General features: G+C 42.2%; 2 protein-coding genes across 9 annotated transcripts; both read left to right on the top strand.

Annotated features, from left to right (window-relative positions):
* Window positions 1-13,108: 13,108 nt before the first annotated feature.
* EIF1AX (eukaryotic translation initiation factor 1A X-linked) lies at window positions 13,109-25,686 on the top strand. The gene is made up of 7 exons (XM_072137970.1): window positions 13,109-13,351; window positions 18,147-18,230; window positions 19,454-19,557; window positions 20,874-20,924; window positions 22,206-22,287; window positions 22,376-22,467; window positions 24,216-25,686. Exons 1-7 carry the CDS (start codon window positions 13,336-13,338, stop codon window positions 24,219-24,221), a joined length of 435 nt encoding a protein of 144 aa, XP_071994071.1. The 5' UTR covers window positions 13,109-13,335; the 3' UTR covers window positions 24,222-25,686.
* A 7,395-nt stretch (window positions 25,687-33,081) lies between these two features.
* MAP7D2 (MAP7 domain containing 2) lies at window positions 33,082-112,089 on the top strand. 8 transcript variants are annotated; one of them, XM_072137962.1, is made up of 18 exons: window positions 33,082-33,315; window positions 77,054-77,131; window positions 77,690-77,853; window positions 90,227-90,338; window positions 90,928-91,026; window positions 93,542-93,652; window positions 95,919-96,044; window positions 98,029-98,180; window positions 99,032-99,159; window positions 100,478-100,701; window positions 101,298-101,430; window positions 101,795-101,999; window positions 103,182-103,286; window positions 103,489-103,542; window positions 104,848-104,899; window positions 105,434-105,623; window positions 107,536-107,804; window positions 109,955-112,089. In XM_072137962.1, exons 1-17 carry the CDS (start codon window positions 33,255-33,257, stop codon window positions 107,783-107,785), a joined length of 2,244 nt encoding a protein of 747 aa, XP_071994063.1. In that variant the 5' UTR covers window positions 33,082-33,254; the 3' UTR covers window positions 107,786-107,804; window positions 109,955-112,089. The 8 variants fall into 8 exon arrangements, with proteins under 8 accessions (XP_071994063.1, XP_071994067.1, XP_071994062.1 ...); XM_072137966.1 differs by lacking the exon at window positions 33,082-33,315 and adding an exon at window positions 64,882-64,968; XM_072137961.1 differs by lacking the exons at window positions 33,082-33,315; window positions 90,928-91,026.
* Window positions 112,090-115,771: the final 3,682 nt, after the last annotated feature.

Below are 115,771 nucleotides of genomic sequence, written 5' to 3'. Positions count from 1 at the left end.
CAATTGCATGGACTGTACAACACAATCAACAAGGGATCACAAACTCCTTTTTTTGCTAATGCTTCTGGCGCACAGTTATAATAACGATGGGGGAGATTTATCATGCATCAGTTTGTTGGAAGCACAGCCCCTGCGGCAGCACCAGATGATTAGGGTTCCTGATGTATCTGGTAGGTGGTTGTGCCAGCAACCAAAACTACTAGCTGGAGTAGTTATGAGCAAAAAACATGTGAACGTTCAAGGTCAACGTTCACATGATCTAGGTAGTGTGCAGACGTGGGGCAGGAACGCAATACACTAGGCACTGGACTGAATCTGGCGTAACGTTTATTTCGGGGTTTCTATGCCAGTTTTCTGACGTAGGAGCCCTAATGAATGTCCGTCTGAGCGGGCAGCTTTATTGGCTGTATATTTATGGGATGCCGGTGAATGCACGTCCCCGTCTGTATAGCAGTAAAAGATTGAATCCAGCGTGTTTGACCAGAAATTATTAAAACTTTGTCTGTATTCTGGATACATAATCCATTCCATAAAAACCGCTTCAGTCATAACATAGCATGTTGGTGTAGCAATCCAAGGCCAACGTGTTTCCAGTGTCATCCGATACTCTTACTCATGGCCACACTGTTTGTGCCAGATGAAGGCCAAATGGCTTGGTTGTTCCAAATCTGATTTCAGAAATATTTCATCTTTTCAACATCACAAAACTCTTTCAAATCCCTCAAGACCGCTATTTACCTTCGAAAGACAAATGCAAGAGAGGATAGGATAATGCAGAGAATCTCCATGGGTAATCACTTCAACTGTGCGGCTGGAATTGTTTGCCAGTTCAGCACTAAACAGGGTAAGGATCTGTCTCGTCATAGTGTCTCAATGAGCATATGTGGACTGAAAGCCCTTTCAGAGCCCTTTCTGTGGGCACTCAGGCCATCAACCTAGGACAGAGTTCACTAAACAGGACCAAATCCATTAAATCTTCCTGCAGTCCTAGGCGACTTATGAGATGCTGTGCTCAGCACTATTTTACAGCGACACTTCATTGACTGTTTGGAACTGCTTGAAAAGTGAGAAGGTGTTAAACGAAGTGCATTATCTTTGTGGTCCTCCTGCTGGACCCACCATTCTTCCTAAACAGAGAGACCCTGGAGAGAAGCTACAATGATGTCTGAATTTGCCCACCTTCTTTCAACTGTATTGGTGGCCTCAGGGGGCCGATACAATTAAAAGATGTGGAAGAACAGGTAACAATAAATTACTGCTTAATATGGCACGTTGGCACATCAGGGTAAATAAGTGGGTTTTGGTTGTAGTTTGGGCACTCTGTCTCTAAAAGGTTCGCCATCACTGCCCTAGCAGATAGACTCAAAAGGCTAGACTCACCTTTGCTGAGGAGCATGTTATGTGGAGAAATTATATGTTCATTATAGTTATGAAAGCAAGTTTAATTTATTTGGATCTGATTAGAAACATTAAATTATAATTATGTATATAGATATATCAAAAAACTGCAAAAAGATTGCCCCCCAAAGAAGTCAGTGAAAGGTGGTAGAGGAAGTGCCATGGTTTGGGGAATGTTTTCTGCAGCAGGAATTGGACTTCTCACGTGGCAGAGTGAATGAAAGTGGTTACATTATTGCGTTTATCACACAATTAGCCAGCAATTTTCATGCAGAACAATACCCCCTGTTGCAAAACAGTTAAGGCAAATCCTTGAAATAGAAAACATTGAAACAATGAAATGGCCAGCCCAGAGTCCCAAGCTAAACCCTACAGGAGACCTCTGGAAAATCTTTGGTGACAAAGTTATGGCCAAGAAACCCACAACCGTTACAGAACTGTGGAACAGTGGACCAAAATCACACCAAAGAAGTGTGAGACTCTAGTGATGTCCTTTTGTCATTGATGTGCTAAAGTCATTCAAAGCAACGGCCTGTGCACTTCCTCCTTCAGAAAATGTATAACCTTTCTCTGTACTTTATAGTTTGGTGTACCCCTTACAGAAAAAAGAAACATCAAATGTTGATCAATGGAGATAAACATTATTTCTGAAAAATCAAGTGATCATACATTGTTCTACATATATTTATTTTTCTATATTTTGATCTACATATTGATGTATTGTACAACAGACGTAATGTTCCCACAAACCTATATGGAGGCCATAGTGATGATTCAGATATGCCAAGTGTGAGACTCGGCTGTAACAAAGCTGACGCCCTACTACAGCAGCCAGGATCAGAGTTGACCTTATCCCTGTGGTTTTTGAAGATTTGCTGCACGACCACTACAAGATCAATGGAGCTGGGTAGCTCAGTAACCTACAGCCCCGTTACCCCCTGAGGACGCCACTAGTTGGCGAAACATGTTGGGGTGGCTGTGCTGGTGCTTTTAATTTGCAGCAATAGGAAGCTCCACTGTCTGTAACAATAGGGGCCATTGTTACAGACAGTGGAGCTTATTTACTAAGGGTCGCAGATTGCACTTTTGTCTGACTGTTCGCCTATTTCTGGATTTGCGCAGCTTTGACAGGTATATTAACAGGGGTTTGTGCTGGGCTTTTGGAGCATGCGATCGAATTATGGCGCAGCTGCTCCGGCTTTCATGCGACAGAAACGTGGGGGGAGGCGGCGGGCAGTTGGACGATCTGACTGATTCGGACTGAGCGCGGGATCCAACTTAAAAATTGTGCCGCACGACAATGCACTTGCATGCACCAGGAAGAAGATGGTGAACTCCGGCGGCCTGAGCAGGGAAGCAACACATAGGACAGTGATGGCGAACCTATGGCACTGGTGCCAGAGGTGGCACTCAGAGCCCTTTCTGTGGGCACTCAGGCCACCAGCCCAGGACAGAGTTCCCCAAACAGGACCAAATCCATTAAATCTTCCTGCAGTCCTAGGCAACTATTGAGATGCTGCTGTCAGCGCTATTTTAGGGTGTCACTTCATTGACTGTTTGGAACTGCTTGAAAAGTGAGAAGGTTTTGATAGAACTGCATTATCTTTGTGGTCCTCCAGCTGGACAAAACCATTCTTCCTAAACAGAGAGACCCTGGAGAGAAGCTACAATGATAGTCTGAATTTGCCCACCTTCTTTCAACTGTATTGGTGGCCTCAGTTCACCGATACAATTAAAGAAGCAGGAGAACAGGTAGCAATAAGTTGCTGCTTAAAATGACACGTTGGCACATCAGGGTAAATAAGTGGGTTTTGGTTGTGGTTTGGGCACTCGGTCTCTAAAAGGTTCGCCATCACTGACATAGGATATCGGGCGCACAATCTTAGTGAATCGCGGCAGAGTGCATTATCGTCAGACAATGCACTTTGGATGAACTCAGTCAGGTCAATAAATCTCCCCCAGTGTCTCTAAATATACTGTAGTGATCAGCGATGTAGGAAAATGGGACATTAAAGAGAGAGCGTGTGTGGTCCAAAAAATAGGACTTCGTTACATCGCTACTAGCAAAAGGGCAATACAGCCAATTAGAAATGACTTTCATCCTGTAGTTCTGAGCTAGCGCAGCACAGATCTGAATAAGATAATAGTCAAGGTAGTAAACGGCTACATCAGGAGCACACACCAAAAACTGCTTGTTGTTTGCCACTGTGCAGTATAACAGTAACTCACTGACTACACTACAAATAAGTCTGTGTCCCACTGAGATCGCTATCCTAAAGATTCAAAAAGAAACACCCACTCTTGCTGTGTTTTTAATAACACAGTTTATTATATACACATTGTTGCTGATTGGTAGTGCTTTTGCTACACGTTAAACAAAGTATATAAATAAAGACCAGGTCACCAGGTCTCTGCCACTAGTCCTGTCACTACTACCTGTTGGAGCAGCTCACAAGGATCCCATCACAGCCTTTATCTAGTCACTTAATACACGATCCAAAAATCAAAGTAGGGAAGCAGCACTCCATGAAACAAGTGTTTATTCCACCAGTGTGAAGATACAACGTTTCAGCTAACTCAATGTAGCCATTTTCAAGTATCCTTTAAAGTATACTTCAAGGATCCTTCAAGTATACTTGAAAATGGCTACATTGAGTTAGCTGAAACGTTGTATCTTCACACTGGTGGAATAAACACTTGTTTCACGGAGTGCTGCTTCTCTACTTTGATTTTTGGATTGTGGATTGTGGGATCGTGAGTTGGGTCCCCAGAAGCTTTGCACCCACCCGGATTTGAATCCAACTATTCACAGTGCCGCTCCCCCCTTTTCTTTAATTAGTCACTTAATACATTAATCATTGCAAATTCATCTTTTCTTTATTATGTAAATGAGGCTGGTCACATGGTCAGAAGCAGTGATGTCACCCATTACCCCTCCCCTCTCCTCCCCCTGCTCATGTCTGTGTGTAATGTATAGTAGAGCATTGCTAGTGTGTGTGCTGCATCTGCTGATATGCTGCATCCTCCTAATACACAGACATCAGCTACACAGGTACCTGACATGTTCTGCTATAACATGGCTGCCTGGACCTGTTGTATCTCTCCCATACACACACAGGCTTCAGGGGGCGCCAGCACACCATTATACAAACTGTCAGTAATATGTATAGGAGTATCTCATAAGCACACAGTCTGCAGGGGCCGCCAGCACCAGGAAGCACATAGAGGAGCACACCATTATACCTCACATCATTATACAGGATGTCAGTCAAGCAGACTGACCACTGTGGGCTGCTATGGCTGCTACCGCTGTAGTTACTCCCTATCCACAGGAGTGGTGTCTGGATGTCCTTAGCGTATCCCTCCAAACACTCACCTGGAAGTCATTATTACGGAAGGGGGCATGCACACAGTTATGTCGGAAGGAAGTCATGCTACCAGGTCAACATCGGCAAAGAGTTTGTATGTTCTCTCCGTGCTTGCATGGGTTTTCTCTGGGTCCTCTGGTTTCCTCCCACACTCCAAAACATACTGGTAGGTTGATTAGATTGTGAGCCCCATTGGGGACAGAGAACAATTTGGCAAACTCTGTGCAGCGCTGCGTAATCTGTGTGCTATATAAATAAAGATCTATTATTATTATTGATGGGGTCATGTGAGGCACGGCTACACAGACAGTGCAAGTATAATATGGGTGACCCTATTAGGGACTTTTACTTAGCCTGGTAAAGTTTGGAATGAGTTGCCAACCCATTTAATGTGCAGGATATTGATTGTACTCATATCCTTGCAATTCAGTCTCCTGTCTATTTTTAATGAGACATATATATACTTTTTTTTACTCTGGCTTCTCTTTCTCTGTGTTATTTCCACATGCCATGAAGCTTCAGCCCAGCTTCATGGGAGCTGCTAAGACTAGTTTCATCTTGTGTCTTTTTTTCCCTAATATTTTGCCAGAATAGAACATAGGTGTATTCTCACATTGTGTTCATTATAACTGTGTGACAGCAACCTGTCTACATGCTGTGTAATCTGTGGCAGGCTATGGCTATGCAATAGCTCCAGTATGATATTCAGTGTCAGGAGCTGCAAGGAAAGGAGCAAGTAAGACAATGACGCAAGAAAATTTGCTGAAACACTTTGGAAACTTTAGTTTTGTTCAGCTTTTCCCTTTAAATCTGCCTCAATCTTAGAAGATAACTTCAACCTTCTAAACAGTAAAATGAAAAGATAAGTCTCATAGTAATGTGTTTCGTATGTTTCCAGGCCAGTCGTATCCCTATAAAGCAAGTAAAGAAATGTATTGACTAAGCTTCTGAACTTGTGGCTTAAGACAGAAACTGTTACAGCGTGTTTAATGATGAACATATGATTTACACTTACTGTATAGTCTGGGAACACTTCCCACTTTACACTGCTTTTTCCTCTGAATAAAAATAACAGAACGATGTGAAAAGTTATGCAGAAATATAGATACATACAAAAACTTTCCCATTTTATATAAATGGAAGACTATTGCCCTCCAGTGGTTAATTCATATCAGGGAAATATACTGAAACTACAGTCATGGCCAGAAGTTTTGAGAATGACACAAATATTATATTTTCACGTGATCTGTTGCCCTCTGGTTTGTCAGATGTTTTTATATACATACAGAAATACAAATGCAATCATATTATGAGTAACAAAAGCTTTTATTGACAGTTAGAATGAGTTACTGCAGCAAGTCAATGTTTGCAGTGTTTACCCTTCTTCTTCAGGACCTCTGCAATTCTCCCTGGCAGCTCTCAATCAACTTCTGGAGCAAATCCTGACTGATAGCCGTCCATTTCTGCACAATCAATGCTTGCATTTTGTCACAATTTGTTGGTTTTTGTTTGTCCACCCGTCTCTTGATGATTGACCACAAGTTCTCAATGGGATTAAGATCTGGGGAGTTTTCAGGCCGTGGACCCAAAATCTCTATGTTTTGTTCCCTGAGCCATTTAGTTATCACCTTTGCTTTATGGCAAGTTGCTCCATCATGCTGGAAAAGGCATTGTTGATCACCAAACTGCTCTTGGATGGTTGGGAGAAGTTGCTCTTGGAGGACATTGTGGTACCATTCTTTATTCATGGATATTTTTTTTAGGCAAGACTGTGAGAGAGCCGATTCCCTTGGCTGAGAAGCAACCCCACACATGAATGGTTGTAGGATGCTTTACAGCTGTCATGAGACAAGACTGGTGGTATCGCTCACCTTGTCTTCTCCCAACAAGCTGTTTTCCAGATGTTCCCAACAATCGGAAAGAGGATTCATCAGAGAAAATGACTTTACTCCAGTCCTCAGCAGTCCACTCCCTGTACCTTCTGCAGAATATCAGTCTGTCCCTGATGTTTTTTCTGGAGAGAAGTGGCTTCTTTGCTGCCCTCTTTGACACCAGGCCTTGCTCCAAGAGACTCCTCCACACAGTGGGTGCAGATGCACTCACACCTGCCTGCTGCCATTCCTGAGCAAGCTCTGTACTCCTGGTAGCCCAATCTCGAAGCTGAAACACTTTTAAGAGACGGTCCTGGTGCTTGCTGTTCCTTCTTGGGCGCCCTGATACTCTTCCTTGTTAGGCAAGTTTTGTACAGTGCATTGATGACTGCATAGTATGGCAGTATATGGTAGAATCGATAAGAAAACCTAGGGTCTGAAAAATAGTGAAAATTAAAAAAAGTTTAAAAAAAATAAATAAAAAACCATAAAAATTGAAATCACCCCCCTTTCCCTAGAACTGATATAAATAAACATGTTAAGTATTGCCGTGTCCAAAAATGCCCGATCTATCAAAATATAATAACAGTTTTTGACTGCTTTTAACCCTGTAACAGAAAATAGCGCACAAAGTCGAAAATTGCACTTTTTTGCCATTTTGAAAAATAGAACATATTCAATAAAAAGTGATCAAATGGTTGTATAGTCCTAAAAATGGTAGCATTGAAAACATCATCAAAAGTCGTAAAAATGACACCACCCACAGCCCTGTAGACCAAAGTATGAAAAAGTTATTAGCGCCAGAAGATGGCAAAATTTAAAAAAAAAATTTTGTACAGGAGGTTTTAATTTTTGTAAATGAAAGAAAACATTATAAAACCTATACAAATTTGGTATCCCCGTAATCGCGACCAAAATAATAAAGTAGACATGCCATTTGGGGCGCACAGTGAAAGCCGTAAAATCCAAGGCCACAAGAAAACGGCACAAATGCATTTTTTTCAACATTTTCACTACATTTGTAATTTTATTCCCGCTTCCCAGTGCACAGCATGGAATATTCAATACCATCACTTTTGTAGCGCAATTTGTTATGCAGAAAACAAGCCATCACAGAGTTCTTTACGTGTAAAAATAAAAAAGTTATAGATTTTTGAAGATGGGGAGTGAAAAATGGAAACGAAAAAACAAAAAAGGGTCAGGTCGTGAAGGGGTTAATATACTGTCTAGCAACCCCCTCAATAATGAGATGTCCAGCAGCGGCCTCCACTCAAAAAAAGTATCCGCAGCAGCCATCTCTATTCAATAAAGCAGCAGCCTCCACTCCATAAAACAGCAGCTGCGGCCTCCACTCAAAGCAACTGCAGCGACGTCTGCCTCCAATTAATAAAATAGCAGCAGCCTCCACTCAGTAATAAATTGTCCATTAGCAGAAGTCACAGGGCTGTGCGCCCTGATGTACAGAATGGTTTGATATACAAGCGGTTTCAGAGATAGACTCAGGGTGCGTTCAGACATGGCGTATGCATGGCATTTACAAATGCTGTGCAAATGCCAGGGTGGCGGCGCTTGGTCGATCACGTATGCATTTCCAGCAAAACATATTTGATTCCTAACAAACATCGGATTCTTGTTAGCAGGGGCGGCCTGGGAATTTAAAGTGGCCCTGGAAAAAAACTGTAAAAGTGGCCCCCATTCTGTGGGCGGGGTCAAAACAAGTAGCCGTGACCATGTGATGTGGGTGGAGTTACTAAACTCCAAATGGTCTAAATCCCCATATACAGTGCGGAGAAAGACTCATACTGCCTCTCTTATACAGGAATAAAGCTTATTTTTTTAAAGAACACAACTTTATACTACCTTATATATACAAAAAAAACTACTACAATACATTCTCCGATAAAAAAGAATGAAACTACTATAATACTGCCGCCAAATAAAATATATTATAATACTGCATTTCATGCAATTTATAATACTGCCCCTACGTACATGAATAAATTTACTATAATACCGGTGCCTAGGTACAGGAATACTATACTATTACTACTACTTCTATACCATATAACAAAGCCAGCCAGTCCCCTGTATATAGCCAACCAGCCCAGCCCCAGTATATAGCAAGCCAGTCCCCTGTATATAGCCGGACAGCCCCCCCCCCCCAGTATATTGCCGGTCAACCTCCCCAAGTACATAGCCAGTCAGTCCCCCCAGTATACAGCCAGCCCTCCTGTATATAGCCAGTCTGCCTCCACCCTGTATACAGCACAGACTATAACATCACCTACTTGCCAACGTCATAGTCTGTGCGCCGCCAGCGTGCACAGACCTGTCACTGCCAACCAGACTGCATCAAGTAGCGGAGCTGCGCAGGAGCGTCGGAAAGGTGAGTACATGGTTTATTTTAGACCGTCCCCAGACCAGTTGGACCACCGGGATTTCCCCCTTTGGGTTATATGGCCAGTCCGCCCCTGCTTGTTAGCAATATCATGAATTTCACTGGAAATGTAGACCCCTACAGAATGTGAAGACACCCTCATAGATAGATTTTGATGGTAAGACAGCCAGACTCACAGATAGATATACAGATTGATGGATATCGATATAAGAGATAGATAATAAAGACATAGGAGGGATAAAAGAAATAAACATACATTATGCAGCTGTCTGCCTTGTTTCCAGACGCTTTGTCCGGAGTCAAGGTGGTAGGATAGTAGTGGAGTAGCAGAGAATGACTGATCCTACACTTTATGGGGCAGATTTACTTAACTGGTCCATTCGCGATCCAGCGGCGCGTTCTCTGCGGTGGATTCGGGTCCGGCCGGGATTCATTAAGGCAGTTCCTCCGACGTCCACCAGGTGGTGCTGCTGCGCTGAAGAGCATCGGAACGCACTCAAGTTCACTGACCTATTCCTAGTGAAGGTAAGTGCAAGCTCCGTGGCACATTTTTTTTTTAAATGCGGTGGTTTTTCCCGAATCCATCGGGTTTTCGTTCGGCCACGCCCCCGATTTCCGTCGCGTGCACCAAAATCCCGGGGCAATTCAGTGGAAATCGGCGCAAATCGGAAATATTCGGGTAACACGTCGGGAAAAAGTGAATCGGGCCCTTAGTAAATGACCCCCTATGTATTTAATTTGTCACCTTGCTACACTGCAACTGCAGGGACGCGCACGCCGCACTGCCGGAGTTGGCGCTGGATCGTGGCAAGGTGAGTGACTCGCCGGGGAACTGGGGCAGTGGAGAGGGGCACGGGTGTGCCTGCGACCCAGGAGATAGGTCGCAGGAGCACCCGTAACACTCACATAACAGAGCCGAAACATTGCTAACAAGATGGTGGAATAAAAGTTATCATCACAACTCTTGGTGTGCTGCCATTTCTTGGAATCTATTTGATGAGGACAGATTTTTGACAGATATTGGATTGCAGAAATACATTAAGATGGAAAATAGGGTATTTATTAATCCAGGTTGCTACCAGACAGCTTTGATTCAGCAGCCTTTCTTCTGTATTTCCGAAAAATAATAGATTAATCACAGCTAGAGAGATACTAGAAAGATAGGTATAAGATTTGGTAGATGTTTTCTTTACATAAGTATAAACAGGTAAAAAAAAGTCCAGCCTCAAACAATAAGGAGCAGTTCACATACTGGGGCACATTTACTAAGGGTCCGCGGACCGCATTTTCGTCGGGTTTCCCTATTTTTTTCAGATTTGCCCTGAACTGCCTCGTTTTTTTGGCGCATGCAATCGGATTGTGGCGCATCAGCGCCGGCTGGCACGCAACACAAATCGGGGGGCGTGGAAGTCGGACAACCCGATTGACAACCAAAATGTGTCGCAAGATCAGCACTCACATGCACCTGCAAGAAGATGGTGAACTCCAGCGGACCTCAGCGGGGGAAGCGACACATGCAGGAAATTGGACGCACGATCTTAGTGAATCGCGGCAACTCTGAATCCTCGACAGACATTCCGGATCGGCGGCGTCGACGGGACGGATAAGTAAATGTGCCCCATAGTATCTGCAAGATTTACAAAACGCTGGGCCAACACTTCACAAGAGAAAATATAAATATAACTAAGTTCCAGTAAAACTTAAGTAAAACTGTACAAATTATAAGACATTTTGACGCATTTTAAACAATTAATTCGTAATTGGAGGAGTTTGAAATGCATCAAGATGTCCTTGTTTTGTAAGGTTTTTGCTTGATGAAATAAACCTCACCTTATTATTGGGAACCTTCTGTTCTGGAACTTCTATATTCTTTCTAATATAATGTACGTGGTTATATAGATGTTAGATAAATAGATTAAAATCTATAGAATTAGATGATTGCCTTGTTTTGGTAGCTCTTTGCCCTATTTAGAACCCAATAACATCATTGTTTGCCATTTTCCTTTATATGTAAAAGAAGATTAAATTTTTCATGAGCTGAAAATGAAAGGAAGTGAAGCAGTAATTCTCATTATGAGGATAATGTGTTTATTGATGAATGCATTTACTGCACTCCAGTGTATTCCATATATATCATATAATCAATTGAACCAATAAAACAGGAAGGCAATGCAGAATAGACACATTTCTGCCAGCACAACATGAAATGAAGGATGGCTGTTGGATGGCAGAGGTAGTAGGCAGAGTTTGTCTAGCACGTGTTGGAGACAAAACTCATTGGGGGAAATTCATTTTGGCTCCTCCGCCAGTTTTTTTCCCCCGCTGCTATGGGCATGTCAGGGAATGGGGTGGAGGGTGGGGGGACGTGAATTCCCAGCCCATCGCATTTACTATAGTCTCAGCTGGAAAACCGGGAACTCTGCCAGTTTAAATCTGGTCTAAAGATCGGAACTAGTGGTGTTTGTGCCTCTCAGTGTATCTTCTTCCGGGCGTTGCCGGCGAAACCCTGGGTCGGGCGGATAGGAAAGCTAGCGTCCCGATATTTGAACGTGTGATAATGACATTTTTAATTGACTCTTGTGAGTATGATGAACTGAAATACATTTTAACCTTGTTGGAACGTACCACACCATCTGCCGGCATATTTTCTTCCAGCTACAATATAATAAAGGAGGATAATGAAAGTGCGATGGTGCTAGTCTGAATGATGACATACTTTCAGCAGGAGAAACTGAAGATTGGTGCTGTTCATCAGTGGAATAACGAATGAGAAGAATAATATTGGGAGCTCCGGTCATAGTGAAATTATTTTCTCTATTTCTGTGGACTTTTTCCATATGAGGCATCTATATCCCATCACTCAGAAGGACCTCTCCTACATGTGACCTTCTCACTACATAATAGATAGGAAAGGTGCTTCTGGGTTATAGGAAATAGTCATTTCTATATGAGGATCCTATAACTCAGAAAGACCTCTCCTACATGGGGCCTTCTCCCTGTATAATATAGAAAAGGTCCTTCTGGGTTATGGGAAATAGACCTTACTATATGGCTATATCCCATTACTCAGAAGGGCCTTCTTCTGCATAACCCAATCTCCCCCTATAGTAGATAGAAAAGGTCCTTCTGGGTTATGGGAAATAGTCATTTCTATATGCGGTGTCTAAACCCCATTACTCAGAAGGACCTTCTCCTGCATAACCCAATCTCCCCATATAGTAGATAGAAAAGGTCCTTCTGGGTCATAGGAAATAGTCATTTCTATATGAGACGGCTAAACCCCATTACTCAGAGGGACCTTCTCCTACATAACTAAACTCCCCATATAGTAGATAGAAAAGGTCCTTCTGGGTTATGGGAAATAGTCATTTCTATATGAGGCGGCTAAACCCCATTACTCAGAAGGACCTTCTCCTACATAACCCAATCTCCCCATATAGTAGATAGAAAGGGTCCTTCTGGGTCATAGGAAATAGTCATTTCTATATGAGGCGGCTAATTCTCCTACATAACACAATCTCCCCATATAGTAGATAGAAAAGGTCCTTCTGGGTCATAGGAAATAGTCATTTCTATATGAGGCGGCTAATGTTAAAAATTATACAAAATATAAAATGAGTGTGTATTTAGCATGAAGAAGCCAAAAACTCTCATAGATCAAGTCCAAACCAATAAGAGGATAAAGAGTCCCTCCAGGTCATGGAAAATAGACAGTTGCTTCAGAGTTGGCTAATTCCCATGACTGGGGAGGACCAGGTCCCTCTGAGTTATAGGAAATAGCCTCCTCCATGTGAGAAGGCTAAATCCTATAACTATCCAGCACCTCACCACTAGGGGGCGAATAGGTCCTTCCCAGTCATGGGAAATAGACAGCTCATACAGAGACAGCTAAATCCCATGACTGGGGAGGACGGGTACCTCTGAGTCATGGGATTTAGTCACAACCGTAGTTTATTGCTCTAGGTTTATCACTCACGCTTCCTACTGTCACTTTGTATAAAACTAATTATACAAATAAAGTTCTGTGGGAAAAAAATAGGTCGCGCTCATCTTATTGGCTGGACGCTACGTGAAGCTGGTGACGTCAGGTTTCTCGTCATCGTTGCTTCCGACGTGAGCACGCACTCTCTCACGGCAGTGCACGCCGGTTCCTGACGCACGCGGGAGTCCGAGGAGAGAAAGACGCCTGTACGGTGACCTGAGTGACGTTATTGGCCGAGCATAGCAGACACAAGTCGTCGTCCAGCACCGCGCTCATCCACAGCTGTGAAATTCCTCTCGGAAGCCGGTACTCTACACCATGCCTAAGAATAAAGGTGAGGCCCCGGGAGCGGAGATCAGTGGCTGCATGTTGTTAGGGGCGGATGTGCTAGTAAGTTTGTGTACAATGGCGCCATAGCTGAGTAGAATGCGGCCTTTGTGGCACATGAGGGAGATGGCGGACACTCAGGGCTGGGGCAGTCAGAGGTGAGTACAGATGTGTATCACATATGGCCCTGACTACAGGGAGGATCCGCCGTGCTATACTAGGGCTGATACCAGGGAGCAATAGATGACACCACTGCACCTCACAATGGATGATGTACTGAAGTTATTGCTGATCCCACATAGGCCCCACTCCTGGCTAATAGAGGACTGTGCTCTTTACATGGCTGATAACAGGGAGCAATAGCTGACACCCCGGCACCTGATAACAGATGATGTACTGAAGTTATTGGTGATCTCCCATAGGCCCCACTCTGGCTAACAGAGAAGCTGCAGCCGCATGATGTAGCCAGTCACAAGGCTTCTCGTTACCTGAATGGTGAAAGCGCTACTATAGGAGTTCACTGATATTTCTTGTTATAGTGGTTTTTCAGAGCTACTTCCAATAGCGAAACTGTGAGACCTTGTCATACACACCATGAAGACTATGGGGGAGACTTGTCATAAATGTCTCAGGGCAGATCTGTTCTAGTTGCCCATGGCAACCAACCAGAGCTCCGTTTTCATTTTCGTGGGTAGCGAAAAATGGAAATGCATAAATGACAGTGCCCCTAAGGGGGTTAAACACGGGGTGTGAATGCTGCCAAAATCAATTACACAGATCATTTTTTTTTATTTTAGTACTGGGTGAGGGTCATATAAAAATTTGTACTTGCCTGCTGTTCTGTTACACCCTCTGATGTGCTGAGGTTCAGGGGTCTAGACCGAAATTGTGTAGGACAGGCACTACCAAGGTATACGAATGTATGTAAGCCAACGCACCCCAATAGCTATACAATCCAAATAAAACAAGAAAAAGGTGGGATGCGTACACAAGGCTAGACAGAAATGACAAAAAAATGTTTATTAGATAAGTAACAATTTTAAACACAATCAAGACGGGACAACAATAAATGTAAAAACACTTAAAAAGTACACCAGAGGGGTGTACAAAGCTGCCAAGGGCCAAGTTTCCCTAGAAACCCCTACTACAGTCTGCCAAGAGTAAAACTACAGTAACCATAAGGACCAGAATATGAATAACCATATAGAGCTCAAGTGCAAAAAATGATGCATGAAAAGTGCAATTTGAACAATGTAACAAAGCTCTGATGCATTGATCCCTACATGCCCAACATATACAATAATACAATACCATGTTGTCGTAGAATGAGACAAAGTAAGGCAGGTGTAGGCAGAGAGAGGGCCTACACCTGCCTACCTTGCTTTATTGTCTCATTCTACAACATGGTATTGTATATGTTGGGCATGTAGGGATCAATGCATCAGAGCTTTGTTACATTGTTCAAATTGCACTTTTCATGCATCATTTTTTGCACTTGAGCTCTATATGGTTATTCATATTCTGGTCCTTAAGGTTAATGTAGTTTTACTCTTGGCAGACTGTAGTAGGGGGTTTTAGGGCAACTTGGCTCTTGGCAGCTTTGTACACCCCTCTGGTGTACTTTTTAAGTGTTTTTATATTTATTGTTGTCCTGTCTTGATTGTGTTTAAAATTGTTACTTATCTAATAAACATATTTTGTTATTTCTGTCCAGCCTTGTGTACGCATCCCACCTTTTTCTTGTTTTATTTGGATTGTCTGAGGTTCAGGGGTGACATTGCATTAATGGGGTTTTTTCCCCCCTGGGGCTTGTATTGGTGTATACTAACAGAGCTGGTAAGAAGTGAATTTAATCGTTCCTATTTTTACACCACCTGGGGCCAGTAAATAAATAAAAATTGTGCTCCTCAAAGACCCCATTTAATTGGAGTCAATGGCTGCTTTATAAATGTATAAGATTCTAAACTTGCCTTTGTCCTCTGGTTCTCTTTAGTGACTGGTTCTGTTTATACACAGACATTACAGCGGTAGCGTCAAATTGGTGGCATGTGGCAGGTGCACCTTATGACTTATCATGCCACTAGTTCAAGAAAATATAATGCTTGGGGGCACTTTGTCTATTGGGAACTGAGGTTGACTGCACTCCCCAAGTGTATACAACAAATGGTCTGATATATCTATCTATATCTATCAAATTGGGTTGGTAAGTGCATCTTCCTATGAAGAGGTGTGGAGGTTTTGCCCTGCACAGGTTACGGGTGCTATATAACTGGGTTGATGCCCTATTAAGGATTACATAATCGGTGAAATGAGCCTGATAATTGATATTACAGCGGAAGCTGCTGTGTTATTAGGTGTCACCCCTAATGAATTTTCATGAGCAGTCATTAAGTATAAGATGCGTGCAGTAACATTTACAAGATACAAATACTTACAGAAACAATTCATATTGTGTGAACGATGATGGTCTGGTCCTATAGTGTAGATTGTTCCTATGCATTTTGCTTTGCTTCTATTGTGAAGGTTGTAGTGTTTACTATGGGCAAGTCCTCCCCCACAACATTGCTCTGTGTTCTTTGGGAATTATGAGAGCACATGTACTCGGCCATCGCTCCATGATAGTGACTTTAGAGGCACGCACAAGTTCCTTTTCTGGTGAAAGATGCTGCCTTACACTAAACATACATTTACTGCACAATCTGTGGATTTGCCATGTAGATGTTGGATACCCCTTATAAAGATGTGAGCTGCTTAAAGGGTCTTTTTAGACCAAAATAAAAAATTTTTTGTAGTAGAATAAATATAAAGAGCAGTACTTTCCTGGTTACTCTCGTTCTAATGTTGTGGAGTCCCTGCACTACTTTTAGCAGAGATAAATTCAGAAAATGGGGATCCAATAAGTGTAGGCACATGAGCTGCTCAGAATCAATAATGAGTGTTGCTTCTTTTGTTTCAGCATTGTGAGTTACATGGAAGCATATTTCTTTAATTTCAATTTTTTTTTTTTTTTTGCTCTATGGAATAGTCTCCAATCATCTAATTGGAACATATGATGACTGATTTCATAGGGCTTTACCCCGCCATCTGTAAATAAGCTCCTTTATGTTGTGCCCCCTCGTAATACCTAGTGTGGAAGCTGCAGTATTTAAAGGGGTTGTCCTGAAGTAGCCTTCTTCCAAAAACAGCGCCACACCTGCCCATGGTTGTGATATTGCAGCTCTGCTGTATAGTGATGAATGGAGCTTAGTTGCATCACTATGCACTACCCATGGTCAGATGTGGAGCTGTATTTGGAAGTAAGCAGCCATGTTTTTCAACTTCTGGACTACACCTTTAAAAATAAGTTAGACACCAACATTACATTATAATTTTTATTTTTTTTTTTAATTTGATTTGCCTTAATATATTCTGAATTTTCATTTAACCGTTCCAAACCAAGCATTAAAAAGTACATGTTCCACAGCATTTGCTCTTTCCTGGGCTGGAGGTCAGTAAGACTGCTGACATAACTATCCACTGGTTGAGATGATTGGGTTGTGGTGGGTTTAGTGTCAAACAAGTGACTTTGCACTTTCCAAAGTAGATAACAATAGTGACTGCGGCACATCCTTTGTATCCCGCACTATATGCTGCTCGGCATCACATATGTGTTACTTGAAACACGGCAGCATCACAGTTTTTTCCCTACCCACAATAGGGGACATCGGTTTTGTAAATCACATCTGCACTGTGTAAATGACAAAGGTCTCCCACAGGCTGCCATGGTTATTGAATCACAGACTGTGCCGTGTCTCGTGGTCCAGTGTTTGCTGCCCTTCTGCAATTGGCAACTGAGTGCGGTAGAAATACTGCTCAGCTCTTGTAGTGTGTTCCTACTCAATGGTAAATGGTAGCGTTCATTTTTCTTAAATGTCTAGTACAGCAAAATTCAGACTTAGAAGAAAAGAGGACTCATAATTGTTTCATGGGGGATGCTAGTATTAAACAGAAAAGGTGACTGGCGTACTAAAAAAAAAAACCTCACAGCTATTCCTTACCCTATTTCTTGAAGCCATAAAATCCATGTATCAATCTATAGGCTACATTGGGTTTTCCAGACAAGGATACTGGTATATACATGGAGGCCAATGCTTAAGACTGATTCGGGCTCTGGTAGTATATTCTCAAGGGGAGGGGGGGGTTATCAAGAGTCGTCAAGCCGTGCTTATCACGTTGGGGGGTGCAGAGCAATGCCATAATTCCATGATCTGCCCCATTTACTCAAGTCAATACTGGGAAATGCATTCTTTGGGATCCTCTTAATGTACCTGTTTTTCAGCTGTTTTAAAAACACAGTAAATAAAATGTCTGCTAGGTAGTACAATGGTGGATTAAAGGGGATGTCTAAGGCTATAAAAGCCATTGGTTTGCTATGTACTTACCTTCGCATTCCTACCTGTCTTCCGGCACTGCAAACGGATCAGATTGCACCTCTGGGAGGGACTGTGGAGATGAGTACTGTATATGTTTGTTTTGTTTTTTAATCTGCCCCATACCCTTGGACAACCCCTTTATTGCCTATACTGTGGCTTATGTCACAGCCTTTCAGCAGTATACAATGGGAACCTTCTACCTCCTGTGAAAGGGATTGTAGACACATGTCTTGGGATTGCTTCCATGTTCTTGTTCTGTATCACTATTTTATGTGCATTTCTGACGTTTCAATTTTTCGACAAATTCATAATTGTGTTCCCTTCTGCATACATAATGATACGGTATCTTTGCTTAAATACTAATGTTTATATTTTTCCCCTTTTTTTTAGGTAAGGGAGGTAAGAACAGAAGACGTGGTAAGAATGAAAATGAATCTGAAAAGAGAGAGCTTGTCTTTAAAGAGGACGGCCAAGGTAAGCCCTTCTTCAAAGATGTCATTTGTCGGTGTATAAATGTGAAACAGCTAACTTTACAGTATATGTAACATTGCGGCGGATAGGGGATAAATATGCGATTCAGGCCAAAAAAAATATCTCATCGAGTTTGTTTCCCAGGGACTGCTTTAAGATTGTTATCTAAGTTATGTCAGTAGCTTTTGGCACTACGCGCTGTTTACCTTGCTAGAAGGGACCAAACGCTGACAGCAAATGTCTGGGGCGTTCAATCAGTGGCAACAAAGCCACACAAAGATATGATGCATAATACAGACATAAAAGGGAAGAAATGGCACTCACCACCTTGGAATCTTAACTTTTTATTGATGCATACTCAACAAAAACACAATGTTGCTGTTAGGATAAGGGAGCTGGAGGACAACAAGTGCAGGACATCGCAATAAACTAAAACAATAGCCGTTCCGCGCTGACTTGCGCTTCATCCGGTTCGTTGACCAACGCATACACTACCGGTGGTTAACACTACAGCCTTGCAGTGCTGGGTACCTGGGTTTAAGTCCCATCCAGGTCAACATCTGCAAAGAGTTTGTATGTTCTCTCCCTTTTTGCATGGGCTTTCTCCGGGTCCTCCGGTTTTCTTCCCATACTCCTAAGCCTACTGGTAGGTTGATTAGATTGAGAGCCCCATGGGGACAGGCACTGAATTGGCAAGCGCTGTGCAGCACTATATAAATAAAAGTATTATAATGACTCCCAATGCTTCACTAACGCACTGAAATACCATGTACAGCTCTTCGCCGTGTGTGTTAGTGTCAGGTGCCCCTACCCTACTGCTGCCTTTTCAGGTGGTATGTCTAGTCCTTTTTGTACCAGTTAATATTGAGCAGTAAACCAATGATCTGATGCTCCTAGGCTATCTTAACATTTCATTATAATATATAATCATGCATAAGCCCACTTCATACTGACCTCTATTTGGTGGTTTCCCCCATATTGCATCCACTGCTATTGCAACACAGAACCAGCTGCGCCCCTTCCCCTCCCCCAGCACTGTACCACAAAAACAGAAGATGCCGTTCATTAATTTTATATAGTTTGAATTCAATCAACTCTATTTGGGAAGGTAAAGGCAAAAAAATCTGTTTTTTTTTTCCCCAAAAAAATATTTAAATAGCAATGTTTGAGGTTTATCATCTTATGGTTTGTCTTGTTGGTTAAACATGCATGAAATGTTCCCACAGAGTATGCACAGGTCATAAAGATGCTGGGGAACGGCAGACTGGAAGCTATGTGTTTCGATGGTGTTAAGAGGTTATGTCACATCAGAGGGAAATTGCGAAAAAAGGTAAGCGTTATTGTATAAAATGGAAAATATAAACTCCCCTTTATTAACCTGTTGTGAAGAAGCTGGATTAAGAAAGTCTAAAGCGTCCTTTCATGTGAAATCTGAGGAACACGAGGCCCCAGTGAAGCCTATGGGTGCAATGTCTGCTATTTTATCGAATCAAAATACCCTGGTGTGCGTTACACCTAGTGCTTGGCAGCTATATTAAAAAAATTGCCTGGGAAGAGTCCACATTCACCTGTTTTTAAAGAGCCTTTTTCCAGTGTCAGAAGTTCCTGGGTTGAATCTGCCTTGTATGAATGTCCTCTGCATGTAGATTTCTATAGATGACATAAACTGCTCATAGTGTGTATGTGTAAAATATAAAGTGACTATAGCAGTTTTTTAATAGGGAAAAAGTCCACTTGTTCAATCTACACCAAGTTTTGCCACATGATTCACCATCAATATCTACTTGTATCTGTTTCCTTTGGATAAATGTTGATTTTATAGCTATAGTGTTTCTCGGTTTGATCAGACTTGTATAACTAAGGAAATGTTTCACATGGGTATCTGAGCAGTGTCAATAGACCTTGACACTTTCAGGCTGTTTACATTTCTAGTTACTATTCAGATGTTTGGATAGGATGCACTTTGGAGTAGCACAGCACCGTACACTGGCTAGTGGTCTGGATTGGTCCTACAGCACTGTTCAGATTTCAGGGGATTATACAGGGAAGTTAAATCTGCTTATGGTAGTGGGTCACATGTTAAACTTGTACAACTCTCATAACTTGCACATGACAATCCCTTACCTGCTCGTTCCCGGTGCTATGTCAGCCCCGATTTCACCAAGTGACTGCACTGGTGTTTCCTGCTAACAGGATCTGATCCCACTGCTGAATTTGACATGAGAGCTTTATGCACAGTGGGAAGGTGTGCTCAAAATCATTGAAAATGTTATTGTCATAATATGGTTACAGTACATATGGGGGTGCATGTAGCTGCAGAGCCCTTGTAAGTTACACACTGTGCCTGTACCTGAATAGGGCAGGAGATGGGTTGTGAGATGGGGACCTACTGCTATGTGTGCACCAGAGGATTATACTCCAATGCTGCTGTCTAGTCAGTGTTTCCGATCCTCCTCAAACAAGCATAGAACATCTCTACAGTGAAGATATTCATAGCTTTACATGAGGGCTTTTAGCAAAGGCACATGTAGTAGGTCATGTATAATTGTTTATAGGCTTTCTCAGCGGTGTATGTTTACATAATGACACTCCCTTTAATAAGCTGATTTTGTTGGTTTTGATGTTAATACCTTTTTGTTCCATCAGGTGTGGATAAACACGTCGGACATTATATTGGTCGGCTTACGAGACTATCAAGTATGTAATCACTTTTCCTCTCCCTTAGGCCTTTAATTTGTGTGCTGCCCGGTGGGTCTGGCCCATTTATCGGCCCAGCCCCATGGACTGTACAACTTGCACAAGACTGAAGTCCTTGCCATTAAAAATATGATTCCATGACGTTTTCCTGCCGACACTGCAGTAGTTAATAGTCAATTAGAAAAACTGAATAATCAACTAGAGGGGTCAAAGTATTCAACCAAATTATCCTGCTTACAACCTAAAGGACCCCAAAAGCCATAAAGAACTTCAACTCGAGCAAAAATACTTCATAACAAAGTCAAAGAAACAATCAAATCTTTATAACAACAAATGGCATGAAATTGATCACAAAATACTTCTAAAAAAAAAACATTAAACCCATTTTGCTTGAGTGTAGGTTCTTTATGAGCAGTTAATTGTGTCTGCAGTCTGTCCGGCAGTCAAGAAGTCATTGCCTCATATTTTGTTATAATACAAGCAAGTAACACGCACTGTAATTCTTGGTACCACAACCAGTGGTATTTTTTAATACTTTCCTTGCATAGTATTTGGCAGGATGGTAAAAAGAATCCTGCCTTTTTTGCCATTAAATTTAAAAAAAAAAAAAAATTCTGGGGGTATTTCTGAGATCTGTACAATTAATGTTGCTTGATGATTTTATAGACAGTAACACCTTTGTTTTCTACAAAATAAAGATTTTGAAATGTCAGCCTGTTTTCTGCAGGCTGATCTAAAGTTTATCAACCATCTTCAAGAACATATTAATAAATCCTTTTTTTTTAATAAATACAATAAAAACCTCATATATGCTAGAAGCAGACACACAATTAAAGGTTTATGCACTTGTATAACTGCAGTGTCAAGATCTGTCTGTATATAAAGAGGGTGCAAAGTGACACTCGGTCCATATATACTTTTCTAGAAGTAAAGCCTTCACTATTGAGTACAGGCGGTCCCCTACTTAAGAACACCTGACTTGCATACGACCCCTAGTTACAAACAGACCTCTGGATATTGGTAATTTACTGTACTTTAGTCCCAGGCTACAATAAACAGCTGTAACAGTTATCACTGGTGTCTACAATGAAGCTTTATTGTTAATCCTGGTTCTGAGGACAACCCAACATTTTTTAAATCCAATTGTTACAGAGACCAAAAAAATTTTGTCTGGGGTTACAATTATAAAATATACAGTTCCGACTTACATACAAACTCAACAAAATCTTGTATGTAACCCGGGGACTGCCTGTATATTAATTTCCTGCTTTATTTTTCTAGGACAACAAAGCAGATGTTATCCTAAAGTATAATGCAGATGAAGCCAGAAGTCTGAAGGCGTACGGAGAACTTCCAGAGCATGGTAATGACTGCTGTGTTATTTGTGTCTCATGCAATGTGTGTTGTTACTGGAATGCAGCAATTGAGCCATTTCTTTTCTTCTTTTTCAGCCAAAATTAATGAAACTGACACATTTGGACCTGGTGATGATGATGAAATCCAATTTGATGACATTGGAGATGATGATGAAGATATTGATGATGTAAGTATGTTGTTGTGTTCTAAAAGATGTCATGGAATTTCGGGTGTGGTGTAAAAACCTTGTCTTGGGTTAAGTATAAAATTGCTAAATTGTCATCACTGCTCGGTGACTGACTCAAATTGCTTCAACTTTTGTGTGTTATGTCTGGGAGAACAGTTGGGCCAAGTATGGGGAAGAACCGTGTTTAGTCTCTCAGTAGTGTAGCTGTTCTCTTGTAAGAAAGTAGTGAACTGCAAATTTATGCCAGCATTTACTAATTATGCGAAAAGAGATTGTGGCCCTTCTGTGAACCCCGGCAATCATAGTATAAGGAAAATGAGGTGGGAATGTATAATTTCAGTTAAGTTTTCTGAGGGTGCGTTCACATGTTGCAGTTAAAACTGCATCGCAATCAGCTTTGAGGTGGTTTTAGGTGCAGTTTTGTCAATTGAACAGGTGAAAGACATGAACTGAACGAGTGAATTTGATTTTGAAGGGGAAACCTGCTCCACAAATGTCATTCACTCATTCAGTTCATGTCTTTCACCTGTTCAATTGACAAAACTGCACCTAAAACCACCTCAAAGCTGATTGCGATGCAGTTTTAACTGCAACGTGTGAACGCATCCTGAGGGTGCAGTCACACGTCGCGTTTAACGCATACGTTTAAAAACGCATTGGAATAGCTGAAGAGTGATTTGCCTAATTTAACACCTCTTAACACTTGTGTTTACAAAACGCATGCGTTAACCGCGATGTTAACACATGCGTTAACAATGCGTTAACAACTGCATGCGTTAACCGCAATGCTAACGCATGCGTTAATGCGTTAACGGTTGCGTCTTGTAAACACAGGTGTTAGCAGCTGTTTAATTAGGCAAATCACTCTCCAGCTATTGCAATGCGTTTTTAAACGCATGTGTTAAACGCGACGTGTGACCGCACCCTCACTCTACAAATTCATTGTTGATTTCTGATTAAGGAAACCTGCTCAATTAAGAGTTTTAACTCCACTGCAGACATTAACGCCAATGTGTCCAAATGAAACCACGTTTATCCAGCTGTATAAGCCTTTATTATAAATTCAATGTGAAATAGCCCCAAAAACTGGAGTAAGATCTTGCCTAATAAGAACTTTCCAAAATATTGGAAACATCTGGCTACTTGAGGTATGTGTCCTATGTTAATCTTTGCCAATTTTTATAAGAGGGTTTGAGCTTTCTTACATTAAGGACACATAAACTTATGTTTGTGGATTGCAAAAAAAAAAAAAACCTATAGCCCCGCTCACACGCCAATGACAATGGAAAGTCTGCCTAGTCACAAACTTGGCCCTTAATGAGACCTCTTCTGTGGTTTTTGGCACAGGCAGTCGCCTCATGCAAGGGAGTTTGTAAACCACAGTGTGGGCTTTGGCCCATTTAAGTAAAGTCTGAGGAGAGCTGCTGTATTTCCCAAGGTGTCCAGAGAGCCAGCTGTACATGCATATGAACGGTTAAAGGCATTTTCCCAAGTTTGGCCAACTCTGGTAACCATGTAGAAAATGTACAGTATAGAGCGACAAGTCAAGTAAACACATTGTCCTCTTAATGGAGGGCCCCAGTGATTGATTTTAGAGGTCCTATCCATGCGGCTTGCATAAAGCAAATAAATGACTCCAGTTCCCGGGAAATGGACAACTTTTTGAATATGTAAAAAGGAAAAATCTTAATAATGTGAATTTAGACCTTGAGGGGGACTAAGTCTCTTCCTGTGCTTGTTTTTTTCAGATCTGATCTCTGAGGACGTCTTTTCCATTCCAATTGCTGCGGATTGTTCTAGTTTTGATGTTTTTGATTTGAGTGAGGTTCTCCCGTTGAGATGATTCTCTCCCTTGGCTCCGATAAATTTATTTTCAGTTTTAAAGTATTTATATTCTTTCAGTAGCGCTCGACAATACTGGATTGTCTGGAACACATGAACTGAAAAATATTGTTTTCCCATAAAGATGGTAATTTACAGCCCTTGAGTTGTGACTATCATTTTTCAGGTTGCTTTTAATATATTCTTTCTGGGTTTTTTTTTTTGGTAAATTATCATGGCTATGTGATTGAATATCCCACCACAAAGTGTGGAGTTTGTTCATTCTCCCAGCTGAACTCCTTTATATATTTTGGCTGTGGTGGTTCTGGCAACAATCCAGATGGTGATTGATATTTCTCATGTTTTTACCATGAGTTTTATTCACCACCCGGAGAGCAATTCTATCTGTCGGCTTCCGTGCTGCTCTTCCGTGCGGTTCTTTTAAACTGTTGTGCAAAATGAATAAAATGCCACTGTACACGATCTGCCTTGGTGAAATACTAGTGAAGGCCGACCTACTGAATATCCCTCTTTATTCGTTTACCTTTTTTTTATTTTTATTATTAAATACCAAATCTGTATTTTTTTTTTTTTTGTCCGCAAAAATGCCTGACATGTTTCTCTTGTGTTTTTAAGAGCTATATAAATATTTTTTACTATACAGAAAGTGCTTTAACCATGCGTTAGATGACTTGCACACTAAAGGGAAATTGTACTACTTCAAAGCGGTTGTTCAGGAGAGAAAAAAAGTTTTAAACTGGTTCAGAGGTGGTTAAAAACAATAGAATGAGCACTCGGCAATACCCCCATCACTTCCATACCATTACTTGGTCCTCGCAAGAGAACTCCTTAGCATTTGGTTTGCACTGAGCAATCAATCCTTCTGATTTAAACTTAAGGTTAACTTAATTTCTCACTCATTCTGTATTGTTATCTTAAAAAAAAGCCTATATGATAGCATATTGGAAAATGTTTGGAATTGTTGGCTCTTGAACAGTTTTCCGGAAAGGATTAGCTTTTCCACCTCTATTAAAATATGATTGTAAGTAGCACTATAGTACACAGATGGCGTCATATGGCACACAGTGTGTAGTAATTATCATTGGATATCACTGAGTAAATGAGTGTTATAATCTGGTAAGAATGTGATGCTAATACATCCAGATGTGTCTAGTATCTCATTCTTCCCGTGGCCTCTTTGGTGTGCAAGTTCCTCTTGGGCTGCATTATATTGTATAGTATGTGAATTGAATTCTGTACAGATTAATATGTGAAGACCTAAAAGGGCCTATGTTTCTTAATCTCGCTAAATTTACCCAATATATTATGGAAAGATGTCATGCAACTTATGAATGGGAAATAACACATCCAAAAACATAATAAAGATTTGTGAGTACATTTGGAGTATCGAGTCTTTCTCTAAGGTTGAAAATAACCTGCCCAGTCAATTTGGGACCATAAACCAACTACCGGTCCTTATTGCAGATTGTCCTGTGGAAAATCCATATCAAAATGCATGGTTTTTTAATGTGAATTTGTGATACAGATTTCAGTTTGTTGTGTAATGACACAAATTTACATGTGGGTTTTCTGCATGGGTTATTGCACAAAAATGTCAGCATTTCTAAATGTGTGAGTAGATGATAAAACCTTGAACCACTGTGCCCCATAAGATCACAAAAAAGGGGGAAAAATGAGTCGTGTGTTAACTCAGACTACTGAGCTGACCAGACTCCATTCACTGAGGTCAACCACCTACTGTCATTAGATGTAAGCCCGGTCTGGAACAACATTTATATAGGGCCAAAAGTCCACACATACAAATAGAAGGCACACATTTGGGAATTTGTTTATCGAGAAAAAAAATTGCAGGTTAAATTTATATATTTGCCGTAAGAGCACAAGAGGCTAAGTATTACACAAGAGAATAAATGTACATTTGACATTGTAAATTACAAGCGAAGTATTCGCAATCCAGTTATCTGCCTCAAGGATGTAATGTAGTGTACAGATTTATCTTTGTAGCCCAGATGTTTAACTTGTGCGACTTTTGGGCTTGGAATTGTCCCATTCTTGCACCTAATAAGTCGCAAAACAGAGCATGCTAGACCCAGACTTACTTTTGGTGAACTAATATTTGGGACTAAAAAGTCGAACATCACAAAAAGTCCCAAAAGTGAGACTAAACAGGCAACTTATCACATGTATCACAAAGGGAAAAAACTTAAGATGCATTGCAATAATTAAGTAGGCCAACTTCAGGAAACATGGAAAAACGTGGCAGCCGAAAAACTTACCTTGTGCTGCACCAGTGGGGAGGGATTCTTCCTGCCTTTTTCATTTGAAATTCTGTTGTAAAAATCCCCCAGGACAAGAACAATGGCTAAGTGAGCCCATTTTTCTTTTTATGGGTTATGTAAACGCGCTCCTGCCTTGATCAGGTCCCAGAATTGCTGATAATTTTAACTTCTCAATAGGAGGTCACAGGACTATGATTCGGGTGCCTTTTAGACCAGAACATAGCCCACTTACAGTGCTGCCATTGAAAGACCTGCATATCTCCTTATCTGACGCCTCCAGAATAGATTGACACGCAGGCGCACGTTCACACAGCTGCCCCGATCCCAGAAATATTCCTGATATCTGCCTGGGGTGGGGAATAAAACTATAACTGGCATATGAAGTTGTTGGCCATATACACTTTTGTAGTTCTGCAGGGGGTTCTGTGCCAATGAGTCTGCTTATGGTGTGACATGTTTCACACACCTATGGAGTCCATTATCCTATACAGCTTGATTCTGGATAAAGCTGGGGGAGGTGAAAAGTAGTTCTGTTCTTTTATAATGCACTAGCATACATGGAAAGACCTGGCATGTGTCCCCTTTGCTGTATATTTCTATAAATTCATTACACATGTCCTTGTATGTTGTGCAGGGAGGCGTTTCTGCAAGGCTACTGGGGACATGGAGCCCCTGGAGCTCGCAGGGGCTATTACACGTCCCCACAGTAGCATTGATAAACACATTCCTTACTAAACAGGCTGTGTTCTAGAACATAAGAATGACATTTGAGGGATGATTCTATCATAGGCAATCTACCACTGGATATACTGTAATAAGATTCACCTTAAATCCCTTTAAGTTTAGTGACATTTCTAAAAAAGTAAAAAAAAAATGAAAAAAAATCTGGTTTCTCATCAAGTAGGCTTTACCCAAGACAGTGGCTGTTACTGGGGGCATGAAAGAACGATTCATGGTCATTCAATGTCCCCAGCCAGCTTATGTAAACCTTGTGAATAGTTACTCTGTGTATGTTCTGCCCTGCAATATGACACAGTGCATTTACATTCTCATCAATGTCGGTTTCAGGACTTCGCGGTCAAGTACATCCAAATGCTGCTGTCCGCACACTAAATACATAGCTGTTAGGACTCATGTCCAATACTCTGTACTATCCAGGAATCCTGGTCTGTATCTCGGTTGTATTTTCTAGACTAAAGGTTTTTAAAAGATAGACACAATACAGGTCAGTATTTAAAGGGGTTTTCTTGTTTCTGCAATTTTTTTTTGTAACGCAAAAAATGTGTACAATTTCCCACTACACTTTCTGTATCCATTACTCTCCATTTTATAGATCTCTGCTTGCTGTCATTCTAAAGGAAACTTCATTGTTTAATTCCTGTGGGTTAGAATCTGTCCAAGGGCATGTGATGTCACTGAGGTGCACCACTCGATAGTATCATAGAGTAATCAGATGTGTGTTGTCACACAGGTGCACTGCTTCTTATATCACATGACCAGGGACAGCTTTCCATATCATGACAGCTAGCAGAGGTCTAGATGCCTGGGAGGGATTGATACAAAAAGTATATGGGAGGATTGACATTTAATTATACGAACAATATTTATGATGAAATGGAAACTCCTCCCTTATGTCGGGTGTTCTTAAGTAGGAGGCCACCTGTAATTAAAAAAAAACATTATTCCTGGCTGTGAACACTGTAATGGAAAATAGCGCCCAAAATGTCTGTATCTCGACTTTTTCGCCATTTTTCCATCCATGAATATTTGACTAAAAAATGATCAAACAGTCATAGGTCCCAAATAGATCTAAATTAAAATGTCAGCGCGTAACTCAAAAATTACACCTTACATAGACTCACCTGCCACTTTATTAGGTACACCTGTCCAACTGCTCGTTAACACTTAATTTCTAATCAGCCAATCACATGGCGGCAACTTAGGCATGTAGACATGGTCAAGACAATCTCCTGCAGTTCAAACCGAGCATCAGTATGGGGAAGAAAGGGGATTTGAGTGCCTTTGAACGTGGCATGGTTGTTGGTGCCAGAAGGGCTGGTTTGAGTATTTCAGAAACTGCTGATCTACTGGGATTTTCACGCACAACCATCTCTAGGGTTTACAGAGAATGGTCCGGAAAAAGAAAAAACATCCAGTGAGCGGCAGTTCTGTGGGCGGAAATGCCTTGTTGATGCCAGAGGTCAGAGGAGAATGGGCAGACTGGTTCGAGCTGATAGAAAGGCAACAAATACTATGCAAGAGGGATGATGGCACTACTTATAATCACAGAGCAGAGGGTACAGTTGTCAGGCTTTGGAGTGCATGGGTTCCATGTGTATGGAGATAAACATCTTCAGTGGTGCTCTAATCCTCTAGATGAGAACAGAAAGTCCGATATATCAAAGGTGCAATATAGTGAATAAGGATGGCACTCACCAAACTGTAGATGTGGATAAATTTCTTCTTTTATTGCATCAGGTACAAATACTCAGACATAAGTGCAAGGGAGGGAGTTGGAGCTGAATACCCCTAAGGGCGCGTTCACACGTTGCGTTTTGACCTGCGTTTTCATTGCGTTTGAAACGCATATACAACAGCTGAGGAGAGGTGATTTGCCTAATTACATCACTGTTAACGTTTCCGTTGCGTTTACAAACGTAAACGGTAATGTAATTAGGCAAATTACCTCACATCAGCTGTTGTATATGCGTTTCAAACACAATGAAAACGCAACCAAAACGCAACGTGTGAACGCGCCCTGAGAGGGCAACGGCCGTTTCGCGCTGTGCTTCGCTTGGGGCTGGAAGAAGCGCAGCACAGCGCGAAACAGCAGAAGAGCATCTCTGAACGCACAGTACGTCGAACTTTGAGGCAGATGGGCTACGGCAGCAGAAGACCACATCGGGTGCCACTCCTTTCAGCTAAGAACAGGAAACCGAGGCTACAATTTGCACAAGCTCATCGAAATTGGACAGTAGAAGATTGGAAAAACGTTGCCTGGTCTGATGAGTCTCGATTTCTGCTGCGACATTCGGATGGTAGGGTCAGAATTTGGCGTCAACAACATGAAAGCATGGATCCATCCTGCCCTGTATCAATGGTTCAGGCTGGTGGTGGTGGTGTCATGGTGTGGGGAATATTTTCTTGGCACTCTTTGGGCCCCTTGGTACCAATTGAGCATCGTTGCAACGCCACAGCCTACCTGAGTATTGTTGCTGACCATGTCTGTCCCTTTATGACCACAATGTACCCAACATCTGATGGCTACTTTCAGCAGGATAATGCGCCATGTCATAAAGCTGGAATCATCTCAGACTGGTTTCTTGAACATGACAATGAGTTCACTGTACTCAAATGGCCTCCACAGTCACCAGGTCTCAATCCAATAGAGCATCTTTGGGATGTGGTGGAACAGGAGATTCGCATCATGGATGTGCAGCCGACAAATCTGCGGCAACTGTGTGATGCCATCATGTCAATATGGACCAAAATCTCTGATGAATGCTTCCAGCACCTTGTTGAATCTATGCCACGAAGAATTGAGGCAGTTCTGAAGGCAAAAGGGGGTCCAACCCGTTACTAGCATGGTGTACCTAATAAAGTGGCCGGTGAGTGTATATTAATGAGCAAAAAAAAAATGTGAATACTTTTGTATCCAATGTATATCACTATACAGTCCTGTCCGGTCAGTACATGAAATCCAATCAGCACATGGTCCCATGATAGACCTAGAACTTTGATTTATTTCTTAACATGTCACTGCAGACATGTGCTGAAGGTATGTGTCCTTGGCAGTGACCTGATGGGCCAGCTACACAGATAGGAGGCAGCTGCCGACTTTATAAACAGCAGTGGTGCTTACATTATTATTTGTTCATGTACATTCATAAAAAATAAATAAATCTGACAGTCAATGAAACTTGTTTAATCTCCAATCTGAAGATTTTACACATGGGCCTGTATTTTTGATCATGCTGCATTAGTTACCTTTGTCCAGGTGATCTTTGTCCTTTGTCATGTTAGTTCAGTGATTGTGAATCACAGAGGCTTCTTGAAGCACACATACCATATATTACTCATCCATTATAAAAGTTGTGTACACATAATGAGGATCTTACTCTGGTCTGACCAATTATTAGATATTACACCTGACCAACAGCAATTAGTTCTCTGCATAGAGGAGCGTCCACACACGGACATGACATCAGCAATTACTATAAAGATTCTTGTGTGTGGATTTTAGATTGGCTTTATAATTTTGTAATATGCCGCAATGATAATTTCCTATGTGTGTGGAGACATTTTGAAGACTTAAAAGCCTTTTGCAGTTCATGTTTCTATAGCAACATGTTCTCATGAATGCCAAAGAAAAATGATGTTCTGATTGATTCCATCTCCTGTGTTATATGAACGATTTTACTGTAAAATATGACCTCCTTCATTATTGGTGGGGAGTGGAGGGGGGGGGGGGGACGATAAGGAGGGTGGAAACCCACCCCCCCACCCATATCTCCTGTCACTGTTACCTACCGGTAAACTACAGCTCGCCCATTTCCACTGGGGCATTGCAAGTCAGGTCAAGATAACTCATGAAGGAAACATAGGAGGAACAGTGGAACTAGGTTTTTTCTGAAAACAAGATGCTCTTTTAGGATCCAAGTTCTGCAGACCCTCCATCCGATGAAGTTTGCTAATCCTTCTCAGCCATTTGTGAACAGAGTAAGCTGGGATCCATGTTTTAGTGGCATCCAATAGGTGCCACACCAGAGAACTCCTATACATGGCAAGGAAAATATCATGATGATGTAAGAGAACCCAAGCAAAGATCTACCTGTCACTTTGCGTACCACCCCCAAGACTGAATCCCTGTGTGGGGTCATCTTAGAGCAACTCCAAAAAATGTGGAGGAGAGTCCCCTCCTCGTCCCCACATCGCATCAGAGTGGAGTGACCCTGGGAACATTTTATGAAGTACATAAGGAACCTTTGGGCTGATCCCACTGCCCATGTTTGAGTACAGCTCAATAAGGTTTTCCTTTTTCATTGAAACTACATCTGGTAGACAAGATATTCTTACTTCTATTGCAAACATATGGATCCACATTGAGGATTCTCATCGGCATCAACCACCAGTCTGAATCATAGGTCACCGTTCAGACCATGACACCATGCAATTTTCCTCCACTCCTGATTTGACCAGAGAGAAGATCTTCTGTGTATTCACTATAGAGTATAATAAGAATACATAGAGCAGTATAAACTCTGTTTTAATGTATTCTACTCACACTTCCATTATATAACAATCACATCAAATCATCCGCATGCAGCACTCTAGCCATTATCAGTGATGCTGATAGGAATCCTTGCTGATCGTTCTAGAAGATAGAAGATAGAATATCCTGGCTACCATATGTAGAGCTTCAGGGAAGGGAAAACTTTTATTTTATTAGAGTAGAAGTCAATGATCCCTTTGGGAGGTACACTTCCCAAAACTAGACTCAGGGAGACTTTTAGGGTGCTGTCACACGGTGCGTTCTTAGACAGTTCTTGACGCACAGTAAACATACAAAAAAACGCATGCTTTTTTGTACAAAACACACAAGAACGCAATGTGTGACCCCACCCTTCGGGTACGATCACACCTGGTGCTATTGTTTCAAAATGCAAAGCTAGCGGAAGGGGGGGGGGCACTGTAACCTGCACCTGAAATACATAAGCGATTGAGCTGAGCCCGGTCCCTGTGTGCTAACATAGTCAGTTTTATAAACTGTTAATCTGTCTTTATATTGTGTTCACAGCATCTGGTCCATTTATGGTAACTCAAGAATAATTGCTAGTAGTTCACACAGAGTTTTTCTGTAGTAAGCTTCTTGGTAAATGCAGACAATCTTCTTCCTGTGCATTGCTAAGTAAGGGGGAGAATACTGTTAAAGTTGTGTTAGGGGTCGCCTGCTGCTGGGCCCTTTTGTGTAGATAAGGTTCTTTTGAATTGGATTTAAAGTTGATGACATCTTATAAAATCTTATGTAGTATTCACTGTGAGACTGGTGTTTTTCAGTGGCACCACCTATGTTTTAGTTGGAAAGGTAGCCCCGAATTCTGCACTGTATCCTCTGAATACATTGGATGCCATAGTTCAATAAGCTTATGATAAAAGTCTTGGCTACCTGCAGCCACCACTAGGTGGAGCTCACTGTATATACCTCACAGATAAAGCCATAAAGGCATTATGCTCCCCCTTGTGGTAATTGCATGAATTGCTACAGTCCATAAGCAGAGGAATCTTGTTCTGCTGATAGATTCCCTTGGAAGCTGAGCACATTGATGTCAGTATATGATACAATACAAGGTGGATGCACTGCTAGGCAGACTGATTATTATGGAGGAAATCCTCTGTGTAGTAAGAGCAGACATGGCAGCCGTGTAATGATGCGGGAGCAGATAATCCCCCGCCTCCTCCCCGGCTGCTCCAGTGCATTAATGAGAGGTAAACCGGATTAATGAGCAGCCAGAGGCAGCAGCAGCCGCCCGCCCAGCCCCGCACTGCGCCTCCTCCTCCCGCACACCCGCCCGCTCTGCGCTGCCTCCTGACTGACACATAGGTGCCGTGCACCTCACATCACTGCGGGCTCCGCACCGACACCCAGCGCCACCTCACACCGGGAACATGGCCGAGGGCGCCGACAAGACGTCTCCGCAGAGCCCCAGGGGCGGCACACTGGCTGCAGGTGAGCGCTGGCCGCGACATATGGATGGGAGCGACATGGAGAATAGCAGGAAATCTAAAGGGGTGCACCGGCTGGGACACGCTCTGCTGGGAATGTATTGGGGTGCACCGGCTGGGACACCCTCTGCTGGGAATGTATTGGGGGTGCACCGGCTGGGACACCCTCTGCTGGGAATGTATTGGGGGTGCACCGGCTGGGACACCCTCTGCTGGGAATGTATTGGGGTGCGCCGGCTGGGACACCCTCTGCTGGGAATGTATTGGGGGCGCGCCGGCTGGGGCACCCTCTGCTGGGAATGTATTGGGGGTGCACCGGCTGGGACACCCTCTGCTGGGAATGTATTGGGGGTGCACCGGCTGGGACACCCTCTGCTGGGAATGTATTGGGGGTGCGCCGGCTGGGACACCCTCTGCTGGGAATGTATTGGGGGTGCGCCGGCTGGGACACCCTCTGCTGGGAATGTATTGGGGGTGCGCCGGCTGGGACACCCTCTGCTGGGAATGTATTGGGGGTGCGCCGGCTGGGACACCCTCTGCTGGGAATGTATTGGGGGTGCGCCGGCTGGGACACCCTCTGCTGGGAATGTATTGGGGGTGCGCCGGCTGGGACACCCTCTGCTGGGAATGTATTGGGGGGGGTGCGCCGGCTGGGGCACCCACTGCTGGGAATGTATTGGGGGGTGCGCCGGCTGGGGCACCCACTGCTGGGAATGTATTGGGGGGTGCGCCGGCTGGGGCACCCACTGCTGGGAATGTATTGGGGGGTGCGCCGGCTGGGGCACCCACTGCTGGGAATGTATTGGGGGGTGCGCCGGCTGGGGCACCCACTGCTGGGAATGTATTGGGGGCGCGCCGGCTGGGGCACCCACTGCTGGGAATGTATTGGGGGGTGCGCCGGCTGGGGCACCCACTGCTGGGAATGTATTGGGGGCGCGCCGGCTGGGGCACCCTCTGCTGGGAATGGCATGCACTCTGGGAATCTGTTGTGGTCCGCCTGCTTGGATACACCCTGCAGAGATTATGTAGGGGGCTGAGATACACACACCAGGCTGGGGCTTCATATAGTGTACAGGTGAGGAAGGACATGGGGGCAGCCACCTGTGAACAGCAGGAAAACCCCACTGGAGGGGGGCAACCATGTAAAGGCTGGCAGTGTGTGCGCATGTGGCCAAAGTACAATGGAGGTGGAGAGTCCAGGTAGTCCGCAGCGTTCCTGTCTGTAGTATTTCATGTAGCAGAGCTGATTGTGTTGGCATAGTAGAAAGTATTCTATTAAGTTAGGTACAGCAGAGGGTGGAGTGACCATCCCTTACAGCCCCCTTGAAGTGTTTTAATGCCGGCTTTTACTATGCTACCAGTGTGTGGTGTATTATAATTCTCAGCGCCCTTTCTGTTGTCACCCTTATCACTGCCACATGACTTGTCACCTGGTTATTTGTCATCCAGCTTTCTCCAGAACATAAGTTACAGTACGAGATGAACTCTTTATTACAATGGCCAGGACGTGGACACAGGTGTGGATTTACCCTTATTGTGGGGATACTGGGGCAGCACATGTGAAGAAAGTGATGCCAACCTAATTCCATCCACAGGAAGCCAATACAGTTAAAGCTACAGCAGAGCAGACTGTGGATTAGGAGGGCCCAAAGACGTAAGCTTGTTTGGGGCCTCAGAAGGGCCAAATTACCCCCATGTTGCACTTCAAAGAACTGATTTTCCACGTGGACCCCCAGTGTCTGGAGAAGACTGTAGGTTCGCTATTTTAGTGGTGGAAGGCACAAAATTGGAGTCCTCTATGGACATAAAAACTGAACACACATGAAACAAAAATCACTTGCAAACACCATTTTTTGCATGTTTTTGTCAAACTAAGCCTAAGGCTAAGTTCACATACAAGCAGCTTTTTCCGCCTGTTTTGTAATAGGAATAGAAAACAATAACACCAACAATGTCAGATCCATAAAAGGAAGGACACCAGCAGTCATCAGTAGACCCTATTGATCAGGGGCGTAACTTTCACAGGGCCCTATAGCTAAACATAGGCCCCCACTACATCAAATGCTCTGCAGCAAATTTTATTAGGCTTATATAGTGGTAATCACCACAGTGATGTCATAGTACAGGGTGGCGCACGCAGTGATGTCACAGTACAGCTATAATAAAGAAACCTAATGGTGCAGGATTTTGGGCTCTTTTCTCATGGTTTATGATGGAATCTGTGACAAACCCCTGAAGAGCCCTGGAGGCAGGTATGAACATACGAAGGTCATCTCATCCAGAATGATCACCTTCATGTATCTAATACTAGTCCTCCATACCATAGCTGTACTCCAAAACCACAGTCATATCTGTATAACTGGCTAAACCTGTCCCTGCTGGTAGTTTTAATTACTCCATGGCTATTTTTATAGTGTGTATGTATGTAAAGCTCTGTGTGTCTGTAGTAATGTGCTGTATGTGTATGTTCTGCCTGGGATATTGATAACTATTGTGGACAACGTCTATAGGGGACTTCTTATTGTTTTTCCTCTGGACACCCTGGTCAGTGGTTTGTCAGCTGCAGAATTACCCACCACAAAAACCCGTCTATATGTGTAGGCTTTTACATTATGCTTAACCACAGCACCTTACTCCACCTCATTGCAAAACTCAAATCTGCTGCATTAGTTGACATACTGGAGCATTAGGTCAAGGGCCATGACCGTGTCCATAAATCAAAGACCATTCATGGACTGAACACCGTACTGGAGACGGGACTCTAAGCATAGTTCTATATGAAGCAAGGAGTCCCTGTGTAATAAAGTGCTGTTCTGTAACAGTTTGTAAGGAAGCAGGGACTCCTTGCATCATAAATAACTTTGATGCTTGGAGTACCACCCCAGCGCAGCTTACGGCCAATGAAATCCAGCCATTAACTATCACCACTCTTTACTGCCTAGTTTCTCATTATTAGTGCCAGTTGATCAGCTATGGTTGCTCAGGGAGCCTCTCTGTTTTTTTTGCTATCTTTAAGTAAACTTGTCACCAGCAATGTGATTTTTAGCTGGTGACAGGTTCCAATAGCCTGTGCTATGATGATTTTAAAAAAGCCTTTGTCAGCATTCTGAATCATTTCAGTGGTTTATAAAAGTTTTCAGTCACATAACCTGCCTCCCTGCTAGTATCATGGCTGAGTCCCTCGGAGGAGCAGCTGCAGCCTGTGTGTGCCTGTGTCACTCTCCTCTCCATGCATTGGCCTCCATGTAAAGCTCGGTAGTACATGAAGGTACACGGTGGACCCTTTGGAATTGCATGGGAAGTGTATTGATGACTCTTGCCATACAGATCCCTAAAATGACCCTTACATGAGTGATTACTCTATGGATTGTGTATTTCTATGGCAGTGATGTGAGTGTTGAGGCTCCTCCTGTCTGGGAATGGTTTTATAAGTATAAATTCTCACCTCTGCTTACATTGTGGTCATTGTAGTCTCATTGCTTTACATATCAAAGGCATTTCATGACTGTACAGAGGATTAATGTGAACACTACAAGCCCTATATAATATTTATAGGTAGGTGGGTGGGGGATCTGATGGAATTTATAGCAGATGCACAACTACTTCTATCACTTCATGGTGGATGTTTTATTCTTTCTATGGCCAGAAAGGTGCACTAGAAAAGATGGGTGCATGTATGTAATAGATGTATCACATACTTCATATTTTGTTCAGGATTTAGATTCCCATCTTGCTTAGATTGAAGCTACCTTTTTCCCCTATGTGTTAGCTTAAACAAACACTCCAGTCACATCTGATTCATTGAACTATTCCTCCGGCATGGCCTGAAGGGAGGAGGGTGACTCTAGGTTCTGTTACCAAAGCCCCCCCTGTGCTGAAACGTCCTCCATTGCAGTGAGATTATATGAGGGAGGGGTGAAGTGCTGAGCAGGATCATTGGGGAGGGGAAGACAGTATAACAGCCTGTGAAGCTACCCCACTTGTTGGCATTATTCAGAAAGCCATATTATCCTTGGGTATAGATGCCTTATAGGGAGATGCAGAAAGTTGTTAAGGCTTATTGCAGGCTGAGTTGACTAAGATTGGTAATGTGATTATTATATCCCACCAGAGTGGGAATATTAGAAGGTTCATGGTGGATGGATTCTTGGGATATATCCACTACTGTAGAAAACAAACGCCTAGTTGTGTCTGTACAGTAGGTCTTGAGCGCACCTTCCTTCCCAAGCTTTACACTGTTTACTTTACAGAGCTGAATTTTTTTGCTCCCTGATTCTCAATATTTAACTTGGCCAGGATATACCCATTTAGTTCCCTCAGCCTTCCCTTTGCATGAATGATGATGGTAAACACAAATAATTTTTTTTTTAATATTAAACCCATTTTAATTTGCCCTATTGACAGATGATACCGAGATGCGCTTTATGGAGACCTTACTAGTTTATCTTCTATTAGTATGAATTCACACATTCAGTTTTTGTCTGGAGCGGGGGCAGGGTGGTACATTCTCCTATCCAGAGTTTGCAGACTTCCCCGCACCATTTATGGACCTTTTAGTCTATATGAACACATTAGCCATATTACATTGCCCTGAAAAGCTCGATGTTTAATAATCCTGAAAGCTCATTGACTTCATGGTTTAATTGCATCTTCTGTTTTTCCTAAATGGTCACTTCTGGGTTTTTTTCTACTATTTTTATAATTAAAATAAATGTACCGTATATGCCGGCGTATAAGACGACTGGGCGTATAAGACGACCCCCAACTTCTGCCCTAAAAATATAGAATTTGGTATATACTCACTGTATAAGACTACCCCTCTCCCAAATGAAAAAAAGTCTGCTTAAAACTTTGCAAAACAAACAAGAGAGCAAGTGCCTGGTGATCATAACTGTAAGCTGCGATATTAATGAAGATCCGACATGCTTCTGTAAGTGCCGCCTGTGACCCCCAGCTCTGTGACGCCGACCGCTGTGACAGGGCGGCTGCATTAGCATACAGCGCGCCGCCCCGTCAGCGTGTACTAAGCCTCTTCTAATGACTGTGAGAGGCGGACTGCCGCGCATGCGGCGGTCCCAGGAAGCGGCTCTCTGCGCGCTGACGGGGAAAAAAAACACCTCACACAGTGCGGCCCCCGTATATCCGGCGTATAAGACGACCCCCCACTGTAGCCATTATTTTAAGGGGTTAAAAAGTAGTCTTATACGCCAGTATATACAGTATATATTATTTCATCATTCACCCGGAGGGATTAGATGTTCTACACATTGCTTTTGTGCTGTTATTTTATTACTTTGTTGAGTAATTGCATCTTTTTATTTGCATATTATAAAAAGTTGCCATTATAGAAAAATACTTAGTATTATGTAGTGTGTGTGTGTGTGTGTGATGTAGATCCTAGTGACAGACCAAGGCCGTGGATTTCGTCGCTTCTATCAATAAATGTCTTTGCAATTCATGAAACCAGTTTTGTGTAGATATTAGACAAGATGCACCATTACCTATACTAGACTCATTCTGTAACGAAGACCCAGTGGGGGAAAGTCTAGTGTAGGAAACCACATAGAAAATGTCAGGTTTTACTTGAATTATCAATTTTTTTGTGCAAACTGTATATAATTCTTTATCAACCCCTCCCGTCTATGTCCTTTTTAGCTGTTCTATATCGTTATTTGGAAAAGGGGAGGGGGGGATTTAAAATGCAGTGAATTGGACGAACGGGGGTTCACTGACTTGAATAACGTTTTTCTATATTGATTGGGAAGCGGTGACACCAAACGTGTTTTATGACTTTTTTTTTTATTGTTTTAATATTAGTTTTAGATAAAGTGGTGTGATTTGAACTTTTTATTATCTACAAAAATTGTTAGTTACTTTTTTGTTTAGACTTCCTGGGGTACTTTAACTATAGGGGGTCTGATTGTTCCTACTACATACTGCAATACAGCTGTGCCGCCGACCTCCAGAAATTACAAAGCTATGACGGCACATGACGATCACAGCCAAGTTGGCGCTGCCAATGCCGGTTGCATTTAAAGGGCTAACACCTTTGATTGGTGCTGATGTTGCAGTCACCACGATTATAGCTGTTACTGCGGGTGTACATCTTTCACAGACAGCCGAGCTCCAACAGAAATCACACGGGCTCCACGTTTGAGCCCAGGAAGATCGCTATGATGTAATTGTAGGTCAAGCTGCGGTAGGGTCAAATACAGGTATCAGGCTCCTGCTCTACAATGTTCTGCCTGAGGTTGCGTTCACAAGTTTAGTTTTTCAGATGCAATTTTTGAAGCCAAAAGCAGATTTGGATTATAATAGGGGAGAACATATTGAGAGAAGCTGCTTCTCCTCTTTTTTTAACTCCTGGTTTGGTCATCAAAAACTGCATCTAAAAAAAACTGAACGTTTGAACGCAGATAAAACAAGTTGTACTATTTTATCATCTTATGCTGCCTTATAACATGCTGCATACCCTGCTCTATAACAGGATGCCTGCAAATATTACACTATGCATAATCTGCTCAGCTACTGCTGCTCTATAACATACCTAGGACTGCATTTTTATGGCAACTGGTTCCCTTTAAGTGTATACATTTCTCTAACACGCAAAATACCCATATTATATGACCTTGTTTTTCTTGAAGCACATTTGCCATACACCAATAACTTTCATCAAAGAATCCAGTTTGGTCACACTAGAAGTGACAGCTGTTATGGTACAGGGACTCCAGGACAGAGATCAAACACAAACCCAAGAGCAAATGAAATAATAAGTACTTAGCAGTAGAAGCCTTGCTAAAGACTGAAACACACATATAAAATAAGGAGGTGGCTAAATACAAGTCAAGCAACCCTAAAGACAATATTAAAATGAGAACTAGAGCAATAAACAAAGAGTTGCAGAACAAGAATGATTAGAGGAACTATAAGAGAATAGCCATGTTATTCTGAGACATCAAGTACATTAGAAGCGGCTGAGCACTGCATTGTTAGCCACCATCACATTTTATACTGAGGACCATGAAATCTTCGTACATCTGTTGCTGCTTTCAACACACCTGTCCTGAAAGTGCAGATTGAAAACAGCAAGAAGGGACACATCCTCCATTCTCCAAGATGTCCTATTCTATTACCACATGTAGGAAGTGACATCCAGACTTATAGGGGCTATACTATTCATACAGCCCTGCCCCAGTGGCAGTCTTAATCCAATCCCTGTTAACAGTAGTGACCTGCTGTGTGCCTAGAGGTTATCAATATGGCTGCAGCAGTGGCCTGTCTTCAATTCTCATGACACATGAGCTGCTAGAAGCCGTGCCTGGCGCTGAATAGAGGGGCATTAGTTATTTTAAAGGAAATCTACCAACAAAACCAGGGGCAGTTACTCATAGATCCAAGCACTGTCCCTGTGATATTTTTCTTATATTTGTTATCCATGACCTTCTTCCTTCTAAAATCTACTTTTAGTATTATACTCATTTTACCAAAGCCCCAGAGTGCAGCAGATTCACCATCTGTTACAATGAGCAGAACATGTCTCGCCCAACCACCGGTTCTCTCCCTCCTCCCTCTTCCTGTGTAATCTAGCAGCAGCCAGAAGAGCAGGGGGAGGGGAGACCTGCTCTGCTCATTGTAACAGCCTGTGTATCATTAGCATAATTATAAAGGTTGATTTTAGAAGGAAGGAGGCCATGGATAACAAATCTAAGAAGATAACCATAGTCACGGTGCTTGGCTCTATGAAAGTCCCTGGTTTATCCATGCTTGAATTTGATGGTAGATTAAAATCAAGCATAGTCTGAAATTAAAGGACATCTACCACCAGGATGAAGGACTGTATGCAAATGACCCTAAGGGTCCATAGGTGTTAAGGGAGCCTGGAGCCCCTCCGGCTCATTTGCATACAGTCCTTCATCCTGGTGGTAGATGACCTTTAAAGTAGCTTTAGTGTTGCTAGTCTATCCCTTTAAGAGTGATAAGCTGCTGCCAGGGGTGTTTGACAGCTGCCTATTACTCTCATTGCTTATGCTCTGCTCAGTATAGAGGTAAGGGTCTGAAAGAAGAACTTTCAGAGGCATAAGCATTTAACCAATGACAACCCACATTTAAATTTAAATTTTTTACATTTTTTTTTTTTTTAATTCTTTGCTTTAGGATTACAGTTAGCAGGTACCTGCATTGCTGCTGTAGATGCATCCATTTTAATATGAGGTAAATCCTTGCTGACAACTGAAGGATAAATTGCTGGATACACATTGTGTATAGGAAATAATGGATGTCTGCCTGAGGATGTCTCTACTGCTGTAATTATGGAGGAAAATGCCTGCAATCTACAGACAAGATCAGTAAACCTGAAGTGAAGGATTAATTCCTCCAATTGATTGTCTGGTGCGCGGTTATTAGTCTGATCATTGAACTGTCTGATAAAGTGCAGTCTCACAATAATCAAAATTTATGGGGAAAATTTGGCATTTTTCTTCAATTGTAGTACATTATTAAATGTTTCTGGTTGAAAAACATGATCCCTCTACAGCAGTGGTTCTCAACCTTTCTAATGCTGTGACCCCGCAATACAGTTCCTCATGCTGTGGTGACCCCAAACCATGCAACTCGCAGTAAAAACAAAGTAAAATTTCGGCTCCGATGGCTTTAGGCGACCCCCGGTTTTGGTCGTTCGACCCCCGCTGGGGTCCCAACCCACAGGTTGAGAACCACTGCTCTACAGGTTTGATGCTTTTGTCCTGAGATGTGACCGAAATGTTACAAATAATTAACTAGCGTGGGATTAAAGGAAATCTACTATCAAAATCAAGAATGGGACACTTAACCACAGTCACGGTGCCCGGTTCCACTTTTTATATACTTTTATAAATAATGTTAATGAGCCATAAAGGCTCTGGGAGGTTTTACCAGGACTCCTCTGTCCTGCAGATTCACAGGCTGTTACACTGTCATCCCTTTTTCAAAGCACCCCCCCCCCTCTCTTGCATGATGTAATATCTCTGCTGCAGATAAAATATCAGGAGGCTGTGGGAGGGGGAAGTGCTCTCTGCACAGTGTAAGCTACAGCATGGAGGGGCTCCAGTAACGCCACCAGAAACCTTCAGGCTCAACAGCAAAAAGAAAGTAGGCCATGGATAACAAATATAAGAGGATTACCATAGTCACTTTGCCTGGATCTATGAGTAAGTGCCCCTGGTTTATCATGCTTGATTTTGTTGGTAAATTTGCTTTAAGAGGAAATTTACCACCAGATTTAAAGATTGTAAACCAACCACTTTTACATGCAGGCGTGCGCTCCATCTGGCGGATCTACTCATCTTTTAGCTTCTAGTTTACTTGTTTTTACAAAAAAGGCTTTAAAATTATGTAAATAAGCCTAAAGGGGCTCCGGGCTCCAATGCTGTTAATGGAGCCTGGAGCTCATTTGTATTATTATTAAAGCCTTTTTTAAGTTTGACAATTTCACATTTGAGAACTGATTGCATGATCTTTTCAGATTAAGAATGTATACTTTTAAAAAGTAAGGTCACTTTAACTTTCTTTTTCAAGATTTTTGGAGCATAAAGTTGAGTGCCCCATCAGCGCTCCCCATTCACTTGTATGGACAAATGCACAAGGTCGTGGATTCCATTAACCGACTTCTGGCCGCAAAACGTAGAGCAGGTCCGGTTCTTGCCCATATGGTGGCAATGGCTGAAAACAACGGTCCACTGGACAATTGTTTGCAACCCATGAAACTGCAAGGGCGGGTAGTCTAAGACTAATACGTTTTCGAGGAAATGCACCTGTACTTCAGGAAGTGCTCCTGATATACTGTAAATGCCAAATGCATATTGTACACGTCAACAAAATTTTCACTTCAGCTTATTTTATTTTATCTAGAGATGAGCGAACATACTCGTCCGAGCTTGATGCTCGATCGAGCATTAGTGTACTCGTAACTGCTCGTTGCTCGGACGAGTATTTCGCCCGCTCGAGAAAATGGCAGCTCCCGCCGTTTTGCTTTTTGGCGGCCAGAAACAGAGCCAATCACAAGCCAGGAGACTCTGCACTCCACCCAGCATGACGTGGTACCCTTACACGTCGATAGCAGTGGTTGGCTGGCCAGATCAGGTGACCCTGGGATAGACTAGCCGCTGCCCGCGCTGCTCAGATCATTCTGTGTCTGGATGCCGCTAGGGAGAGAGCTGCTGCTGGTCAGGGAAAGCGTTAGGGTGTTCTATTAGCTTACTGTTAGGCAGGAGTGATTCTAAAAGAACCCAACAGCCCTTCTTAGGGCTACAATAACGTTATAATTTTTTTTTTTTTTATTTGCAGCTAGTACCATATTGTGAGGAATTAGCAGGGGGACTTGCTACCGTTGTGTTTAGCTCTTAGTGACACACATATCCACCTCAAACACCAAAGTGGGAAAATTTATTAGGGGTTTGAGTAGAATTAGGCACAGTCTGCCAGTTTCTTTTTATTTTACGTTTATTGTTTTAATAACTCAGCGTCATCTCATCTTGCATAGTAGTGTACTGTAATACTTGGCTAGAAAATAGCCATAGGAGAATACAAACGGCTTAATTACGCCTACAGTAGCGTTATATATATTTGATTTCTGGTTGATCTGCTGGTGGCTGTAGTTGTTGCAGTGCATCTACTAGTAAATTGTGAGCAATTTGGAGTCAGACTTGCGACCACTGTGTTTTAGTGACGCACATATCCATCGCAAAGACCGAAGTGGGAAAATTTATTAGGGCCCGGGGTTGGATTTCAATTAGGCACAGTCTGCCATTTCCTTTTTTATTTTACGTTTATTTTTTTCATAACTCAGCGTCATCTCATCTGGCATAGCAGTGTGCTTTCATACTTGGCTATAAAATAGCCATAGCAATAGGATAGCATCGTTTGGTTTTAAAAACTAAAAAACACAAAAAAAAACAAAAAAAAAAAAAAAAAGTTAAAAAAAAAATTCAAGTTATAACTCTCATTTTCAAAATGTTTAACCCGAGGGCTAGGGGTAGAGGACGAGGGCGGGGACGTGGGCGTCCAACTACTGCAGGGGTCAGAGGCCGTGGTCCTGGGCGGGGTGAGACACCACCTGCTTATGAGGGAGCAGGGGAACGCCGCAGAGCTACACTCCCTAGGTTCATGTCTGAAGTTACTGGGAATCGTGGTAGAGCACTGTTGAGGCCAGAACAGTGCGAACAGGTGATGTCGTGGATTGCCGACAATGCTTCGAGCAATTTGTCCACCAGTCAGTCTTCCACGCAGTCCACCCATGTCACCGAAATCGGCACTCCTCCAGCTCCTGCACCTCAGCCTCCTCCCCCCCAGTCTGCCCCCTCCCAGCAAAATTTGCCATTTGAACCGGCATACTCTGAGGAACTGTTTTCTGGACCATTCCCACAGTCACAAACCACTTGTCCGGTTGCTGATGAGCAATTTTCCGATGCCCAGGTTTTCCACCAGTCGCAGTCTGTGGGTGATGATGACCTTGTTGACGTAGTGGAAGTGTGTAAAGAGGTGTCCGACGATGAGGAGACACGGTTGTCAGACAGTGGGGAAGTTGTTGTCAGGGCAGGAAGTCCGAGGGGGGAGCAGACTGAGGCCTCTTGCACACTAGCGTTGCGTTTCACGTCAGGGTGCAATGCGTGAAAAACTGACGTTTTTGCTGCGTTTTTGTTTCATTTTTGTTCGCGTTTTTTTGCGTTTTCGGTGCGTCTTTCACGCGCGTTTTTTTAAGTCAATGGGACTTTTTCAAAGGGACCAAGGTTCGGGAATAAAATGTTTTATTTAATTGAAAAATAATGTCTTCTGATAAGTTGCAAACATCTGCGATCTATTCTTCACTGTTCCGCGCGCGTATATTATCTCCCGACAAGTTAGCAGATGTGAAGAACAGTGAAGAATAGAATAAAACCAGTGAACACAGTGAAAACAGTGACCACAGGATCATTTAAGAGAAAAACACAGTGCAGAACACAGTGCAGAATAGATTACAGATGTTCGGCACATCTGCTTACTTGTCGGGAGATACGCGCGGAGCGGTGCGAACAAAATAGCATGTGAAGAACAATATATATGTGTGAAGAAGACATTGCAGATGTATGGAAACATCTGCAATGTGTTCTTTACACACATATATATTGTTCTTCACATGCTATTTTGTTCGCACCGCTCCGCGCGTATCTCCCGACAAGTAAGCAGATGTGCCGAACATCTGTAATCTATTCTGCACTGTGTTCTGCACTGTGTTTTTCTCTTAAATGATCCTGTGGTCACTGTTTTCACTGTGTTCACTGGTTTTATTCTATTCTTCACTGTTCTTCATTGTGTTTTTTTAATTAAATGATCGTTCGCGAGCAGGGGAAATACTGTTATTCTGGTCACCTAGCAACCCTTACGTTTAAAACGCATTGCACTCGCATTGCACTTGCAATGATTGCGAGTGCAATGCGTTCTTGATGCATCTCCATAGACTTGAATGGGGCGTGAAAATTGCGTGTGACTCGCAAAAATAGAGCATGCTGCGATTTTGACGCGCGTGCAAACGAACGCAAGCACGCGCGTTGAAAACCACGCAAATGGAGAAAGACCCATTGAATACAATGGGACAGAGTGCAATGCGAGTTCTGAGCGTCAAATGCACGCGCAGAACTCGCGCGTGAAAAACGCCAGTGGAGAAGGGGCCTGAGGGATCGGAGGATGATGAGGTGACAGACCCAAGCTGGGTTGAGAGGCCGGGTGAACACAGTGCTTCTGAGACGGAGGAGAGTCCTCGACCAGAACAGGTTGGAAGAGGCAGTGGTGGGGCCAGACGGAGAGGCAGGGCCAGAGCTGGTGCATCAGCGCCAAATGTGTCAACTAGTGAAGCTCCCGTGGCAAGGGCTCCTGCGGCGAGGGCTAGATTTTCAGAAGTCTGGAGGTTCTTTAAGGAAACACCGGATGACCGACGGACTGTGGTGTGCCACATTTGCCAAACCAGGATCAGCAGGGGTTCCACCACTACTAGCTTAACTACCACCAGTATGCGCAGGCATATGAATGCTAAACACCCCACTCAGTGGCAACAAGCGCGTTCACCTCCGGCCGTGCACACCACTGCTCCTTCCCCTGTGTCAGCTGATAGTCAGCCCCCTGCCCAGGACCCTGCCACAAAAACCCCATCGTCGCCTCCACGATCCTCCACAGCATCCACCAGCGTTCAGCTCTCCATACCCCAGACGCTGGAGCGGAAACGCAAATATAGTGCAACCCACCCGCACGCCCAAGCCCTTAATGTGCACATCTCCAGATTGCTAAGCCTGGAGATGCTGCCCTATAGGCTAGTAGAGACCGAGGCCTTTCGCAGCCTCATGGCGGCGGCCGCCCCTCGGTATTCGGTCCCCAGCCGCCACTACTTTTCCCGATGTGCCGTCCCAGCCCTGCACCAGCACGTGTCAGACAACATAATCCGTGCCCTGACCAACGCCGTTTCTGACAAGGTCCACCTGACCACGGACACGTGGACGAGTGCTGCCGGGCAGGGCCACTATATATCTCTGACGGCACATTGGGTTAACTTGGTGGAGGCTGGGACCGAGTGTGACCCTGCGGCTGGTCATATACTGCCGACGCCGAGGATTGCGGGGCCTACCTCGGTCCAGGTGTTTGAGGCCTACTATGCCTCCTCCTCCTCCCACCCCTCCTCCACCTCCTCCTCCGAACGACCATCCGTGGGCATGGCGCCATCAGTCGGTAGCTCTAGGCACAGCAGCAGTGCCGTCGCTAAGCGACAGCAGGCGGTGCTCAAACTGCTGAGCCTAGGCGATAAAAGGCACACCGCCCAAGAACTATTACAGGGCATCACGGCGCAGACTGATCTGTGGCTGGCACCGCTGAACCTGAAGCCAGGCATGGTTGTGTGAGACAACGGCCGTAACCTGGTGGCGGCTCTGCAACTCGGCAGACTGACACATGTGCCATGCCTGGCCCATGTGTTAAATCTGATAGTTCAGCGTTTCCTCAAGACATACCCCAATCTGTCTGATTTGCTCACGAAGGTGCGCCGCATCTGTGCGCATTTCAGGAAGTCCAGCACAGATGCTGCCACTCTCAGGGCAGCGCAGCGCCGCCTCCAACTGCCCGCTCACCGACTGTTGTGCGACGTGCCCACGAGGTGGAATTCAACACTGACCATGTTATCCAGAGTTTACCAGCAGCGCCGAGCGATTGTAGACTGCCAGATGTCAACTTCCACCAGAACTGGTAGTCAGGTCAGTCAGCTTCCTCAAGTCTACAATGAGGAGTGGACGTGGATGTCTGATATCTGTCAGGTGCTGAGTAACTTTGAGGAGTCAACACAGATGGTCAGTGGCGATGCCGCCATCATCAGCCTCACCATCCCGCTGCTTGGCCTGTTGAAAAACTCTCTGGTCAGCATGAAGTCGGAAGCTTTGCGCTCGTCACAAGAGACGGGGGAAGAATATTCCCTTGTTGATAGCCAAAGCACCCTTAGGTCTGTTTCTCAGCGCATATCGGAGGAGGTGGAGGAGGATGAGGAGGAAGAGGAGGAGAATGTTGGCGAGACACAAGAGGGGACCATTGTTGAGTCCTTCACTGTTGAGCGTGTATGGGCAGAAGAAGAGGAATTGGAGGAGTTGGAGGAGGAGGAAATGGACAGTCAGGCCAGTGAGGGGAGCGAATTCTTACGCGTTGGTACTCTGGCGCATATGGCAGATTTCATGCTAGGCTGCCTATCCCGTGACCCTCGCGTTCAAAGAATTTATTCCAGCACCGATTACTGGGTGTTCACTCTCCTGGACCCACGGTACAAGCAAAATCTTTCCACTCTCATCCCTGGAGAGGAAAGGAGTGTGAGAATGCATGAATACCAGCAGGCCCTGGTGCACAAGCTGAAACAGTATTTCCCTTCTGACGGCGCTAGCGGCAGAGTGCGTAGTTCTGCGGGACAAGTAGCGAGGGAGAGTAGGCGAGCAGGCAGCTTGTCCAGCACTGGCAAGGGTACGCTTTACAAGGCTTTTGCCAGCTTTATGTCACCCCAGCAAGACACTGTCACCTGTCCCCAGTCTCGGCAGAGTAGGGCTGATCTTTACAGAAAGATGGTGAGGGAGTACGTAGCTGACCATACCATCGTCCTAAATGATCACACAGCTCCCTACAACTACTGGGTTTCAAAGCTGGACATGTGGCACGAACTGGCGCTGTACGCCTTGGAGGTTCTTGCCTGCCCTGCCGCTAGCGTCTTGTCCGAGCGGGTTTTCAGTGCAGCTGGTGGCATCATCACCGATAAGCGTACACGCCTGTCGACTGACAGGCTGACGCTTATCAAGATGAATAAAGCATGGATTTCTCCTAATTTCCAATCTCCAGCAGGTGAAGGAAGCTCAACCTGAATAATTTATCTCCTCCTTCTCCTTCTCCTTCTCCTTCTCCTCCTCCTTCTCCTCCTCCTTCTTCTCCTCCTTCTTCTCCTCCTTCTTCTCCTCCTTCTTCTTCTCCTCCTTCTTCTTCTCCTCCTTCTTCTTCTCCTCCTTCTTCTTCTCCTCCTTCTTCTTCTCCTCCTTCTTCTTCTCCTCCTTCTTCTTCTCCTCCTTCTTCTTCTCCTCCTTCTTCTTCTCCTCCTTCTTCTTCTCCTCCTTCTTCTTCTCCTCCTTCTTCTTCTCCTCCTTCTTCTTCTCCTCCTTCTTCTTCTCCTCCTTCTTCTCCTCCTTGTACAGTAAAGCAGAGGAAACTGGCTATTTTTTGACAGGGCCCACTGGCTCTACCTATAGTACTTTATGCATTTAATTTTTCTGGAGGGCCACCTACCTGCTCCTCTGGTTTAAAAACTTTTTTGGACTGCCACATACAGGCACTATCCAAATTGAATTGTCTCCATAGCAGCCTCCACACGTTGTCTCCATTGCTACCTCCAAAAGTCGTCCATATAGCTGCCTCCATACATCGTCCCTTTATCAAACGAGGTTTGTCAGGCCGAAATTTGGGTTGTTTTCATGGATTCCACATCAAAGTTGTTAACTTTGTCGCCACCCTGCTGTGTTATCCACAAAATACACTGGCAAACTTTTACCATTTACGGATATTATTTCAGCGCTTCTTGCGCATCTGTTTACATTCCCCTCACCCGCCATATCCCAAACTTATAAGAACGCTACTACACTTGATCTTATACAAAAGGTTCTTAGAAGTGCTGTTTGGGGAGTAGCCTAGAGACAGGGGCTTGGATTGGCGAAAGCTCGCCTGGCAGCGGAGCGCCAGCTCCATGCCAAGAACCAACTAACATAGTTTTAACTGCAGCACCTTTAATCTACTACTAGTTCACTGCCTCCATACATGCCCGCCTTATCAAACGTGCTGTGTCGGGCAGAATTTTGGGTTGTTTTCATGGCTTCCACAACAAACTTGTTAACTTTGTCGCCACCCTGCTGTGTAATCCACAAAATATACTGGCAAACTTTTACCATTTACGGATATTATTTCAGCGCTTCTTGCGCATCTGTTTACATTCCCCTCACCCGCCATATCCCAAACTTATAAGAACGCTACTACACTTAACTTGGTGCAGGCTGGGACCGAGTCTGACCCTGGGGCTGGTCATATACTGCCGACGCAGAGGATTGCGGGGCCTACCTCGGTCCAGGTCTCAAAGGCCTACTATACCTCCAAATCCTCCCACCCCTCCTCCTCCTCCTCCTCCTCCGAATTACCATCCGTGGGCATGGCGCCATCAGTCGGTAGCTCTAGGCACAGCAGCAGTGCCGTCGCTAAGCGACAGCAGGCGGTGCTCAAACTGCTGAGCCTAGGTGATAAAAGGCACACCGCCCAAGAGCTATTGCAGGGCATTCCACATCAAACTTGTTAACTTTGTCGCCACCCTGCTGTGTAAGCCACAAAATATACTGGAAAACTTTTTTCATTTACGGATATTATTTCAGCGCTTCTTGCGCAGATGTTTACATTCCCCTCACCTGCCATATCCCAAACTTATAAGAACGCTACTACACTTGATCTTATATAAAAGGTTCTCAGAAGTGCTGTTTGGGGAGTAGCCTAGAGACAGGGGCTTGGATTGGCGAAAGCTCGCCTGGCAGCGGAGCGCCAGCTCCATGCCAAGAAATAACTAACATAGTTTTAACTGCAGCACCTTTAATCTACTACTAGTTCACTGCCTCCATACATCGTCCCCTTATCAAACGAGCTGTGTCAGGCTGAATTTTGGATTGTTTTCATGGCTTCCATGTTAACTTTGTCGCCACCCTGCTGTGTAATCCACAAAATATACTGGCAAACTTTTATCATGTACCGATATTATTTGAGCGCTTCTTGCTCACCTCCTTTGGTTCCTCTCTGCTACCCATTGGTTTGAAGCCTGAGTCCATTTAGGGTATGTCGCCATGCCACTCTCTAGCCTTCCGCTGCTGCCGCTGCCTCTGCATGCCGTCCCCTATAGTGTCAGGGTCAATTATTGGATGTTTTAGATGCTATCTAGCTTCATTCTGTCACTCTGTCATGGCCATGCTGTTGCCCATAATTTTGGCATAATGGTGCATTTAAGCAGCCTCAGAGGCATCCATGCATGCTGCCCCTGCTGTTTCCTGTCCATTTCCGTGGTGTTTCCATCCTTTTCTGAGGTTCCCAGGTGTTTGGCCAAGCTTCCCTGTGCAGAGCCTTGGTCCCCTTGAAAAATGCTCGAGTCTCCCATTGACTTCAATGGGGCTCGTTACTCGAAACGAGCACTCGAGCATCGGGAAAAGTTCGTCTCGAATAACGAGTACCCGAGCATTTTAGTGCTCGCTCATCTCTAATTTTATCCTGATTATTCAAGCATATATCCATGGGGGGAAATGCAAAGCTTCCCATTGCTCATGTGCAGCATACATGTAGCCTTTCCTTTAAAGCCCAGTTGTCCTCCAACTATTTTCCGGTTTATGTGAATCTCACTACTTCAGTCATTGCTGATGCTGCTGTGATCACAGGTCTACATAGATGTTTAACCCTAGTAAGCAATGACAAGACAAGTTGTTTGCTTGTATGTTTGTTTGTCTTTCTTTTGCTATTACAGGGAGGTCTCAAAGGAGTTTGGAGAAAAGGCAAGGGGTCCCACACATTTACCCAATGGGCGGTGCCTCGTCATGTGGAGCCAAAGTATACCTCTGCCCCCCCTTTATTTTTTATTACTTTTTTATTTTTTTCTGTACATGAAGGTCACCAAATTCGTACAGTATCTTAGTGTCTTTAGTTGACCACTAATTCTCTAAAATTGCTAATTCTTTGTGGTAAATCATGTGTGTTATTGACAGGCTACGAAATGTAAAAATAATAGAACAGACACATGAGTCTTCACATATAAATAATTCATGTTTGTGTGTAAATGATGATTGGCCGCCTAGTCATATCTGTAAGAGTTTCTTTTAAGTGTTTCTGTGCCTATGGTCAGTTTGTATGCTCATAAAAACCTATGACACTGTATATACAAACATGTGTAACATTAAATAATGTAGGGGTTTTATAGCTGCATGACTGGGAATAGCCACAATGTAAAATATGTATTGGAGTTACATAGATTTGTTTAGTGATATCATTACCCTACATAAACTCCATAAAAAAAACAAATTTAAACAATTATCTTAAGCTTCAACATTGAGAATACAGATGCGATAATACGAACTCGGCGATCTCCGTTGCCTCCGTAGAGATCAATGGATCAGTACGGTCATGCGCGGCCTTCTGCTGCATTCATCGCCCGGAGCGACAAGGGGTCCGACTGAGGTACCTGGGCACCCCTTCGGACCCCTCATTTTCTTGATCTAACGGAGACCACCACCGATCAGTAAGTTAGGCACTATCCTTCGGATAGGGCCCAACTTGAATTTGTGGGAAAACCCTTTTATTGAGCAAAAGAAGAAATGTTTTCATCTTATCAATTTGCTGCTATTAAACAAAGTAAAAAATTTAAAGGGGTCTCTATACTTCCCGTACCTACTGTATTTCTAATCCCAACCAACTCCCAATAAACAGGTTTCCATATTGAGCGCAGAGTTTAGTTACAATATAATCATAGTCCAAATTCACTATTCTAAGTAAAATAAAGTTTTCTCAAAGGTCAACGTTTTTTGAAATATACAATATATATGCGCATTCCATATACAGGTTACCAACACGCAAACATTAGTGACCTGTGGTCCAGGCTGTCATGTTAGAAAGTGGCATGAAGTGTCTCCGCAGGGGTGCACTCGAGCGTGACGGCTAATGCTTCAGCGCACAATTGTTTATGAGGTAGAAAAATTCCACAACCGGATAATATTGACACTAGCAGTTTTCTAGCGGAACAGACAAGATTGCCGGGAGATAAGTGACGTATCTTACGCTAAAATTTCCTTAGATGTTAAGTTTTTAACTATTTCATCTTGTGATCTCTTTAAATTTTGTAATAATCTATTTGCCTAATTATACTACTGTTAGCATTTGGGTTTACAAAGCACATCAGCTAATGCATGTGTTAACACAATTTCAATGTATATGTTAACACCTCATTAACATTTGCAATTACAAAACACAATGTAAAAATGAAAGCGGCCTGAAGGGTGCATATAGATTGGTTTTCTCTTCCTGGCCTCGGTGATTCCCCCCCTTTCCACTGATGCCTGCTGAACCATTCTTTTCAATAGGCAGTGAGTAGTGCTGGTCCTTAGATTCTTTATTCTACAAAAAGTAAGTGGAAAAATCCTACAACATGCCACATAAATTCACATGCTTTGTTTTATTATTGCATTCAATATGCTTTTTCACACATCTTTTTTCACTGGTCAGTGGTCAACTTAGAACCTGCTTTTTTAAAAAAAATAATTTGCCAACAACATTGGATCCTCATAAACTGTAAGCTCTTGCGAGCAGGGCCCTCACTCCTATTGTTGCATATAATAGTTTGTACTCTGTAATGTATTATTATATTTGTATATGTCCCCTATGATTTTTAAAGCGCTATGGAATTTAGATGGTGCTATATGTAAATAAAGATTATTATTAACCCCTACGGGACACAGCATCTTTTGGCCTTAAGGACGCGGCCCCATTTTTCAAATCTGGCCTGTGTCACTATAAGTGGTTATAGCGTGGGAACGCTGTGAGATATCCAGGGGATTTTGAGATTGTTTTCTCGTGACACATTGTACTTCAAATTAGTTTAAAAATTTGGATGAAATCTTTTGCGTTTAGTTATGAAAAAAAACAAAATTTGGCAAAAATTTTGAAAAATTCTTTATTTTCAACATTCTAAATTCTCTACTTTTGATTCAGAAAGTCATAGCACCCAAATAAATTCATAACTTACATTTCCCAAATGTCTGCTTTATGTTGGCATGGTTTTTTAAGATTCCACATATTTTACTAGAATGTTATGAGGCTCAGAATTTGGGTGCCATTTTTCAAATTTTTTGTAAAATCGCCAAAACCTGTACTTAGATGGACCTGATCAACTTCTAATTGACACTGAGAGGCCTAAATAATAGCAAGACTCGTAAATTACCCCATTGTGGAAACTACACCCCTCAACGTATGAAAAACTACTTTTAAGAAGTTTGTTAACCCTTTACGTGTTTTATAGGGGTTAAAACAAAATGGAGGTGCAGTCTGCAAATTGTAATATTTTTTCACAATACACTCATTTTGGGTGGAAAATTAAACATTTAAAATGGATTAAATTAAAAAAGGCTCCACAAAGTTTGATACCCAATTTCTCCCGAGTACACGGATACTCTATATGTGGTGGTAACTTCTGTATGGGCGCACGGCCGGGCATAGAAGGGAAGGAGGCGCCATCCAAATCAGATTTGCTATGTCACATTGTACAGGCTATAATTTTTTTCTTTTTTTTAATGAGGACCTATAGGGGCTTATTTCTTTTGCCACATGAGATGCACTTTTCTGGTATGTAATTTTGGGGCATCTACATTTAATTGGTGAGATTTAATTAACTCTTTGTTGGTGGAGGAAATGAAAATCATCAATTTTTAGGAAAATTTTTATGTGTTTTTTATTTGGCCGTTAACCATACCATAAAAATAGTATATTATTTTTATTCTATGGGTCGCCACGATTATGAAAATACTTCATTTATATATATTTTTAATTTTTTACCATTTTTACTGAATAAAAAGTAATTTGGCAAAATTGTTGTTAATTTTAGCATCACTGTCTTTCATATGTATAACTTTTTTATTTTTCACCTCACAAATCTGTTTAAGGGCTTATTTTTTGCAAGAATGATAGCTCTTTTTAGTGGTCTTATTTTAGATTGCGTAACTTTTTAAAATCACTTTTTTTAGAGCATTTTTAAAGGGCATTAATAAAAAATCATCTTTTTCAGAGAGAGTTTTTTTAGGTTGTTTTTTACGGGGTTCACTTTGCGGATCTAATAACAATTCTGTTTTATTATACAGATTGTTACGGACGCAGGGATACCAAATATGTGGGGGTTTTGTGTATTTTATTCAATTGTACTGAATAAAAACAAATTTGGAGAAAATCTTATTCATTTTAGCATCACCATCTTTTCATATGCATAACTTTTTTATTTTTTGGCTGACAAATCTGGTTAGGGGCTTATTTTTTGCGAGAACAGTTGTTCTTTTTAGTGGGCTTATTTTAGAGTGCATAAAATTTTTAAAATCACTTTTTAGAGCATTTTTTATAGGGTATTAATTAAAAATTATCTTTTTTCGGAACGTTTTTTGCGTTTTTTTCCTCCGGCGTTTACCGTGCGGGTCCAGTAACAATTCTGTTTTATTATGCAGATTGTTACGGACGCGGCAATACCAAATATGCAGGTTTTTTTTGTGTTTTTATGTTTTTTATACTTTATTAAGTTTTTTATGGGAAAGTGACATTTTAGGGGCTTATATTTTATGTATTTATTTTTTATTTATTATAATGTGTAGTGTTAACTGTTTTTGCATTTTTTTTTACTTATACATACTTGAACTTAAACCAGTGATGCTCTGATCACTGGTTTAAGTTCAATACACTGCTCTACAATACTATTTTATTGTAGAGCAGTGTAAACTGTCTGAGCAAGCTTGCGCATGCTCAGACAGTTTACAGCCAGACCCGGAAGGGGTCTGGCTGCCATGGAGACCGGGCAGCTCCGGGGCACATGCCAGTCCTCGGAGCTGCCCGGAAGAGGATCGGATCCCCCGGTAAGCGGCACGGGGGATCCGATCCACAGCAGGAACACCCTTACACGCCGCGGTCATGCTTGACCGCGGCGTGTAAGGGGTTAACACCCGCGATCGGAGCCGGCTCCGATCGCGGGTGTTACAGCGCGGTGTCAGCTGTGATAGACAGCTGACAGCCGCTGCTTCTGGTACCGGCTCCGTTCGTGAGCCGGTCCCAGAAGCTAGACGTTATACTACGTCCCGGTGCGCTAAGCATCTAGCCCCGGGGACGTAGTATAACGTCGTGGTGCGCCTAGGGGTTAATGGTTCAGTAAGGCATCAGTTGAAGCCAGGAAGAGAAAACTGATCTGTATGTGTCCATAAGCCAAAATGGCGGAAGTGATAAATCACTGATGTGAAAAAATACCAATGTGAGTCTAGCATAAGCCATACAACATGCATAATAAAGGGAATGGGTCCTAATATATGTGGATTATAGATCGATGATCTTCACTGTTAAAAAAATAAATAAAGGGAACACTTAAACGCAATAAAACTCCTAGTAAGGGTGATGGCGCACGTGGCGTTTTGAATGCGTTTTTGGCCCGTTTTTAAGCAGTCAGTCAAACGCATGTGGTTTTTTTTTTTTTTTTTTTCTCGTGCGTTTTTGACCAGTTTCAATTAAGATAATTGGTCACACCTGTAAAAAAAAAAAAAAAAAAAAAAAAAAAAAATTCATGTGTTTTCAAAAAATGCATGCGTTTTTTAACGGATTGCTTAAAAACGGGGCCAAAAAACGTGGTCAGAATGCCACATGTGCCATCACCCTGAATCAAACTTCTGTAAAATCAAACTCTCCACTTAAGAATCATCACTGATTGACAATCAATTTCACATGCTTTTGTGCAAATGGGATAGACAATAGGTGGAGATTATTGGCAATTATGACAGTTAATAAAGGAGTGGTTCTGCAGGTGGGGACCAGAGACAACTTCTCAGTACCAATGCTTTCCGGTTGATGTTTTGGTAATTTTTGAATGTTGGTGATGCTTTAACACTCGTGGTTGCATAAGATCGTCTCTATTACCCATGCAAGTAGCTCAGCTAGTGCAGCTCATCCAGAATGGCACATCAATGTGAGCTGTGGAAAGATGGTTTGCTGTGTCTGTCAGCGGAGACAGGCCAGTACACCCAGAGATGTGGAGGGGGCCGTAGGAGGGCAACAACCAGCAGCTACCGCTACCTCCGCTTGTGGGAGGAGGGACAGAGAGAGCACTGCTAGAGCCCTGCAAAATGACCAAGGAAAGGCCACAAATATGTATGTGTTTGCACAACTGGTTAGAAACAGTCTTCATGTGGATGGTATGAGGGCGGGACGTCCACAGATGTGGGGTTGCTCTCGCATCCCAACCGTGCAGGACAATTGGCATTTGCCAGAGAACACCAGGATTGTCAAATTAACGTGACACAGACAAGTCTGGAGACTCTGTGGAGCAATCATCTGCCTGCAACATCCTTCAGCATGACCAGTTTGGCATTAGGTCAGTAATGGTTGGGGTGGCATTTCTTTGGAGGGCTGCAAAGACCTCCTTATGCTCACCAGAGGCAGCCTGACTGTCATTGGGTACCAAGATGAGATCCTCAGACTCCACGTGTGTGGAGTCATGATGGCCTTACTTCTAGTGGCTTAGTTAAATAAATTATGAAAAAATGCATTGGATTTCACAAAGTTATGTTAGCCGCAACCATAAAGAAATGGATTTGTTTCGGCAGCATAACAATGAGCCATAACCCTTGACTCAGTGTGGATATTAAGTGTAGATGCAGTCAGATTACCCAGTGGATTTGTGAATGGATAATCTGCTCTAGATTACAGTAGCTCCATCCACTGTACTACTGCTGTTTTGAGTCAAACAGGTTTTATTCAGCAAACCAGCTCCTATGGTAATCTATAACATAGCATAAAACTGGAAAACAATAGATCAAAAACATCTCAATTAAAGCTGTAGATTTGTATAGGAACTATAAGGAAAAAAATAACAAACCATCAAATGCAGATTAGGATGGAAATTGTTTTCTCATTCACATAATTTTTAAGAGATTATTTTCATGCCGGCGTCAATATACTCGTACATATTTTTGGAATCAAAAAGAACAATGTCGGATGTTATCTGTGGAATACTTAATAGCTCTTAATTGTTTAGTACGTGTATAACCTGAAATGTGTGTTTATATCACGTGTAGTACTGCTGTCTAGTATACACATTTACTATAGGGCGGTAAATGCACTAAGTTTTAGATGTTTCCTTCTGACATTTCTGATGAATATTTTCGCTGTGACATTCAACTCGACTGAAGTTGTTTTACAACAATCTTGGTGCACCAAATTTCTGACATTCTTTATCAAATTAGCAGAATTGACATGTTTACTGTATATAGAAAAAGTAGGAGTGAAGGATCGCTAGCCTTGGAATTTGCCTGGAAAACCACCTGCGAGTTTGGCAAAGTATTTTTGGTTGCATACTTTTCCCAACTTACAACAGTAAGGGTAAACCATTGTGTAAAATGTTGTTTGTTCAAACAAAGGATGGTCATAATGAAATATGACGCAACCTTAAACATTATTTCACTTCATTGGAAGGATACAGGAGCTTTCCTGGCGTACACGTTAAAGTTTATCCAAAAAAATGAGATCTGAATGTAGTTAAACTTTGCACTTTGAATCACTGATTGTTATTGCTTCTCTATTAACCCCTTATCACCGACACTAGTTTTCAGCTCAATGACCAGACTCGATTTTTCAAATCTGACAAGTCTCGCGATAATTGGTTATAACTTCGGAACGCTTTAACATATCCTGGTGATTTTGAGAATGTTTTCTCGTGACACATTGTACTTCATGTTAGTTATAAAATTTAAGTGATAAGTTTTGCATTTCGTTCTGAAAAAAAGTGAAAATTTGGCAAAAGTTTGTAAAAATTCTTCATTTTCCAAGTTTGAAATGTTCTGGTTTCCAGACAAGATGTAAAACTACCCAAAAAGTTTGATAATTAACATTTTACAGAATATCTGCTTTATGTTGGGATGATAATTTATGCTTCCGGTCATTTTTCTAGGATGTTATGAGGCGCAGAACTTTAGGTGCGATTTTTCTTATTTTCATGAAAATTGCCAAAACTCACATTTTGAGGGACAACTCAGCTTTCAAGTGACTTTGAGAGGCCTAAATAATAGTAAAACCCCATAAATTACCTCACTATAGAAACTTCACCCCTCAACGTATGTAAAACAACTTCTATTAAGTCTATTAACCCTTTAAGTGTTTCACATGGGTTAAAAAATATGAACCTGCGATTTAGAAACTATTGAATTATTTTGGAAAATACATTCATTTAGGCCAAAACTGAAATTTTCAGAATAAATTAAATGATGAAGCACACTGCAACGCTTGATGCCCAATTCCTCCCGAGTTTACTGATACCCCATATGTGGTGGTAAACTGCTGTACGGGCGCACGGCCAAGTATAGAATGAATGGAGGCGCCCTTCACAGCAGATTTGTATTGTCACATTGTACGACTTATAAATTTTTATTTTTTTTGGTAATGCGATCATATGAGGGCTTATTTTTTATGGGATGAGATACAATGTATAGATAATTTATTTTGGGAGTCTAAAGCTTATTCTTAAGATTTTATTAACTATTTCAAGGGGGACACAAACAAAATCATCAATTTTTATTTTGGATTGTGAGCATTTCCCCCCCCCCCGCTCACCGTAACGTAAAAATAATATTTTATCTTTATTCTCTGGTTCACTACGATTGCGGTGATTCCTCATTTATATAGTTTTTCTTATTTTTGCTTAATTTTCCTGAGCAAAACCAATATTGGAGAAATTCGCATTGTTTTTACTATTGACAACTTTTCAGGGCCATAACTTCTGTATTTTTCTGTTGTCAGATCTGGTTGAGGGCTTATTTTTTGCGAAAACAGTTGTTCTTTTCAGTCGTATCATATTAGGGAACGTAACTTTTTTTGATCACTTTTTAGAACATTTTTTGTGATGGCGTTTGATGAAAAATTGTATATTATGGGAAGTTTTCTGAGTTTTTTTTTTTTTTTTTTACGTAGTTCACCGAGCGGGTTCAATATTGATTTAGATTTTATTGTACAGATTAATACGGACGCGGTGATACCAAATATGTATGTTTTTGTGTTTTATTTACTGTATATGCATTTTATGTGTTACTGGGGAGATTATGGGACTTTTATTTTATTTATATATTTAATTATTATTATAAAAAGTTTTAAATTTTTTTTTTTTTTTTTTTTTTTTTTTTTTAACTTTTTTACATTTTCTACTTCTTGGCTTGAATAAGCGGTCATCCGATCGCTTATTCAAGCCTTTACACTGCAATACACTTGTACTGCAGTGTATAGTGTAAGTAACTGCGTGTAAGGGGTTAAACACCCGGGATCAGAGTTTTTCCGATCCCGGGTGTTAGTGCCGGGTCTGGGCTGTGATATCACAGCCCGACACCGGCACTAAACTGACCCGATGTCCCGAAATCTTCTTCTGACGCGGCGCCGTAGAAAGGCGTCGCGTCAGAAGAAGTACCCTTAATGACCGCCGTAGAATCCCGATAGGGCGGTCATTAAGGGGTTAAACTATCGATTTTTGTATTTGATTTCTAGTAGCAATTTCCTGGAGCTTTCACAGTATGCCAAGAGCGCCATCGGGAAAGTGATTTAGCTAATGGTTAACATTAAGTATGGTACTCTGCACCCCAATTTATAAAGAACAGTTGTAAGTTTTGAAGCACATGACTTGTTTAGAGACAATAATAGTTCTGCAGGAGTCCTGTTCAGATTACTCCTGCTTTTTGCTCAGAAATCCTGATCCATATGAAGTAAAACTACCAATTGTCACATAGGACAACTAAAAAAAATATTGCATGACCGCTTCACTCTATCAACCATCAGTTTTATTGATTATAGACATGTCCTACTAAGCAGTTCCTGAGGACCTTTTGGCCCCTTCCACACTTGCGTTTTTCACGCGCGTGTTCTGCGCGTGCTTTTGCCGCGCAGAACTTGCATTGCACTCTGACCCATTGTAATCAATGGGCTTTTTCAGACTAGCAAGTCACGCCCGTGAAAAACGCACCATACAAGTCTATGGAGAGGTATTAAAAAACGCATTGCACTCTGAGACACTTGCAAGTGCAATGCGTTTTTCACGCATCAATTGCCATAGAAAAGATAGACCCCAGTCCTGAGTCCTTTTCACGCGCACTATCTGCGCGTGAAAAACGCACTGACATTGCATTGAAAATGCACATGAAAAACTGAGACACTGAACAAATTCTGACTGAAAACTCATTGGATTCTGATGCAAAATGTCAGTTTTTCACTGACAAATTACTGATCGCACCCTGATCAAACTCACGTGATCTGCAACGCTAGTGTGGAAGGGGCCTTTTTCTCAGGACTTTTATTACAACTCTATACGCCGCACTTTTAGCAACATGGCAAAGCTATGCTAATAAGTGTGGGGTGCTCTGGTGACTTTACTGGAGCGCCTCCTCTTATAATTACTCCCCCATCACAGAGTATAGCGCAGATGACGTCCAAGCGGGACTTTTAGAGTAACGGGGGAGTGAATGAATTATTAGTCGAGTCACTTGGAGGTGCTCCTGTGACGTAGCCGGAGAACTCCAGACCGAGTAGCATAAGTTTTTTTACCTCTATATTGCCAACATTGCGGTGTATAGAGTTATAATAAAAGAACAATTTCTTTCGAATGATAGTAGATGTCCTTTACCAGGTAAAACCTTACTGCCACAAGCGTCCAGCATTCACCAAAGTCTTCAAAACTGCAAATGATGAAATGGCAAGGTACTATATTTAGTAAACCTGAGTATATACTGCGTGGATCCAGCATGATACACAAGTAGGAACAAGTTTTGCGCTGGATGTAACTTTGTTTTACATGCTGTTTTCTTGTATGGGTGGAGATGAACTTGTAGTGCAAATTGGTTTTCTTAACACCTACAATACAAACACTGCAAGTCTATCAAGCCAAGCCTGATACTGTGGCACCCAGGAAACTGTGGCACCGTTTCCTTCCCATGTGTCATGGTTTACCTCCAGTTCCTACAAATTTAAGCAGGACTTAAATTTGCAGAAGTGATGGACATCTTTTTTGCCACAACCAAAATCTCTGAAGTGCCCCAGTGATTATGTCCCCAGTTCCCCTCTAAAAGGCAGCTTGTTGGATTCTCCTATTTATTTTTCCCAGTAAAGCCTTTTTTTTTTTTTTTTTTTTTTTTTTTTTTTCCCTTCTTCTTCTTCCTGGTTCTAAACCCAATATTTTAAGTTTATATTGTTACACTTTAATGATTAATGTTTACTGAAATGAAATTCCTATAGAAGGAACTTTGCCAGCAGGCAAAAAGCCAGAGCCTCACCCTATTTGCCCTTCACTATTTGGTAATGGGTAGGTACCTGAAACTTGAGCATGATGTCCTTTAGGCAAGAAGCTAAAAAATATAAAAATGTGCTTTCAACTGATAAAGTTGAAATGCAAATGGTCTGATTTTTCTACAGAGAGGGTAAAACGTGGAGGGAGAGAAGTTGAGGTCTGCATTTTATCTTTGTTAGTAGAGAAAGCAGAATAAATACAGGCAGGAGGGTAGAGGCCATAAGAGTAGTTTTTCTACAAACTGTGCCAGACACCCTTCATTTAAGTACATTCTCCCCAGTGAGTACATATCACGGCTGGGTGCATGATGTGCTAGTCATGATACTCAACCTGCAGCCGATAAACTCAGTTTGCCTGCATAGAATTGTGCCGTTACATGGTACAGGCTGTAGTAGTTAATGTGCCAGGCCGGACATCCCTCCCTCAACATGAGGCTGGCATTGGGGGTCTAAATTGTGAGTACGCCAGAATCTGTCCAAAGTGATGTATTCCCAAAATTTGGCTGTATCGCAAATTGTAGAGCGGGTCTTATTCCTACCCATATTCATGATGACCATGCTTACCCCTGCCCCCCTGTCTCCACCCGGCTGAAATGGCTCACAAACTTTCACACGGTCGTGGGCATGTTAACTTTTTTTGGGCTTCTAGTGGGTGACTGTAATATGGATATCCGTAGAAGTCCTTATAATTCTGTTTCGGGTGCAGAAGCTCCTCCCACCACTTCTAAGAAGAAAGCTTCTCATGAAATGATTAGCTTTTTTATTTTGTGGATGGAGCCCAGGCTTATGTGGTGGATTTCTCTACTCATGGATGACTCCTTTTGAGTTCCTATCTGGTACTTGCTTCATCCTGATTGTGTGGTGGAAGGTTGTGGTATTGTATGTGTCAAACACAAAAATAGTTTTTATTTTGTGTACAATAAAAATGATTAAAAGAAAAAAAATCACTTTGAGGGACCACAGTAATCCCAGTGCTCAGATTTGCTCGGCATTTGCTTGTAAAGTTTCATTGGGAATCTGTTATGCTGTGGGATTGGGAGAGATGGATGTTTGAAATGTGTAGAATAGGAGCACATACACTTAGAAGAGCTATGGATCCTTCCTCAGTAAGTTAGATTGCGCTTATGTAAAAAAAAGTGACATTCTTTTATCAACACGTTCGATAAGAATAACCAATGTGCTAATATTTTTTACACCTGCAATGTGTTTAGCAGTTTTCAGAATGACGATTACCTCTTACCTTGTACAGTTGGCAAAACTGATGACACAACTGCGTTAAAATGGCACATTCTGAAAAAATTAAAGAATGTACTGCTTGTTTTCAGCTAGTTTCTTCACCCAGCTGAAAACGGGCTGCTTGTTTTCGACCTTTTGGCCTTTGTGTGCAAAGGGCCTTAAAGGAAACTTACCACTTGTATTGGCAGGTTTCTGATGGAAATACCGGGCACCAGCTCAGGGTGAGCTGGTGCCGGAGCTTATTTTCGTTAGTGTTTTAAACCGCGGTATCGCGGTTTAAAACACTTTTTAAACTTTATAGCCGGCGCAGGCAGGTACGCGCTCGGCGCTTACCATGCGCGCGGCTCTCATTCACTTCCTATGTAGCCGCGCGCACGGTAAGCGCCGAGCGCGTACCTGCCTGCGCCGGCTATAAAGTTTAAAAAATGTTTTAAACCGCGATACCACGGTTTAAAACACTAACGAAAATAAGCTCCGGCACCAGCTCACCCTGAGCTGGTGCCCAGTATTTCCATCACAAACCTGCCACTACAAGTGGTAGGTTTCCTTTAAGGCCCCTTCCACACTTGCGTTGCAGATCACGTCCGAGTCTGATCAGGGTGCGATCAGTTTTTGGTCAGTGAAAAATGCACATTTTGCATCAGAGTGCAATCAGTTTTCAGTCAGAGTTTGTTCAGTGTCTCAGTTTTTCACGCGCGTTTTTGATGCAATTTCAATGCGTTTTTCACGCGCAGAAAACGTGCGTGAAATGGACTCAGGACTGAGCTCTATTTTTTTCTATGGCAATTGATGCGTGAAAAACGCATTGAACTTGCATGTGTCTCAGAGTGCAATGCGTTTTTGATGCGTCTCCATAGACTTGTATGGTGCGTTTTTTACGCGTGTGACTTCCAAAAGTAGAGCATGTCGAGATTCAAACGCGCGTTAAAAAAAACACGTGTGTGAGCGTGAAAAAAAATGCAAGTCTGAAAAGACCCATTGGTTACAATGGGTCAGAGTGCAATGCAAGTTCTGAACGTCAAAAGCATGCACAGAAAACGCGCGTGAAAAACGCAAGTGTGAAAGGGGCCTGAGGCTCATGAACACCAGCACGTGCAGCCTTTGGAAATGGGCCGTATGGTGTCCTGATCCCATGGATGCCGTCAATGTGATTCCTTGCATTTAGAAATTAAAATAAACAACCGGAGCTGTTTTAACTATTACAGCTCCAGCGTGCCTGTTCGGTCGGCAGTCAGAACATCCTTGCATTCCATTTCTGTGTGTTTTTAGCTAAAATATGCACATTTTTCCAGGATGGGATAAGGAACACTATGCCTTTTTTAGATTGAGCTGTATTTCCCTACATTCTCCTGTACAGCATCTAATGCTAAATGCCTTGGAACAATCCCTTTATTTATGTTTTCCTCTACTTTCTGTATACGATTATGGGGGCTACCTTCTTGCCTGAGCTCTAGTAACCACATTTAGGGGCTTGCAGTCTCTTGGCCAAACGCTGCGATGGTCTTGAGCTGACTATGGATAATTTTCTGGGCACGCTCTGTGCAGAAGAGACCCAGGCTGCCTCTATGTTGTGACAGAATATGTATATGTTCCCTTTAAGAGTCTGGCAGGCAGCAGACATGTTTGAATGAGGTTAGCATTTGCTCAGCTGGTTTCCAAGGTTACAGTAGAAGATGGGTTAGGGCACGCAGCGCCAATGGCAGAGGAGAGCAGGATTGTTAAGCCTTCCTTCTTTTTGTCTACACTTTCAAATTCCTTTTGTGCTGGAGGTAGGAAAACATCAGTCAGGAAGGTGAGCGCTCGGCACATGCATAGAAGATTATACTATATATCTCTATATGTATAGATATATTTCTAGCTCAATAACACCTGTACACTAGGAACGCATAGTGTCCAACCTGATAACAAAGCATCTGCTGCCTTTGTGTTTTACATTGTCTGTCTGCTTCTGCATGTTATATATAAGATTAATCCCATTTTCTGCTGTTTTGGTAATTTTTCTCTCATTGCTGTGGAGGAGGAGGTATGTACAATGGTATAGGACATCCTGCAGTGCCTGGCTATGTGCACGCTGGTAATTATGTGTAGGAAGTCTGTAATGAACAATGAATGCGAGTTGTATAGATTTGTACAGATAAGAGTGAAAGAAGCAGTTGCATAGAAATCTATATTGGCTATTTATATTCACAATGGGCTCTTTCTATTTTGCTTGTCTCTACTTATAGGGGTTCCTGTGAAGGAAATTGCCTGTGTGGGTACTGTCAGGACACTATCTATAGGCGGAATTGCCTGTGACTTTTAAGAAGGGAGGTGGGTTGATGTGGCTGCTCATGCCTTGTAGACACCCATAAGGAAAGGCATCATGTGCTTGGGCTGGAGGATTCCCGACAATAGGGGGGTGCCTCTGGCAGGAGGCTGCCCCGCAAGGGTGAGGGGGGGAGATGCCTTTGGCTGGTGGCTTCCCGGTGAGGAGGGGGGGGGGGGAGATGCCTCTGGCTGGTGGCTGTCGGGTAAGGTTAGGGGGGGTGCCTCTGGCTGGTGGCTGTCGGGTAAGGTTAGGGGGGGTGCCTCTGGCAGGAGGCTGCCCCGCAAGGGTGAGGGGGGGGGAGATGCCTCTGGCTGGTGGCTGCCCAGTGAGGGGGGAGATGCCTCTGGCTGGAGGCTGCCTGGTAAGGTTAGGGGGGTGCTTCTGGCTGGTGGCTGCTCGGCGAGGAGGTTGCTCTAGGTAGAAGATTTCTAGAAATTACAATATAGACTTATGTCACCGTCAAGCAGTTGTAAATCTCCATAGGGTTGTAAATACATTTTATACCGATCTAAATTTGCATGTGACTCTGTAACTGTGTAGCTAAATATTCCAAAATCTTGAGATCTACAGTTGTGTTACGTGCTGTGTTTTCTAAGAATCTTCTATCTAGTCCATTTTCCGTGGCTTCTACACAGGCGCATGAGCATGATGGTGCATACTGGAGAGGGTTTAGTTTTGTCCCATTGCAGTGGTGAGCGAGTGCAGACCTGTCGGGCAGCTGTCTGGAGGGGAGATAGCTCCTGAAGAAGACGAGACAACAAACTATACATAGCTGGGATAATTACATTGTTCTTGGCTTCATGTTTTCCTACGTTTTTGTACACGTGAGGCAGGAGGCCTTTACATGCTGCCTCAGACTGTACATAAATACTGGGCCTCGTGCACATGGTTGTATTATGATCATACCTGCCATGTCATAATACCTGGCTCATTAAAGTGTTTAATCTTTGTAAATTGCTTCAGTTACCAAAATGTTGCAAATGGCATAATGTGGCATAACCTGCTAAAAATCTTAGAGCCTTTTCTCAGGTTTTATATTTTTGCTACAATACCGGTGCCTAGCCCTGTCCCTTTAATGCACATGCACGATTGTTTTTCGATGTGCTCCCAATAGGGAGAGGGGAATAAGCTGATGTCACGCGTCTCTTATCGCACATTACTTGATAGAGAATATGGAAATCCAGATTATCCCACTCCATCTGATGTGGGTGACCGAGTATAGCCTTCGCCACAAAAGCAGATTGTCAGCCTACTATCCATAGATAGTCCATAGGCGCACAGCTGTGGTTGGTTCATGAATCGCTGACCGTGCATTGGGTGGATTTCGCTGACCACAGTGCCGCGGGTGGGACCCTGAGCGTCATAGTGACATATGATGCAGAATCCTTTCTTCCCATGGAACATCGGCACCAAACTGTGAGCATGATTACAGTCATGGCCAAAAGTTTTGAGAATGACACAAATATTAGATGTTTTTATCACATACAGAAATACAATCATATTATGAGTAACAAAAGCTTTTATTGACAGTTAGAATGAGTTAATGCAGCAAGTCAATATTTGCAGTGTTTACCCTTCTTCTTCAGGACCTCTGCAATTCTCCCTGGCAGCTCTCAATCAACTTCTGGACCAAATCCTGACTGATAGCCGTCCATTCTAGCACAATCGCTGCTTGCATTTTGTCACAATTTGTTGGTTTTTGTTTGTCCACCCGTCTCTTGATGATTGACCACAAGTTCTCAATGGGATTAAGATCTGGGGAGTTTTCAGGCCATGGACCCAAAATCTCTATATTTTGTTCCCTGAGCCATTTAGTTATCACCTTTGCTTTATGGCAAGGTGCTCCATCATGCTGGAAAAGGCATTGTTGATCACCAAACTGCTCTTGGACAGTTGGGAGAAGATGCTCTTGGAGGACATTCTGGTACCATTCTTTATTCATGGATGTGTTTTTAGGCAAGACTGTGAGAGAGCCGATTCCCTTGGCTGAGAAGCAACCCCACACATGAATGGTTGCAGGATGCTTTACAGTTGGCTTGAGACAAGACTGGTGGTATCGCTCACCTTGTCTTCTCCAAACAAGCTGTTTTCCAGATGTTCCAAACAATCGGAAAGAGGATTCATCAGAGAAAATGACTTTACCCCAGTCCTCAGCAGTCCACTCCCTGTACCTTTTGCAGAATATCAGTCTGTCCCTGATGTTTTTTCTGGAGAGACGTGGCTTCTTTGCTGCCCTCCTTGACACCAAGGCTTGCTCCAAGAGTCTCCGCCTCACAGTGCGTGCAGATGCACTCACACCTGCCTGCTGCCATTCCTGAGCAAGCTCTGCACTGCTGGTAGCCTGATCCCCAAGCTGAAACACTTTTAAGAGATGGTCTTGGTGCTTGCTGATCCTTCTTGGGCACCCTGGAGCATTTTTGGCAACATTGGAACCTCTCTCCTTGAATTCCTTGATGATGTAATACATTGTTGATTGCGGTGCAATCTTTCTAGCTATGATACTCTTCCCTGTTAGACCAGTTTTGTGCAGTGCAATGATGACTGCACGTGTTTCTTTAGAGATAACCATGGTTAACAGAAGAGAAACAATGATGCCAAGCAGCAGCCTCCATTAGTGTCCAGTGGTGTGATTCGTAATCATGACAGATTGATCTCCAGCCCTGTCCTCATCACCACCCACACCTGTGTTACTGGAGCAATCACTGAAACGATGTTAGCTTCTCCTTTTAAGGTAGGCCTGCAATGAAGTTGAAATGTGTTTTGGAGGAAAAAGTTCATTTTCTAGGCAAATATTGACTTTGCAATTAATTGCTGTTAAGCTGATCACTCTTTATAACGTTCTGGGGTATATGCAAATTGCCATTCTAATACCTGATGCAGTGAAAATTAACATTTGTATCATTCTCAAAACTTTTGGTCATGACTGTACATGGTTACAATTATGAATAACACAATTTCCTGGATAAACCATAGATTAAATTCCATGTATATTATGCATGTACAGTACTTATATTAATGGCAGATGGTTTGTCTTTGACAATGCCTTAACTCTGCGGTTAGGGCACCATGACCTCCTTGTATGTCCTCATTGTAGAATTTATTTTCCTTGTCACTTTTTGTGAGAAGCTTTTCCAAGTTCAAGAGCAATTTCTTATGCATGATTCTCAGTAGTACTTTGCGTCTTTCCCATTATTCTATCCAGAGCTGTTGTACTGTATTTTATCCACGCATTTTGTCAACTCTAGTGAAAAATTATACCATCCAAATTATACCATCTCTGCTTGCTGTCATTCTATAGGAGACTTCATTGTTTACCTCCTGTTGATGATAAAAAAAACAAACTGTCCATTGTCATGTGATGTCACACAGGTGCACGACCTTGGGCCAGTTTTAGACCACTGGAAGTAAACGTTGAAGCTTCCTGTTAAATGATGACAAGCAGAGATGTAGAAAGTCGTGAGGAATTGATAGGGAAAGGATATTGGAAAATTGTACAGCTTTTGTTACACAAACAAAATCAATTATTTCCTAAAAGTGGAGAACCCCTTCATTTACATTTGAAAATTTTTAATGAATTTTGAATGCAATGATATAGTATGTTCAGGAATATAAGGGGCTGTACACATGCAGTGTATCTTATGAACAAGTTATTCACTTATTTATGCCTATTCGGGTAGATGATGGAAGTGTTAAAAGAGTGGAATGACAAATGGGAACTAAATAGCTAAAAATTTAAGTAAACAATAGGCTGCACACCACAATATATAAAAAAAAAAAGTGGGTACTTTATTCACCCAAGTGCCTGCACGGTACGTTAAAAGCAGTAACTTCATTGGACTCTACACAGAATTATGATTGTTATGCTCCAGAACCATCTCTCACACACTATAAAGCTGCCAGGATGCAGCAGGGTACACCCTTTGTATACTAAACACCATGTATAACTCAAACAGTAGAATAGAAATCCAAAAACTAACGCTGTACCCCTTCCATGCAGAAGACGGACAAAGATGTCTGGTGCTTATAAGAAGGGCATTGAGTTTATTTGATGTAAATGACAGGTGGTTGTCTTGCAGTATTTACATTCTGGCCACTACTCTGAATTGGGAATACACTAGTCAGCTTCTCTGCCGTCTGCAATGGCTGATTATGCAAAACTACATTCTGCTGCATGGCTTAAAAGACGTGCTTGCTAAAACGACTTTTAAAAAATGTATTTATGATTTTGGTTTTAATGTGTGCCCCCCCTTGCTGTAAAGGTACCTCCTGCTCCCGGCTAGGGAGCCAGGAGCCGGCTGGTGACAAGACTGGGGCTGTGCTCTCTCCTAGCTCTTCGGCCAGGAGTAGGAGGTAAGATTACAGTGGGCCTTCGGCTCATTTCCCTGTTTTTTTAAAAGTTTTAGCAGTCGTTTTATGCACTACCAAAAGTATATACTTGGAGGAAATCAAGAAAGATAAACCAGAGACACTAATAGATCCAGGCACTGTGACTGTGGTGATCTTTTTATATTTGTTACTTATGGCCCCCTTCCTTCTAAAATTTACTTTTAACGTTATGCTAATTAATCTTAAGGGCTCTGGGGGTGTTACCAGAGCTCCTCCGTGCTGCGGTTTCACAGGTTATTTCTCTCGCCCTCCCCCTATTTTCCCAGAACTCCCTTTTGTCTGATGTAATTTCACTGCAGCATAGGATGTTTCAGCACAAAGTCAGGGGCAGAGGGTGCTCCTTGCACATTGCAAGTACCGTATATACTCAAGTATAAACCGACTTTTTCAGAACACAAAATGACTAACTCTGCTTGTACTTGGGAGGTCCTCTCTCCGTGCGGGGCTGTCGCTTGAGTTGTGGTGTCAGTGGCTTGCTGACATCGGTGTGTGCCGATGGCGGTGCACCCACCAGAACGTCACAGATCAAGCAACGGCACCACACGGAGAGCCTCAGAACATTGGACAGAAGAGGATCTCCGGTGGGGGGGGGGGGAGATTTGTTGAGCGTCAGAAGTTGAGTACGCTCTTCTTTTTTTTTTTTTTCTCTTTATAGGGTGGGTGAGGGGCTGTATACTAGAGGGGGCTGCAGGCTGTATACTATTCGATCCAATCTCTTACCAAATAAGAGGTCGGATCCTCGTACAGTCCTCTGGCAGTCAGCCGTATTCATGAGAGGGCCGGCTGACACAACCAGACACCCGGCTCTCTGTGATGCGGCGCACTGACAGCGCTGTGTGAATAAGCAGAGAACTGTCAGCGATTGTGCAATATATGCGCTGCTGCCAGCTATTCTCACAGGTCCCTAACAGGGGCGTGGGGGGGGGTGATGGCTCCCTTATGAATACGACCGATTGCCAGGGGACCTGTACGAGGATCCAGCCTCTTATTTGGTACGAGGTCGGATTGATTAAAACAAACTTTGCACACAAAAGTTTTTATAAAAATTTAATAAATATAAAGGGGCTGGAGAGAGGATTAGGGGGAACATATTTGGTGGGGGTATTTTTGCCTACTAGCTAGTCCCTTAAAAAAAAAAAAGCTCGGTGTGGCATGGTCATTCCCAGTCTGTTCAGTAAGATATGAGGTTCTGTGTGGGAAATCTCTCCAGCGTAGAGTGTTTCTTGGACCAATCTTTCTAGTGGTCAATCGGCCTAAGGAAAGCAGTAAGAACTCTGGATTATTGAGGACATTAAAGGGGTTGGCCACTTTACCTCATGTGTTTTAATAATGTGTGTAAGTGTGTGGGGCAGGATATTGGGTAATTTACTGATATACATCTATTAAGTTCTGCTCTGCTCTCATTATATGTAAAGTGAAGCCTCCTGTCTTTTACCTCATCGGCCAGACATTCCTGACCGTAAAATGGCTGCAGTGATGTCTGTGTGTCTGAGACTTCACCCTGCAAGGACCTTAAACTTCTGCTCATGAAGTCATAAGTCATTCACTGTCATAAGGTTCAGGCAGGGCAGAGTTTAGTTAAGTTAGGAGATGCCAAAAAGTTTCTTAACATACAAAGTTTCAGGTGGAAAAGCCCCTGTTCAGTACAGTAATGTAGCAATGTAGGTATTATATCTTTTAAAGGGCACCTACCACCACAAATCTACCTATAAAGGTAGATTGGGTGGTAGGTGGATCATTGGGACGTGAGGATAGCCCTTTTAAGGGCTAATCCTCACGTCCCTGCACTTTTTTGAGAACTTTAATTTGATATTTATTCAAATGTACTTATGTGGCTACCGGGGCGTGGAGTAGCCGCTTATGAGATTACACGAGGCGGCTACTCCACGCCCCGGTAGCCACTTTACTCCTCCTACTCACCCATCTTCGGCGCGCAGCTGCGCGCCCTCGTCCGGCGAGCCTGCCGTCTGCGCATGCGCAGAAGAGCAGGCCCGCGCCTGCGCGGTCACAACTCCGAAACAGGCGCGGGCCTGCTCTTCTGCGCATGCGCAGACGGCAGGCTCGCCGGACGAGGGCGCGCAGCTACGCGGAGCTGCGCGCCGAAGATGGGTGAGTAGGAGGAGTAAAGTGGCTACCGGGGCGTGGAGTAGCCGCCTCGTGTAATCTCATAAGCGGCTACTCCACGCCCCGGTAGCCACATAAGTACATTTGAATAAATATCAAATTAAAGTTCTCAAAAAAGTGCAGGGACGTGAGGATTAGCCCTTAAAAGGGCTATCCTCACGTCCCAATGATCCACCTACCACCCAATCTACCTTTATAGGTAGATTTGTGGTGGTAGGTTCCCTTTAAGGGATATACAGATTCCCAGGACAAGAGCACAGTACTGACTGTGACCTACAGTGTTGAACTTTGTTTGGGTGTAGGTGGTTACATGCATATTATTACCATGTAATACCATTACCACTCCCAGTCCTGTTATTGAACCAGGAGGGGGATTCACATTTTTAACAGACACCCTACTTTGCGAGCAAGAAATGTGTCCAGTTGTGCAGAGTTACTGAAATATTATACCTACTCTAATCAACAATTACAATATTAAAGGGGTATTCCCACCACACTTATTATAGGTAAATCAATCTCTAACCCCTCAAAAATGTCTTTGATTAGTTATTTAAAAAAAAAAAAAACTATATGCCCATAATATACTGTAAATGGGTCTTACCTGCCCCTTAGCAACAGCCCTGTGTTAACGCCACATGTGGCAGATGGTCAGAAGGGGAAAGGGTCTTCTAAAGCCTCTGGGAATATGTGAAGGCGCAAAGCAAGCTGACGCTTTTCCTGCCCTGGGTCATCTCCAGTATTATCTGCGTAGGTGGATGTGTAATCGTGTTGCCTTTGCTGCCTCTACCGTCACACCGCCCGCATAATCCAAATGTACCAATAATGGTGTAAAACAAAGGTTTAGCTCATTTGAGGATCTGTTTCTATGACTACATCAGGCAGGGATGACATCACATTGTGCCTGCATGTGCAACATCCCCCATCGGGGCCTAGTCTTTTCTTGTGGCCTGGAGGCAGCCAGGGCCTAGAATACTGGAGTGGCTGGCCAGTGAAGCCTTGGGCACACTGTGGTCATGGTGCTTGGTATGGGGACCGGAGGGCTGACCTACAACCTGGCAGGTCTCCAGCAGGTGGTGTGTGCAAGAAATATGGAGGGAAAGGCTGATGCAATTATTTCTCCCTGGGGCAACCCCTGTGTCTGTAGGATGAATCCCTGGGTGATAGATCGGAAGCCCATGGTGGTAAGGCAACGTTATTCAAATCAACTTACAGTTCTTTATTGAACAGCGGGCAACGGCCAAAACGATAAACGGCAGATTCCTTAAGCTGGAAAGATCATGGAGAGCCGGTCCGAAGGAAAGGTGCATGCAGCCTAATAGTTCCATCTGAACCTCTCCAGTCTGCATCTACTGAGTCCAAGTGGTGAAAGCTGCAGTTCTGGGCTTGCACACTGAAGGTGTGCTGCTCACTCTGCTTAAATCTTCAGTCTGACCTTGAGGTAAAACGGACCTGGTGCTCAGAACTGAACCAGTAACTTTCACCCAGCAGGGGTTTATATACTACCCTGGTCAGGTGGTAGCACCTCTCCAATCACCTTCCAGCTTGTGTAACAGAAACACCATTGGATAATTACATTCTACATTTTACTGTTGCCTTACCAGGCAGTAGCTACAGCTGCAATTACACAATACTCTAGGTCAGTGATGGCGAACCTTTAAGAGACCAAGTGCCCAAACTGCAAACCAAAGCCGACGTTTCTATCGCAAGGTGCCAACACAGCAATTTAGCCCAAAAGCGCCACAATACCACTATACAAGAGACAAATAACACTTTGATATCATGAGGCCACCATTACAACCACATAAATAGCAGAATTCTGGTTATAAAGACCACTATAGAAAGGCCAACATTACCAATAATAACACTATACTAGAAGCTAATATAGTGATGAATACTGTATTACTGCCTGCGGCTGTAGCTCCGTGTATGGCTGTGTACTGCGGCTGTAGCTCCATGTATGGCTGTGTACTGCGGCTGTAGCTCCATGTATGGCTGTGTACTGCGGCTGTAGCTCCATGTATGGCTGTGTACTGCGGCTGTAGCTCCATGTATGGCTGTGTACTGCGGCTGTAGCTCCATGTATGGCTGTGTACTGCGGCTGTAGCTCCATGTATGGCTGTGTACTGCGGCTGTAGCTCCATGTATGGCTGTGTACTGCGGCTGTAGCTCCATGTATGGCTGTGTACTGCGGCTGTAGCTCCGTGTATGGCTGTGTACTGCGGCTGTAGCTCCGTGTATGGCTGTGTACTGCGGCTGTAGCTCCGTGTATGGCTGTGTACTGCGGCTGTAGCTCCATGTATGGCTGTGTACTGCGGCTGTAGCTCCGTGTATGGCTGTGTACTGCGGCTGTAGCTCCGTGTATGGCTGTGTACTGCGGCTGTAGCTCCGTGTATGGCTGTGTACTGCGGCTGTAGCTCAGTGTATGGCTGTGTACTGCGGCTGTAGCTCAGTGTATGGCTGTGTACTGCGGCTGTAGCTCAGTGTATGGCTGTGTACTGCGGCTGTAGCTCAGTGTATGGCTGTGTACTGCGGCTGTAGCTCAGTGTATGGCTGTGTACTGCGGCTGTAGCTCAGTGTATGGCTGTGTACTGCGGCTGTAGCTCCGTGTATGGCTGTGTACTGCGGCTGTTGCTCTTTAAGTAAAAGTTTTATTTTCTCTGAAAATATCTTACACAACACAGGAGAAATGCTGCAGCATTGTGAGTTTAGAGGTAATACCCAGTCCCTCCAGTAGCCAGTATAGAGACAAGGCCTCACCCCCACCCCACTACAGAGACAGGGCCCCCCACCTCAGTATAGACACAGGGCCTCACCCCCCACCCCAGGATAGAAATAGGGCCTCACCCCCCACCCCAGGATAGAAATAGGGCCTCATCCCCCACCCCAGGATAGAAATAGGGCCTCATCCCCCACCCCAGGATAGAAATAGGGCCTCATCCCCCACACAAGGATAGAAATAGGGCCTCATCCCCCACACAAGGATAGAAATAGGGCCTCATCCCCCACACAAGGATAGAAATAGGGTCTCCCCCCCCCAGTATAGACAGACACACACAGAGGGGCTTACCAGGTGCAGCAGCCGAAACGCGCCATCTCAAGTGCAGGCGAGGATGCGGTGACGTCACCGCCGGAGCACAGGAGCCAGGCAGCAGGCATCGGGCGCCGGGACCCTGCGACCCCGCAGGCAGCGGGACGCCGGGGCCGCGCAGACGTCGGCGCGCCGCTAACAAGCAGGAAGCGGAATGCCGGGGCCGCGCATGAATCGGAGCGCCGGGGCCGCGCAGACAGTGGAGTGCCGGGCCGCGCAGGCATCAGAGCGCGCAGGTATCGCAGCGTGTCGGGCCCACTTTCATGAGACTGGGGAGATGGTACGCGTGCCTGCAGAGAGGGCTCTGCGTGCCTGCAGAGAGGGCTCTGCGTGCCCTCTCTGGCACGCGTGCCATAGGTTCGCCATCACTGCTCTAGGTTCTAGAACCTTCCTAGAGAGGTGATCAGTCATCAGCTCCTGGCCTGAAGAGGGCGCGATTCGCAACTACCAGCCTGCCTATGCATCGGCTGGGGTGTTGCACATGCTCTGCTACACAGCGGTAGGAGATGAAACTGGGAAAGTCCCACTGGATCCGAGACCGTTAGGAGATGTGTATTGGGTTTGAATCCCACCCAGGTCAACATCTGCCAAGAGTTTGTATGTTCTCTGTATGTTGCGGGGGTTTCCTCCAGGTACTCTGGCTTCCTCCCACACTCCAAAACATACTGGTAGGTTTAGATTTTGAGCCCCACGGGGACAGGGACCAATTTGACATGCTTTGTGCAGCGCTGCGTAATCTGTGTGCGCTATATAAATAATAATTATTTATTATTGACAAGGGTGCTTCCGAATTTCTGCTTTCTCTTTAATGCAACCTTCCACCAATTTCAATAATGGTTACTGTAAAATTATTGCTCCCTATGTTTCACTTCTACATCCAGAGCTGGTTGGCAACACTTGTTTTAATGTTTGTTGTTCTCAGAGATCAGAGCAATGGACTTTGTAACCACAATGTGAAACAGATATTATTTTTTTTTTTTTTTGTGCCTAGATTACACTCAACTACATGTGACATACTGTAGGGCAAAAGTAAACCTGATACTTCTACTTTGTTTTGACAAACGGTAGAGAGAACATTTCCAGTCTGTAAAGCACTAAAATGCTTCCCATACAGGAGGACTAGTCCCTGTGATTTTTATTTATTTTTTTTGTATACTCAAATTTTGGGTGCATCTGGTATGGGGCCTACTATTTTTATTATTATTTGCTTTTTTTTTTTTTTCATTATAAATACATGTGTGCAGTTCACTTCACCTTTGTAACTAATGGCAAGACAGGAATGTGGTCTGCTGACATGCTTTACTTTCATTTTGTGTGTTTCATTTTATTATTATCCAATGTAAATAGTTATGTTGCCTCATTTGTGACAATTTCTGCTCATTTCTGTGACCTTTTAATTAAAGAGAATGTACCACCTATAATTTCTGTAAGGCAGAAAGGAGACTATGAACATTCTGCTCAGCTCCTCCTGCTCTATAAGAAGCTCCCTGTAAACTGGACGCTGTACAATCCGCTCAGCTTGTAGAACTAGTCCCAGCACGGCTTATTAGGTAAAGAGGTGGTGATAAAACAGAATACGGAATACGTAAACGGTAAGAACAAACAATGTGTTTTCAATCTCAGAAGTGTTGGTCATTCCTGCTGTTTTTACTTCAACTACTCACCTACTTCGTCGCCTAATAGGCTGTGCTGGAACTAGTTGTTCTATGTTATGTGAACTGCCTGTGGATCTTCTGTGCTTGGTACCGTGCACCTGAGGGGTGTTGAAGGTAGTGACTGCAGGATTCTGGATGAGCTGAATTATATGTTTTGTATGCGCACACTTAATCTCAACTCCTACTGCTCTATAACATGCTGCATGCAGATAGGACAATATGCAAGCTGTCCAAATATAAAAAAAAAAACAAAGCTAATGGTGAAACCTTTTTAAGAAGTTTACTGTAATTAACTCTTCTTCTCTATTTCTTGAAGGCATGGATAGTCTTTTTAAGACTGATGAACGACAGAGGCTAGCCAAAGAAAGACGGGAGGAAAGAGAGAAATGTCTTGGTAAGTTTCCAGATCACCTTGTTTCTTTAGCCGCACCTTCCCACCGTAGTCAGCATTAGGGGTACCTTGACACATTGTGAACTACCTTTTGGATTTGCTGCAAAGAATTTCTGTGCTGTAAATCTGCAGCATAATACATATGCTTTGTAGTAGATACATTTACATTGTAGTAGCTTTGTAGTAGTACATAAGCTTTGTAGGGATTTATGACCCACAAAAAACATGCATCGTAAAAGACTTTCTGCTGTGGATATATGAAACGGCACAATTAAATGACATGTCATTGAATGCTGCGGACTATCAAACTTTGCCTTCCTCTGACCACTGTTGTGGCAAATAAAGAATCAAAAAGTTAGCTGATTTAGGCTGCTTTCTGTTGCTTGAGGATTGGTTGCAAAATTACATCTGGTAATAGCACAGTTGCATTTACTGTTTAATATATATATCATTATGAACGATGGTAATTCTCACCCATTAGGAGTAATACAGGGCAGACATGGTAAACTGAAATCTGCATTGTATGTTTTCTGATTATGTTATCTATGTTTCCATTTGTAGCTGCCAGAGAGCAACAAATTTTGGAAAAAGAAAGAAGAGCAAAACTACAGTATGAGAAGCAAATCGAAGAACGGTGGAAGAAGATGGAGGAGCAACGTGTAAGAGAGGATCAAAAGCGCGCAGCAGTAGAAGAGAAGAGGAAGCTTAAAATCAAGGAGGAGGAAGTAAGACTCTTTTGTGCTTTTGTGAAAGAGCACTTGTGGAATATTCATTCTTTTTGAATGTGTGCTTGTGCATATGTAATTTTTTAGCATTTTGGATAGTTGTCCAGTTTGTGGTCATTTGCCATTCTCTGAACCTTTTAATCTGTAGAATTGTAATTAAGGATAATAAAAAAAGTTCTCTTCCTGAAATAATAATCTTTCTAGTCCCACCCATCCATTGGGGACTTGCTTTGGATTTGAAGTTAAGTTGCTAATGATGGGAAACCACCATATCCAATAATGTGAACCTTTTGGGGTTTGAGTTGCCGAGGAGTTTCCGCATCTCTGGCAGCAACCATGTGTTTTGCTGCTGGAGTCTTTTGTTCACACGGAGGGTTTAGCTTGTTGTTCTCTCTTTTTGCTGAGTACTACAACTCTCCCCAGTATATATCCGTTCTACCCATTCAGTAATCAAGAATTTTAACCTTTTTTTTTTTTTTTTAATGGAAAACGGCATTTTAAAGCGCAGAAGTTGCATGTAAGTGCACCATAGTCAATTCCACATGCAAGTTTACACTATGGACAAAGTTTGAATAATAATACACATGAAACCTATTTGCTGGAGCCTGAGAAGCACTATGAAGGACTTGCAAGGCTGGTGCTGGTCCAGAGAGTGAATGAGGAAGCTGATGAAAATTAAGGACCTTAAATTGGAAAACCATTTTGAGGACAGCGTGTTTGCTCCACACATTGCTGTCTCATTTCTCATTTGGCACACATTTCTATGCGTTCACTTTCTTGCTATAGGTTTGTGTAGATTTGATAATCCACATAAGTAACCCTTGTTACAGAGACTTTGCCAATTACGTCTGCCTTGTAGGGTGTTGAGACATCCAGCCATTTATGCTTCGCTAGGGAATTTTAGGAAAATATGCAAATAAAATTTCCAGGATGGGATAAGAAAAACAGTGCCTCTTCTTGCTACTTTAAAGGCAGCTCCCTTAACATCAAGCATGACTTTCAAGAAGCCTAATGACCTGGTGGTGGATTTAAGCCAAACCATTATATCCAGAGGGAATATATTCATAACTGTAGGCAGCACTGTTTCAACGTGGTTGCATCTCTTTAGTACAGTGTAGGAAACTGATTTGGGTGAGTGAGAGTCTTTTGACTAGGTCAGGTAGTAAGAGTTCTCCTTACAGAGAATATGTTGTACTGAAGAGACACAACCATGTTGAAACCGCACTGTCTGCAGTTTGGAGTTTGTACCTTCTGGAATAGATATACTGGTTTGTCTTTAATCCCAAATCCTGTCATTGGGCTTCTTGAAAGATATGCTTGATGATAAGGGAGCTGCCTTACAAGGTAGCCAAAAGAGGCATTGTTTTCCCTATCCCATCCAGGAAAACTTATTTGCATGATTTCCCAGAAACTAGGATGTGATGCATGATTAGGGTTTCTATATCTACAGTCACTTCATGGAAGTCTGGCTCTGACTTCTGCTAAAAAATATATACAACTATAATAGGCAATCCCATACTTCCCAACATTGTTGGTTTAGAAAGGGGGACAATAATAATCCTTGCCCAGCCCCTTATACTGTGTGGGCATAGTAGGGCAGTGATGGCAAACCTTTTGGAGACCGAGTGCCCAAACTACAACCAAAATCCACTTATTTACTGTGGAGTGCCAACATGGCATTTAAAGAGAACCCGTCATGCAAAATAACCCCCCTAAACTAAATATATTTTCATAAACTGCCATTAGAGAGCATTGCCTCTATCTCTTCATTGTCCCTCTACATGCCTGTAAACCCAAGCAATGAGGTCCTAAAGCTGTATGCAAATGACCTGTGAAATGTCCAATGAAGCATTAGCATATTCAAGCTGTCCACTCTATTCATGAGTGGGAGGCACAGCCACACCCCCAGTGCTTGACTGACAGCCTGTATAATGATGTGAGGCTGTATAATGATGTGAGGCTGTATAATGATGTGAGGCTGTATAATGATGTGCTTCCTGGTGCTGGTGGCCACAACCCCTGAAGCCTGTGTGTGCTACAGCAGCTCCAGGCAGCCATGTTACAGCAGAACATGTCAGATTCATGTGCAGCTAATGTCTGTGTCTCTGTGTATTAGGAGGATGCAGCATGTCAGCAGATGACATACACACACTAGCCATGCTTTACTATACATTACACACAGACATGAGCAGGGGGAGGAGAGGGAGGGGTAACAGGGGTGACATCACTGCCTCTGACCATGTGACCAGCCTCATTTACATGATAAAGTATAGATGATTTTATAATGATTAATGTATGAAATAACTAAAGGCTGGGATGGGAACCTTGTGAGCTGCTCCAACAGGTAGTAGTGACAGGACAAGTGACACAGACCTGATGACAGGTGTCCTTTAAGCAGTAACTTACTGCTACCTGTCCTCCCACCTCTTTCAATCATATCGGCTGCCTGAGGCCACCAATACAGTTGAAAGGAGGGAAAATTCAGTCTTTCGTGGTAGCTTCTCTGCAGGGTCACTCTGTAGAGAAAGCATGGTGGGTCCAATAGGATGAGCTTCAAAGATAATGCAGTTCTGTCAACACCTACTCACACTTCCCGCAGTTCCAAACAGCCAATGAACTGTGGCTTAAATTGCCTGGGAATGCAGGAAGATTTGGTCCTACTTGGTGAACTCTGTCCTGGGAAAATTGCTCTGAGTGCCACCTCTGGCACCTGTGCCATAGGTTTGCCACCACTGTACTAGGGAGTTGGGATAATACCTACAGTAATATATATTACGCTGCATATTCTCACCCTGTACGCTGCATTCCCCCACCCCTCTTATGTATCCCCTCTGCTCCACTTCTTATTGTGCCCTCTTCTTTGCCCGCCTGTTATTGTGCATCTTTATGTGTGTTCCCCCTTTATTGTGCCGCCTTCTCTGCTCCCTGTCTTATGGCCCCTCTATTGTTGCATAAAAATAAAATGTACTTGCCTTTCTCGCTCCCTGGCTGCTGTCCTGCCTCTTCCTCCAACACGTCTGTACTGCAGCAGCACCCGACAGGCGCGTTGTGATGAAGTCAATGCTCCTGCCAGGCTCTGCTGTGTACAGACAAGGCAGAGGCTTGATGGTGATGAAGAGTGCTGATGGCTCTTTGTATCATCCTAGCACTTCATAAACCTCTATAGAGTTGATGTCCTGGGACAGAGCCCTGCATCCGGGATGGTTGGGAGTTGTGGGTAATCCTGAGCTGCCTTCATGTATTGTATTTAAATTGTATTTTGAAACACAATTCCAGTGCATCAGGGAGGAGATGCCCCTGAACATGGATATTTTTAGAGCTGGGGTGCACAACCTTTTTCGGCCCAAGGGCCACATTGTCAGACTGCTACCCTTCAGGTCGCTGCACTACTAACAAAAACCCTAGATGAGCCAAAAACCACAGTACAGAGTAAATACCCCCCAAGAAACCTCTACTGCATAATACTGCATGGTGGAAATTGTCTGAACCCATGCAGAAGGTAATTGTGAATAACTGGATGCACGCAGGGTCTCTGGTAGACCCAAGTACTGTGCCCTACCTGCAGCCAACCAGGTGTTCATGCTTATTATCTGCTGCACAGGGCTGATTCTTGACTTTTTGCTGCCTGAGGTGAAAAGAATATAACTACTATAATATTGCCCCCTAGGTACAAGAATATAACTACTATAATACTGCCCCCTATGTACAAGAATATAACTACTATAATACTGCCCCCTATGTACAAGAATATAACTACTATAATACTGCCCCCTATGTACAAGAATATAACTACTATAATACCGCTCCCTATGTACAAGAATATAACTACTATAATACTGCCCCCTATGTACAAGAATATAACTACTATAATACTGCCCCCTATGTACAAGAATATAACTACTATAATACTGCCCCCTATGTACAAGAATATAACTACTATAATACTGCCCCCTATGTACAAGAATATAACTACTATAATACCGCTCCCTATGTACAAGAATATAACTACTATAAAACTGATTCTCCCCCACCCAGGTCTCCTCTCTCTCCTGCCCCAGTTCTAGTCCCGTACACGGCTCTGCTTCTACACTGGAAGCTGCAGGCAGCAGGACGAGGCTGCAACCTGAGGGTCGGCGGGCAGTGCACCCCTGGTTTAGAATGAAGTGCTTGTGTTCAGTAACTACAAACGTGTGTTTGCATTGTTGCCTAGTAAAGTGTTTGTCTAAACACATCTATGATTAGCTTCATATTGTAATGAAAATTAAGCACAGCAGAGAAGTTACATCTAAAGTCAGGGGTGTAACTAGGAGAGGCCAGGTCCCATAGCAGACTAGTGATTGATGCCCACCAACCTGCTCTAGTGGGTAGAGACCTTGAAACAAGTGTCATACATTTCCTCAATTGGTTTCAATAAGTGCAGCCTCTCTGTTCACCGGATATCATACCAATATAGTATAATAGAAATGGAAAATACGGGCACTCTTGCATAGAAACGGAGGGTGGCCGATTAGAATTAAAATTCTTCTTTATTCAACAATTGTTAAAACACAAAGCATCCACATAATACAGAGAACCTACGCGTTTTGGCAACATGCCCTACTCGTGGTCTAACGGTATGGAACTCCCAACCCATATTTAAAAGTCCCTCCAGCGTGATCACGTGGTGGAGAAAACTCCTCCTACCTGATCATGTGACTGGAGACATTAAATTAAAAACCGATACAAGCAGGGAAACAGATTGTAGTTCACACCTATGTTTTTTCTGTATAAATAATTGTAGCCAGTGACCAAAGGAAAGCAAAAACTGAGGATCAGAACAGTAAGTATATGGGCACAAGAAGGAATATTATGGCAATGTAAGATTAAATAATAAGAGCCGGGCAAAACTCACATTGCGTTGACATAAAAAAATTGTATACAAGAATATAAGAGAACATGCACCAATACCAAATCTAATTAAGTACAAAGGACAGAAATACTGACCAATAAAAAAAGCTATGTCGAAAAATATATGAAAAAAGCACAAAAATAAAGCCCTAAATATAAGGGATAATATTGGAAGTTAGGTACATAGGTCCATGATCACACAGTAATACATCTAAGTCAATAAGTCTAAGTCATATCCTGCCTGATGTTCAGACCCTGGGGTAATCTAGTATAATAATTATAGAAGCAACATTTTCTTAGTGTATTGTACAAAATATGTTATTAGGAAGTACAGATTGCCCTGCCCCTCTACAAGTCTGTGAATCCATGTAGCTTAAAGGAAACCTACCATTTAGAATGGCAGGAGTAAGCTGTAAGTACCGAGCACTAGCTCAGGGTGAGCTGGTGCCGGTACTTACTTTTGTTAGTGTTATAAACCGCTGTATCGCGGTTTTAACACTTTTTTTAAACTTTAGAGCAGAAGAGGCTTCGGCACTGCGTGCGCACGATCGTGCGCGCGCCTCCATAGGAAATAGCGGAGATGTTGCGCACGCAGCGCCGAAGCCCCTTCTGCTCTAATGTTTAAAAAGTGTTAAAACCGCGATACCGTGGTTTATAACACTAACAAAAGTAAGTACTGGCACCAGCTCACCCTGAGCTAGTGCTCGGTACTTACAGCTTACCCCTGCCATTCTAAATGGTAGGTTTCCTTTAATGCAGTCTGTTTTAAAAACATAATCTAATTAATATGTAAATTACCTGCAGAGACTACTGGGGCATGAATTATCCTGGCCGAGAACGAAGTCTATTCGATGACTGAGTAGCCTTGGCGGTGCCGCCATTTTGCTTGTTCTCTTAGATTTTATACAGCCGACTCACACGTGCCCGCAACATCGGCTTCTGTAGGTATTCTTTTAAAGGGGTTTTCCATGAATATGAAAAACACCCAGCGGCTAGCTACTTTTTGTTAGTTGTTCTTTCTTGGCTACTTTAAAGATTTGCATTTTGTATACTGTATATACTCGAATATAAGCCAAACAAAAAATGTGCTGAAAACCCTAAACTCTACTTCTATTAAAGTCTAAAAAAAATGATGGTGGTACCCGCCTTTCAGACTCCCTCTGCAGGTCATCTTCTTTCTTGTGGCAGGTCCATTTGCTGCACACACACTATGACGTCAGCCGCCATGACCTCATAGCGTGTGTGCCGCCAGCTGAACTGCTGCTGCGGTGCACAGAAAGAAAGAGGAGGGCCTGCAGGGGGCAACGGAAAGGTGAGTATTGAGTTTACTTTTTTATATACTGGGGGCGGGGGGCGGCTGCTAGCTATTTACTGGCTGACAGGCTATATATTGGGGGCTGGCTATACACTCAGGGGCAGGGGGGTGGGCTGTCTATATACTGGGGGGCGGGCTGGCTATATACTGGTGACTGGGTGCTGAATATCTATATCTATATCTATATATATATATATATATATATATATATATATATATATATATATATATATATATATATATATATATATATATATATATATATATATATATTGCATGGGGGCTGTGACCATTGAATTTCCCACCCTAGGCTTATACTCGAGTTAATAGGTATTCCCTTTTTTGTGATAAAATTGGGTACCTCGGCTTATATTCGAGTATATAGAGAGATGAGGAGCTGTACCACTATTTAAATTAAACCATTTTCACACAGATAAAGATATCTATCTATTTATATATCTATGTATAATTTAAATGTCTGCAATATATTATATATATATATATATATATATATATATATATATATATATATATATATATATATATATATATATATATATATATATATATATATATATATATATATATCTCTATCATCCCTAAATGCAGAATCCTTTTGGAGCTAATGGTACGTGATGGATCGTCCACAATGGAAGGTTTCACTGTGTCACGTCTACATTGTTACTCTGGAAGAACATGTAAATGAGATATTGATTTGTTGCTGCTGCGATTGCATTCTGAAGGGTTTAATGTCGTAATGACCTTTAGCTGTGATTTCTGCAGTCTAAAGGTTTGTGTCACTGGTTCTCGGGTTGATTTACTGTCATTTGTTGTTTTGATTCATGGTGATTTTTATTTTATTTTTTGTTACTATGCATAAGTTTAGTATTACATTGAAATACTTTTTTATAAGATTCATAAAAAAAATACAGAAAAATATAGTCTAATTCTTACTAATATGCCTTGCATGTAATTCATTAAAGAGGATCAATCACCAAGAACAGAATTCTGAATGACCCACCTTGTTGTTGTGCCCCAGATCAATTTTATGTATTTACATTTCCATCCATCTGTTCAAACGATGTGTCTACCAGAAGTTATTTGTAAATGAGCTCATACTAGTCAAGGGGTGGTAACCTTTTTGAAGGTTCAAAGTGGTAAATGTATAGTTTGTAACACCCTCTGTCTCACACATATATGTACATTTGTAATTGTAAACATCGGGATGTTTTCTTTTGTGTTTGCCCTGCTGCAATTTTTTTGACATTTTTTTAAAAAAGATATACTGACATTTACTACCTGTAAAGAGACTTGTAGATGCATTTTATTCATCCACAGAGTCTTCAAAAATAAACATTTATATTACTTAATACAAGTTAGACAGGCTTGTTGTCATCCATATCCCAGCCGCAGCTATTTGGGTTACTTGGTGAATATCGGTGCTTTGTTACTGGTCATTTAGCATTCAAGTGGAGCTAAACTTGTGTTTTTGTCTATTCAGGACAGGATGGCAAAACAACCCCCCTCCTCCTGACCAAAAAACAGAATGTCCTTCTCTTTGATTGTGGATGCCTGCAATGGTTGTGCTCTATTGGTTCTCAGAGCCCTGATCCTAATAGAAACTAGTTCTACGATCGGTAAATGGTTATTCCCGATTGTATTAATTGCATTTGTTCAAATTATAATAAAAGGTCTAACCCAGGACAGAACGCAAGAATCCCTACTGTTTGGCTTTTCTGATGGATGACGGTATCTATGGCCTTTATAACTTGCATTGTGCATTTTAGCAGTCTTCTCTAGGCTCTGGGTGAAGACTTACTCGAAGACAAAAAACAGATTTGCACAGAAAAATTTACTGTAAAGCATAAGACAAAAAACTTTATTTAATATTTGATAAAAATCACACAAGGAATAAAGTGCAAGGAACAGACGTTTACACACTGAGAGAGAACCAGCTAATGCTGAGGAGGAGGTCTAAAAACATCAAAGAGGCATAGAAAATGAAAAAGTATTTTGTAGATGAATGAGGTCAATCTAAAGTGCCAGCATAAAAAGTAGTAAGGTAAAGGTAGTAGTAAATGGTAGTAGTGTGACAATTACCTAGGCACCAAGAGTATACAGCCTCCAAGATAGATGAACACCCCGACGCGAGTTTCGGCCCTTGATAAAGGCAGCGTGCCGAAACACTTTTATTTCTTTCTTTTTATCGCTCTCTCGATTCCCCCATCTTCATTCTCTTGATCCCCCTCTTTCATTCTCTCACAGGTGACCATTTTTTTGGAATCTGAATATAGTGGACAGAACTTCATGGTTTGTTTGTGTTTTTCTCTCTGAGCTCATGTTTGTATGATTTGAGATGAATGTGACTGCACATTATGTAGATGCATTGTAGTGACCTACAGGTCAGAGGGGAAGACATGTCTGCACTCGAATTGGAACTGCTAGAGTGATCAGGAAAACTGTATTAGGGCAGGATTGTCTCTCTGTATACTGCTTTATGTTTAGTCTTCTTTTCCTCTGAGCTTATGTTTTTAGAGGTTAGCGACTCTGAGGAATTCTTTAGACCTATACATAGAATATGAGGGGAAAACATTATTTTTCTCAGTTATATATTAAGGTTGTATTCCAATTTAATATTTTTATGTTCTACCTAAATAACTTGGTGATTATATCATAATGGTGATTAAAAGCCTTGTTATGACTGTAATCTGATCATTTAAACATGCCCCATGCATGTGGTAGTCAGACACGGGTAAAATTGAGGTGTAGGAGGTTTGACTTACCGACTTCTCATCCCTGTTCTCTTGCCCCCTCCGCTTTCTCTTGCGCTTTTGATCCCCCTTTTCCCAGTTGGGAACACACCATTTTTTCTGATCACTAATAGGCTCTACTGGCCCAATAAATTGTGCAGTCTTCCCCAGTTCACATTTTGTATTCGTTAAAAAAAGGCTTCCTTTAATGCAAGACCACATTTGGGCAAGCATTGAGACACAAAAAGTAATGAGCATGGCATCACAGTGGTGGGGGCCTGCAAGATCCAATCTGCAAGCTCTTGTGAAGAGGCTATGCTATGGGGTGGGCAACAGATTACCCCACAATCCACCTATCAGAGCCCCAGGCCCAGCCATGCTAATGGCTAATACAATACCATAAGGATATGGATGCCAATAATGTCTTGTGTGTGTGAATGTATTTATATGCTTACTAAATTTATGTAAATGCTCAATTTTTCTCCATTATTTTTTTGCCGAACTAAATGACAATCCTTGAACAAATCTGTTAACCACATACTGCACAATGCACCTGAAGTTGGGTGTTTGGGCACTGTTGTTTAATGGTGATAGATTTGTCTGCTAGTATTGCCCGCGGCCCTGTTACTAGCGGTCTTATTTATTTGCAGTGCATTTGCCATGCATTAGCTGATGTCTTTCACTCCTCATCAGTATGCTGATGTCTTCTGTCTTTTCAGGGAAGTTTCTACTAAAAGCAGCATTCAACCCCCAGAGACCCAGCGGTTTCCCTGCAATGATAGTCTTGCTCTCCCATGAGAAATTTCATGCTTTTACAGTCAACTTTTAAAAAAAAATAAATCATTGACTTTGTATTAGGCTGTCATGGTAACATTAGATTTCCTTGGTCTCTAAAGGGGCTTCCTGTTTGACCTCTGTGTCCCTTTAATAAGAAGACATATTGAATTGGCTTAGAGAGTTTTATTTCATATATGACATGATGTCTGTGTGTAATACATTTCCTAGTTTGCAGAAGAATTTTTTATTTTTTTTATTCAGAAATCATAGCAAGGTACAATAAAAATTGTACGTTGCTGGAGGTTGTGAGCTGTATTTACAACTTCAGAGCTGTAATCCCTCTTTTCCTTTACATGGCTTAATTTCAATTTAGAATCCCTGTATGACCAGACACTAAAGGTAATAGAATAAGGCTATAAACACTCAACCTTCGGTCCATGAACCCAGGACCGTGTTGGATTTCCTGGAACAAACACTCTGCAGAGGACTGACTCATACATCATAGTGATGTCCCATCCCCAATTCTGTGTTCAGTCTGTAAAATCCAACCAAAATGTGGTCCATGACTCATGGGCAGGCCATAGTTGTGTGTGTTTGGCCTAAGCGGATCCTGTACCTATCTTCAACAAAGCGGGATAACGAGATGCACAAGCAGGATAACCATCTTGTAGGAACAATGTATTTTGTAATGCTTTAAGACTTTTGGGGCAGATGCTGCTTTTTCACTAAATTACTGCTTACTAGAATTTGACAGCGTAAAGCAAGGGTATTGGGATGCGGGTGTTTATTTTAAGGGAACCTGTCACCACATTTTTACATATACGAATAGTAACAGGATCCCATAGAGCCCTATTAACTGACCTTCTTTTAGTTACATCCCACTATAATTCAACTTTGTTATTACCTGGCATCGTAGGGGGTATGTCCTGATCTACTTCTGCCCATGCCTCTTCTCAGCATTCAGCACTTGATGTCATGTGACTAGGATGATGTCATCTAAGATCCTTGACCCAGTTACATTAGAAATGTCTGCATGTTGTTATTTCGGATGATCAGATAAAATGTCTACCCCATTTAACATGACCTTGGATAACAACACCTTGGTCACAGGAGATGAAGTGGCCAATGATGTAACAGACCCCATTACTATCATTGGACTCGGGTAACATCAGGTGATTTGCATATATATATACTTTTTAATCATAGTTTTTAATGAAGTATTTATTTTGAGTGGTTTAATTTAAATGGCAGGTTCTCTTTAACCTCTACAGGCAGTCCCAGGGTTACATACAAGATGGGTTCTGTAGGTTTGTTCTTAAGTTAAATTTGTATGTTAGTCGAGACTGTATAGTTTATAATAGTAACTCCAGACAATTTTTTTTCTGGCCTCTGTGACGACTAGATTTTAAAAATGTTGGATTGTCATAAGAACCAGGATTAACAATAAAGCTTATTTTTAGACACCTCTGATAACTGTGATAGCTGTTTATTTTAGCCTAAGGTCAAAGTACAGTAAATTGCCAACATCCAGAGGTCTGTTTGTAACTAGGGTTAGTCTTTAAGTTGGGTTTTCTTAAGTAGGGGACCGCCTGTATATCGGATATATCTGACACAGATCTGATGCTAGCCCAGCTCGTAATCGAAGCTGTGCCAGCATCCTAAAACACTGGGTGTCCACTGTAACTAGCAGCTGACACTCCAGTGTAACACCCCCGGTTGGGGTGAGTTTCCAATCGTGGGTATTCAACCTGTTAAATGCTGCTGTCAGTGGCATTTAACGTGCCTGCTGGGGGTCTCTCCCCCACAATCGGCCCACATAGCCTTCAGGGGTGCTGATAGTTTCTATGGCAGCCCTGAGGTCTGGTCAGGATGGAAACATTTTTGTTCAAAAGTTATAACCATATAAAGCGACACATGCCAGATTACAAAAAAAGAGGCCTTCATATACAAACTGGCTGCGTCTTGAAGGGGTTAAGGATAAGTACATATCCCATTAGTGGGCCTGCATCTATCATATGTGGATAATGTTGTAATGGTCTTTCATGTTTATGTTGAATCCCTAAAACTGACACTGTTTAGTATAACCACACTTGTTATGTTAATTTGTGTAGGTTTTATGTTTGCCTGAATAGGCAATATGTCACTTTGTTGCAGTATTTTCCTTATACATACATTGGTGTCAGTCCTTTAAAAGAGATCTTTTTATTCTTATAATTTTCTATTATATTTTATAAGATTCTATTTGTTCTTGTGTTGTCTTTGTCTTTGTATTCCTGTTCTTTGTGGTTATGGAACCTCCCTGAAGATTTCTGGTTTTGCAGTCAGTCAGTGTATGTCCTGAATGGGTTAATGCTGCCAGAGCATCTCTCATGGAAAGGGATGATCATTGGCTGCAGCTCCTGTGGGACCTGGGATGCTGAAATCAGTGATGCAACTTGTGTTATTTACCTACTACATCCCCTCTAGTGACACTTCCCCAAGATCAAAGTAGCCTCCTCCTTCTGAGTATGATCATCTTATTCTCCTATCTTCAAAGCCCTCCGTCTATCAGTGGGACTTGCTTACCCTCAAGACATCCTGACGAGCTCTGCATCTGAACTGCATCTACCAAAAGCAACTTTAATCTGTCTGCATATTTGCCTAGGAGCGGCTGGAGGCGATGATGCGGCGCTCCCAAGAACGCAGTCAACAGCTTGAACAGAAGCAGAAACGCTGGTCCTGGGGTGGGGCCTTGGTCGCCGGATCTGGAAGAGATGGTGAGTGCTTGAACCCCCTGCAATGCAGCCCTTTAAATGCTACAGGAGAATTTTAGATCAGATTAACAGCTGTGTCCACCCAAAGTACACGTCAAGGTTATTGGCAAGATGATCTTCCCTGCATTGTTCTCTAAAGGGGTTGGATATGTGTTCATATTATTCGGTTTTTGCTTTGTGTTTGCATTGTTTCTATATTGTGTATTGTATCTTTTAGTAGGATTTTTACTACCATCATTAATTGCTGTTGATTTAGAACCATTTCTATATAGTGGCTACTGCTAAGAATAGATGTCTCTGGGCAACATTGTGTTAATGCTCTTAAAGGCGCCAGTCACTAGTTGCTCAGTTTTCTGTGGGTGGGGGGGATCTGACGGTGCAAAAATAGAGATGATGTAATGCGCTCATTTAAGATAGGCCTTTAAAATGTTAACCATTTCACTGCTACACTGTTCTCTCTCACAAAGTGACTTGACTGCAGATGGACTAATTAACCTCTTTGTTACTATATTATTATTTTTATCATTTTAATTTACTATGGAATTGTATTATTTATCCTTTTGTTGTTTTACTCTGGTTTTGTGCTGTGCAGGTGAATCAGAAATCCCCCAACCCCCTGTGCTAGATATAAGTACCAACACCCCAGATACTGAGCCTGTGACCTCTGCCGATGCCGACGAGTCCTCCAATGGTATTTCTATAAGGGGCACAGTAATGCTGTGTCTTTAAGTGTTCCAGTCACATTAACTCCATCACAATCAGCTGTGTACCCTAATACGGCAGACTCAATGTCCTGTGTCATTGTACATCAGTTTGTGTTTCCACGTGGATCCAGAACATGGTGCATGACGCCCAGTTTCATACTGTCCTGTAATACATCCCATATCATGCTCACCATCACCAATACGCACTTTATTTTGACAAAGTTTTGAACTTCATTTATTCATATAAAGTATATGTAAAATGTCCTAACAGACTTGAAAGAGGGCACAATATCAACCTTTAGGACCACCCAAAATGCACATCATGGGGTCAGCCCCACCCTGATATAGTGGAATACACTTGGATGGTGCTAACTATCAAAGTTGCGCAAAATTTCCCGATGATGGAAGATGGGGATTATCGGTGCCATTAATAAAGTATCCTATAGCAAATTGCAAATAAGATGTGAGCTGATGCCCATATTATATTATACCCTGGTCTTGGCTGAATTTTGTATTCATTAACCGTGCCAGGATTTTCTGCCTAGTCATAATCCCCCTTCCCCCAGTACATTATCTAGGGAATAACGCAGCAAGCTCATCAGTGGTACACAATCCAGTATGTTGTATCCAGCCCAAATCTCCTGTTTATTGTGCTTTTACCTTAAAAAAATCTCTTTCCACAGCATGTAAGGCTTTGCGCCATTGACTTTGTACTGCAGATTTATTAATTTTTGCTTGATTTACAATGCTTACAGCTATACTACACCAGAACTTGCTGTTGTTAAAAAATATACAGCTGTAATATCAGTGTATCAGAATATATGGTATATAGTATACAAGAGCTAACTTTCACAGATTAGTATAGATTAATGCTATAGGTATACACTCACCGGCCACTTTATTAGGTACACCATGCTAGTAACGGGTTGGACCCCCTTTTCCCTTCAGAACTGCCTCAATTCTTCGTGGCATAGATTCAACAAGGTGCTGGAAGCATTCCTCAGAGATTTTGGTCCATATTGACATGATGGCATCACACAGTTGCCGCAGATTTGTCGGCTGCACATCCATGATGCAAATCTCCCGTTCCACCACATCCCAAAGATGCTCTATTGCATTGAGATCTGGTGACTGTGGAGGCCATTTGAGTACAGTGAACTCATTGTCATGTTCAAGAAACCAGTCTGAAATGATTCCAGCTTTATGACATGAGCATTATCCGGCTGAAAGTAGCCATCAGATGTTGGGTACATTGTGGTCATAATGGGATGGACATGGTCAGCAACAATACTCAGGTAGGCTGTGGCGTTGCAACGATGCTCAATTGGTACCAAGGGGCCCAAAGAGTGCTAAGAAAATATTCCCCACACCATGACACGACCACCACCAGCCTGAACCGTTGATACAAGGCAGGATGGATCCATGCTTTCATGTTGTTGACGCCAAATTCTGACCCTACCATCCGAATTTTCGCAGCAGAAATCGAGACTCATCAGACCAGGCAATGTTTTTCCAATCTTCTACTGTCCAATTTCGATGGGCTTGAGCAAATTGTAGCCTCAGTTTCCTGTTCTTAGCTGAAAGGAGTGGCACCCGGTGTGGTCTTCTGCTGCTGTAGCCCATCTGCCTCAAAGTTCGACGTACTGTGCGTTCAGAGATGCTCTTCTGCCTACCTTGGTTGTAACAGGTGGCGATTTGAGTCACTGTTGCCTTTCTATCAGCTCGAACCAGTCTTCCCATTCTCCTCTGACCTCTGGCATCAACAAGGCATTTCCGCCCACAGAACTGCCGCTCACTGAATGTTTTTTTTTTTTTTCTTTTTCGGACCATTCTCTGTAAACCCTAGAGATGGTTGTGTGTGAAAATCCCAGTAGAGCAGCAGTTTCTGAAATACTCAGACCAGCCCTTCTGGCACCAACAACCATGCCACGTTCAAAGGCACTCAAATCGCCTTTCTTCCCCATACTGATGCTCGGTTTGAACTGCAGGAGATTGTCTTGACCATGTCTACATGCCTAAATGCCGCCATGTGATTGGCTGATTAGAAATTAAGTGTTAACGAGCAGTTGGACAGGTGTACCTAATAAAGTGGCCGGTGAGTGTATATTATATAGGTTTATAAATGAACCTGAAGAGTCAGGAGACAAGCATTATGCCAAAAAGGATTAATTACACCCCCTAGTAGTGGCAACAGACAATTGAGGAGTGAGAACAAAATATAGTATTCAAGTCATCTGCAATTTAGAGAAAAGTTCCTCAATCTCATGCATACATTGCCTCCGCACTTGAGCACAATGGTCTGTAGCTTGGATGAGCGCCTCCTACTGGTAACAAAATGTGTAAAACAAATTGGCGATCTGTGTAGCATAATGTCTTTGCTTTGGGGCTGTTGCTAGTTGAGTAAATAGGAGTGTATTGGTCATTTTATTCACTAGAAGAAACAAAGAAGTTTGTTGAACTTTATAAACTACTTATATCAATGTCTGGTACATTTCTCTGCAGCCTGTGACAAACTGTCCTCTTCTACAATGAGTCTACAGAGGCACGTGGACTCGCCAATCAGTAAGAGGCTCTCCGCTTCCACCGCTGCAATCACACATTCCCCTGATCGAGGCAAGTGTAATGTCTCTCCCCTGTCCACCTTCCCTCGCTGCTTCACCCTTTCCTTGTATCTTCCAGCTTTCTTAAGTTTCATCACTGCATCATATCTGGATTTTTTGGGCTTTTTTCCTGGCTTGGTTTCACATTCGTCCAAGTGTCGTGCCACGGACTGATCGCTCTGCTGTGAGCTGAACTCTGTGTTTAATATTGATACATGATGCAAGGAGTTCATATTTCCTCAATACACAGCAGAGTGTCAGCTCTGCTGCATATCTGTGAAACAAGAACTCTGTGCATAATAATGATATGATGCACAGTTCAGTTCAGTGCACAGCAGAGTGATCATTCCATGGCAGCCTTAATCATGAATTTATTACTATATACACCGGGGATCCATATGAAACTGGATAATAACAGACCGCACTTTAATGAGCAATTCAGAACCTACAGTATATAGCCTTAAAATACCAGAAAAGCATGGTTGTCATATAATTTAAAGAATATCAATAAAACATGAATGAAGTGGCCAGAAATGGCACAACACACATCACGCAGTACCCTAGCCTATCCGCTGTTTGAAGGGGCTACAGTATCTCTGTGACAGCTGCTTCACAATCTTGTGACTGCCCATATATAATAATGGGACTGAATTGCAATTCCAAGTACAGCTACAATATAGTGCATAGTGAAGAGGTGCGGGCGTGTACTCTATTTTATTCTATTTTCTAAAAAGCAACGTTGATCACATAAAATAGTCCTAGAATACCCCTTATGTCTGTTTATGGGAATCCATAAGTCCTTATGTTAAAGGAATAAACATAATTAAGTCTCATTGATCAGAACCTTAGAGGGAATGTTAATAAATAAAATTTCCATATCTCTGGAAATCCGACTTTAACAAAGACTGACTGACTGACTGTAAAATAAATACCATTGATAGTGTACCCTTTCCCGCAGCTCACCTAGTGGTTCCAGTTAACATGAAAATATAATAACCTGCCTCATATTTATAGTACAATGGTTTTATTTTAACGTGGTTTGAGTTGTTATTTTGAGTATACACCCTAGATGGCGCCATGTAATAAAATACAGCAATGCTTTGACCAGCATTGCAGACTAACTCCAGTGAAGGTGGTAAAGGATCAGGGAAGTTATATAGGTTACGTATAAAACGACAAGCAATAAGCAATGTCTATATGTGAGCATGGCAGGCAATGCATTTAGAAAGGTGACTCTTTCCAAGGTCATTATATATTAAAAATCGGCAGTGAAATTGTAAAATGCATTTGAAAAATTCTTCACCCACCACAATGAACTAAAACCAAGATGAATAAGACTACTAACCCCAAGTTTACATTCTCAACAAAGAGAAATATTATCCCCTCTGATAAAACCGGGACATACTGATAAACCTAAGTGATTTACATGGAAGAACTAAATAGTCTTGACTCCTGTGATTCACTAGTATATGTAGTCCCCCATCACCCAGTAGACGCACAGTATATAAATGTAGGTTTGACTATTAATGTTAATACTACATAGGGGCTTAACTTTTTTACGACTGTAGACAATGTATGTGTTTCTGACTGTGTGATCTATAGTCCCAGACCCGTTACATTTCAGCTTGCTTTTCCCTAATGCGTTGTCACCATCCACGTGTAACTAGATATTTGCATTAGCTCCAGTGTTTGGCATGTAACATATGACCTTGAAGAGTAGAGTGGACGCGTCTTTCATTGCCGAATGTGTCGCAGTGCTTGTTATTATTTGGTGCTGTGCTGCAGACTGGAAAGAAGATTGATCGCGGGGAGCAGCGAGTGTAGGTGCCAAAACTGCAGTACATCTTTCTGGACCAATTACAAATATAAGGTGCGCTGCTGGGATATGGATAAGCAGCCGACTAAGCACGACCTTTGCTGAATAAGACGCTCATTTCTGGGGGCTAAATGCACCGCGTTTGCTAGAAATAAGCCCTCGTTCAATCTCTGGGTAGAATTAGATTTGTTTTACGTTGGAGGGTCTATGGATGATATATTTCAGACTGTGCATAAGTTTTCTCCTATATACCAATCTATTAGATCCCTGTACAGTCTGCAAGTCTTTAATAGTGACTGGAGACTCTTAGTGGAGAGCAGACCTGTCATTGTTTTATTTGTTACGGTTACTTTTCTTCTTTTTCCATTCAATTTTCATCATTTTGTTTTAACCCATTGAATTTCATGCTTTTTTTGTTTTGTTTTTTTGTTTTAACATTCATTACTTTGCTTTCATCCTGTAGCCCATCGCATGTACCTTAGTCCTATGGAAAATTTCCTTGTCACTCGATTGCTCACACCAACACATTCTTCCTTAGCCAGAAGCAGGAGTACAGCCATGCTTAACGAAACCTGTCATTCCACGTCAGGTAATGTGGGATGGAATCGGAGTATAATATATAGAAAGGTGGTTTAGCTTTAATGTTCATGATATACCATATGTATTCTTGGTATACAATCTACATGTGCAACAAATACAACATTTTTTTGTTTAGCGGTTTCACTCTCTGCCTTCCAAAAGCCATAATATTTTTATTTTCGTGTCTAAAGAGCTGTATGGGGATCATTTTCTAATGGACAAATTATACTTGGGGTTCTATTTAATATACTGTGCAATGTACTGGGGGATCTCCTTGTTTTATACAGTATATGGCTTTGTTCCAGCCTGACCCTTGCTTTTATTAGATATAGACTATTGGGAATTCTTGCAGTCGTTACCAGGCTACAAGCTTCTTGAACTGAGGAACAGCTATTCCCTTACTTTCACCTTCAATGAAAATGTAGTTAAGCTTTCAAATGTGATTATCTACTAAGATTGTGTGGCATTAGTAATCTAATAGGGGAGCTTTGGGCCCCCCTCAGACACTTGTGTGACTGATTCCTTTGCATTCCTAGTAGCTACACCTCAGGAATTCATACACCGACAAAATCACAATAACAAGTCATTTTCACTTTCCATTTCGTTCTTTAATTTGAGTTCCTGGACATGTCCTCCATTATAAATTTATTTTTGTTTTTTTTTTTCTTCTATATTTTTAGTTCAACATTGCAAAGCTCTGTTCACAATTTAGTGGGTCCCAGATTTGTAGTTCTGTATTTTTAATGAATCCAGTAATAGAAACTTGATGGAATTGAAACCAGCACCACATAAGGTGCCTTAGTATCCATGTCGAAAACTAGTCGAAAACCATGACTTGTGCTATTCTATCCACTTCTCTGTAGCAGTTCTTGTGTGTTGTTTATAATTGCTGGTGTATGGTCATATTTAGGTAAATCTGATCTGAGATAATGGGAGACATTTATCAGGGCTTCTATGCCAAAATACTCTGCAGCCTTCACCAGCGTACCACCAGCAATTTCGATTACCATCCCCTCTTTGCCAATTCCACGCAAAAAGGGCGTGGCGTGGCTGGACGGGGAGTGTTCCTGTACCACACCTGGGCACTTGTTTCAGCCAGTGAACTTTAATGAGTGAAAGATTTTATTCTGCACATATTTGTACGTCAGGTAGGATCTGGCTTAGAAATATTCATGTATATGGCGGGGCAGCCACACCATCAGGAAGCCTAAGCCTCCTGATGATCAGGCAGAACTTGTGCACCAGCGTGTGATAAAACGATTCCCAAGAATTCGTGTCTACTCTATTACCATTAATAATATTTATATAGCACAATCATATTCTGTAGCATTTACATATCACAGGGGACATGTACAAACGTTCATATGGAACAAAAGGAGAGAGGGCCCTGCTCGCAGGAGCTAACAATCTGAGGATGAAGGGGGTGACCCAAGAGGTGATTTGCCATTGCTTTACCATTGGCTTATAGGAGCGATAAAAGAATACAGCAATCTGTCTACTGTGTTCGAGAGAAGCCCTCTTGCCCCACCAAATAAATAGAGGAGCTTATTGCGATGATAGATTGAGCCCCTTTTAATTTGAACCTGTTTGTTCTCATTCCATAACACAAGAAAGGGAATCCATTCTCATTTAAAATAAATGTTATGGTCTGTTCGAACTTTACACTGTACTCAATTAACTTGAGTCTTGTTTTCAGTTTGCATCATACAATGGCAGCCTTCTCCAGATAAGAAAATAATGCAAACCACTGTTCTTAAGGTCTCTTCGTTCGGGCTGTGGGTATTGCTCCACACTTACATTTGTCCAGTTTAATCAAGACTTTTAGGCGATAGGCTAAACATCAAGGTGCATTGTGATTCATGTAAAAGTATCCAGCTTGTTACTGAATTATGTTTGTTTATTATATATTCATGCATTTCCCTTTTTCTTTCTTCCTCTATGAACTTCCTCCTATATGTTCCTCTGTTCCTTGCCTCTATACTATAACTTTTTAGTCTTCCATGTGTGTCCTCGTGTAGCCCCTGCTAGCCCTCTTAAATCTCCTTACAAATCTTCACCTGCACGGAGCACAGACAGAAGAAAGACCTTAACGTCCCCTAATGGAACAGAAGGAAGGAAATCTCCTACATCTCCAGAGGCAAAACAAGTACGTGATCCACTTCTGACCACAAACCTCTGTCTTGTTTATGCTTCAATAGCTTCTGTGAGAACCTATTCCTAATTTATTTATTTATTTTGAGAGGGAATTGAGTAATTACTCCAACGATAATTGCAAAGGTTGTACTCAACGATCAACATGTGTTTATGCCGTATTCAGCAATAGTCTGCATATACTGAGGTCAAACAGAGTAAAATGGTGCAAACTGTTGTCAACATGATGATAGACCAGAACTCTCTGCAATTTTACTTCCCACCTGTAGGTATCCTCTCGTGTAATCTCACCCATCCCATACACCTTTCAGCACATACTAGTATTGGGCTTTGAAAGATAAAACATGCCACAGGGTGCATGTTGCAGGCCAGCCCTAGGTTGGTTTGGGATACTTTCACCTATCGAGGCTTCATATTGCCCCACAAAATCCCTTTGATTATACAGCTGGTTCTGGCAGTCCCTTACATATGAAATCTTCTGAGTGTCATGGGTAGTGCATATGACCTACATGTATGGTCAGTTGTGGTCTGTGATAAGGAACCATGATGACTGTAGAGCTGCATCATCTGGGGGCCTTCGGTAGTTTTGCAGCTCCGGATGCAGATCTCCCCCCCCCCCCCCCCACGTACCATTACTGTATATCTGTTTGTTCTATTTCGTTATTCTAGCTATGTATAAGTTCAATAGGAAGCCATTTACAATAACGTTAAATTGATTATAATAGCAATAGAGGAGATAACTTTTATCTCCATGCTTAATCTCATGAACATTATAAGACTTTAAGTATTCTTATTTCAGCTATTTCTATAAACATCTTTTACTCTGTTTTTGTTTTAATATTAAAGCCAGAAAAGGTGAAAAAAGAAAAACGGTTATCCACTACTGTCCCTGCCTGCACCTTAGGAACCCCAGTTCGGAGGTCCGAGTCTCCCGCAACACTGTCCAAGAGATCATCATCTCCTGCAACTCCAAAGTATGAATAATGACGCTATGTGCATGTGCTGCATTTGATCCAAAGACCGATCTGTACCTTCTTTTTCTTTAATTTTCTTAAATGAACTATTTGATTAGATCTTCTAAGATGTAAAAAAAAAATGGACAGGTCCGTATCCATTTACACTTTTCCTTTGGTAAATGCTTGAACCCCGCCCCCTTCCTCCCAAATTCAGATCTTTTGGTGTGTTAGTTAATAGCAGCAGGACTGTGAAAAGTACCTTTTATATTCCCGTAATAAAGCTGTACTTGAGAACTTGGAAAGCTCTGGTGCATTGATGTGCGATATCTCTTCACTGAGCACAGCCCCTCCCCCTGCTATGAGTCGCTGCTGTAGTAGGAATCTGTTTTCAATCCTGCAGCAGTTACTCGGAGTGAGGGGTTGTGCTGCGTTTCATCTACAATCTGGGGATATAAATGCATTTCTGCATTTCTCAGTCCTGCTGCTCCTAACGCACACGTACAGTGATTTCCAGTTCTGCTACCTATCATCCCCTTAACTTTGGATTCTCTGTGGCTTTACCATGGCTCTCGGCTTTTTGTACTGTGATGTGTACAGAGTTCTTGGTTTGTATACACTGGGGTAGATATAGAAATCTGTTTAAGGCTACATTCACACAGGCGTATGACTTCTCCAGTCCCGTATTTACAGGCCGTATATACGTGACGTTTTTCATCCGTATGCAGCACGTATGTGACCCATATTTTATACGTGCCCATAGACTTCTAGGGCATATGGAACTGAAATACGGGAGAAAATAGGACAAGCTCTATATTTTTATACGGCTAGTATACGGTACAGTACGCTCCAGTGTCAAAAACAGCAATATAGGGCTAAATTCACACTGCCGTGAGCCCGCCGCACTGTAGCACGGCGGGCACACGGCAGCGCAGCTCACCCCCGCCCCTCTCCATAGCGATCTATGGCCGCGGCGCCGTAATACGGGAAAAGATAGGACATGTGCTGCACCGTACCGCTCCCCTAGGGCGCTGCGAGCCCATAGAAGTGTATGGGGGACGTCTATCGGTCGCATATACGTCCCCCATACTGTAGTGTGAATGTAGCCTAAATGTTTAGACGTATTGTCCATTGAAATGAATGTGGCCGTATGTAACCCGTAAAAAAACGGTACGGATACGGACGTTTTCATACGTCCGTGTGAATGTAGCCTAACACAGAAAAATGTTGGCATCAAAAAGTCTAAAGCACCTTCAAGGTTATTAAAAGATTTTTAAACAATTTTCCAGCCTTTAGACACCTGAGAACTCTGACTTCAATCTCACATTTTATTTTGTAGATCACTTTCAAAAACTTATTCCCAGTCCCCGGCTAGGAGCAGCAAGCAAAACCCAGCATCACCTGCCAAGTATAAATCTAGTCCCAGTCAGGATACACCAAAAAAGAAGACTGAGAAACATCAGACAACTCCTAAAACAGAAGAACCTCCAGTGGAGTCTAAGACTGAACCTGCTAAACCTGACAAAACTGCTTCCCCGGGAGAGAAGAAAGAAGCAAATGAAAGTCAGTATTTAACGCCTAACAAGTTACGGACAGTGTATCTTTATGTTTAAAATCCTATGGGTACAGTTTTATAACCCTCTTCCATGAGCCTGTTCTGAGCAGGGAATAGAGATGGTTGAGGGCTCGGTAGGGCTCACAGCTAGTTGTATGTAAGTAGGTGCATGTTCATTAGCGTTTGTATTAAGGTGGATTTAATTATTTGTGAGCTGGCTCAGCATGTGGTCCCAATATAGTTTACTTAATTGCCTTGTATCATGTTAGCAAGAACTTTTCTTGGCAATTTCAGACACTCCCATACTATTAAATGGAGCAGCAGGACACTTGCTCGTCCTGCTGCTCCTCCCACTAGTGATAACGTTCCCTTTTCTCTGGATTGTTGAGGTCCGGCAGTGGACCCTCACCAATCAACTTGTTGTTCTCTATCCTATGGATTGATTATTACTAGCTAACTTGTTATGCACAGAAGATTACTTCATGATACAGGACTTTTAAAGGGGTTATATGTCTGTCACTCTTGAACCCACTGTATAAGTCAGAACTTCTGCTCTTTAACACTAGACAACATTATTATTGTGAATATTCTATTCCTGCCCAAGGTTTCGGTAAGATGATGGCAGGTACAACTGACGCAGATGAGGCAGTAAAAATCCTAGCGGAGAAAAGACGTCAGGCCCGCCTACTGAAAGAGCAGGAAGATCAGGAGAAACGTGAACTCGAGGAAATAGAAAGGTATCTCAGTGGTTACCTTATGAGCTCTGTTTATGTTAATGGTGCATGCTCTAATACAAGAGGCTAGTTGTGGATAACAGAAACTTGTATTTTGAATTTTCATGATTTTCAATGTATGTATGATATTTTGTCATTGGTGGAGAAAAAAAAAATCTATATTCACAGGGATCAATATTTTGTGTCATATCCGACATCTGCACAATATTTGCCATCTACGGCATTCTTTTTTTTTTTTTTTTTTTTTATCTTCATCTCAAAACTCTCAACTCCATTTGGAATCCCCTCCCTCTTCATCCCTGTGCTTCATGAAAGCATGTTTCCTCTTCTAAATGTATTTGTCTCACATGTGTATGTGTATGTACAGGCAAAAGAGGGAGGAGGAAAAAAGGAAAGCAGAAGAAGAGAAGCGGCGTTTGGCAGAAGAAGCACGACTTCTGGCTGAGAGGAAAAAACAAGAGGAGGAGGAAGCCAGAAGGAAATCCGAGGAAGAGGCAAAGACGAGAGCAGAAGAGGAATGCCTGCGGAAAGAAGTGCAAGAAAAGGAATTGCAGGCTTACTTGGAAAAACAGGTTAATGAGCGAGAAACCCATAAAAATAGCATTGATGTAAATCTGTCATGAGTTTTGACCATAACAAACTGAAGACATTGTTGTGTAGAGGCCCTTATGTAATCATAACTTTGTGTGTGTAGTAAGTAGCAGAAGGATTGTGAAAAGTGAGGCAGGTCTTACAGCCTGAAGAGCTTTCTGCTTTTTGTAATGAACGGTTTCACAGTCATTCCCCCTCTGCTTTGAGTGACTGCTGTATTTAGCCAATCAAAATCCTAATATAGAGCATACTCCTAGTCCAGAGAGCAAAACGCTTTTCAGGCATAAAGGGGTATTCTCGTCTGGGCATTCACATTCAGTTTCACTAATTTTCCATATATAAACATTTCTTCAATTGGATGTTATTAACAAAAAATGTTCCTGTGTGAAGATAATTTCCCATAAACATAGCCATGTTGTCCCTTAGAAACGAGATAGCTTCCTCGGTTACGACCACCTCACACTCTGGCAGCGGTGGCTAGAGATTTGCTATTGAGCCCTGCCTGACCTCCTGGATTCAGCGATCATTACCACAGGACGGCTGTGGGACCTGCAGTAACTCCGGGACATTTCATATACAAAAACTTTTTGTTTATTTTGCAATGCCTCCAGCAGAGGTGGCCGTATCCGAGGAAGCTATCTCGTTTCTGAGGGACAACATGGCTACATTTATGAGAAATTATCTTTACACAGGAACATTTTTTTTAATAACCTCTAATTGAAGAAATGTTTATATATGGCAGATTTATCAAACTGAATGTGAATGCCCAGACGAGAATACCCCTTTAAAGACCCACCTAGAGTCCTTGCAGGAGTCACAAGGTCGCTTTAGAACTTCACTTTTCACAGTCCTGTCACTACTTACAGCATACACATGGGTATGGCTACGCAGCTCTACATGGCCACCAACAAACATTGTTTGCAACTTCATATGGTCAAATCTACTAACTTTCCCTTTAAAAGCTTAAAAATCACCCAAGACTCCCACACATAATCACAATTCTGTGTCTGTATATCAAGAAAGTATTGAATTCCTAGATCACTTGGAAGAGGGTGAAGATTTTATAGCCTGGCCTCTATTTCATGTTAAAGGTAATGGTTTTTATAGAGTAACACAAGTTACAACGCTGTTTCTCTGTTACATTCACTAATGCACCACATTAGAAGGAAGAGGCTGAACTGAAGGCAAAAGAAGCAGCAGAAGCCATGAGGATAGAGAGGGAACAAATCATACAGCAGATTGAGCAGGAACGTCTGGAGCGAAAAAAGGTATATTTTATCTTCTGTATTTTAGAGATCTTACAATGTCTGTTTGTATGTGACCTTGTTGGGTCTCACATTCACCTAAAATAAATGGCCAACATTCTGTTTGTAGGTCAAAAATTCCAGAATGATTTCCCATTATAGATTCACGTATATTTAGTAGTTCACAGTGTGGAAAAATTAACAAGTTCACTTGTTCTGTCCCCAGAGGATTGATGAAATCATGAAAAGAACGAGGAAGAGTGAGGTCATAGAACCCAAGGTATGTGTCTCCGAATATTAATTTCAAAAGCAGCTTAATACCATCTCATTGCTGTACCACATACAATTGTATGCTTCCAACACTGCAAAATTCCATTTCTATCAATTTCCAACCTGACTGTACTACTACAGTGCACAAATCAAGGTCCATAAAGGAGTATAACCACTGCCTTATGGACCTAGCTTTGTGCACTGTAGTACAGCTTGGTGTGGAAGAAGTTGGCTGGCCATATTTTCCTCTAACTACCAATGTGTGTGATGTCATGGGCATGACTACAATATGCATTTCCCCTACATAGACATGTAAATTCTGTATATTCCAATTATTTTACAATTTTAAACAACTCTAATGCTATGCATGATTTTATAGGATGATCCCCAGTTTAGAGTACATTTGGAAGTTTTTTCCCTTGGCACTCTCTACTATTAGTTTTGGCTTTCAATATATTAATAAGGATTTCTAGATTGTATCTGGCCCCACCCTCCTTAAACTAGAGGTCCCGATTAAAGGGGCTGTCCATGTACAGCATATATTTGATATTGTCTGTGAAAAATTACACAATTTTATGCATCAGTTCCTTCTTGTTTTCTAGATCTCTGCTTGCTGTCATTCAGCAGGAAGCTTCGTTTTTTACTTCCTATTGATAGAAACTGTCCCCTGGTTATGTGATGTCACACAGGTGCATCGGACAGTTCAAATCCTTCCCTTTCCTTAAAACACATTTACAGATATACAAACGAAATCTTAAATGTGTTTTTAAAAATGGTTTTCTTTGAGGCAAATATTTTTAATAACTGGATGCTTTTTTACCTTTTGCGATTCTTTAAAAAAAATGTAATACAAAGTGATGTAAAAGTAGTACAGGTCTTAAGATGGTTGTGAAGAAAACATAAACTGGTCCTTCAAAAAAAAATAATCACACCTTACACCACTCTGTATGATGAATTAAATAAACGATGTAGATGATGTAATTTGGACCACAGTATCTGCTTTTTTCTTTGATTTGGATTTATTACAATTAATCAGTAAATTGGCTTTTTGGAAGATGAGGAGTAAAAATCAGAAAAACAAAAATGTTAAATGACTGGTGTGATGTAGACCATGTTTGGTGCAGTGCTTGTACTTTGCATGGTGCAGTCACACGTGACATTGAATGCATGTGTTCAATGTCACATGTGACTGCACCTTTTATAATCCTAATTTTAAATGGCAATCCTTTTGTCTGTGGTCATTACGTATGGACAGGTTTTACTTTTTCTGAAACTGTTTACTGATTCTAATACATGGCCTATCATTATTTTACAGAAGGAAGAGCTTTCTTTAAAAAGTGAAAGTATAGAAAAGGATGAAAAACAAGGTAAGACGACGCTTTTGTATGAGGCCATCCCACTCCATTAACTACAAGTAACTAATAACACCGCAGACTCCTGCTGTCAGGGGATCATTCGGACTGTGAACATCTGCAAAAAACATGGACCTGTGATGTACATGTGCAGTTCTTCTTGCATCTGCATCCATTTTTTTCACGTCCATATGTTATCTCGTTTTAAAAAAAAAAACAACTGATGGGCGGTCTCATTAATTCCACCCATAGTAAGGTTATGTGGTGTGGGGTTTTTTTTTTTTTGTCAGTGCCATAACCCATGCAATCTGTACAGTAGTGTCTCCACCATGTTTTTGTATTCCTTTTTGACCGATGTGAGGACTATTTCTCTGAGAAAAGTTAAACGGCAAATGAGCATCTTTGGGTCGTATTTACCTGAGGGTGTCCCATAATGTACAGAAACTGAAAAGGTTTAATAATTATTACCTTCTAACATTGGTTGATACAGGGTTTTTGGTAAAAATTGACTATTTGACCTTTGTATTTCTCAATGTTATTATCATCTAGGTCATCTCAATGGATTTTCAGGACATGAAGAAATTAAAGCACCAACTGTTACAATTATTGAAACAAAGCCTCAGGACCTGTTCCCAAGTGGACTGAAGACAAATCTGGGCACCATTCATCTTGATGTCCTGGAAGTGAAAAGTAACAGCTTGGATGACTCCACTGATGAGGTTCAGTCAATGGAAGTGAGGTACGCAAAGCCTTGTCTTATATTGTTACAATAGCAATTAAAGGAAACCTACCATGAAGCCAACATACCTTGACAATGCTGTGGCTACACTGATGCAGCATCATATCTTGGTTAATCCCTGTGCTGAGTGGTTTTGCTGATAAAACCGATATAACATTATGATAATGATGCTATATGGCTTCTATGTCTGCTCTGACGCTTGCTTTCCCGCTTCTCATAGCAGAGACTTTCTCTCTGATTGCATCATCATCTCCTGCATTTCTCTTCCTGACAGACAGAATAATCAATTGCTGCACCATCCACCAGCTGCTGTGTATGAGTCATTCAGCTCAGGTTGCTTAGTGCTTGACTAGTAATGCTTAGTCATGCATTACTTTCAGCCATTTGTAATTCCAAGCTCCATAAGGGTGATGGCACACATGGCGTTTTTGGGCAGTTTTTAGTTGTGCGTTTTCAGATCGTTTTAATTAAGATAATTGGTAAAACCTGTCAAAAATGCATGCATTTTTTACGATCTGAAAATGCACAACTAAAAACAGCCCAAAAACGGCCTAAAAGTCTGTCCCAGCTTTCCCAAGGTCCTGAATGGTATAATTGTTTTTTCAGCAAAACCACTCAGCACAGGGATTAACCAAGATATATGATCCTGCATCAGTGTAGCAACACCATTCTCAAGGTATGTTTTTTTTTTTTTTTTTTTTTTTTTAATCGCTTTATTGGCACATAAATGAATCTGTGCAATATCACAACACAAGGAGCATTAGCTGAGGTACATCAGATATAACAACTTATCTGGGCATCCGCAGTGTTTGTAAACTATATTCTCGTAAGGCATAGTCAGATTAACTAGTTTCTTCCACTGAGAGACAGTAGGAGAGCGACCAGCCATCCAGCGTATGGCAATGGTCTTATGGGCCAAAAACGGAGATTCCTTCAAGAAAATAGCTTCATAATGGGACCAGTCATCCTCCCGGGTAATTCCGGCAAAGGGCCGGCGAGGTAGGGACCGGTTTATTCCGGATATCAGACAGCAGAGAAACTACTTCTCTCCAGAATCCGGCTATGTAATTGTAAGCCCATATTAGGTGGACGAAATCTGCCCTGTCCACATGACATCTGTGGCATCTAGAGTTCTGCAATCTATGCATATGAAACAGTCTGACTAGCATTGATGGATGATGAACAACTGAATTAGTTTATTATTGGCTGCCGGTGATACCAAGATGTGAGACTCCTGGGCCGCCCCCCAGTCTTCATCCGATAGTAAAGGAATGAGAGCCTCCCATCGGGCACTGACTGGCAGAGGGGGACCCTACAACTGCTCAGAGAGGAGGTGGGTATAGACAACAGATGCCAAGCCTCTGGGACCCTGAGAGCGTAGAATTCCAATCAGTGGGAATGAGGAGAAAGCAGTCTGTCGGAGGGAACTGAGCCAGAAAAGCATGCCTCAGCTGTAGGCAACGAAAGACTTCCCTATCTGGAACATCAAAAGAATATCTAATCGCCTCCACAGAGAGAGCCTCCCCATCCTCCCCAAGAAGTTGAGTAATGTTCACTAGTCCCTTGGCAGTCCAGTATGAGCCATCTTGCAACCCTGGGTGGGACCAGAGGGGAACATGAACAAGGGTGCCCAGTGAAGCAGATAATGCTAGCACATCCATCCACCACCCAACATGGTCATCGCTTTCTCAGATAATCCTAGCACATCCATCCACCATCCAATGATACCACATTGACCACTCAACAAGGTCACCAGCATTTTTTAACCCATGCATCCCCATACACTCCATCAAACAGATATCTATATTTACATGTCCTATTATTATACAACAGCATTTATTTTCAAGAACATACTAATACTAATAAAATACTTATATTCTATGGTAATGGAAATGTATATTTTTCTCCACAGTCCTGTTTCCAAGGAAGAACTTATATCCATCCAAGAGTTTTCACCATTGAATGACCACATGCCTGGCATGTCATTGGATCAAAATGGGACTAGTAATTCCAAAGCTTTAGAGGACCTGCTGGACTTCACTGGCCAAGCCACTTATTCCAAGATGGCCAGTGAAGGCATACATATTGATGACTGTAATAGAAATCTTATTGATGGATTTAGCAGTCCAGGTCAAGAACCTAAACTAAATACTATCTGCTGATTTGCACATACTACTATGGGTGAGTTAAAAAATATTTATGAATACGTTACAAATCATTAACCAATGTAATTTTTAATTCATTTCAGACAGGACCTGGCTACATTAGTACAGGCTTTTTATATTGATCTATATATCTTTATGTAAAATGAGTGTAAGAACAAAAATACAAGTTCTATGGGTGAAACTGCTAGGTAAACATGTAAAAATGTCTGACCTTGAATTAAATAAACTACGGTACAAGAAATTAAGACTACATTTGGTTTGACCACCTGCAAATTTAACCTCTACAGGATGATATGGTGAAGTGTCCTGTATTTTTTGGTTGCATATACTGGGCTGATTGAGCAGTTTACGAAACGCCAGTCTCTGAAATAAATTAGGACACACAGTGCTGATTCTGTCCTCTAGCCGCCTCATGGTGTTTTGCCACAGCAGCACCCTGGTCACTTACTTTGAAGGTGAACCGTAGCAATTTTTTTTTAAGGGACTAGCCACTCTTTCCTGTACAGCCGGAAGGGCTTTGTTCCAGGGAAAAGAGGCCATGAAACAGAATCTCGCCACTAAAAGTGGCGATCCTTTCACCACTTCAAATGTGTGGTGATGAACGAAACACAATGTAAAGACTGCTGCACCGATTCAGGGGCTCTATGGATTTTCTTTCTAGTCTCCCCAGTTCCTGAGATATCAGTCCCAGTATCTGGGGGATGAGAGGGGGTTGTAGAGCAGAGGAGGGGGATTATAATGGTCAGGTACTGGAACTGAAATCTCAGCAACTATGGAGACTAGAAAGAAAAGTGCCCCTGAATCTGTGAAGCAGGCCCTACATTGTGGCACGTTTATCACCACATGTGTGCAACCATGAAAGGTACAACACCTGTTCTCAAAAGCTAATAAAAATGGAACAGGAACCAGGCAAATCCATTCTCCATGTTGTGGCTGAACAGTGTTGTCTGATCTGGGTGTGCTGGGTAGCTCTGCAGTAATTATCAAGCATTCAGTTTATAGAGAGTCTCTTGCTTTTTCAGAGGTTTTGTTCTATACCTAATATAGATTAACACGCATGCAGTATAAAAGAAATCGCCAAACTTTTTTAGTTTTATAACACCAATAGAAAAAGGAGATGAGCATAAATTGTAATAAAAATGCAAAAATTTATTGAAGTCATTTTTTTAAAAATAGAACATAACAAAAGGGTAGTGTAGTTTTAGGTGCTGGAAAGCGAGCACACAATGGCTGACAAGGAAGTAGACAAATTTAAAGTGCTTAGTGCATAGCCAAAAGGTGCTAATTACATCACAGAAGCAGGTAATGTAGAAAAATATCACAATGCATAAACAAGGAGCGCACAGAGGGAAGTAATGACCTGTACCTGACCTGGTGGGTTTAGAGTATGAGGGCGCTGAGGAGAGGATGCTGCCCAGCACCTCCCTGACACGTGTTTCGTCCGGCAGGACTTTGTCAAGGGGTGGTGCTGGGAGGAGGCTGGAAGGTTTAAATGCTGGTTCGTGTCTCCGCCCATGCCGCCGAGCATGCTCCGCTGAGACTCGGCTCCACACGTCGCTCTCATTCAGGTGTGTAATTAGTTTGTCTCTTCTGATTGGCCGGCCAACAGCATTTAAACCTTCCAGCCTCCTCCCAGCACCACCCCTTGACAAAGTCCTGCCGGACGAAACACGTGTCAGGGAGGTGCTGGGCAGCATCCTCTCCTCAGCGCCCTCATACTCTAAACCCACCAGGTCAGGTACAGGTCATTACTTCCCTCTGTGCGCTCCTTGTTTATGCATTGTGATATTTTTCTACATTACCTGCTTCTGTGATGTAATTAGCACCTTTTGGCTATGCACTAAGCACTTTAAATTTGTCTACTTCCTTGTCAGCCATTGTGTGCTCGCTTTCCAGCACCTAAAACTACACTACCCTTTTGTTATGTTCTATTTTTTAAAAAATGACTTCAATAAATTTTTGCATTTTTATTACAATTTATGCTCATCTCCTTTTTCTATTGGTGTTGTCTGACTTTTGAGCATCTTTTCAATATTTGTGTCCTCCTTGCATTGCATTGCGCATGTTTATGTATATGTAAATGGTCCATTAGTATTTATAGGTTTTGTGTTTTTTAGTTTTATAGTTCAAGATTTTTTTTTTATTTTTTTTTTTGTCTTTCTACAGATATTGCAAAGTAACTCGCCAAGAAACGCGCTTTGGGTCAATGAACACTGCAGGCAGTTCAACATCAAGAGCCAAATACTGGATTTTATTATATCCTACCCTGCAATTATTTATCTATACTGTTTTCAGAGAAGTGTTGGCCAAAAATAAGCTACAGCAGCTGTAATGGTTTTATGTTAAGAAACATCTGAGCTTCCTAGTTAATGGAATTTAGGCTTTGGTATGAGAATGGGTCACTAGTTGTACGATTGATTTTCTCCTGTTCCTGGTCTGTCTGTACTTTTGGGTTTTATTGCAGGAAGCATAATTTTTTTTTAAGGTTTTTTTTATAAGCATTTTACAGCTGGAAACTAGACACACAATGGAATACATGCATTTCCATAATTGTGGAACATATCAAAGCTCACACTACAGAACATTGTGAAAATAATAGGTTAACATACACTACATTGTCAGATAATGAGTTTGGTACTAGACAGACATCACCCATCACATCGACCTGTAAAGAAGACTATAGTTTGGGAAATCTACACCCGCTCTTGAATAGTGGTTATTTCCCTAACTTTTGATAACTTAGTATTGAAATCGAAGGCAACTGTTTCTCAAATATAACAGAGCTTTAGATTTCACTTGAAGAAAGGTTGACCACCATAGGTTTCTAAAAAAATCTCTAAAGTCCATTGGTATTATGGGAGGCTTGTACCAAATCCTGTTATTTCTCCTTGGATATGGATTGAAAGCTCAGTTATCTTCTATAATGGAAACCGCTTCACATAGGGTAACTGTATGCCCTGTTTAGACAGCATTTAACTTCCCATATACTGAATGTCCCACCAATTACCATGTGGGTCTGGGTGTTCCATTCTAAATACGCAGAATTAAAGACTCGTACAGTTCTCCTCATTTGAAGGAAACCCTACTCTTGAAGTTACTAAATTTAACTTCACATGCGACTATAGACATTTTCTGGAAAGTCATGGTATTATTAATGTTGTACAACAACCACAACTCGACGTTGAAAAATTGTAAATTATAAAAATTGGTCCAGAATCTAGTCTGAATTCCAATAATTTTTTTTTGTACAATTCAAACACAGAATTCTAGGTTTTAATTTTATTTTACTAATGTATTTATGTAGTTAGCATTGCCTATTTCATATGCAAATAAATGATAATGAGCTACTGAATCCTAGTGACAGATCTGTAACAGCCTTTCTATCCTGTGTCACTAATAAGAAGCTCATTTTGTTGGTCGAAATGACGCCTATTGATTTGGTTGTAAATACTGTTATTTGAGGAATAGCGGCGGCACAGTTTGACTGGTTAAGCGCTACTATGTAAGGACCGGTTTACTGAGCAGCGCATTACAGATACTAATGTTACTGCCCAGATTTATGTATAAAACTAACGAGAATGTAACCTGTATAAAGATGAAGTGCCATACATTGTAAATGTAATGTTTTCTGTATGTGGACAACTTCATTGTTACTAGGTTGTACATATTATTTTAGGATTTGTTTAAATAGACACAGTACATGAAAAAGTGATGGGGAAATTCCTTGAAGTGTTCAAGATAAGTGGGATGTGTGTTGAAGCTAAGGAAAAACAAACATTAGTACATGCAACAAAGCAGCTAGCAGTTATGACTATTGCCACTTGGCCCATATAGTCTTGGGATTGCCATTTTCTTGGGTCGCTGAGACCACAGAGGGCGCCGCTAATGCGTATAGACAATTTCCATGGTGAATAAGCAATAAGGATAAATGGATTATGAACAATGATGGATTTGATTTTGTTTCCTCTATCAAACATAAGAACATCAGGATGATCATACTACAAGTCACTCACTGATCTGTAGTAGAGAACATGACTGGTGTCTCCGTATAGCAACACACATCGCCCTGTTATATCCTTGCTGTTGGTATCGATCTTGCTGAATAAAAATGTGCAATAAAGCTTTAGCATGTTTCTGTGACTTGGCGTCAATCCTAAACACGTGATGGTTATATGTGTTATATTGTACTTTACAAATGTCCATTGAGATGTGATATTTTATTACAGATTGTAGATTCATAATTGGCATGACATGTATAGCATGTATAGATCAAAGTGAAATACAATTTTGTTTTGAAACCAGCATGTTGTATTTTTTTATTAATTAATTATTTATTTTTTTAAGAATCTTGTTTTGTACATACATTCGACCATTCATGAGAATTGATACGACCTGAAAAGGGGGTATTGGTTACACCAAACATATTGAGATTTATGAAAAGAGACGGTCTTCTCCCCGTGAGTAGTATTGCCGAATAGCTGTCACCAATATTGTGCTGATTTTAATTTTGTGGCGCCAGACTTTCTATGCAGCAAACTAACAAGTATCTCCTCTATTGATCAAGTATTTTTCTTTTCACTTCTAGAAAAAGTGCATAGAAAGTTTCACTACTTAAAGAAATCCCTGGGCATGGGACCTCTTCACCGGGAGCCAATGATCCTCTGCCACCGAGGGACAGAAGTGGAGACTCCCCAGTGACAGTAAACCATTGGCCCCAGTGCGTTACAAATCATACTTTTGCCACCCAGGCAGACTTCAACTTGGGTGACAACAGCCTCAGACGGGAAAACTTTCTTCCCTCCAAATTTAAATCACAAGGCATCTAATAGATGCCTATAATCCAATGAGGAACCCTCCTGATGGTCCAGCTTCCACACATGGGATTAATTATAAAGGCATACAGATAATTCAAAAATAACTTTCCTACAAATAAATAATGCTGACAACCACTGGTGTGGAAAATGTATTGGCCAAGGCCTTTATTTATTACCTTATCAAAAACCGAGATTAAACTTTATTAACATTACTTTGTTACAATGTTCTACAAAAGATAAGTTTTGCCATAAGCCAAAAGTGACTTCACTAAAAGGGATTTTTTTTTTCCCCTAATGATCCTGCGAACCTAAAAAGGCGCCACAGGCCCCATTGTCCCACCAAAAGCAAAGTCCACCATGGCCTGGAGATTATAAATTTAAAATATCCAGGCCAATGTCCAGTAAATAGACACGATCGGTAAGTAAAGGGAAACCACATTCCAAATCAACATGCCTAAAAGAAAACCCCCACAAAAGCAGCAAAAACTTGGTCATGTGCCTGTTAACTTCCTACTTACCCTTTCCAAGAATTTCAAATTGTTCCATGATTGCTGTGGTTACATTCTAGCAATTTTACAGAACACTTTCCGCATCCCTGGAAACCAATGCCGCATCTGGGGAGTCATCGGCCACCAGTTCTTACATTCTATGTTTATGTCAGAGTATCCACTCCACTGTGGAAGGTGAGTGGGGGCTCTTACAATGTGGAGGGATCACCAGCCTTGCTGCTGCGAGGAAGTGGCAAAAGAGACCTTTTTTGGTGGAGGAGATGGTGCCCGGCGCCACCGAGAGGAGAGCAACCTGAGGCCTGAACTGTACAAACACCATTTCCCAGAAGACTGGAATCACCGAGCAGCTCCACCAGATGTGTAGGATGGATCCCACAACAGCACCTCCAGCAAATCTCCAAGCCTCCTGGATAGATTCTGTGAACTGTGAGGGGTGACCTGTACCATCACAAGAGAATCTTATAATTTCTCTCTTCTGCACTGCAAGGTAGAGGTAGTTTGTGGGAGAATTGAAAAGCTTTTTCCCATTCTGCTTCAGTGAGGGTAGCCGCCACGAACCCCCGAGGTGCTGGACAAAATTTAATACAAAGTGAGTAGAGCAGAGTAAATATGCCATATTTGTGCCAAATATAGAGTATTTTTCGGATTATAAGGCGCACCATCAAATGCCTGCTAAAATGTCTAGGTATATATAAGGCGCACCTGATTATAAGGATTTATGACCAGTATGTGGCAGACCTGTGTACAGTTCAAGGCAGCTATACAGCTATACGGTTCATATATAAGGCGAACTGGACTATAAAGCGCACCTTTGATTTCTGAGAAAATCAAAGGATTTTTTGTGCGCCTTATAGTCCTAAAAATACGATATTTTACCACTAGGGACAAACGGAACAAAAGTCATTATGTAGGTAATCTTGAGTATGGCAATACCCCATATGTGCCAATTATCTACAGGCTGGGAACACAGCAAGGCTCCATTTTCAATACAAAACAAAACACAGCTCTGAGCCCTGCTGTGTCAAATTGTATTCTAAAATCTTGGACCTGAAGGGTTTAACCTCTTAACGCTCAGCGTCCGATATATCGGACGCTGAGCTCAGTGACTTAGCGCTCAGCGTCCGATATATCGGACGCTGAGCTGATGCCGGTTTGGCTCAAGATCTGAGCCGAACCGGCATCGGGAAACACGGGGTGCCGGCTGTGACTGATAGCCGGCACCCCAGTGTAACACCCGCGATCGGAGTTGTCTCCGATCGCGGGTGCTTAACCCGTTAAATGCCGCGGTCAGCGCGACCGCGGCATCTAACATGTATCTGGGGGGTCTTTCCCCCACGATCGCCCCCCCCCCGAACCGTTTTCGGGGTGCGCCGATCGTTGCTATAGTAACTCTGGGGTCCGATCTGGACCCCAGAGTTACCTGCAAGAATTGCCAGTAAGATGGCGTCTGTGACGTCATCTTACTGGCACAGTGCCAGCCTATGCAAGTGTATAGGCTGACACTGATAATACTCTGCAATACATGAGTATTGCAGAATATTATCATGAACAAGCAATCAGAGGATTTCTTGTTCATGTACCATGGTATACAAGTGAAAAAGTAAAAAAAAAATGTTATTCAAAAAAAAAATAAAGTAATAAATCACTAAAAATGCCCAAAACCCCCAAAACATATAAAGAGACATATAACTAAAAAAAAAGTCTAAATCATAACACAAACCCCACATATATAGTATCACTGCGTCCGTAACAACCCGTAGAATAAAAGTAAATCATTATTGAACCCCCACGATAAACGCCGTAAAAAAAAACTGCTATAAACCTTCCAAAAATTATGATTTTTAGCTATTCAATCCCACAAAAAATGCTATAAAATGCGATCAAAAAACCATGTGTACTCCGACATGATACTGGTGCAAAGTACAACATGTCCCGCAAAAAACAAGCCATCAACCAGCTCCGTAGCCAAAAAAGTAACAATGTTATGCCACTTGGAAGACGGCAATACATAAATGATAGATTTTTCCCCACATTAGGGTTTTGTTTGACAAATTTAGTAAAACGTAAGAAAATATATTCATGTCTGGTATCCCCGTAATCGTATCGACCCATAGAATAAAGATAACATGATTATTAGTCTATACGGTGAACACCAAAAAAAAAAAGAGTAAAAAATCCAGTACAGAATTGATGCTTTTCTACTCCTGCCCTCAAAAAAAGTTCCTAAATTTTCAACAATAGGTGATACCAACCCCAAAATGGTAACAATGGAAAAAGCATCTCATCGCGCAAAAAAAATGGCATCACATGGCCCCAATAACGCAAAAGCGAAAATTTTATAGCCTTCAAAAGGGGCCAATGAGGAAACTAAAATCCTGGCAGCTGCAGGGCGCTCCTTCCCTTCTGCGTCTCGCTGTGCGCCCATAAAACAAGTAACGGCCACATGTGGGGGGTCTCTGCACTCAGGAGAAATTGCAGAACAAATTGTATGGTGGGTTTTCTCTTTTTATATTTTGGAAATGTGTAAATTTTAGTGCTAAATGAACGTATAAGGGAACAATTTGACCATTCTAAATTTCACCTCCATTTTGATTCAATTACTATGAAGATCTCAAGGGGTTAACAATCTTCGTAAAAGCTGTTTCTGATAGCTTGAGGGG

Source organism: Engystomops pustulosus, chromosome 2 (assembly GCF_040894005.1).
Source record: "Engystomops pustulosus chromosome 2, aEngPut4.maternal, whole genome shotgun sequence".
Lineage (NCBI taxonomy): Eukaryota > Metazoa > Chordata > Amphibia > Anura > Leptodactylidae > Engystomops > Engystomops pustulosus.
Note: the sequence above shows the minus strand (reverse complement) of the source record. Positions and strands in the feature narration are given on the sequence as shown.

Coding starts and splice junctions, on each gene's coding strand:
- MAP7D2 (XM_072137962.1), top strand. CDS start 33,255: ATGGCCGAGGGCGCCGACAAGACGTCTCCGCAGAGCCCCAGGGGCGGC. Junction 90,339..90,927: donor CGCCGGATCTGGAAGAGATG/GTGAGTGCTTGA, acceptor TGTGCTGTGCAG/GTGAATCAGAAATCCCCCAA. Junction 105,624..107,535: donor GTTCAGTCAATGGAAGTGAG/GTACGCAAAGCC, acceptor TTTTCTCCACAG/TCCTGTTTCCAAGGAAGAAC.
- EIF1AX (XM_072137970.1), top strand. Junction 20,925..22,205: donor TCGGCTTACGAGACTATCAA/GTATGTAATCAC, acceptor TTATTTTTCTAG/GACAACAAAGCAGATGTTAT. Junction 22,288..22,375: donor CGGAGAACTTCCAGAGCATG/GTAATGACTGCT, acceptor CTTCTTTTTCAG/CCAAAATTAATGAAACTGAC.